The 142164-nt window shown below is 39.9% G+C and overlaps 11 protein-coding genes across 20 annotated transcripts in view; 7 read left to right on the top strand and 4 right to left on the bottom strand.

Moving 5' to 3' along the window:
- Positions 1-3320, top strand: part of gabpa (GA binding protein transcription factor subunit alpha) — a 5510-nt gene extending 2190 nt beyond the window's left edge. The window contains exons 2-10 of the mRNA XM_062431219.1: positions 438-537; positions 629-773; positions 947-1031; positions 1157-1381; positions 1496-1690; positions 1879-1935; positions 2063-2185; positions 2547-2739; positions 2881-3320. Of these exons, the coding sequence (XP_062287203.1) occupies positions 461-537; positions 629-773; positions 947-1031; positions 1157-1381; positions 1496-1690; positions 1879-1935; positions 2063-2185; positions 2547-2739; positions 2881-3103 (1323 nt within the window). The 5' untranslated portion in view covers positions 438-460 and the 3' untranslated portion in view covers positions 3104-3320. The remainder of the gene's footprint in view (positions 1-437; positions 538-628; positions 774-946; positions 1032-1156; positions 1382-1495; positions 1691-1878; positions 1936-2062; positions 2186-2546; positions 2740-2880) is intronic.
- A 408-nt stretch (positions 3321-3728) lies between these two features.
- On the bottom strand, positions 3729-16620 carry appb (amyloid beta (A4) precursor protein b). Of its 5 annotated transcripts, none has more exons than XM_062431214.1 (18): positions 16441-16620; positions 13486-13653; positions 13239-13368; positions 13014-13126; positions 12360-12550; positions 12039-12274; positions 11664-11831; positions 9429-9562; positions 9215-9289; positions 8630-8788; positions 8235-8366; positions 7950-8049; positions 7722-7789; positions 7417-7555; positions 7093-7146; positions 6273-6364; positions 6017-6163; positions 3729-5893 (listed from the first exon to the last, which is right to left on the bottom strand). In XM_062431214.1, the coding sequence occupies exons 1-18, from the start codon at positions 16498-16500 to the stop codon at positions 5792-5794; spliced, it is 2268 nt and encodes a 755-aa protein (XP_062287198.1). In that variant the 5' UTR covers positions 16501-16620; the 3' UTR covers positions 3729-5791. The 5 variants fall into 5 exon arrangements, with proteins under 5 accessions (XP_062287198.1, XP_062287199.1, XP_062287200.1 ...); XM_062431215.1 differs by having other exon boundaries at positions 8235-8363; XM_062431216.1 differs by having other exon boundaries at positions 8630-8779.
- Positions 16621-17606: 986 nt separating this feature from the next.
- On the top strand, positions 17607-21882 carry si:dkey-192g7.3 (uncharacterized). 2 transcript variants are annotated; one of them, XM_062432006.1, is made up of 5 exons: positions 17607-17810; positions 20093-20222; positions 20570-20599; positions 20756-20857; positions 20957-21882. In XM_062432006.1, exons 1-5 carry the CDS (start codon positions 17768-17770, stop codon positions 21048-21050), a joined length of 399 nt encoding a protein of 132 aa, XP_062287990.1. In that variant the 5' UTR covers positions 17607-17767; the 3' UTR covers positions 21051-21882. The 2 variants fall into 2 exon arrangements, with proteins under 2 accessions (XP_062287990.1, XP_062287989.1); XM_062432005.1 differs by having other exon boundaries at positions 20093-20407.
- Positions 21883-24352: 2470 nt separating this feature from the next.
- On the top strand, positions 24353-30527 carry piga (phosphatidylinositol glycan anchor biosynthesis, class A). 2 transcript variants are annotated; one of them, XM_062431626.1, is made up of 7 exons: positions 24353-24453; positions 25396-25878; positions 25993-26263; positions 26757-26889; positions 27256-27388; positions 28882-29088; positions 29732-30527. In XM_062431626.1, exons 2-7 carry the CDS (start codon positions 25432-25434, stop codon positions 30014-30016), a joined length of 1476 nt encoding a protein of 491 aa, XP_062287610.1. In that variant the 5' UTR covers positions 24353-24453; positions 25396-25431; the 3' UTR covers positions 30017-30527. The 2 variants fall into 2 exon arrangements, with proteins under 2 accessions (XP_062287610.1, XP_062287611.1); XM_062431627.1 differs by lacking the exon at positions 24353-24453 and having other exon boundaries at positions 25274-25878.
- A 781-nt stretch (positions 30528-31308) lies between these two features.
- On the top strand, positions 31309-33903 carry asb11 (ankyrin repeat and SOCS box containing 11). The gene is made up of 7 exons (XM_062431628.1): positions 31309-31405; positions 31809-31888; positions 32002-32109; positions 32291-32441; positions 32526-32660; positions 33360-33548; positions 33647-33903. Exons 1-7 carry the CDS (start codon positions 31309-31311, stop codon positions 33769-33771), a joined length of 885 nt encoding a protein of 294 aa, XP_062287612.1. The 3' UTR covers positions 33772-33903.
- Positions 33904-36315: 2412 nt separating this feature from the next.
- LOC133992595 (gastrin-releasing peptide receptor-like) lies at positions 36316-41816 on the bottom strand. Its single transcript, XM_062431281.1, has 3 exons — positions 41401-41816; positions 37273-37618; positions 36316-36630 (listed from the first exon to the last, which is right to left on the bottom strand). The coding sequence occupies exons 1-3, from the start codon at positions 41814-41816 to the stop codon at positions 36316-36318; spliced, it is 1077 nt and encodes a 358-aa protein (XP_062287265.1).
- A 6533-nt stretch (positions 41817-48349) lies between these two features.
- On the top strand, positions 48350-52627 carry LOC133993352 (lanC-like protein 3). Its single transcript, XM_062432267.1, is given in 5 exon segments — positions 48350-48380; positions 48383-48870; positions 49216-49348; positions 50466-50835; positions 52468-52627. Coding segments are annotated over 5 exon segments (1182 nt in total).
- A 2088-nt stretch (positions 52628-54715) lies between these two features.
- xk (X-linked Kx blood group (McLeod syndrome)) lies at positions 54716-64032 on the top strand. The gene is made up of 3 exons (XM_062431585.1): positions 54716-55093; positions 60816-61078; positions 61666-64032. The coding sequence occupies exons 1-3, from the start codon at positions 54849-54851 to the stop codon at positions 62601-62603; spliced, it is 1446 nt and encodes a 481-aa protein (XP_062287569.1). The 5' UTR covers positions 54716-54848; the 3' UTR covers positions 62604-64032.
- A 176-nt stretch (positions 64033-64208) lies between these two features.
- Positions 64209-67629, bottom strand: LOC133992826 (dynein light chain Tctex-type 1-like). Its single transcript, XM_062431583.1, has 5 exons — positions 67569-67629; positions 66239-66280; positions 66019-66142; positions 65843-65920; positions 64209-65006 (listed from the first exon to the last, which is right to left on the bottom strand). The coding sequence occupies exons 1-5, from the start codon at positions 67593-67595 to the stop codon at positions 64930-64932; spliced, it is 348 nt and encodes a 115-aa protein (XP_062287567.1). The 5' UTR covers positions 67596-67629; the 3' UTR covers positions 64209-64929.
- Positions 67630-70461: 2832 nt separating this feature from the next.
- Positions 70462-120137, top strand: sytl5 (synaptotagmin-like 5). 3 transcript variants are annotated; one of them, XM_062431392.1, is made up of 17 exons: positions 70462-70558; positions 100649-101020; positions 101114-101329; positions 102472-102584; positions 102708-102825; positions 104544-104681; positions 105242-105350; positions 105465-105588; positions 107608-107708; positions 108317-108412; positions 112592-112770; positions 113758-113860; positions 114003-114164; positions 114268-114376; positions 116015-116153; positions 116236-116444; positions 117351-120137. In XM_062431392.1, exons 2-17 carry the CDS (start codon positions 100902-100904, stop codon positions 117491-117493), a joined length of 2178 nt encoding a protein of 725 aa, XP_062287376.1. In that variant the 5' UTR covers positions 70462-70558; positions 100649-100901; the 3' UTR covers positions 117494-120137. The 3 variants fall into 3 exon arrangements, with proteins under 3 accessions (XP_062287376.1, XP_062287377.1, XP_062287379.1); XM_062431393.1 differs by lacking the exon at positions 70462-70558 and adding an exon at positions 89230-89432; XM_062431395.1 differs by lacking the exon at positions 70462-70558 and adding an exon at positions 89392-89455.
- A 1211-nt stretch (positions 120138-121348) lies between these two features.
- srpx (sushi-repeat containing protein X-linked) lies at positions 121349-137623 on the bottom strand. Of its 2 annotated transcripts, XM_062431390.1 has the most exons (10): positions 137430-137622; positions 130554-130610; positions 128802-128990; positions 127368-127544; positions 126510-126636; positions 126267-126388; positions 124966-125145; positions 123793-123926; positions 122424-122545; positions 121349-122165 (listed from the first exon to the last, which is right to left on the bottom strand). In XM_062431390.1, exons 1-10 carry the CDS (start codon positions 137488-137490, stop codon positions 121982-121984), a joined length of 1353 nt encoding a protein of 450 aa, XP_062287374.1. In that variant the 5' UTR covers positions 137491-137622; the 3' UTR covers positions 121349-121981. The 2 variants fall into 2 exon arrangements, with proteins under 2 accessions (XP_062287374.1, XP_062287375.1); XM_062431391.1 differs by lacking the exon at positions 130554-130610 and having other exon boundaries at positions 137430-137623.
- Positions 137624-142164: the final 4541 nt, after the last annotated feature.

Below are 142164 nucleotides of genomic sequence, written 5' to 3'. Positions count from 1 at the left end.
AGAGCCCAATGTAGCAGCTTCAGGTCACGTGCTGTCAAATGATCAACAAGGCAAGGCACATTTATTTGTATAGCACATTTCAACTATAAGACAATTTAAAGTGCTTCAAACCTCAGAAATACTGATTTTACAACGATATAAAACATAGAAAATTGTCAAATCCTCACATTTGAGAGCCTGAAATAATTCAGTATTTGACGTTTTTGATTAATAAATGATTAATTGTTTTATATATATATAATTTGTTGTCCATTTTCTGTCAATCGAGATATCGAGTCATTAGATCATGGAACATCATAAAAATATTTGTGAATAACATTTACTGTGTATTTGTTCCTTTCTGATGTTTTTGGTCCTTCTGAAATGTTTTTGATAAGATATGTTCAAATTAGTCACAATAAAGACTGTTAAACACCTCTGTCATTACTTTCCTGCAGCTTGGCTCTCTGTTGAAAAGAGAATGTCGAAAAGTGAACCAGAAGAGATGATAGAGATCGAGATCGATGAACGGGAGAAACAGGGGTGCCTTGAGGAAGGGTGAGGAAATATATTAATTTGAATCACATACCGTTGCACTTGCAGCAACTACACATCTACAATTCTTTCCTCTTTTTCTTTTTACCTGTAGCGTTGAGGAGCACACCATCACCGCATCAGATTTGATCCAGCAAGACATCGACATCAACGAGCCAATCGGCAATCTGAAGAAGCTTTTGGAGCCCCGTATCCAGATGTCACTGGATGCATATGAGATCTGTTTGCAGGATATTCAGGTAACATAAATTAATAGAACATTTCAACATCTCTTCATGATTTAATGTAGAGAGAAAAAACAGTGCTCAGGTGTGCAATGTCAGTCTAATAGTCAGGAGATCAGTCCTACCTTGAACTACAACATATATTGACTTCTCTGTCTCTGATTCCTCTGTTGTGGTCTTCATTTTAGTTGCACCCTGATCACAGCCTCTTCGATCAGGGAGTAAAGACAGATGGCACAGTGCAGCTCAGCATGCAGATTATAACCAAACCAGGTACCGATCTAACCAGAAACCATAACAAAATCCACATGAATGACTGCCAGCATGCGTCAAAGGTCACTTATTTGCACATACACACATCGAGCTTACTCACTAATTGTGTGTTTGATCTTGTCCAGGTGAGGAGAAGTTGAACATATTGGAAATTGTGAAGCCGGTGGAGACGGTAGAGGTGGTGATCGATCCAGATGCAGCCGGGGAGGAAGCGACTCTGGTGGAGGAGGGACAACTCATCGCTGTGGAGAGATCCGCCCTGTCTGATGAGACTTCAGAGCAGGTTACACGCTGGGCCGCAGCACTTGAAGGCTACCGCAAAGAGCAGGTCCGCCTCGGCATACCATACGGTAAGAGACACTTAATTAAAATAACTTACCGTGGGAAAAACAATCCTTAATATGGAGACAAATATATATACTGTAGTAGTTGTTAGTATATGAGGTTTCTTTCTCTCTCCTCAGACCCCATTCTCTGGACCGCTGACCAGGTGATCCACTGGGCTGTGTGGGTAATGAAGGAATTTAACATTGATGAGATGGAAATTGGCAGCATTCACATCCCAGGGCGAGACCTCTGCTCTTTCAGCCAGGACGAGTTCCTTCAGAAAGTGCCTAATGGAGAAATACTCTGGAGTCACCTGGAGCTTCTACGCAAATGTAAGTCAGAGGGAGCTATTTGAGAGTGTTGGTGTCCAGTATACACAGTGTTAATGGTTGGCAGTGTTTTTTAGAGGTAAACAGACATACAATGAGGAACAAAGTTGGATCATTTTTGTATTATGGAGAGTCATGTTTTGATTATATGCAGAATTTATCTTTATCCCCTTTTTTTGTATTTATTTCAGATGTGTTGGCAAGCCAGGACCAGTCAGGAGGGGATGCCACTGTCACCATTGATCAACGTAAGTGCAACAAAAGGTCCCGAAACCTGCAGACACTCAGCTATGAACTAGATCTGGCCGGTCACAAGTTACTCAGGTTGTCAAACACACTGACATATCAATCTAACTTTCCTGTGTCTGTCTCCAGCTGTGCAGATAATCCCGGCTCAGGTCAGCACACCCACTGCCATAAAGGTATTGAAGCAGAATCGCGGCCCCAGAACGCCCCGTATTTCAGGAGAAGAGCGCAGCTCACCTGGCAACCGCACAGGTAGTGAACAGGGACTGTTTTGTTTGTAGTTTTTATAAAGCAGCTTAAGTGCTTCAGTAAATGCTCTGTCCATTGAGAAACCTCTGTCTTGCTCTGACTATTTGGTAATAAAGTTGCTTTGCTTAGCAGTTGTCCAGGTGCATACAGATGTCAAAATACGCAGAGCAGATTTTTCAGTCTTTTTTTGTTGTTTTTTATTTGTGCCAAAAGCTCAATTATGAGGTATTGCTGCTTTTGTTTGTTGTGTGACAGTAAACTAAAGGTCTTTGGGTTATGGCAATCTTTGGCTTTGGTTCAGTCTTCATCAAATGCAGAGTCTGTGAAAACATTAAAACTGAATCTCGTGTTTCTCTGGCTCCAGGCAACAATGGGCAGATCCAGTTATGGCAGTTCCTGCTGGAGCTGCTGACAGACAAAGATGCAAGAGACTGCATCTCCTGGGTGGGCGAGGAGGGGGAGTTCAAACTCAACCAGCCTGAGCTTGTGGCACAAAAATGGGGCCAACGCAAGAACAAGCCAACAATGAACTATGAGAAACTCAGCAGAGCTCTCAGGTTTGTTTCCTCTGTTTGTTTTTAAATATTGTGATGGAGATTTCACTGAAATTTGAAAACATGGAAATGGTGGAGATGGTATTGGAAACACATGACGATAAACCTTCGCAGCTAGATTCTGACTGTATTTTTGTCATTTAGGTATTACTACGATGGAGACATGATAAGCAAGGTGCAGGGCAAGCGGTTTGTCTACAAATTTGTGTGCGACCTGAGAACTCTGATTGGCTACAGTGCTGCTGAGCTCAACAACCTGGTGACTGAATGTGAACAGAAGAAACTGGCTCGCATGCAGATGCACGGCATCGCTCAGCCCATCACAACAGTGACCCTGGCCACCACTACACTTGACAAGGACAGTTGAAGGAGGCTGCATCCAAGCGCTCATCAATTTACTCTCCACCAATGATTGGAAATCAAACCAACTTTCTTCTGTTTGACTCAACTTTGTTCATTAGGCACAGAAATGCGAACGCTGATCCGCGATCACTGTGGATTAACTTTGACGTCTTTACAGAATCAAGTTTCGAGTTAGACTGAGGCAGGTAAAGTTTTTTTTTTTTTTTTTTTAGCTTTTCTTTAACTCTAACCAAGAGCAGAAGCGTGCTCAGGACGATGGGGTGAATGTGTGCGTGTGTGTGTGTGTGAATGCTTGAACGTGCTTGAAAGCTTGAACGTGTGACTGAAACCCAGATTGGAGCTTTGTGTAATATTTTCCTCGTCTGTAGTTTAGAATCGTTTCCACTGTATATACCGGTACTTCATGTTTTTGATAGCCACAAGGGCAACTGTATTTTCATATTTTCCATTTATAGAGGACCTGTTTTGTATTTTATTTAGTGTTTGTTCCCTAAATTGTTGGACCCTTTTTGTCCACTAGGGGGAATAAAGTGGCAAGCATTTTTCTTAAAGTCTCTCATTCAATCCATTTGCCTTTGAGATGTAAGTATGTATTTAAAAAGTGAAAATTACAGACAACAATCTATATGTACATTCAAAATTTTATTCATGGTATAGTGAGTGTAGAAAGCTTCTTACTCTAAGCAAATGGTTTATTTAACTACACAGAGGAAGGTCACTGAATCAATGAGTGTGGGGGGGGGGGGGCATCATATTTTAGCACAAGCCTCCAGAGACACCTAGAGTGAGCATCAGTACAAATGTTAAACATTCATCTGATTAAGAGCTTCTAGTGTGACTGTACATGTGTGGATATGGTGTAGAGAGGTGATATGTGTTGTATTTCTATGGTATAAATGCATGTCACATTCATGTTCACTGCCTTAATAACTTAATTTAGGGTTAGGGATGTGTGTCTCTGTGCTGATGTAATGGTAACTCTTCACCTCTTCATGAGGACTTTTCAGAAATTGAACAGGTAAAGCAGGGAGGGAGATATCAGTCACTGAAGCGCTGTACATGTATACACAGGAAATGTAGAAAAATAGAATGCGTTTGTGATTTGGTGACGGAATGTGTACCAGCGATGCGTGAGAGGAGACGGGACCATCTGGAAAACTGTTCTGATCTGTGTAGGCCCATCAAATCCCGTCGATTTATCAAATACTCACACACAGAGTCTCAAAGTGCTGCACTGAAAAATATTGCTGACACAGCCAGATAAAAAGAGGATAAACATGAGAGATGGGGGTTAGGAAAAACTGACAAACGCATAAACACGAGCAGGAAAAGGCTTGATAATTAAACTGGGCCACTGAGAGTTGGAGCTCCATCTGAATATTTACAATCAAGAGAAACAGTGGAATGATAAATCTGGAATGATTCTTTCTGACCCAAGTAAAATCTCTTCCATCCATCTCCTCTCTGAAGTCATATCCTGATCCTATTAAAAACCCCAATGTGTAATGACAGTGGAATTGGCATCAAGGACTTAACAGCAATAATATTTGGTGATAATAATCAGACTTCCAAAATGACAGAGTGCATAAAACGCAAACAGTAACACAATCATCTTCCTTTCGGATACAATTACACTTCATATATTACATATAGAGTATTTTGCCCATGCAGCTAACACAACAGTGAAGCATGGAGATGAGCATAAAGCAAAGATTCAGTTAAAGCAAGTCTGTGTGACGACAAAGCAGACCAGATTCTGAATACTCTTTTCTTCTTCATATCACAAGGTCACAAAGAAGACACTAGAAATGTACAATCCTGCTAAAATATCTAGTAAGAGGACCGCTCCTGTGGCCCTCAACATACAGTATACTGTATCTGTCATCAATATTGCCATGCACTACATATACTTACAGCGAATCTCTGTCTTAATATATTACACATTAAAAAAAATCAGAAAACAACATTCAATATTTTTAACATTTACATATTTTGATTCTGTATATGTTTTCTGCATTTTTTTTCTCCTTTTTAGAAAAAAAACCTGAAACACTTGGGCTTTATTCTTGTAGAGAAGGTGCTCTGAGAGCCCCTCCTCCTCTGGTTTACAGCTCTAAGAGCTGGTATGTCATCAAACACAGCACAGCTGTCATTTGAGAGAAGGGGAGTTGACTTGTGTGGGGCAGCTTGAGGAAAATGGAATTTGAGCGATGAGGCAGTAACTGGGAATTGAACTGCTGGTCTCAGCTGTGAGCGCAGTTCTGCAATGACTCCATATAAATAGTCAACAGGGTGTTGGATTTTCCAGTACGAACACTGTAAAGTTTTCATTTGTGATTTGGCTGAAATGTGCGGGTGAAACAGGGTACCCTTGTCTGACAAATTGCAGGTAAATTTATGCTCAAGTGTTGCTTTGTACAATCAAGGGACAGGGATTAAGAAGTGTGTTCCATATCAGTTTCCTCTAACCCAAACCCCTGAGGCATAAACTGGTTTCTTTTTCTAACTTTCAAGCAAGATAAAGATCAGCCTGCGCAGCACTCCCTACACCTGTCCCTCGCCCTTAACAGGGTGAGAAACTAGAGATGAGAGGGCTAAGGGCAAGGGACCAGAATGGAACAGACCCTATCAGTGAGAGTGAGGGGTTGTGATAAGCCTGAAGAAAATGTTGTTGTTGTTGTTGAGCAGTTCTTTAGTTCTGCATCTGCTCGAAGAATTTGTAGGTGGGGTTCTCATAACCGTTCTGCTGCATCTTGGCCAGATGACGCTCCTCTGGGGTCACCGCTGCATCCACCTAGCAACATGAAGGGAAGGGTGGTCAGTGAAACAAAAATACAGTGGATCTTTTGTACAGAAATAAAAACATGATCTCTGTTGTGTATTTCACATAAAGCCACCTATTTATTAAGCTCTTTACCTCAATTACGCCATGATGAATAGAAGTATATTGTTTCTTCCTCAGCATCACCAAGGTGATGACAATGACGGTGGCTATGACAACCCCTCCAACCATAAGCCCAATAATGGCACCTTTATTGGACCCCACATCCTCGGCGAAAAAGACCTACCATTAAAAAAAGGGACTATTGATGTGTGCATTCCCAGACCACTGCAGGAGCAAAAATAAATGCCATGATGATAAGTGTAGTGTTGGAATCAGCTGGTTTTCATACCAGTTTCTGGTGATGAACTTCGTAACCAGCACTTTGCCTCTCTTCAGTGTCCATCCTTACTTCTGGCATCTCTTCTGGCTTTAGGGCAGAAACTGAAACCAAAGACCATAAAGTGCTTTATAAAAACACACATTCAATGGTAAATTACAAAATTCTTGTTCTGACATATATTCTATATTTTAAATATGATTTTATAGTGCTATTAACTGAAATTACATGTATGCAAAGTGAGAGAAAGGTGGAATTAGGGGTGGGTGCTATTAGCAAAATTATAGCCTTATTATTACATACATTTTACCATATTTCCTCAGTATTCAAAATCAAGCTAAACTGATATTTTGTCCAATCTTTTTCCAGTTTTATTTGTGCAAAATCATTTCATTTTCTAATATGCTCTTCAGAAACTAAAGACACCAGTGGAGTTTTTGACCACTAATAGCATGACCAAGCAATGTTTTTACAAGTGAGTCCCTGTTTTGTCTGTAGACAGTGAAGAAAAACTGCTACTAAGTGAACACAGATGTTGCAAAATGAAAGAAGGAAATTCTTTCAACATGTTTGTTTAATGTCAAAGATACACACAGTGTGTCTGCTGAGAGACACTGAATGTAAACATACTGTAACTTTTTTTTTTTTTTTTTACAACAAAACTCTGAAGACCCCCTTTAAGATCTCATGTTATTACAGCTTGCTGTGCATCTGTAACGTGTCTTTCTTGTATGAGGATTATGTTACACATCATCAAATGTGCTCTGAGGCAATTTCTCATTTTTCCAAGACCACTGGCTTGTGACCATACTGAATCAAACATTACACATACCAGGTCGTGTGGGGAGCCCTCGATCTGGAACAGGGCGAGCATCAACAGGTTCAACTGCAACAATAAAAAGAAAGTTAAAAAAGGGGAACTAAATGCAAACTGACGTACTCTGCCTCCCCATATATTACCTCTTCACTGACACACTTCCCGAAAAAAATGGTAACTCTACACTTTCTTAAGAGGAAGTATTTTTATTTTCTGAACCAATTTCTTAATGAGGGATTATACTCAGAATAATTATTAATCAGTGAATATCTAATTTTATGAGAATAAGACATAACTAAGTCTGTGTACACTCATGAACAGTGAATGTGTGTATCTTACCGTGATTCTCTGTGTTAGGCTGATTGAAGCTCTCAGGATGGATAAAGCCGAGTCCGTCAAGGCCAGGCTCCATGGGAGCAGAGCTGTAGGCCTGATCAGGCATCAGAGCGTCATTACCGTAACTCACCCTGCCGTCCACCTGGAAACACATAGGAGCATTCATGTCTGTAAGTTTCTCTCTGTGCATGGCAGCTTTGTCTTGTACCGTTCTGAGTAGCAGAGATGAATCTATTTATATATATATGAGAGCAAGCTCTACACAGGACGGACTACATGCATATGTGAGTGGTTGCAACCGGACTCACCCGCCCATCGCTCTGCAGGGAGGAGACTTGCTGAGACAGCTCGGCCTGAACTCTCTGCACTATGACCGCTATGGAAGAAAAAGGGAGAAAGTGAGCTGAGAGAAAGAACCTCAGCATGATGATAAATGGGGGGAGAAGTGTTGGAACTGAGACGGATAAACAAAATGCATGCCAAGTCTTCTCACTCTCCCTGACTGATGAAGCAGATGTGAAAAAAGCAACACTTACAGACTTGGTTGTGGATCTCATGAGCCACACTGGGCACTTTGTAGAGCAGACCCAATGATTGATTCATCCTCTCATCAATCACACGTAGGTGCGTCAGAACCTAAAAGTCAGAAGGAAGTTGAGTACGTTCTGGTAGAAAGGTGTTAAAGTAAATCACAAAGAATACACCGTTTAATTTTAGAATTACAATTCACCAATACAAACATTTCAAATCCTTTCATCACATTAAAGGTTTAGTGCGGATAAAGGTTTTGGCATTGTGTGTGTGTGTGTGAGGCAGCATACCTGAGGTCGGATCTGCACGGCCTTCTTGGGGTCAACTGTGCGGACGTGCTCATAATGTTTCAGCGTGTGCTGCCGGTCCTTCTGTTCTGCACGGATGTACCTCTTCAGCAGGCTCAACACCTGACGAGTCTGCTGGTGCCAGTGTTGTATGTCGTTAGTGGGAATATTACACTCAGGTACACTCTAATATGAATGTATGATGTGCTTTTATTCTATATATTTTTTACATAGGATAGATTAATATATTATACTCCATTGTATTTTCTGCCAGTTACAACGGCAGAATAGTTTGACACAAGTACGATTTAAATAATGTCTTTCACTTTGTACTGTGTACTTCATACCAATGACGTCATGTCAATGGTATGAAGTTTTGTGTGTGTGTTTGTGTTTACCCGTGGAGGGTTAGCCTGCAGGGCACTGAGGTAATTTTCCAGAGCCAAGCGCCTGCGGCTGTTGAGCAGAGCTTCCACTCGGGCCATGTGTGTCTCCACCAGCTGCTGCCTCTCTCCTGCTGCCTCCTGCTCCAGAGCCTCCACCTTCTCCTGGAAGTGCTGCATGTCAAACACATTTTGAATACACACCAATAAGTTTTAATGGTAATAACATGTAATGGAAGTTGACAAAACTCATGTTAAACGTGCCAGTATTGGGACAACAACCCATGTAACTATGCATCTCATTAAAAATAGTACAGTTCTAGTTGCCCAGTTCAGTAAAGGTCCTTCAACAATTACTTTACCACTGAAATAATTCTATTTTGACTCTGATATATTTCATTGATAAGTTTTGATAAGTAATTTAAGCTTGACAATTAAGATTTTTACTGAAATCTCTGACAGTGACATTTTGGTCAAGATATTAATACTCTATTTTAATAAAAAAAACCTTCTAAGAGAGAGGAAGTTCTAGTGTGTGTCTTAGCCTTTAAAAAGCAAGCACCGTATAAATAAAATGTCTTATCATGATAAGTGTCATACCTGGATGACAGCTTTCTTGTCAGCACGAGGAAGGTTCTTGGCCTGCCTCTCAGCCTCCTCCCACTCCCTCATCACCTGGACATAAAAAGTCATGTCACTTCAAGCCTATACATACAGTTGCAGGAGTTACATCAGGAGATCCACAAAGCACACAGAGATGTTCAGGATGTAAATGTTGACCACTATACACACACACACACACACACACACACACCTGGGACATCTTTTCACGGTGCTTCGCCTCCAGGCTTTCCTTTGCCTTCTGGAAGTCAGTGTGCTCATTGTCATCCCCAGGAGATTCAAGGTACTGATCCACTGCATCTGGAGGACTGGGAGCCATGGTGGGCACTGGAGGAGAGCAAAGATGGAGTAATCAAAAATAGTTCAGGGAAAGGCAGAAGAGAAAATATTTGAAGCAGAATAACTCAAGAGGATGGTAGGAACACAGGGCGAAGAGGATGCAATGAAAAAGCTAAATGCAGGAAAAAACACTAATCCTTGTGAGTCTAGAACAAACAATGCATTCAACAGAGGCAACATTACACAGGATTCAGTACAAGGCGTATGGTGAACAGTTTAAATCTTAAAAGATAGTGAGAACACATTTAACCAACTGTGTTAATAAACACATATAACAAGTTAGGTACATACAGGTACAGACACATATAAAAGACAAACAGGTTATCAGGAGGCACAGTGTGATTTATGTCCCAGTACAGGGGTTGGCATTTATGCCCTGAGATAAGATTGTTTAAATGCTGAGTCAGGATGAGGGCAGACGCTGCACCATTGAAGAGTGTATTGCTTCACATGGTAGAAACAGCAAATGGCTGCAACACTCAGCTGGTTAAGACACCTTTACTGCCAGGTCAGACTAGTACAGAGCTGCTGCATCAGATACAAGACCCTACTACTGCATACTACAGTGCAAGGCATGCAAAAACACATGTGCAGAAGCACTCCTGACATTCAACGTTCATTATTTACACTGCCTCGTCCACATGCTGTAAGAAGTATGTGTCAGTGTTGGAAATTATGAAATGGGGAAGTGAATGACGTTTATGTGACGCATAATGGCAGAGCACAATGGCAGGGACACTCACTTTGCTTATGTTCATTTTTTTAAATTTTCATTTCCCTTTTATTACAAAGTTCAAATGTCATTAGCCAAACTAGAGACTGTGTTAATGTAAAATGTTGACTGAAAGGATAAAGCTGGCAATATTCCATCATTTTCTTATTAAAATATCACTTGCACACTTTATAAGAAGAAGATATAAGTAGAATCGAAACATTTTCCCTATTACATTTTGTAGCTTCGAGTGAAGTGTGCAAGTGTTACTTTTCTCATTGTTGCTGCTTACTAATAGCCTTGTTGTGCGAATAATCTCCTTCAACTGATATTTTTCTTATTGTCCACAAATCAAATCAAATGACCAAAATCAACAATTAACAATTGTCTGCGTAGTCAAAGCCTGATATACCTTATTCCTCTGTGCCATAGAGCTCTATAGAGTTGCTTCATTTCAATTAACATGTAGTTTATTTTGAATCAGTCCCACATTCAATATCTAAATACTAACTGGGGCTGGCTGTTGCTAGGGAGATGGAGCGGGTCATCCACTAATCAGAAAAATGGCCGTTCGACCCCCAGTTCCTCCAGTCCACATATTGAAGTGTCCTTGGGTAAGATATTGAACCCCCAATTGCTCCTGATGGCTGCACCATCACCCTTGTTGCCATCAGTGTGTGAGTGTGTGTGAATGGATGGATGTGGCTTGTAGTGTAAAAAGCGCTTTGAGTGTTTGGAAGACTGGAAAGACGGTTTATAAGTGCAGTCCACTTAACTTGACAGCCAAATGTATATTAATCTGCCGCTGAAAATAGTCCCCATCACCAACAAGTGCCCTATTTACTCCTGTTTGAGTAACATTTGCTAAAAAAAAATACAGTGCCCTGTTGTTTTAGGAAACAACTTTTCAAACAACGTAACTACAGTGGGCTGTGGGCTGACCCACAGACAGCCTAGGGAAGTCTGAAAGCATTTAGAGACAGACTCACACATTGTTGGTTTTGGACTTTTCAGGGGATTTGTAGACAATTTAAAAATATAAGCACTTGATCTTTATCACAAAAAAGACCATTCCTTTGCTTTTGGTAAAAGGCACACAAACAAAAATATGTTATTCCATTGAAATGGAAGGGTTCACGGCCTTCATCTTTCATGTCTTCTTTCTCTTCTGATCAAAGATATGTTCTTATCTTGCTGACAAAATCATTCTTGTCAATGCTCAAAATGGTTAAAAGGTATCGGACAGGAAAAGAGATAGAGATAGAGTGTGTGAGTGAGTGAGACAGAAACACAGTCTGCAGCAGCCTGAGGACAGGAATCAGGCTTATTAAGGTGTGGACACTTCAGGCTTTAGACAGCTCTGGTCCTGGGACTTACACGAGCTGCTGCAGACAGCTAGGCAGTACTCCTCCGTGTCAAAGTTATTCCTGTTGCCCCCACAGCCCCCAAACAAGAAGGGAGCACAGCTGCCCTTTTCAGGCACGAAGTACCAGCGCTCCAGCATGTCATGACACGGGCCTGACTCAGCACGTGCCCAACAAACCGCTGAATTGTGTACACACACAGGCAGCAACACAAAATGAAAATTAAATATCAAGTGGAAATAAAAGCAAAAATGTGAGCTTCTGAACATTATGAATAAAATAAAAGTATCACTTGTTATGTAATCAACAAAACAACACCTGATCATAAACAAAGAAATGGAAACGTGAACAAAACACATGAATGAGGTCCTCTCTCTTCATTTCTCACCTCGAACGACTTCCTCAACTGACTCAGTGGTGGTGGTGGTGGTAGTTGTCATAGCAATGTTAGCAATGCGCTCATCGCTGTCCCGTTCGTTGATCACGTCATCCTCCTCGTCTTCCTCGTCCTCCTCGTCATTTTCACCATCTCCGTTCTCATCCCTTTCATAAGTCCCTGCCTCTTCGTCTTCGTCTTCATCATCCTCAGTGGTGGCTGGCTCTGTATCGGCCTCACGCAACATGCTGTGGAGAGAGCCGTTGGTTCAGTCTTTGTATCATCAAGTGTGTGTGTGTTTCCGTGGTGATGAATGTCATTGACTTATGATACCTGTTATCGGTGTATTCAGTCTCAGCTCCGCCCCACCAGACGTCTGACTCCTCTCCTTCTAGCTCCACGCTATCCGACTCTTGTTCCGCCTCCGCCGGACAGCAGACAAATTCCACCCCGCGGAAACGGTCAATACCGCATGGCAACAGCATCCCATAGTCATGGAGATTCATGGAGCGGTCTCCGCAGGACTAATTTTAATAAAAGCCATTAATCATAATAATTTCCTACAGCGCTTCTATGGCTCACATGTAAACAGTATTGCAATGAAAGCACACAATATTCAATCATTTTAAGCCTTCTGGGAGCTGACTGTGGTAAACCTCGGTAACTGGAAATAAGGAGCATGGCCTCACACTCATAATGCAGCTCTAATGTGCAGATTATTTATTATAATAGTCTTTTTTACTTAAAACAGACAATTGTCTTTGTGGGTGACTGCACATTAATGAACAATGAAAAAAGAACGAGTATAAAAGGAGGTAAATTAGAACAAAGTGGCAGAGAAGGTTGCTGAGTGCTGAGTCATTCAGCAAGAATTTACAGAGGACCAGATGGAGAAGACAGAAAATGAGTGAAAAGAAAAGGCAACAAGCACATGTTGTGATGAGGAAAACATACGATATGAGGCTCATACAGTGAAACAATGCTCACCTCTTTGGCTACAGTGTGCCAGTGCAGGTGGCTCTCACACTGGTCCATACGCTCCTGGTGCAGGAACTTACACTTGTCAGGAACGAGCAGGGCATCACTCACAAACTCCCCAACTGCAACACAAAGCTTTGGCTGTTTACAGATACAGTATTTACCCATTTACATGTACATTGTTACACACATACACGCCCAGTATCATGTGCCCGTATCATTAAAGGTGCTTACCCAGGCAGCGATATGGCACCACAATGTGTGTGTGACTGCGGCATTGCTTGCGGCCTTTCTTGCACCAGTTCTGTATGCTGACGGGCTGATTGGCCTCCACAACATTTGTGATCTGCAACTCTGGATACACCTGGAGAAAAGAGAGAGAGATTGTTATATTCTTTGTTGTTGTTTTTACCTGCCTTCTTGTCTTTCCTTCTGCCACTTTAAAGAAAGTTTCTCTGCCTCCGCAGCTCTATTTAAATACCTCTTGGCAGTACTGCAGGATGCCCTCCTTGGTGCCTATGCAGCTCTTGGTGCCAGAGGGGTCAGACTCCCATTTGCCACTCTGCACGTTGATGTGCATATTAAGCTTCCCGCAGACCATGGCCACCTGGGGCTCAGTAAGCAAACCCACAGAGTCATCATCAGGAACCTGGACAAACAAGGAGAAAGAGAGGACCTCGATGAGGATTGTTTTTTTTTTGTTTTTTTTTGTTTGTTTGTTTTTTTTTTTTTTTTTTTACCAAACTAGCTACAGTATTTATATGCAGTACTGGGATTATTAATGTTTGAGGATATATGCCTCCATGAATTACTCCATATCACTGCACATTTACATTATTATATACATAAATAAATACTGGTTTAAGCATAATCCAGGCAAGATATTCTATTCATCCTTTTAAGCCCTCTGACCAGAAAGCAGAGCATTACAGCCACAGGGCAGCACATGTGTCTTTTGTTAGTCTGATTTTAAAGCCAAGTAAAGTTTTATTCCATTCCTATATTAGAGAAAGTGCAGTACAGTAAAAGTGAGACAAAATAAAGGAAAGAAAGTCTAAGAACCATAGGTTATTAAATCCAGCTGTAAACCAATAAGAGGTGCGAACAACCTTTTCTTTCAAATTACTTACTTTTTTCCTTCCTTTGTGTTTGGAGGAATAATTACAGGAAGTCCCAATGTTCTGTGTTCTTTATTTTTATGGCTAACGTCAGGAAAGACTTATACTGTGAGGCATAAAGCCATCCAATCTATAAATGACAAATTCAGGCTTGATGCTGTGGTTGCGTGTGAAGTTCTGCATATCATCACACTGCTGTGAGTCAGAATGCATCCATCATTATTGTGCTTTTCAGTTTTGTTATTTGGTTGCTTCACATCATATGGCACATCCATCTTGCTTGTTCTGTCTGAACCTAAACAGTAAACAAACAGACAAACTGCTGCAGTAAGCATTGGGTGTGTGAACCAACGCCCAGTTGAACACAAGGAATCTTGTGGGAATATCATTTCACAGGCTACAGAATATAAAAAAAATGTTGCTTAAAGAATATCTGCTACAAACCACATAAATATCAATATTGTCCTATTCCTCACATATCACTGGTTCATGTTCATGTCCAGTAACATTCCTTTTAGAAAAATGAGAGCTGCTACTAGTACTAGCTGCTACTGTGCCAGTAAACCATTCCTGTGTTGATTAGTCCCCAGTTACACTGACTTAACCTGTTCAACTTGGTCTTGGATCAAAGATCAAACTCGAGACACTCCTCGTGATTGAAAGAGAAAGTGGCAGCAGGCCATGCCAGTGATCAAAGGTTAACATTCATTATTGTTGATGCAGGACCTGTGTGATTCTTTCTAGTATGACTCAACCTGCATGTGGCAAAACATACAGAACAGGGGAACTGCAGAGGTCCAAAACAATGACCGGATTTATCTGGATAACAAGTCAGGAGACTTATGATTTAGGAGCTCTAACTTATTATCTATGAACTCTGAGCACAATGGCTTATCAAAATATTACAGAACAAACACCAAACGTGTTATAAACTGGCGCTATATAACAGGAAAATACAGTAATAGGAGGTACAATTACAGTGAAGAGATACAATTACAATGAAGCATGATAAAAACTACTATCAATATACTCTTAAATGAAACCCAAACAGTACAGTATCACATACTATCATATGTTTATGTGTATGGTAATATTAGCTGAGGGAAGCTCTTGAATGTTACATCAAATGATATGCCCTGTATAACCCCTCTCGAGAGACATTTTCCACTGCAGCACGCAGGGGGTCTGGCTGATAAAGCTACAGTGGGTGTGTTATTATATTGAGCCTGCTTTGTAGTAACACTTTCCATAAGTTAATTGCGTCGCTGAATCCAGGAAGGCAAAAAGAAAACGGCAGTGTGCATATAATGAGTTGCATATTGCAAAACAGGCCTTTTAATAAAATCTTATTTTCAGCTGGCCCTGAGCCGTGTGTTTTTCTTTGGTCCAGCGAAGCAGCAGCAAACTGCAGGCGCCATCTTGCTTGTGTCAAACTAAAAAGACTGCATCTTATCATTCTCATCAACAATATCATCACCCTGTATAATAACGCTTTAAAAGGACAGACATGTTTAAATTCCTGTCAACGGTATAAATGGACAAACTGTGGCTTAACAGTTTAACAGGACATATTGTGGCTGTAATGCTTTAATAGGACAGACTTAGGCTGTAATATATTGGTTTAAAGGGGCTTACTGTAGCTGAAACGGTTTAAACAGACATACTGAACACACACCATGTAGTCTACAGCGGTTGCCATGCCAATCCGTTTGCTACATTTTCTGGAAAAATCTAACTAATGTTAGCTCTCTAAACCCTTCTCACTACACTAGTTAGTTGACTTTACACAGCTATCTACCAAGTAATAGGATAGAAATACAGAACCTAACTACTGTAATAGTTATAAGGTGGGGTTAAAAACAACTCTCAGACAAAAACAAGTCCAACATGGCAGAACCAGGTTGTCAATCACTGACATCTAACGGTAGGCCTTGGTAGCATTGCTAACAACATTGGTTTGCTAATTGTGCGCAATAAATCTATGCACACCGCACACCTGCCACATCGATGGACTTCTATGACAAATATGTTAAAAACTATCAGGGCAATTTTAATTTAACAGCTCGTTACTGGCTTAATCGAATTGTTGGCCTCGGTAAACCCCACTTAATAGATACTTGTAGGGACCGCTGTTACCGTTACACCGTTACACTCGTTATAGCCTACGCAGTGGAGTTTATATTTTAACCGTTATTCTAACACGTCATTATTCAGCTGTGACCATGGTGATGTGTCCACGGTCAATCAGGCCCTCAGACCAGTGCAGCCAGTCGCGGCTCACCGTCACTCACGGAGATTTTTCTCTGTTGTACACTCACCTCGGATGAGAGCGTCAAGGTCGCCACCAGTAACAGCAGAAACGCCGTGTGTTCTCCCATGCCGTCCTCCCGGTATCCAGTACTCCCGTTTTTTTCACGATTTTTCAGTTAGAAAAAAAAAATTCCTGCAGGGAGTTATGTGTTTCGCGGCAGATGAAGCCTCCCAGTCTTGGTTTTATCCCTCCCTGTCTAACTGTTAGCTCCTGACGGTGACGGAGTGAGGCTGGAACGGAGGGATGTGTTTGGATGGGGGCGGGGGAGCGGAGAGCGGAGGATGGGAGGGGGCGTCTGTGTCCACGCACACATTTAATAACACTTTGCGTTTCCATAGATATACTGTTCTTATCTAATTCTGCATATGGCACAGCCACGGAACAGGACAAACATGTTGTTGTTGTTGAAATTGTTATTAGTATTTATAATGTAGTTCCAACTGCACTGCATTTATTTGTTTTGATGTGACGCCGTGGACAGCCTAATATAACAAGCTTTGAAAATTCATCACATTTTGGTTTCCAACCTTTTAGGCTTTTGACGACTTACAAAAAGAAGCGTTTGACAGGGTGGGTTCGGCTTCACTAAATAGCGAATTTTCCTTCCAAACTTCATTTCAATAATTGTTTTAAATGATGCAATATTTAACAAAAAATTAGATTAGAGGAAAAAGTCCAAAAACGAACTAAAACTAACTTCATATAAGACGTTCACACTCCATCTCCAGCAGCTACAACAGTAACATGCTGCTTCCATTAATTAGTATTAATAATCCAGTAATTATAAAGTCTACCGATTAGAGGGATCAAACCATTAGGATACTTTTACTGCAATAAGTAAATGAGGCAAAATGTTGCTGCTAATAGACTACTGTTACTTAAGTAAGATTTTTCATGAATTACTTTTACGTGTAATTAACTATTCTTACGTTACTGCATTGGTACTTTTACTTAATGTTTTTAATACTAGTTGTGCCTATGGAAACATACCCATTGCGTAGCTACACGGAAAGTCCCAATAAAATGATCAAAAAAAAGAAAAGTGTTAAGAATATTGTGTTATATTTTCCTATATTAATGACGCGGTAATCCCGGATATGTTCTTAGAAAGGTGGCTCTGTTAAACCTTGGTTCAGTATCGCACTTCCTGTTAGTGTGAGTGCGCCCAAGACAGTCAGATTGAAAACCCGCATGGATTGTTTCGTCCATGGTCTACTTAAACAGCGGGACGAATCCTATTTTAAACAACATTTTAATAGGTACAAAGCGGGATAATACATTTTTTCAGAACTTATTTTTTGCTTGGAGAGACCGCGGATCCATAAGAGAGCAACATGAGGACTTTCTTGGGCATTTTAATGGTGTTTATTGTCTCTGGTAAGTCCTCATATCCATCACGTTACTCCACAGTAATGTAGAGATTGAATATTTCAGTAGGCTATGTAGGACGGACTTAAGACCTTGTGTTGCAATATTTGAGAAGTTGTCACCTACTGTGACTGTTCCCCTGATATATTTTATATTCATGTATGACTGAACAATTGTTGCAGATGTAAAGCAAACGTCCTTTTTGATTTATGACTGGTGTGGTTAATGGTTTACTAAATATGAGGAAAAGGTTGCCTGATCACTAATTAATGGAACCATGCATTACACAAACTGTTTTCTTATTTAAATTGTTGTTATAGGTGTAGGCTATATTCAGTGATAAATTAAGTGACCTTCCTAAGTATTTGTCAGATTTAACTGAGGGTATAGACAACCTTTGTGATACCTGTGTATATTCAAACAATCTTCATGAGAAATGAGGGGAAATGAGAAATGGCTACAGCTTCTGAAAAAAGTGTGACATTTAGACACTTCCTTATTTTACCATTTGAGGTTTTTTAAACACTGTTGCAATGAACAGTCACACATCATAATTCATTCAGGCATGGGTGGAAGTCAAATACATTAAAAGGGATCTCCAAGTCAGACAAATTGAAGGGATTTATTTAAATTAACATTACCCAGGTACAGTTTACAAAATCCATATGGCTCTGATCCCCATTCACAACATAAGATTATACAATATTGTCTGTAGTCTTCCTGGAAACTGTATTTTTAGCATCTGTCCATTTTATTTGCTGAGGTGCTCACCAAAACTGAAACATTGCTTTCATGTAATACTTATGAGTATGTTTCATGCAGTATTTTGCAACATTATATAGTTTAATTTAATAATAGCTGAAAGTTTGATGAGGCAGTTCAGGATTGTAAGGCACCGCAATCCAACAAGCCATTATCACGGATTATAAACAGTGTTTTTTTCTCATTGTTTTGACTTACTGGAGGAGTATGGTGACAGGTTATGATTAAAAATGTATTTGAGGGTGCGCAGGTGGTCAAGTGGTTAGAGCGGATGCCATGTATGCAGCCGAAACCGGTTCGAATCGTGGCCGGAGGTTCTTTGCTGCATGTCACACCCCCCTCTCTCTCCCATGTTTCCTGTCTGTTTACCGCTAAATAAAGGTGTCTATGTCAGCTATGTTGTTTTGTTGTGTGATAGTGTACTGATGTGCCATTCACTTTGTGGTTTTCATTTTTAAGAATGAATTGTTATGTTGCTTGTTTTGTGTCTGTGTTTTAATATGTTATCCCTCTTGTTGCGCAATAACTACAAAACCTCAAAATGAAGCCAAAACACATCTTTACTGAGTATCTGTGTTTTGCAATACCTTATACAAAACCCAATGAGGGATTTTAAAAAGGCTACGTGTACGTTCAGGTTCAAGTCGGTTTTTCAATCCTGATTACCATTTTACAATTCTTTGTGTGAAAGCTCATGATGGAAGACATTTTCATAACGTACTACAAACATTTATATAGTATTGCGTTGTAATGAACTGCCATAGCTCCTTATAATACAAGGTTGGGGCTTTAGTGAAAAAAGAAAAAGAGAAAAATGGCAGATGTTTGTCCATTGTTTTAGGTCAATCACACGAAAGAAAAAAGAATTGTTGTCTCGTTTGAAACCAAACTTCTTCTTTTTTTTGCTGGATTTGCTGAAGGACCTACATTTACATATCATTGCTTGAACAGAAGAACAAACAAAGTGAGAGTGCAGTTTCTGATTAGCCTTATGCAGGAAATTATGTATTAATTTAAGATATTAATTGCTCTTACTTGAGAATGTAAATATCTGGCACTTTGGGCACTTTGCCAGTCACTACACACGCAGGAAAAGAGCCATAAAGTGACTGCAGAGTATTGTGATAATTTAACATGTCCAACACAAACAAGCAACATTCCTTTTAAAGTAAACGCTTTGCAGATGTTATTGTTTGAGTGATAAGAGTTAAACAGAAAATGAAAGACACTTGGGTGTGTGTCTCTCTCTCTCTCTCTCTCTCTCTCTCGCACTCTCTCTCTATCTCTCTCTCTCTCTCTCTCTCTCTCTCTCTCTCTCTCTCTCTCTCTCTCTCTCTCTCTCTCTCTCTCTCTCTCTCTCTCTCTCTCTCTCTCTCTCTCTCTCTCTCTCTGTGTGTGTGTGTGTGTGCGTGGGCGTGTGTGTGGGTGGGTGGGTCGTTGTCCAGAGAGTCTGAGAACTGAGTGGGCATATTCAAAGCTCTTGACCTGGGCAATCTGAAAACTGGACTAATCTTTGTTACTGTTTCTAGGTGATGAAGACATCAATGGTGTCTTGGATGACAGTGTCCTACTGCCATGTTCCTGTCCCAGCAGAAACTTGAAGAAGGAGTTTAAGTGGCAGATGGATAAACCAGAAACTGCAAAGATTTTCAAACAGAGGTCTTTAGGCTTTAACGTATTCGACGATGATTACAAAAGCAGGGCAAAAATGTTTCTGGATGAGAACAGTAACAACTGCTCTCTTCTCCTAATCAACATCACAATGAAAGACCAGGGAAAATACAGATGCACCTTTTCCATAGACGAACAAAAAACCATTATCTATATAAATCTAAGCATTTCTGGTGAGTAATTTGTTACCGATGTATCAGTCATTTGTTCCAGTTAAGAATAGAGTCTTCAAGTCTCTTCTTGCCAGGAAGCTACAGTGTTTATCATGACGACGTGTTGCTTACCAATGTTTTTACTGACCAAAAATTGATTGATCTTTTTTTTTTTTTATGTAGAAAAGCAGCCGCTGACTGGATTAGAAAGTGGTGAGCTCTGATACCAATCTATCATTTGTCAATTTTAAATATACATTTTGGCTGGGAGTTATATACAGCCCATTTCATCTCTGAGTTTACAACAGGCTTAATAATACACATACATTAAAACTAAACATTTTTGCAATTTTTCTTCTTTTTCCACAGGGCCTCTCAGCTCCCAATCGGCATGTTTCATGATGCACTTCAAAACTATTCCAATTTTGGTGACACTTGGATTTTTCCTGATGTAAGAGATCTTTATCTAAGGTTTGTATGCCTTATCTCAACCGAGTATTACTCATTAATCCAGAGTTGCACAATACCTACAGCTTTCTAATTCTGTCTGTTTTATGATTGCCATCACAGGGAAATGTTTACCCCCATGTCTTTCCTAATCGAGGATAAAAGGAATGGAGACTGTCAACCTCTTGTGCAATATATACAAGAGAAACCAATATAAGAATGTAAAGGCACTTTCCTCTCCATTGTGGTTAAACATGAATGTGGCATCCTGCCAAGAGACTTAATTTCAGGCAGGTTACATCCTGTGCTCATGCTGCTCGTGGAATGTCAATGAAACGGATTTTTTTTTATTGTTATTTTGTCATTTATGGACGTGTTAGATCAATTTATGATTTTAATGTGAGCAGTTAGTACTTCAGTTACAAACAGAGCACAAAAATCACACAAAGCACAAAAAATTACACAATCACACAAGAAAATTGATGAATTGATATGTGAACTATTGTAGATTCTGTATCGGGGAATAGTGACACTGAAGCTCAGTCAGAATAACTGTAATATATTGAAAAGTAATGTACATTGTTCGTTTATTAAATGTGAATTTTTCTGACTGCACATAATGGGTTTGTCAAAAGGCAGCTATATACTGCTTTGCACAGGTGTGTAATGACTTTACCTGTTGCTCTGTAACAGCATGTGTGTTATACTGGTAAATATACAGTACATCAATGTTTAATACAGTACTCTGCAAAGGTTGCAGGCACAAAAAGTTAAGTGAGGAATATGTGAAAATGTTGCTGAACTTTGGGAACTGGAAAACACACTGCTGATCCAGATGCCCAATTCAGCACTGGTCCCATATTATTCTGGGGTTTAGACGGCTGGAGTAAACTGAAGAAAGCTAGAAAAAAAAAGGGAAATGGAATTTCAATAAAAATTGAATTGTTGAAATGAAACATCCCTTGAAATTTCTTTCAGTAGAACTGGACAACTGCTTGCCTACATAGTCCATTTTACCCTTTATATGTTTTGTACTATTATTTCTTGTTTTTGTGAATAAATACTTAAGTGTTTTTGTATCCTGTCATTGTTGTCCCTATGTTAAAGAGCAGATTGCAGGTTAGAGCCCCCATTGAATCAATACTGTAGGAACTAGTTTTTTCTTTAAAATATACGTATAAGTACAATACTGACGCTTCTGGAGTCATTTTGGTGGGAAATTTACTTCTGCATCTGAAAAAGCCAAACCGCAAGTGACACAATGCCAGTTCTGCCACTGAGGAAACTGTTAATGTCTATTCTTACACACATGACGGACTACAACTGTACAATTATGAGCCTGTTATGCACCCAAGAGAGCAGGTAGAGAGCAGGAGAAGAAACAATGGTCAGAGGAGAGAGATTGAATTGTGGTTCAGCAGATTTGTAAACCTATGTCATTGCTTTTAAATCATGCGATTGATCTTTTATATTAAGTTGACTTTACCAATTTGAAATCGAATAATAGTAAATGGTACAGCTAAGTACTTAAATATACACTTAAGAGCCACTTCATTATACAATCTAATCCAATATACATTTTCAGTTTTTGTTAGCATTGTCAGGAAGGCAATAATTCTACTTTATGTTTATTACTGAGGTCATAGTTGGTGATGGTGGTGTACTAGGGTGCATTATATTGAATGGTGTTCAATATAACACTAGAAAGAGAGATCATATTTCTCCCATTTTGGCTTCACTGCATTGGCTTCCCGTAAAATTTAGAATATAATTTAAAATCCTTCTCCTCACTTTCAAAGCTCTTAATGGTCAGGCTCCATAATATCTTAAAGAGCTTATAGTACCTTATGTACCTACCAGAACACTGCACTCCCAGTATGCAGGCCTACTTGTGGTTCCTAGTATCTCTAAAAGTAGAATGGGAGGCAGAGCCTTCAGTTATCAGGCTCATCTCCTATGGAACCATCTTCCACATTCGGTCTGGGGAGCAGACATCCTCTCTACATTTAAGAGTAGGCTTAAAACTTTCCTTAAGCTTGTAGTTAGGGCCGGCCAGGCTTGCCCTGGACCAGTTCCTAGTTTATGCTGCTATAGGCTTAGACTATCTCCTCTCCTCTCTCCTCTCTCTCTCTCTCTCTCTCTCTCTCTCTCTCTCTCTCTCTCTCTCTCTCTCTCTCTCTCTCTCTATCCATCCATCTATATCCATTAACATTCATGTAATATTAATGCATTCAATAACCTAAACTTCTTCCCCGGAGTCTTTCTCGTCTCACAGGTAATCCGGGCCTGTAGACGTCCGGATGACAGATTCTAGTCCCGGATCTACTAGCTTCAATGTTGATTTTCAATGTGGTTCTCTCTCCTATTCTTCCTCTCTCTCCTCTCTACCCCAACCGGTTGGGGCAGATGGCCGCCCACTTTGAGCCTGGTTCTGCCTGAGGTTTCTTCCTGTTAAAAGGGAGTTTTTTCTTGCCACTGTCGCTAGGGGTGCTTACTCATGTGGGAATGTTGGGTCTCTTTAAAATTAAAACCTGAAGAGTACAGTTTAGAACCTGCTCTATGTGTATAGTGCCTTGATATGACTTTGTTGTGATTTGACACTATACAAATAAAGATGGATTGATTGATTGATTAATATCCCCTAACTGTTATTATTATGTTATTTTGTCTGCAAAACAGGAAAAAATACTGGCACACACCATATCCTTGGTAAATTGATACCTCTATTATTGAGTAGATTTCTAACGCACATGTTGGGACTAGTCAGGCTTAGTCAGATAACAGTATCAGACTTTTTGTCTAGATGGAAGAAATCTGGATACATTCCGCACTGCATATACAGAACATGCGAGAGACATTACACAGTACATTTTACCTTATTTTTTATATTTGTTTATGTAGACATTCGTATGTTGTGTTTTAACGTTGTGTATGTTGTCCAATTGTTATTGTTATTGGCCACCACCACTTCCAACTACTTCCCTCTGGCAGGCGATACAGGACAATTCAGTCACACACTACAAGACTTAAAAACAGCTTCTCCTTCCCCCAAACTGTTAAGCTAATGAACACGGCCTGATCTTCTCATCCCACTCACCCACAAACACTCACTGATTGTGGCCTACTGTTACAACAAGAATTGCTACTGTTTGCTGTGTTTGCACCTTTTAAATTGCATATTGCACTTTGTTACTCTTATAGATTGTTAATGTTGTATTTATGTCTTAAGTTGTTTTTAATTGTCTTAAATGTTGTTATGGCTCAGGGAGTGCTATCTAAATTTCGTTATATTGTTGTCTGACAATCAATATAATTACAATAAAGCTACTAAACTAAACTATATTTCAGGAAGATTTAGAAAATGTTAAATTGTGCTTGTTAAATACACAAAAGCAGCAGTTTGTTACTGATGTGTCTGAGCTGCACAGATGTCCATTCACCAGCAGATGGCAGCAATAGCTCGTACGTCACTGCGCGAGTCGTGACGTCGTGAAACTCCAGGAAGTCATGCAGGCGGCTAGCTGACTAGCTCAGAGCTAGCGAGCAGAAAATGAATCTACAGCTAAGAAATTGTTTTTTATATTTTCACAGACTGGAAAAAGATTGACATTGCGTACACGGTAAGGCAAGTTCGACTTCATACATACATTGACGTAAGTTAAGTGGTCGTAAATATGAACGAAGTGCGTTGGCTGATGCTAATGTTGAATGAAAAAGACATTTAAAAACTACTATGACTTTCACCTGACATCAAACAAGTGATTTGAAGTGTTTGTTTGTACTTGGTTTGTACTGAACAGCAGAGAGAAGATACTGTATACAGTAGTGAAATGAGACAGGTGCCTTGAGACATCTACATATAACTATATTGTTAATATATTTATGTGGAAGCATCTGCATTCGTTGTGTTTCTCCACTCCTTTATTCAGGTTTTTCTTTAAATGTTTCACCCGTACCCGTATACACTGTATCTGTGTGTATGTATCTATATATTTGTATATGACGTGGTGGTTTTATTTATTAGGCTATGTAGAGATTTGAAAGCAGCTCTAAACCCTACGCATAGTTCACATTATGTTATGAGACCAAAAATATGTTAAGTCAATGGGCAGAAAGCTATTATTTGTTGCCATTTGTTGAATATTCTCTCATTTTCTCACACTGTTGTATATTGTTATTTTTTTAAATGTTGTGTTTTGGACTTTTTGGTTGAACAAAAAGAGAAGAAGAAGATGATGATGATGATGATGATGAACATTTTTCACTGTTTCCTGACATTTAACAGTTTCATATATGGGGCAAAAAAGGCATTTTTCACTGAAGAACTTGGTTACAGGAAATAGGTGGCATGTTTCATTAATCAATTGCTCAAACAGTTAATCAATTATCAAAGTTGTTGCAGATTAATTTGCCTGCCTATCAACTAAAAGATTAATGAATTTATCATTTCATCTCTAAATGTGTGATATATACTTTAAATCATAAACTGATAATTCAAATACTGTTCTTACCATTTAATTTTCTGTTGATCAACTTATCAATAAATCCCTTCATTATTACAGCACGGGTGAAGTGCATTGCCACACAAGAAGTCTACAATGGGCCAAAGAAGGAGAGCGGCAGCTGTCAATAATCCTTCATCTCAGAGAGTCTCTGGAGCTCCCGCAGAGGCTGTCAGGGTCCCCAGCAGGAAGCACAACATCTGCATGGTGTCAGACTTCTTCTATCCTAATATGGGAGGAGTGGAAAGTCACATTTACCAGCTATCCCAGTGTCTTATTGAAAAGGGGCACAAGGTGGTAATCGCCACCCATGCTTATGGCAGGAGGAAAGGCATCCGGTACCTGACTAATGGACTGAAGGTGTACTACCTCCCCCTGCAGGTGATGTACAACCAGTCCACAGCAACCACCTGTTTCCACAGTCTCCCACTACTGCGCTGCGTGTTTGTCAGGGAACGCATCACTGTGGTGCATGCACACAGCTCGTTCTCAGCTATGGCCCATGATGCACTGTTTCATGCTAAGACCATCGGCCTTAACACGGTATGTGTCTCATGATGAGCCAGGTCAAGTATTCAGAAAATCATGTTAAACATTCATATGACTATGCTACACATATCCCGCTGACATAAACCTAAACCAGATTATCATTCACAGATATTCACTGACCACTCACTCTTTGGCTTTGCTGATGTGAGCTCTGTACTGACCAACAAGCTCTTGACTGTGTCGCTGTGTGATACAAACCACATTGTGTGCGTGTCATACACCAGTAAGGAGAACACAGTGCTGCGTGCCGCACTCAACCCAGAGATCGTCTCTGTTATTCCCAATGCTGTTGACCCCACAGACTTCACTCCTGACCCCTCCCAGCGCCAAGACAACAGGATCACTATTGTTGTGATCAGCCGTCTGGTCTACCGCAAAGGTACGAAGAAGCTGAGTTAAAGATTGTTTAAGCTATTTGTCCATATATCTGCTGGTATTAAATATATTTATATATATATGGCTGCAATCAAGGTAGCAGGGTGGCATGAAGAAAAGGACACTGCCGTTATTTTGAAGGACCAAAGTTCAAACCCCTCGACTTGGCAGGAGTCATCCACAGTTAAATGTCTTCGATCACACGATGAACTTGTCTGGTTGTCTAGAAAGAGAACTTCCCATTTAGGGTCAGAGCCCAGAGAGAGTCAGCTTAGTTGATATATTGACTGATACATATTTATCACAGATACATTAGTATCCGTGTACATGCTTTATAATTATGCATTTTTGTAAAAAAAAAAAAAAAATTATAGTCTTTAGTAATATGGAAATATTTGACGTGTCAAAATATCTGTATGCATATCAGCCTCATGTATCAGTTGGCTATAAAAAAAGATCAGTGACAGCAACTTACCATATTCTCTTTTTCTGTTCAGGGATTGATCTTCTTGGTGGAATAATCCCAGAGCTCTGCCTCAAACATCCAGATCTGCATTTCCTAATTGGTGGAGAGGGGCCGAAGAGAATAGTGTTGGAGGAAGTGAGAGAGAAATACCAGCTACATGACAGGTACTTCTGGATGCTCTCATTTATTGATATTATGTGATAACTGTACATCTTTGAAATGGGCGAAATGGGTTGACAACTTTATGTTTTGAGGTTTGTGAGAATGTGTGAAAAAGCATTAAACAACCTGACACCATGTTATCTGCACCTTAATGATAAATATCATATACTAATTTTGCAGCAGCCACATTGGGTTCAGTTTTTTTTTTGTTTCACAATGATGTGTGCGAACCCATAGTTGTGGACCTGGGTTTTGTGAATAGCCGTGAATTAACCTGTAATAACAGTCTGACAGCGCAGATGGTCAAATAGTTTGTGTGTGAAAGCGCCATCAGATTTGCCTAACTTGTTTTGATTGGATCACTGCAGGGTGCGTCTGCTGGGGGCTCTGGAGCACAAAGATGTGTGTGGAGTTCTGGTTCAGGGTCATATATTCCTCAACACATCTCTGACTGAAGCATTCTGCATGGCCATCGTGGAGGGGGCCAGTTGTGGACTGCAGGTTTGCTGCCATCCATACACTTGTTTCAAGGACAGGACATGTGTCAGAGAGAGCAGTGTCTCTGTGAGACTTCAGTTAGTCCAAAGATACCATTTTACTGATGAAATACCTTTCAATGAATAAGAGCAAAATGACCATTAAATTCACTTCATGTATTGTTGGAATAAAAGCCTATACACTCTTGGCTTTACATGGTACAATATTTTCTAAATCTGTATTATCAAGTAATTGTGAAAGTTGCATTTACAGTGTTAATATTTACTTTCTAATAGTAATTTTAATACAACAATAGAGACACTGTCTCGCTTATCATCCTCTCTTCATGTCTCCTGCCTGTCTCACACTCTCAAACTTTGGTTTCATTTGATGTATTAACAGTTATCACACTGCCTTAAATATTCAGCTTAATTCATGTTGTAACACAAAGAAATGTAAATACACATAGAATAAGCTTAATCAAACGTATACAGAATGTTTACAATACAAATTTACCTTTATTTCTAACATCTATAAAACAGCTTTACAAAAACAGCTCTGAGGCCCATTCAGTTGAATGGAGCTGGCATAAATCAGCTAAAGATGTTGAAGTGTTGGTGTCACAGATTTTCTGTGAGTGTGCACTCATAGGTGGCCTCTCAACTCTGTCTCATAGCACCTCCTAAAAAACTTTGCACATAAGGAAAGAAAGTAGAAGAAACCATAAACCGCTTGTGACGGACAGTAACAAAAATGAACAAAAGCTTGTAAAGATAATAGTTGTGCATGGCAGGACTCAGATACTCGCATGTATCAGGGAAAGTTAGGTGAGTCACAGCAGGAAGAGAAAGCTGCGTTATCAGAAACTATGCAGGGAATGAAATAACAACATAATCCCTACTGGTAGATGTGGTGCCCTTATCTACCAAAAAAACATCACTCCCACACTTGTAACCCACATTTGTAGAACAGAATATAATTGGGTTTAATGTCTAGATTTGGAATTCATTCAAATTCATCGATTTGCAGCCACCTTTCTTGATAGAAGCTTGATATTTAGGGGCTAAGCGGGAGGGAATTTCTTGAGGACTTTTGTCTCAGTTCTTTGGATAACAAAGAGGCTTGACTTCTGAGTATTTATGTGAAGGTTGTGAGTGCAAAGTCAGCATGACCCATAGTCAGAGCAGCAGCCATATGACAATATAAACCAGGTTAAATTTCCTTAAATCATTTCATGCCACAACAACTAATGAGGTTAATTAAGGAGTCACTTAAAACATAAAACAGTGTGTTGGTGCACCCTGACGTCACCTTTAGGTGCAACAGATCACACTGCTGTTGCCTGACCTTAAGCTTGTCTGGTTTCTGACCACACCCAGCATCAATGTTGGGTGTGGTCAGAAACCAGACAAGCTCTTAAAAGGACGCCAGAAAGGACGTTTACTCTCATGTTGAGGGTGATTTTTACTTTTGTGTGTTTGTGTACAATGTTTGAAGTTATTGTTTTGTCTCTTAAGGTGGTAAGCACTCGTGTGGGGGGCATTCCTGAGGTGTTACCTGAGGATTTGATCACCCTGTGTGAGCCCACTGTGCGGTCATTGTGTGCCGGTCTGGAAACAATCATCGCCCGGCATCGTTCAGGGTCGGTCCCCTCCCCCGCTTCTATCCACGCATGTGTGCAAAACCTCTATACCTGGAGGAACGTTGCTGAGAGGACTGAAAAAGTAGGTTCACCACTACCAAAACCTGTTGTTTCATTCAGTCGTATTATGTTAGTATCACCTGAGCTCTAGTTTTGATTTTTGGAAGTTTACAGTTAGTAGGTTTTCTGGAGTGATCGGATTTCTGATCATCTAAATGAAAAACCCAGCTTTTATCAGATACATTTTTCCTGAAGAACACAGATTTCTTTGTTGTGTGTACATGTAGCCAAGTTTGTAAATGGCTTTTTACATGTATGCATGTCCTGTATAAAGACCAGAGGGCTGTTGCACAAAAGCAGAATTAAGAAATCCAGAATAACTGAAAAAGTGAGGCTCGACAAAGTCTAATCAGTGCATCCTGGCTTGATCCAGGATTGCACGTTCGCCAATCCAGGATGAGGATATGCGACCGAGTCCCGGCTAAATTCAGCCAGGATAACCAGAAAATCCAATCCAGAAAAACCCTCTGGATTAAAGGAGAGATAATAAAACTTAAAGATGCATCCTTGTGTTTTCAAATAATTGAATTAAAAATCCAACTTAAACTAAAGCTGACAAATAGAGTAATTATTAAGCTCAGGAGTATGGGATAAATCTGATTACTGTCCTGCTTCATGTATACATACATTGTTTGTTGATGTGGATCATTGCGTTCTCCTCTCAGGTGTATGACAGAGTAGCTGGAGAGGAGGTGCTTCCCCTGCATAGACGGTTACAGAGGCTGAGATCTCACTGCGGCCCGGTGGCTGGCTCCATATTTGCATTTGTAGCTGTTCTGAACTACCTCTTCCTGCTGCTCCTGCAGTGGTTGGTGCCTGATCGCTTCATGGACAAGGCAGTGGATGCCACTGGTCCTCTGGGACTGTGGAAGCAAGAACAAAGCAGTAAACACAGAGCTCTGTCTAAAAGTGCCACGAAAAAAGCAGCAGAACCAAAGATTTCCCGATAGGGATCTCTCCATCTGTACCTCTGCCTCACTGTTAGCTGCTTAAATGGTGTTTCACTGTATGTGCTCTTCAAAGTTCACACTGACAATATTATAAACATGGCGATTCAAAATTGTTTACATTTCCTTTTCAAAAGGGACCATGAGTAAAAGCATTTTATCTAAGATTTAGAAGGAGGTTTTTAGTTTTATATTTAACGCTTATATCGATGGCACTCCTTGGAGCTTTGATTAGCACTTTTTCTTCATTTTGTTATGAATGCATTGCACTGAGCAGAAAGACAAACAGGGCTGGTTGCAACCTTACTGTTGGATTGTACAGGGAAACTGCAGTAATCTATTTTCAGTTAGTTGCTTGTTTTGATATCATGTATGCCACTTCTTTTGTTTGATCATTGAATTTTGTCCTCTAAGATGTTGCATATATGAAGCCTGGAAGATTTTTTCAGATGACCATGTTACTTGCAGATATGACCCACTACGATGAATAAACTACTTTATAGTGTTTCATATATTCTAATTGTGTTTCAACTGTCAGTTTTACCTTGCTGAGGTGAAGACTCTTTTTTTAGAATTGTTTTTTTTAAAAGAGATTGCTCTCAGGAATGAAGAGAGCCAGACAAAACAATAGCTGTGAATGGGAGGTGATAGAGATGGGATGGCATCCCTTTTCAAGGTTAACGATAGAGATTTGCATGTCGTTGTGATTGGAGGTTGAACAGTAGATCATGTCTGCAAAAGAAAAAGAGACTTTAGATGAGTTCACGCAGGTAGAGCCTTAACTTTTGCAGTTATAGAACAAATAAGCAAATATGTGCATTGCATGCAATAGTGTGTCTCTCAAATGATCAGAGAGTGTGATGAACTGACTGTTTCAGTTCAACAGAAGACATTCAGGAGGATATGAATGTGTCTCAGTGCATTTCAATCATCAATCTTATGATAGTAACATTAACTGTGCCTGTATCTCACAATATAACAGAAAAATCCACATCTACATGTAACATTTTGTGTTGAAGCAGTTTAAGAAAATCCAAGTCGGTGTGTCTAAATGCACATTTGTAAGTTTTAAACTCACGATGTATCAGTTCAGGCCCATTCTACCAACCATTATTATGCACTGTTGACTACATCCAGACTGGGACAAGGGTGGGCGGGAAGAGGTAATGTGGGGGAGGTGGTCAAGGACCCACATAAGAGGTGGGAGGAAGGCTGACTTCAGGTTTGTGCATCCGACTGGGCAAGCTCGAGTCCCGGACAGTGGTGGAGGAGTTTACTGTTGGTTTATTTTCATCATGGCTGCTGTTCAAACAGAGGTATCTCTATACTTGCAACCTTGGCAGAGGCCTCTGCACATCTATGGGGGGCTGGTGTGCAACTCTCTGATGGCTGGTAAGCTTTTTTTCTTCTTGCTCAGTTGTATTAAGAGAGACTTTAGGAATCACACCACTGCATTACTTATTTAATACAAATATTTTAGTGATTTAGAACCACTTTAAACAACAAATACCTGTGTGTTCATAGTTTAGTTTTTTGTTCTTCAAAGTTAGTTTTTGTAATAAGGATTGCATATTGAAAGTGTTGACTGTACTCTGCAGTGGCCCTGAGTGTCTAGTTCATTGTTGTTAGTTCAGGGAGTTTGTTGTTTAGGATTGGGATGACCCTAAAACCAGATAAACATGTATTTAAACGGGGTCATTTTAACATCACAATAGACAGAAAACAAGATCACTTTGGCTGTGAGCGTATCTGTGTGTTTTCTGAACATGGGGACCTCTCTGATCTTCTTTCTCAGACTCCTGGTCGGACAGAACTCCTCTTCATGAAGCAGCCTACCATGGCAGACTGCTCCAACTCAGATCCCTCATTGCTCAGGTAAACTTACACTGTCCTGATATGTGCATTAATGCAAAACACAAGCAGGGATTGTGTGATGAAATACAAATAAAAACCTAAAGACAGTTTATTCTCTCTGATTTCCCCTACAGGGCTTCCATGTAGACACACTCACCATGGACAGGGTCTCTCCTCTCCACGAGGCTTGTCTCGGTGGCCATTATAGTTGTGTAAAGTTCCTGCTGGACAGTGGTGCAAATGTAAGATTGCTGAGTGTTAGTTTGGAGTTATGTTTAAATTAAGGGTTTATATGATTTAAATGTGGAGGAATTTGTGAACACATTTTGAATAAGGAACCACTTTTGATTTGATTTGCTTATATCAGAAGTGCAGCTCTTTTATTAATGGTATCATTTTGTTTACTTACGCATTGCTCCACAGGTGGATGCAGTATCAACAGATGGCGCCACCCCTCTCTGCAACTCCTGCAGCAACGGGAGTGCTGCCTGTGTCAGGCTGATCTTGCAGCACAGTGCCTCCATCCACACCACATACCTGCTGGCATCGCCCATCCACGAGGCCGCAAAGAAAGGTGTGTATGTGCAAATATGTACCGATATATAGAGACATGGTGTGTCAGAGCCCAGATTGTGATGCAGTGTTGTTTCTTCATCAGATCACAGAGAGTGTTTGGAGCTGCTGATCTCGTATGGAGCTCATATTGACATGGAGCTGCCAGTTGTAGGGACACCGCTGTATTCTGCCTGCATGTCCCGAGCCGCAGCCTGCGTAGATGTGTTGCTACACTCAGGTAATCTGCAACCTCTGCAGTGTAACAAACAGTACATCCACACAGTGAAAAACCTAACATTGAGCCCCTCATGTGCTCACTTTTGTTGATTTCACTTCTGGTTTCACTTCTGGTTTTACTTACCTACATATTGACACCCAACAAGGACCATCATCCTTTATTTGTACTACATGTTCTCAGCTCTTGTTGCATATTATATTCCCTGTATTAATTTAAATCAATACACCAATGTTTTACTGATTGATAATGTGCATACTGTGATTTATTTATTATGTAATACAAACAGTACAGAGTGGAATTATCCATGCCATTCATTTTTATACTTTCTGCTTTATAACACTATGTTGAATGATAGTATAGAAGAGCTGCTATTGTTTCAGTTGGTTCTTGTGTGATTTTTAGCTACACCCTAATTTGTCTTCCCCCCATTTATACTTTCAGTGGAAACAGGAAACAGGATATAACTGATAGATTTATCATTCTAATTTACAGAACTGTCAGGGATGGCTGTAAACCATCTCATATTCTTCATAGCTCTGCTCCAAGTTCTCATCTTTTCATCTAATTTTCACTGAGTATAGTTTCTCAATCATTCTAACCAAAAAGTGCAGGAAGGAACTGTCTGTGAGGACCCATGAATGGTTGTACCTATATATAGTCTAAATAAAATCATTTGGCTTATTTTATGTCTTCATGTAGGGGCCGATGTTCAATTAGGGTGTGGGCAGGACAGCCCATTACATGCTGCAGTTCGAGAGGGAGGAGCCGACATAGTAGATCTTCTGCTAGACTTTGGGGCTGACGGGTATTGTAGGAATGCTGAGGGCAAGACTCCTTTGTATCTGTCAGGGCCAAACAGCGCAGTGAGAATTGCACTGCAGAAAAGAGGTATGTTGTGCACACATGTATGTTACAGAAACACCCCAAATCTAAATGAAATCTAATGTATAACAACTACACCCTTTCTCTCTCTCTCGCCTGATCAGGTCCCTGCTCTCTGTCTCAGCTGTGTCGTTTGTGTATCCGCCGAACTCTGGGAAGGACTCGTCTCCACAGCGCATCCAGCCTCTTCCTTCCACCAATTATCAAGGACTTCCTCCTCTACCAATGACGTCTTTGCAATGGATTGTACAATGTTCCAAAAATGTTTTTTTAAGATGACAGTTTTATATTTTTATGCAGGCTCTCACAAGATAGGTATAAAAGGTACAAGATAGTAAATATTGTATTTTGTGTAGAGTGGTCAAAAATGATGATGATGGTAGTGTTGTTTTGTTAGTATCCATGGTGATCTATTAGTTACATGGCTGATCAACGGACTGTAAATAAGGAAACTAGACAAGGCAGTCGAAAATTGGTTAATAAAGCATGGTGTACTGTGGAAGAGTTGTGTGACGAGTATTCATTTTGTTGAAGAAAGGTTTGTTGGAAATAATTCCAGCTTTTGCAATATTGTCAACATATGGATTAAAGAAATAGACAAATTTAAAAGAGCACTTTGAGTATATTGGGTCTGAGGAAAAAAGAAGTCAGAGAACTGAGAGGTGGACTGAGTTTTGTGGATGGTGTTACTCAAGGGGAATTAATTTCCTGTATTCAAATGCCACCTTAAAAGGTCACCTCTGCAGAGGCTTAAAGTATCTTGTTTGAGTAGATTTAACTTGAGGCTTTTTCACTGAAAAAGCACGGAAAGGTCTAAACCTTCAGCGAGAGTTTTGAAAGTGGGTTATATGTTTGTGTGTGTTGATGAATTTCCTGCTGCTCTTGCCCAAATTCAGTGGTCATATGCTCTTCCTGTGAGATGATAACACCATTCAGAATGAAATGTCCAATCTCGCTGTTGTTTATCTGTCTGTGTACAAAATTACATTTGAAGCTGTTGTGCAGAGAGGACACATTAGATTTGGCCGCTTAGATGTTGACATTTTCTTTGAAGCCCACAGTTCTTAGTGGGTTTACACTAGGCGCAGGTTATATAAAAAAGGCAGGCCTACTGACTCAACGGAATAACACTAATTCTAAGATTATAATTCAATTTCCACATCAGCTCACCACCTTGAGCTCTGATGTGTAACACCATGGGAAAAGTCAGAAATACAGCGCAGTGAATGACTCCTGCTGTGCTCCTGTTCCTCTGTGGTATCAATCGATTCACCAAAAAGTTTCATGTTTATTGAGTAACAGCTAAGGGCTCACAATCACAAAACCTCTTAAAATTGACATCTCAAATCAATTTTAGTAATAGATAAACATCCAAATATCTTCAGCACATATTCATGATCAGGATGGCACAATTCAACAACAAATGTACAGCACAGTTCTGTCATATTAACATGATTGTCGTATATGTGAATACTTTGTTAGACTGCACAACAGCAACATATTAAGACTGAAATGATTGCACTCATGAACAGCAGCACTTTGAGCTTGTTTACCATCACAGTTTAACACATAAGCATACTGCCATTCACTGATTATCAAAAGTATTTGGTCAAGAAAAGAAAAAAAGTCAGAGGATTAACAAAGTTATTACAATTAATTTTGGAGGGGGTGTTGAATGTCTGTAATGTCAATCTGGACCAAAGTCTGACTGACAGACTTAGCAACATGGTCGTCTATATGCCTAAAACTGCTAAATATTCACTGTTTCTGGCTTCTTAAAATGTTAGCATTAGCTTTTTTTCTCTGTTTTATATAATTGTGAATGTATTATCACAGGTTTTGGACTGTTGGTCCGACTAATCAAGTTATTTGAAGTTTTCACATTTAGCTTTGGGAAATGTATATTGTCTGACATTTTTTAGGGCTAAAAGAAATTATTTAATAAAAAAAAACAGATTAATTCATTATAAAGATAATCATCACTTGTAGCCCTACATATTATTATACATGTAATTATTACACAGGATTAACCCTTCATTAAGAATGAACCAAAAGCTACAAAACACCACTAAGGAGCTCAAATATATTTAACAGGAACACCATGAGACATTCGAAAATTCTTCTGTAAACTTAACATTTGACACAACAATACATCTGGCCAACAAATCTTGCATAAAACACATTTCCGGTGCCCAGAACAGCGGAAACTGAATGTCATCAACTTGAATATTTTACAACCATCAAACCCTCAAATTTCAGAGGAAACTGCTGCTCCTCAACAGCAGATAAAAGCAACAGAACCAAATTCATGCATTAGTGAGTTTCATTTTACTATCTAAAAATCTTTGAGTTTTACACCAAACAGATTCATAACACAAAGAGGAAAAAGCTACCAGCCATAAAGATGTTTATGCTTGGTTACATTTGTTTGACATATGTACAACAAATGTTCTATATCAGAGTTACTGATGAGCAGGTTTACATCTGCACTGACTGCTTCTGATTTTCAGAAACTGTTCTTTTGATAGCTGGATTGTTGTTTTTTTTAAATTTAACATTATTTCAGTGTATTTTGTAATAAAAGGTAAGTGAGAAGTGATAAACTCATGACTGCGATGGCTCAGCAAGTGGTTGTACCAATTCATCATGTTAACACTTCTGAATCAGAACTGAACATGGCGTCCGTTGAAATCAGTGTGAGGAGATGACTATCACCTTATCAACACGACTCCAGATCAAGTTAATTAAACTCTCCGCAGGGTAACGGATGCTTTCAGACAGTGGTTATGTTTGTGTTCCTGCTATTCTGGCTGTACAAGCGTTTCTGAGGATGGCAGCACATCAGCTGCTTGTTAAAATGTTTTCTGAAGCTTTTGCTCATCAGGTAGAGGGCAAATGGGTTCATACAGGAGCTGGTGAAGGCCAAAATGCGAGCACACACACTGGCGATGAAATGGCCCAGCGACGTATCCACCTGGTCGTAGTGATAGGAGCGGTACAGGTAGATCACATGACTGGGCAGCCAACAGACAGCAAACAAGCCAACAAACACCAGCACGGTCTTTGCCAGACGCTTCCTGGACTTTATCTGAGAGGGCAGTATGAAGAGAAGAAAGCATTTATTTGTCTCCTTGTTGACATTTTTATTTTATTTCTTTATATTATTGTTGGCAGCAATATTGTGTGTTATCATGTAACTATACACTTTTTCGTTTCCTCTGCAAGAAAGCATTCCTACAATAAAAATCTTAATGAGTTTCTCCTGTGTATCAAACAATCAATCAATGTTTCTCATCAGTAGACCAGCTCAGATTCTTAGATATGAAAGTAGTAATTCTCCCCTTTGTTTGTTTTGTTTTTTTCAGCAGGGTGTCAGTAGTGTTGCATGTGCAATTAGATGTTCAGTATACACACTGTAATACCAACTGCACCTACAACTTATACATATTTATATAGTTTAAAATACAAAATGTGTAATACATTTAATTCATTACTGTATATTTGAACAGGTTGCATATACTGTACGTAACCACCTATATATGTATATAAAGTAACATCACTTTTTTACCATTTACTTCACTCTTTGCTCTACTCACTTCTTTGCACTTTCTTTACACTGTGAGCCACTAAACCAGTGACAAATTCCTTGCATATCTGGGGGACTTAATGATTTTGTTAAAAGGTTTTAGAACAAGTATTAATTGAAATTGAAAACTGTGAATGCTCTCACCTGTTTCTGCATGTGCAGGTGTCCTTCAGCGGGAATGGCCACAGAGCTCCTGACCAGGCTGCGGGCAATGAAGCAGTAGTAAATGGATATGATGAAGAGTGGGATGATGTAGAAGATCAGGAAGGAGGCAGTGGAGTGAATCTTTGGGTGTAGCTCCCCAGCATGGGGGTACGGTGCACAGGTCACAAATGTCTCATTGGTGTGGCTGGTGGTGAAGGTGTGCAGGTCAGAGAAGACAGCTTCAGGAATTGCCAGAGCCCCAGAGAGAAGCCAGATTGCCCCAGCCCGTAGACAGATACTGAGTGTAGCGCTGGACCTGTCCAGGGGTTTGACAATCGCTCTGTACCTAAATGGAGAGGAGAAATGTGTGGAGCATCACTGTAAACTGGAATGATAATGCTTTTTTCCTGTTCAAGATGGCCCCTGATAACCTAATTTAAACTTTCTGATTATACATGCTATGAAAAACAATTGTTTTCAATGTGGCACTCCACCACTTTGTACTGAGGCAGACTGTGTACATACATGTACTGATGCCTCTGGACACATCTTCAGAGATGTTCCTGGAATCAATGGGTGTTTCAGGTCTTTCGCCATCATACACCCTCCTCCAGGCAATGTAGCTGGAGCTGATCAGTCTTCAGCTCATGTCCAGTCAGCTAGCTACTTATGACTACATGGCTCTCCTCTTTTGTACCACAGACGTCTCTGCTGCATCAGTGGTACTGCAGATGTCTCTCCTCTTCCTCTCTCCCTCCATGCCCAAATGTCTGAAGGCTGCAAATCCCCTGCATCCAACCTCCAGTGGGAGACACCTCAGAGCTCTCTGTCCAGCCTGCTGACAGTTGTCCTGCATACTTGGAGAGTTTCCTTTCAAAGGCCTCTTCCAAGAAATCTTCCCATGGGACTGTCAGCTCCAGCATCACAGCTTGCTTGTTGGACTCAGACACAAGGACAATGTCTGGTCACAGAATGGTGGCTGCAATATGGTTAAGGAACTTCAGCTGCCATCAAGGTCTACCAACAGATGCAAATCCTTTGCAGGCTTGGTAGCACATCATACACTGCCTGGATAAGAAATTTGAAGCAGTGTGGCTCGGCTTTCCAAACCTCAGCCCAGGTCACTTTCCTCTCGACTGCATTCTCCCATCCTGTCCCTGTTGCTTCATTCCCACTGAATTGCTTCTTATGTCCTCCACTGCTTCTGTCACCTACTCCTGAGCTATTCAACACCTTTCCTTCCCTTTGATGGTGTTAATTTGGGGTGTTTGAGAGGATCCTAGCCCAGCCCTGCTTGATCGACCACTACCACTTGCTCCAGCTTCCTAAACAGCTTCCTTGGCTTTCCACTTCCTGCCAATCCTCACTTGGATCCCTGTTTTAACCAACTTGAGTCCCTGTACTGTACCACTTCTCTGGCTCTTGTTACCTTGAATTTCCCCTTTGAAGGGCAGTGGAGTGATAGTGACAGTAGAGTGGTATCCGTAGAGTGCGATGCTGCTCAGGCTCTTTGACAGTCCCAGCCATTTCATGAGGTGTTTGCTGACCCTCTTTCCCTTTCCATGGCACCATAGATCTTGATTTGGCTAGTTTGAAACACATCTGGACCCACTGCACCAGCTTTTTGAGCCCCTGTAGAATCTACTAGCAACCCGGGTCTGATTCTGCAGTGACTGTGGAGTCATCTATGAATGCCCCGATGGAGGGTTGCTGTTGAGAGGAATTAATTCGGGGCCCTCTGCACTCCAGTTCAACAACTGTGCACCCTGTGATGATGCTGATCTCCACTTGGACCAGGTTGACGTAATTGCTCCTGAGCAGACCCTCATCCTTAAATTGCTGTAGTAATCAGTGATGATGTCTCTGAGTCTTCTGGGGATGTGATGTTTGGTCAGTGTGATCTGCACCAGCTTTGTTGGAATGAAACCATATGCTTTTTCCATATCGCACCAAACACTGACAGGTTGCCTTTGTTCTCTCTGGCCTCCCTGATGAGCTGTGTCACCACAGAGATGTGCTCCATACAACCTGGCATCCCTGAGATACTACCACTTTGGACAGATGTGTTGCTATACAGTACATGTTCTTGGCCAGACAGGTGCACAGCTGGTTATAAATGGCATTGAAGAAAACCTTTCAGGATCCACAACTCTTCAGCCACTCTCCGTTTTTCTGGGATCTTTCCCCTTCTCCAGATGACTTTACACTTTGTACAAAGAGCTACTTGGTCCTGGAGCAGTTTACCTTGCTTAGTGAATGACCTCTCCCAATCCCCCCCGCAACTCCTTAGTGAACTTGAAGGGGTTTGCAATAAAGGCAGCATGTTTTTGGACCCTTTCGTGACCACCTCCACCTCCAATACCGCTGTGCCCAGCGGAGGATCCTGATCTTCTTTCATAGGAGGCACATCAACAGAGCAAAGCCAATGTGTTCCTCTTTTCCTGCTTCCTTGTTCTGGGACTTCAGCTGATTGCTTTCATGGCTTGTAGCCTGCTATTGACCTCTCCCTTCACCGTTGCCTCCAGAATTTGGTTGACATTTTTGTCAAACTGCTTTCACTGCAGGATATTTGATCCACCTCCTATTAGACTTGATGTTAGAAGGGATTATTTTGCAACACAGAGGCTCCGAGCACTCTGGGTTTCGTCTCACCAGGTTGGACATCACCTTTGCCTTGTGTTGTTCCTTATCCTGCCACCCACTTCATCCTCACTTGGTGAATCTTCAAGCTGGGATAGTTTATTACAGATTTTGCCACATGCACACTGCATGCTCATATCAGTTGCTGGGTCTGATGCTGTTGTGTCCATCCAACCCCACCTCCCCTGCCCCCTCTCGGGAACCCCCAACTGTTACCATTACATTAATCCTAGCTTTTTTTCATCATAGACTCAATTTCTTCTTCTTCCTTTCTGCAATCACAGCAAGATAATCTTTAAAAGCTTATCTTATACCACAGAGAAAATTAATTTAAGCTTTAAATCAAAACAGGAATGACAAAATTAGCTCGTGGATAGAATAATGAGACACATCAAGGAAATAATTTGTTAATCAAAACTGGTATTAAATGTTTGTTATTAAATATCTTTTGCTCTTGAAAGCTAAGGCTAAAATTTCAATACGTCAAATGTGCTGGAAATACTGAAAGATGCTCCCAACACTTTTCAACAAATTCCAGACTGAATATTAACTGTTTCAGGTTGTTTCTTCACAGAGGTACCACCAAAATCATTGAAGTTCTACATTTAAATGATCACATTGTAGTAAATCAGTCTAACTGATAGCAATCAATAAAATGAGGTGTTTTGAGACACAGTTTTGCAAGATAATTGCATCAGTCTCATTGTAATAACTGTATATATCTAACTATTCAACCTACTGGTGTGTTTATCTTTGTAAATGTGCATTGTGCAGACAAACATTGTTCAAACCCACATAACTTTATTTGAAAATTTCCAAAAAAAATATGTCAACATGGAATTTGAGTACACTAAAATCATGTCATTCTTGTAGCCTAGTTTGTAAAAAATTAGGAATTTGAAGGAGTCAAGAAGGGAACAGTAAGTGGACTTTGATTATTTTGAGATTTTAAATCAAGTTAAAGGCACTTGTTGTGCCATTTTTAAGAAAATGTCATTATGTTTTAGACCAAATAATTATAATAATTAATATAATTATTAAAAATTGGCATTGAATTTCATTTTTGACAGAAAGAAGATCTTAGAGCATTTATTTACATCATTATCTACACAAATTAAATGTAGGCCTACAGGCAAAAAATATTGAGGATTAAAACACGTAAAAAACAGAATCATATTTATTTTTAAGACTTGCAAGTCTTAAAAATAAATATGCACCATGGTGCAGAGAAACTACGACACTGTAAGTCAGCGGAACTGAAATGTGCATTAAATGTTTCAAAGACGTAATATATAGTGTATTTTCATTTGATATGATACTAAAGCCATTAAAAACATATTTTGGTTTTGAATATTTCAGTCATTGTGAGCACTATGCAGCTTCAGCGCGGATTGGTTTTTAATTTAAACAAACCTACGGGGTGTTTAAGGGGGAATGAAGAAGTTGAGTTAAAAACACTTTTTAAAGAATCAACTGTGTGAGGAGTACCGGTCAGCGGAGAGAGCAGTAAGGGTGAAAACGGACACTCCCACCGAGGTGAGCTGGATGAACGGGATGAGTTTGCATCCAACCCGGCCAAAGAGCCACTCGTCCACCAGGTATCTGCTGGCGTCCACCGGGGCGCAGGTCACTAGCAGCAGCAGGTCCCCCAGAGCCAGGCTGGACAAGAACAAGTTTGGCACCGTACGCATGGACTTCACCACTAGACATATCTTCATTAAAGTTACATTTCCCACCAGACCTACGATGATGATGATACCGTAGACAGCAGCAATTCCGATGCCTGGGAGCCAGATGTTGTACTGGTACCCTTCTCCCGTGGAGTCAAAAAACAGCCTGGAGACATTGAGACCCGACAGCCCGCTGTCATCTGGACCTAACACGAAGGAATCCTCCAGAGACATCACAGCATACAGGGCGAGGACAGAGGTCTTCAACGGGAGAGTCTGATGTCGCTGGTGCGTTTGGTGAGTGGCTTTATAAACTACACTATCCAGCTGTGCGTCATTTTGCGCACTGCAGGTTGAAAGCTGTCAGAGTCAGATAAAAGAAGATATAAGATATTTAAAAAAACTAAAAAAACAATATACACTGATCTGAATTACACCTAAACTTAACACCTTAACACCTAAATTCAATGTTATCTTTAATTAGGTAACATAGAAAGTGAAAACTTAAGTGTTCATCTTGACTGGATGTGATTTGAAGTTATGAAACTTTCAATGTATATTAACAGCTATAGGTGGAAAATGCAAAAACTGATCATAATGCAGACCTAACTGGAATATTGTTATACAAAGCAAGAAAGACTATCCTTAAATGTTTGACTTGTAAAGACTATGCCACCTTATACACTCTAAAAAGCCCAACTTCAAAATTGTTGTTCTAACATTTTATTCAAAGTAACAAGTAATGCAATCAACTAAAAGTTTTAAGTTGAGAAAATTTCAGATAGTGGTTTTGGCATCTGCTGAGGTAACTAAGGCACAGGTAGTGCACAGGTCAATGTTTGATAACAGGACTTGGGAGTAGTGATGTTATGTCACATTACCAAACAACGTGTACATCATGACAACATGGGCTCTGCAGCACTCGTCAAGATCAGTCCATCTTACCAAAAAGTTAAATAATTGTTTAGGTATTAGATTTTTAGCTATGAGCCACCTTTATATATACTTTTGAAAGTTTCTGAAATCTAAAATGTACAGCAAGTATATGTGTGTGTGTTTATGTGTGGTCTGTGGGTTGTGTATCAATATGTATTATTATCATTATTTCAAAGTGTTTAATGTGTGCGTTGTGAGGCTGAGTCTCTGTAGCGCTGCAGCTTACAGGACAGGCTGTTCAAGAGACTTGCACGGTAGTTACATGGCCCAAAGAAATTCTGGGTTTCTTTACATGAAGCCGGGGTCTCCGGCAAATACTTTGAGGACCTACCAGGGCCATGTGGGTTACCAGGAACAGATTTGGGCATGAGCCAGTTTAGGAAGGGTAGGCTGCAAACTCATTAAACTGTGCTTGCTTCACTGCGTAACAGGCAAGGAACACCAGATACACTGATGATCTGACAAACCAGATGGGTATATATACATACAGGTCTAATCACAAAACAAGGCTCAGCTGAAGCGGAAGCAGAGACCAGAGTAAGGAGGGAACATGATGATTGGGTAACAAGGTGATTAGGAGGGTGTGGCAGCCAAAACACAGGACAGGTGAGCATGGGAGAGCAGGCTGGGCAGGCCAATCAATATGGCAACATGGGTTAATCTTGCTGTTCCTGCATACATATACAGTGCATATGGAAAGTATTCACACCCCTTCACTTCCCCCACATTTTGTTATATTACAGCCTTGTCCAAAATTGATTACATTTTTTTTCTCATCAATCTACACACAATACCCCATAATGACAAAGTGAAAAAGGTTTTTTAGATATTCTTGCAAATTTATTAAAAATAAAAAGCTGAAATATTGCATGTACATAAGTATTCACTCCCTTTGCTATGACACTCAAAATTGAGCTCAGGTGCATCCTGTTTCCACTGATCATTCTTGAGATATTTCTACACCTTGATTGGAGTCCACCTGTAGTAAATTCAATTGATTGGACATGATTTGGAAAGGCACACACCTGTCTATATAAGGTCTCACTGTTGACAGTGCATGTCAGAGCAGAAACCAAGCCATGAAGTCAAAGGAATTGTCTGTAAACCTCCGAGACAGGAGTGTATCGAGGCACAGATCTGGGGAAGGGTGCAAAAAAAATCTGCAGCATTGAAGGTCCCGAAGAGCACAGTGGTCTCCATCATTTGTAAATGGAAGAAGTTTGGAACCACCAGGACTCTTCCTAGAGCTGACCGCCCAGCCAAACTGAGCAATCGGGGGAGAAGGGCCTTGGTCAGGAAGGTGACCAAGAACCCGTTGGTCACTCTAACAGAGCTCCACGTTCCTCTCCGGAGATGGGAGAACCTTCCAGAAGGACAACCATCATTGCAGCACTCCAACAATCAGGCCTTTATGGTAGAGTGGCCAGACGGAAGCCTCTACTCAGTAAAAGGCACATGACAGCCCGCTTGGAGTTTGCCATAAGGCACCTAAAGGACTCTCAGACCATGAGAAACAAGGTTCTCTGGTCTGATGAAACCAAGATTGAACTCTTTGGCCTGAATGCCAAGCGTCACATCTGGAGGAAACCAGGCACCTCCCATCACCTGGCTAATACCATCCCTACGGTGAAGCATGGTGGTGGCAGCATCATGCTGTGGGGATGTTTTTCAGCAGCAGGAACTGGGAGACTAGTCAGGATCGAGGGAAAGATGAACGGAGCAAAATACAGAGAGATCCTTGATGAAAACCTGCTCCAGAGCGCTTAGGACCTCAGACTAGGGCGAAGGTTTACCTTCCAACAGGACAACTACCCTAAGCACACAGCCAAGACAACAAAGGAGTGGCTTCAGGACAAGTCTGTGAATGTCCTTGAGTGGCCCAGCCAGAGCCCAGATTTGAACCCAATTGAACATCTCTGGAAAGACATGAAAATAGCTGTGCAGCGACGCTCCCCATCTAACCTGACAGAGCTTGAGAAGATCTGCAGAGAAGAATGGGAGAAATACCCCAAATACAGGTGTGCCAAGCTTGTAGCTTCATACCCAAGAAGACACCCAAGGGTGCCTCAACAAAGTACTGAGTAAAGGGTGTGAATACTTATGTGCGATATTTCAGTTTATTTTTAATACATTTGTAAAAATGTCTACGAAAAGACCTTTTGTCTCATCTGTTGCAACCATAGATGGAATGAAAACCTTTCCTATCAGTTGCTGCAGATGGATCTGCTACATTATGGTCAATTACTCAATGCTATAGGAGAGCTGTTCTTGAGTCTCCACTAAACCTTTCATCTTCACATTGTTCATGGTCCTTGTATCTCTAATCAAAGACTTATAGAAAACACTGGTGCAACATTATTTGCTGGTGCATCAGATGGCACCAATTGAGTCTAATGCCATTTCTAATATAAATGCAAATTGAGTTTCTAGTATCAAGGCCACAGATAAGACAGATGAAAATATGCTTTTCAGAGCATGACTTGAACCATTTAAATTTTCTAGACTCTTCTGTTGTCCACTTCTAAGGACTTCAGTCGAAATTGGTTAATAAGAACAAAATGGCTGCAGACTTGGCAAAAAAAAACCATTTCAACCCCCGAATGTGCATAATTAGTTTCCTTCTATTTCTGTAAGACTAAAAAGAGATGGCCATCAAAGTGAAATGGCTACTTGCACAAACACAAACACACTCAAGAGGCCATTGCTGATCCCACTGCCTGCTATTTCAAGTAATAACTAGACGAGCCTACTTGAACCAAATGATGTTTTTCAGAGCTCTGAGTGCCACTGTTATTCTCCCTTCACCATCTCTCTCTCTCTACATTATCTCCTGCCTCCTCCTGCGACTTTCTATTTCAGAATAAATTCTATTAAAGGATCTGTTCAAATTGCATTCATTTAGCTTCATTTCACTTTTGGAATAAAGTTAATGAATTTTTAGTGGTAAAACTTAATTTATATGGCACAAGTCATACATTGAGTGCAACTCCAATTGCTGACCCTAAAACAGTAAATTAATAGTTAATAAATAGAATGTGAGTTTAAATAAAAGTATTTAAATGAATGAAGTATAATATAATCAAACTAATAATACAATAAGAAATAAAAGTAAACGTGCACTAGATAAAAGCCAAACTGCAAAGATGGGTTTTAAGTTTTCTCTTAATGTCAAGTCAGGTTGATTTATGCTGCAGGTGGTAGGTAAACTATAACAAAGATAACTGACTCTAAAGTTTTCCCGGTTGGGTGTGAGACACCAAGAGTGAGGCTTTCAATTTGGTTATAATTGAGTTTAGGTCTAGGGTTGATTGATAGGTTTGATTAAAAAATGGCTAGCCACACTCTTTAAAAGAAAACTTCAAACATATGTAATTAGTTCCACATTTAAAGGATGACCTTTTCTTCTACACTCATATCTCTGTGACATTCTTTTTTTTAATCTCTTTCTTTAAACGGAAACGGATCAAAAACTCATTTAAAATTTAGAATTGATTCAAAGCTTCTCTCACACAATCTTGACTCTGATAACCGACTCAATCGTTTTGGAAATGGCACCCAGTGTGATACAACAGTAATGAACACAGCTGACACTGGCTACCTGTGATAGTTCTGATTAATTTGTGTGTTTGATGGTTTAATATAAAGCAACAGCTAACTATGAGCAGAATTAAGCAGAGTAAGTTGAAAGTAAAGAATCGGTACCTTAAAGACCCCCTCCAGACAGGTATTAAGACACATAAAACTTTTCTGCTTAGAACAATCATGAATGTCTGATATGGTTTTTCCACAACATCCAAATACTGAACATGACATTTCCTCCTTCTTCCTCATTAAAAACTCCAGGATAGATGAATATGCAAATAGGTTTAATTTCAGAGGTTTAACTGCTGGACACAAGGTGCCTCCTACTTCACTGTAAAGTCCAATTTTACTATTTGAGCACTGGAGACTTCAAGTTTCCATATTGCACTTGTGTAAGTATAGTATTGAACCAATATTGGCTTCCAAATAACTCATGCTCATAGTTTTCAATGAACACAGATAAACTGCAGATGAATGTGAAAACAGCCTTCTAGTGTGAAACTGTTAATTTAGTTACTCTGATTATGTATGAAGTCACAAATAAAACAATTGTATGATATAGTTATCACTCCTTAGTTTTGGGGCAACATTGAAGTCGGAGCTGTTTTCAGCACCATGGACAGCGTACGGCTGAGCCTATGGGCCTCTGTCCCCATCTGTTGGTGAAGAAGCTAAACTGCGGCATTAACCAATAAGAATGACTTGACACTGGTGATTCTCAGGATGAATAGACCTTTGTCACTGCAGACATTTTGAATGGTCATAGCAGGAGAAGCACAGGTAGAACTGATAATATTAACAACGTCTCAATTCTGTTCAAGTGTCCAAAGAAGCCACACTGAGAATTTGGAAAAACTAAATGGATTCAGCTATCGTTATAGGATTAATTGCAGCGGCTAAGGAAAATAGATGGGTCTTAAAATAAGTTTTTGAAATATGGATCGAACATTTCAGGGCCAACAATGGAAAAACTGGGAACGTGTAATGAAGAGCAGTGGAGTAAAATAGGTCCCAATAATAGAAAAAATACTTTATTACTTAAATTATAGTACAGAAATGGTATCAGCAAAAAAGTAAATCAAAGTAAGTATTCACATTACATATGATCCCTTTTAATGATTTCATGTTATTATGAATTTTATCTTATTTGATTATTGATTCATTCATATGTAAAGTTCAATATAATATTCATAAATATAGGTCACTTAGTCACTCTTCACACTATATTTATTATAATTAGCAGTAGTTGTAGTGTGCTCCACTGATTCATGTATGAATTTAAGATACATTTCATATATTTACATATTTCAGTTATCTTTATTTATTTATCTATATAATAGGCCCAAACAGTGTACAGCATTTGCAAATATGCAAATATTACAACCAACTATTTAATGTGTTCCCTAAATGTTTTATGTTGGATGCTTTCAGCTCCATTCATTTTTATCCTTTATGCATGTTTTGTTTAGTCTTTAGGCTCTTATGACATTAACTTGATTTGCAGATTTAGATTTATGTACAATGTCAGCTTATTAAAAGTTCAGCTACCCAACAGTACATATATTAGTATTTGACATGACTTTTACCTGAGCAGCTAGACAACTAAAGCACTCAGGGGGCAGTTCTGTATAATAATTAACCTACTTATAATTACAAAAAACAATCAGTTGTCATGCAGTCTAATACAGCAGCCCTGCATACATCCCACCTTCACACAGGTCATTTTATCTGCCCTAATTGATAGAAATGATGTGGTCAAAATAAACACTATAACACAATACACCAAAAGTTTAAAGCCTAACACCTCTTTAAAAAAGTTTGGATAGTACATTATAACCTTCATGATATAGGATTTGTTGCAGGTTGTACAATGGAAACTGTACATATTTTGCTACTTGTAAAGCTACTTCATACTGTGATTAAAACTTTAAGATGATGGAGTTTTAATTGTGTAGAGTGAGGAGTCTTTGTGGTAACTGTATTATTATTGGTTGTATTTCAATAAAGGACTTGAATACTTCTTCCACTTCTGCACACTGAAATTAAAACTTTGACAAGAGGTCACTGCGGGGCAGACAGGCTGCAGGTCCCAGCATCTAATATGAGACTGAACCATCCCTGCTGTCATCCAATCAGCTGAGGGCTGATGGGATTGGATGAGCAGTGGGTTTGTTTCTTCCCTCAGCATCCTTGGTTACCTCTCGGGCTGACACTGATCTGCGTTACTGAAGTGGGGATTTTCACTGGTGATGGAAAACACCCGCTGCTTTGCCAACCGCTTCTCGCGCTGCTCCCGGGCCAGGGCACAGATGCCGTGGTGCCCGCCGTCATCTCCACCATTGACAAAATCCTGAAAAAGGTCCCGGTCGACATCAGCGACTACGACGGAGGGCTGTATGATGGCCCGGCCGGGGTGGCCTACATGCTGTATCATGTCAGCGAGTGTCCGCTGTTCTCGCAGCAGCGGGACGCCTACCTGAAGACGGCCAAACAGATCATCGATGTGTCGGTCAAAAATGTGGACGCAGAGCCGGACATTAACATGCGTGCTGCCTTACTGCTAGGTGGGGCTGGCATCTACGCAGTGGCCACAATGATATACAAGTCCCTGGGCTTGGCTGAGTTTGTGAAGCCGCTGACCAAATTTCGTAAACTGTGGGAGGTGTGTGCGCCCATCAATTTTCTGGAGTGCGGCTCCGATGAGCTGTTTGTGGGACGTGCTGGGTACCTGTGTGCCGCCCTGGTGCTCAAGCAGAAGCTGGGCATAGAGGTGAGAAACCTGCTGCAAATTGATCCACGTGTCTTTAAATAGTCTACATGTGCACACACAAGGCAACCAACTGAAGTTCATGCTTTCTGATGCATGCTTTTTTTGAGGGAACTCAAGTGACATTGCAAACGGACTAAGTGTTATGTGGAAACTATAAAGCCTCCAGTGCACAAAAACTGAGAATAGACTTAGACAGTGAAGTAGGAGACATGTTGTGTCCAGCAGTTAACTTTTGAAATGAACAATGTGTATATATTAATTGATTATGGATTTGTCAATGAGACAGTAGTATTTCTATGTCTATGATGACTTATAAATAACAACAGGATGTCCTTTATTTTCCAGATTTTGAGCAAGGATCAGATCAAATCTATTTGCCAGGCCATCATCATGGGAGGAAAACAATACGCCAGGAGGAAAAGAAAGCCTTTTCCCCTCATGTACTCGTACTATGGGACAGAGTACCTCGGTAAGAGAAGCAGCTCTGAGTGAGCTTTGATAGAGAAGTATGTTACCTCCTGTAAGTATTTAATGTCTGTCTTTGTTATCCAGGGAGACTTTGTGTTTTGAAGGGTAAATTAGCTTTTAGAAATGAAGATTTTAGCCTGAATGTCCTTCTCAGAACTGCTGCCCTCTGACTGTAAACACAAGGAAACTTTAGAGATATTTATTGATGTGGGATTGTGGTGTTCACATGTGTAAAGCTAACTCTCCTTTCCTTGACTGCATCAGATGAAGAAAGCTGTCAGGGTCGGAGATCCTCAGTAACAATCACACCAACACAGAGTCCATAGTAAGCATAAGCCCACTGGCCACTTCTGCATGGAAACTAAACTTTGAGGATGACAAGGAAGTAAAAAAAGTGACCCTTTTTGTAAACTGGAAAAGGATTTTCACATGAACACATCTGGCTAAGCTAAGATGCTGCATGTGTTAGAGTTTGCCTGTCCTGAAAGATTTGATTCCTCATTGGATTTGCTCGATAGCATCAAGAATCCTATCTGAAGGGAATCCACCAACACCGGCTTTCCTTACATCAGAGAGCCATGTTTTCCCTGCATGTCTCCAGTATTATGTAGGAAGATTCTGCCCCAGTTTCCCAAAGAATTACATCCATATTTGACGAATTCTGCACTTCACAATTCACATCCAATTCCAGCAATGTGTAGCGTGTCTGACTGACATTACAAAAATGTTGGAGTCATGAGGTTTTGCAGAACCGTCCAATATCGACTATCTTGCCTGGTTACAAGGTTGTAAGCCTATTAACATACTACTTCATACTAATATAAACTTAAATGTACTAAGTCCAAGAAACTTCAAGAATCATGCTTTAGAGACTTTAATCATTTCTATTTACACTATGTTTTCTGATAATTTCAATATTATTTTAGTCCTAAAATCCTATTTCAGTATGTAAATTTGAATCCCAACAGAGTGGTCTATGGTCCTGATGGGTTCTGTAGTAGGACATGATTGTGCAACTTCCATTTGATAATTAGCTTAATTAAACAGAGATGACGTGTTCACTGCTGGAAAATAAAACAGTTGCTATTATACAAAAATGTCAAGTATGTGCAGAGGGTAACAATCAGAAAACAGAAACTCAGTCATCCAGTCGTCCTTTGTGAATGCCTGTGCTTGTGTGCTTCGGTTTGTGTCTGTCTGTGTGTGCCTGGCACGTTGCCTTCTTCCATGCCTGGTTTGGTGGGTGCATGCATGTGTGTCCCTCCCCCCGTTATCGTCCTCTCATGCAGGTGTGGCATATCTTTTTGCCAAAGCCTACCTGATCAATAACAAACCCCAGTATCTGGACACATGTATCCGCAGTGGAGAGCTTGTGTGGCAGAAGGGGCTCCTGAAAAAGGGACCTGGGATTTGTCACGGAGTTGCAGGCAGTGCTTACGTTTTCCTCCTGCTTTATCGGCTCACAGGAAACTCAAAATACATCTACCGTGCTCAGAGGCAAGAAACCTCTTCTGCTGTCCTTCATTATTAAAAGATTTGAGGCCAGGACTTCCTGCTTTCTCTGTAAATTGAAATTTGACTGGCGTGTGACAAGCAACAAATACAATACAACTCTTATTCTTTATAACTTTATTCATCTCCAAACAAATTGCAACTAGTGGGATTGATAAAGTTGTTTGTTTATTTGATGCTCTGATTTCTGTGTCAAATGCACCAGGTACAGTATATGAATCTGATAAAATACTTCATCTCTTTTTATTATTGATGATTTATTGACCAAAAAAGACAAATTATAAATAATAATAATAATAATAATTTGAGTCCAAAGAAATACCAGAATCAGCTTTAAATACCCTGTCACCCTGATGTAATTTGTGTGAAATTTCAACTTGCGCTCAGAATTAGATGGAGTACGTATACACATGTAAGTGTTAGGCTATTTGGAAAAAGCTGATTGAAATAAGTAACATCTCCACAGTGACTGCAAAAACAACAGATTCATTTATTTCGCTCCCAGTAGGAACCAGTAGGAATACAGTATACCAACTGGGCTGATAGGCTACTGAATGAAATTAAGTGTGAAAGGGCTGAAGTACAGAAACAAAAATCAAAAATATCCATTTTTGATGAAGTGATTTTTATGCTTTCTTTCTGAGAGTTACAATAGATGAAAAGATCGATACCACTCGTGTTTTTACGGTGAATATGAAGCTAAAGCCAGGAGAGTTAGCTAGAAACAGGGAAACAGCCTATCTCTGTCTAAAGGCCTCTGCACCTAACCTCTCGTAAAACCACATGTTGTTTTTACACGTTTTGCTTCAAAGGTACTGTTACCTCTTATTGGCAGAGCCACGCTAACTGCTTCCCATGTTTCCAGTCTTGCCAGGCTAAATCTGATCCTCTCCTGGCTCCAGGGCCATATTTAATGTACACAAATAAGAGTTACATTGATTCTTTCATCTAACTCTGGCCAAGTGAATGAGTGTATATACAGTACAGTCCAATTTGTGGGGGTTGTGTGACCTAAAAACAATTTATCTACCATTTTACAGCCACAACAGTAGGTTACGGCCAGTGGTGTACTGGACATCAGGCATACTGGGATAAACCCAGTGGGCCAGTGGACTATCAAACTATACCTGTTTTTACTGGTCTTTTCTGTGGGCCTGTCATTCAGGGTATGCATGAGAGTGCTGCATGCCTGTAATCACAGCTGAGCACCCTTTACTATCACTGCCAGAGGGGGGAGACAAAATACCTGCACTCCAGCTTTAAAGGGAAACATTAAGATATTGTACATGACAAAAAGCACAAACAGCGTGTTTCCTGAGCAAATCTCCATACATATACAAAAAATAGTCATTAATTATGGACAGCTGTTGACATAAACCTACCTAAATTTATAAAATCTAAACTATAAGGATTTTTTTCATATACCCTGTTCAGACATCTTGGTGTCAGAGTTTCTAAAGATGTAAAAACTTTCGAGAAGATGAGGGATGTTTTTGTGTCATGTGTGTGCCTTAAGAAAAATATATCAAAGACAGGACCTTGGTGTCTTTGACTCTGCATTCATTTAAAATGTCAATGTCCATTCATGTCACTCCACTTTTCTTTTCTCCCCTGAAGGTTTGCAGAGTTCCTCTTCATGGAAGAGTTTAAGGCAGGCTCCCATTCTGTGACCAGTGTCTACAGTCTGTTTGAAGGCCTGTCGGGGACAGTCTGTTTCCTGGTTGACCTCTTGCAGCCAGACCAATCAGAGTTCCCTCTGTTTAGTGTCTTTGTGTGAAGGGACCCAGAGTCTGAACAGAAACCAGTAAATTCTCCGTGAACAGGACTGGTAGAAACTTCGGAACCTGGATTGAAACTGTGGTGGGATGGATGGTGTTTAGACAGTAGAAGCTGTTCTTGTTTTGTGTCTATTCTAAAGTGAATATTCAAGTACAAGGCTTTACCAGATTCATCCCACATACCGTAGCTTAATATTGCTCAATTCAATTTACAATGTGATAAAACGCATCGAGGCTTTAGACGTTGTGAAAGTGGTACTGCTAATACAGTGAATGAAACTGCAGCATATTTTACCGAGGTGCTGCTCTCAGGTCCCAAACACACATGAACTTAAATGATCTACAGCTGAAATAAAATGCAATCACATTAGTCACAGAAAAAAGGACATCACATAATGCCTTTAAAAATGTTCTACCACTTCACCAGCTCAGCTTCACATATCGCTGACTTTCGAGTTTATGTCTTTAAGCTTCTTAATTTGTCAAATTACTGTTGTCACAATAAATATTTGCACAACAAATACTGAAAATCTTGAAAGGATTTTGTTACTGAACTTAAAAAATCAAACTGGGCAGAGAGGTATAATCAACAGATACTGAGAGAAAACAAACTGTACTACTACAGTATTTTATTGTCTCACTTTGTCTGCGCTGTGCAACTTAACTTACTCACCTGTTTGAACCGAGCTTAGGCTGTGTTGCAGTGTGAAAGCTGTTTGTACTTATTTGGTATGGCAAACTTATCTATTGTTATCTATGAAGACCTTTGAAATGTTGTGATTTGCTACAACTTCTACCTGAAAATATCTGCAGGAAACTAGAGTTTAGCTTGTGATTAGGACTGAGTACAAAAGAGCAAAACACGTCATCAGTGTGAATATATCATTTTACCTCTTCAGGATGCTACTTTGTTCAATTTAGTTATGTAGATTACAGCTGACGGCAGATTTCTTTTTATGCCTCTTGCTTCTTACTATGTGATGATAAGGCCTTAAAACACATTTGTAAGATTTGGATGTGATCACGTCTCACAGAGAAAAGGTCTGAAAACATTAGTAAGTAAAAATGCTTTGAAAGGTGTTTTGGGCACTTGGCTCATGTTGAAATGTAAAAGGTCCGTGAACTCAGTAATGTCAAACCAAAGCTGTTTCCTGATGCTATTTGTGCCGGTTGTGGAACTTTGCTATGCAATGTGTCTGTGCTGTTTTTGCCATTGCAGTCGGAGCTGTACACAGCAAAGTGTGAATTTTAAGTCTAATTATTATTAATAATAAAGTGATCAGGGGAAAAAACACACGCGCGCATTTTTTGTTTATCAGATTATCTTCACAAATGACCAACAATCACATCTGAATTACATGAAAACAATATTTATAACATAAATCAATGCTCAGACCTTCCAGATCATGGATTACCTTCTCCATCTGTAGGCCACAGGACAGTCAGTTACCTTTCACCACATTTATTTAGGTGTTATTTAAACATGTTGCATTTTTAATCTGGTTTCATTGACAATATGACAGCAGAAGAAATAGGAAAACTCAAAGAGCTCACAGTTCAGTGCAACCAGTTCTCATGTACAGCATGCTGTATGAGATGGTTATTTTGGGTTTAAAAGAAATCTAATAAAACACTATATATCCTAAACTAAGACAGAGAAAAAGAAAATACACATTTAATGTTTTATTTAGTTGTTTTTCAGATGTATTTCTTGAGAGAAAGAGAGAGAGAGGGAGAGAGAGAGAGAGAGAGACAGAGAGAGAGAGAGAGAGAGAGAGAGAGAGAGAGAGAGAGAGAGAGAGAGAGAGAGAGTGTTATGTGTATTTTATGACAGAATTAAACCAAGCCAATGGATATAAAATGTACTATCAACCGTTTGTTGTAAATGATGGTCTTATTTCTATAACATTATTAACCTGCTAAATCATCTGATGTGATTGAATTAACTCTGCTGTGTGTTATCAGTCTGAACAGTGTTTACCTTCTCATTGAGCGGCGCCTCTCGCGAGCTCATGGTGCGCACAGAAGCGCAGCGCCGATTGCGCCCCCTGCAGTCTCTCGCAGTGACAACACCTGGATGTGAAAACATCCTGCCTGCCTGCTAGTTTCCCTCAATCCTCGGATGAGCTGCGGCGGCGGCGGCCGACATAACGTCCAGCGGCTGAGTGAGTGCTGGGTGGGATGGACGTGCGGGTTCTCCAGATGGCTCCTTGAGTGAGGATGCGACTCCCCAGTTCTATCTTTGTGTCGGTGTCTCTGTTCACGGCCGAGACCACGGCAGCTCTCTACCTCAGCTCCACGTACCGCTCTGCGGGAGACCAAATCTGGCAAGGGCTCACGCTCCTCTTCACGCTCGTGCCGTCTGTGCTCGTGCAACTGACCCTCATCTTCATCCACCGGGACCTCAGCAGAGACAGACCGCTCATTCTGCTGCTGCACATACTGCAGCTCGGACCCATCGTCAGGTCAGTGTTGACGTGTTTATCCCTGTGGTTGGCCCGTAAACAGACGCGGATACCATTGTATCCTAATCTCCGCCGTGTCACGCGAGAAAGTGTTTATTACCCGCCACAGGTGTCGTGTCCACGACTGATTTTTGTCGTTAAAACATGTTCGGGCCTGCATACTCATAAGCTGCTTACAGATGGGTTGAATGCGCAGCGCACATGCTGTTGTTTTCATTTTCTCTGGCCTTTTGTGTCTGCCTGGCCGTAAACACTCGGCTGGTGCAACGAATGTATGTCTCTGCCTCTTCGGAAATAAAAGGCTGATCAATTCTCTCATTGCTCATCGGTATGTTTTATAAACCCACATAGCTGCCAGTCTGCTCAGCCTCTATCAATGTAATGTGACTTGGCAGTAGATCTCCTTACAGTTTGATCACCTTCACAGAGCAGACTGTGTCTGATTTATTCATGACTGTTCCATCTGAAAGATCATTAAATCAGCTTCCGTGAAGAGGCAGACAGACTGTGGTGGTCACACTGATGGAGGAGCCTTTAAACATCTGCACATAGTTCTTGAAACCATAATAGGCCTGGTCCCTCTCTGAGTAAACCCTGGCCTGGCCTGAAGCCATCTGCCTCAGTTATAGGAGTCATGAACCTAATCCCCCCACTGTATACAGATACACATCGCGACCAGTGCCCATTAATATACAACCAGCAGGAGTTTTACTGGAATAAAATCAGTCTATGTCCTGAAATATGGAAACTGTAGAGCTGAAATTAGACAAATTCATCTTTAAGTAGAAAATGAATCTGCAACTGATTAGTTATGTAATTTTTCAAGTAACATTTTCTGCTTTACTTTCTTTTGTTATAGCAGAGCTGAAATGATAAGTCTTTTAATTGATTAGTCAATCAACAGAAAATTAATTGCCAGCTATTTTGATAATTGATTAATTGTTTTGGGTAATTTTCTAAAAAAGAATACAAACATTTTTTGGTTTCAGCTTGTTAAAGGTAAATGTGTTCTGATTTCTTTCGTCCTCTTTGATGGTAAACTGAATGTTTTGGTTTTGGACTGTTGATAGGAACACTAAAAGACTTTTGACATTACACCTTCAGGAAACAGTGATCGACATTTTTGACCATTTTCTGACATTTTATAGACAAAACTACAAATTAATTGATTAATTAAAAAATGAATTGACAGATTAATCAATTATGAAAACAATCATAATTGATAATACCGGTTATAGAGATCACACAAATTCACTATTTTTAAAATCAAAAACATTAAAACCCACAGACCTGGTTCATTTTCAAACAGCATAAATCATGTACAAAGCAATAAACAATATACTTCCTGGAAATATTCAAAAATTGTTTTTTAACAGAGTTGGGGTTTATAATCTGAGGGGGGAGTTCAATTTAAAACATCAGCGGGCACGCACAACATGAAAAAGTTTTTGTGTTTCTGTTTGTGGAGTGAGGTTGTGGAACAGATTGGGTGGGAAGCTCAAGCAATGTCCAAGCATGACCCAGTTTAAAAAGCGGTACAAACACATGGTTTTCACCAGGTACAGGGAGGAAGAAGGGCCTTAACAATCGGCTGTTTTCATGAATAATTTGTGTATTTGTTCACTTATTTTTTATTTATTTATTTTTATATGTTTTTTTAAATATGTAAATATGTATGGGAAGACTGATTGTTAATTGAGTAGTGGAGAAGGGGGTAGGTTTAAATAAGCATATGCTTCATCCTACTCCTTTTCGGACATGTCGGGTTCACATTATTATTGTTGTTGTCTTGTTTTGACTGTTCTCATTGGTTTTGTTTGTTTGTTACTTTTTTTGTGTTACTCATACATGTTCAAAATAAATCAAATCAAATCAAAATCAAAAATTAATTGCAGCCCTACACTATAGTAAACTGAATCTGTTTGGGTTTAGCGACAAAAAAAGCTATTTGAAGATTTTACCTTGGAGGAAATTATGATAGGTGTTTTCCCTGTTTCCCTTATGAAAATGAAAACACTTGTTAGTTGCAGCACGAATGGAAACCCATAATTAGAGCTGATACGATGAGTCAATTAACTGATCAGTAGATTGACGATAATTAATCAGCAACAATTTTGATAATCCATTAAAGTTGTTTTTGTTTATATATTTACATTTGTATTGATTTCATATAAATGGTTGGTACATGGCAACAATGCTAATCTATAAAATGTGTCATTATATCATTAACTTAGCCAGTTACTGCATATTTATGACCATCAGCAACATCAATGTTTTTGTTTTTGTTTTTCCTCTGGGCGACCAGTTAAAGAGACTGTGGATCTCACCCTGCCTGGCCCACTTCCTCCTTGAGTGTGCATTCGCATGATTACTGTACAGACTTCTACATCTTCCCCCAGTGAAGAGCAGATCTAAGAATAGCACGTTGCTGCTGGCTCCTTATCTCTGACAAGCAGAGAGTGGGATGTCCGTCTGTACTGCTCACAGCACTGTCACATTTCCTACTCTCAGAGTTGTCTCAACCCGCCCAAAACAACACAATCTATGTAGTCTTATTTAGTTTCATCATAATACTGCTTGTTCTTGTTTTTATTCCAGTAGCATCATCTCTAATTAGCAACTTCACTCCAGTTTCTCATAAGTGGGCAGTGAGGATGAGCGATCATACTCTTTTAGATGACTCGAATCAGAAGTGGATTTTAATTTGTTTTGCATGGAAGTACTCAGTAATGTTAGTTTGAAAAAATATCTTAACTCAACTCAAGGTCTGTGTACATACAGTAATATCCTCTTTAAACCCCCTCTACTGAAATGTGTTTTTCTTATTGAAGAACGCTGTTTTCACATGAATCTGCTGAAGGAGGAAAGTTTCGCTCTGTCTGGGATCACGATTTGTTTGGAGGCCAATCATAGTCCAGTATGCACAAGATATGTCTGGACTGGATCTTTAAATTTGCAATAACATACTTTTTTGGTCACTTGAAGGCAGCTGAAACAACATGTGTACACCCTGATGCTGAAATGAGAGAACGTGTGAGCAAACATTTCCTTATTTCCACATTGAGCAGATATGGAGCAACATCTGCATTAATTCGAGTCATGGTTGTGCATTATTCACTCTCCTATAAGCTCTGTTTTGTGAGGGATTTTTTTGTGTCGTGTGTGTGCCTTAACGACTGTGCCTCAGGCGTTTTGTTAAATCAGACAAGACACCTGGGGCCTGTTTCAGAAAGCAGGTTTAGTGAAAACTCTGAGTTAGTTGACTCAGAGTTTTCACTAAACCTGCTTTCCTGCTTTCAGAGTTTAGTGAAAACTCTTAGTCAACTAACTCAGTTCAGTTCGCACATTTTTTTTCATTAATACTTACACATTGACTCAGTTAGTAATTTTCTGCCATGCCATTTTCTTAAATATATGCTCATTATCTGCATTCATTAATATTTCTAACTCCACTGGGGAGAAGTAGGAGGACTGAGCCCTTTGTTTCTCCCGTTGCCATGGTGAATCATGTTATCTGTGTTCCATCCTCATGCACGAACTTCACTCAGGGTTACTTTGACTCAGAGTTGATTGAACTAACTGATATCACCTGTTCTGAAACCGAAATCTCTGAGTTAGTCAACCCAGAGTTCAGGTTTGAACTCAGTTTGTTAAACCTGCTTCCTGAAACAGGCCCCTGGTAGTAAAAGTTACCGTTTCTGATCTAGCAGAGTGTCAGCAAAGATTATCAGTATTCCTTGGTTGGTTTCTGTACTTTTTTACTTTATGACTTTGTTACTGTGTTACTTTATTACATTATTGCCCTCTCTTATTCAAATTCCCACTAGGAATTACAGAATAAAAGCTGAAAGGGTTTGTTGCTTGGCAGAACGACTGTGTGTCCTTCTCCGTGCTGGCATGTAAGGAGTAAAGAGAAAGATTCATCACTCCATCGTCTGTGATTCTTCAAAAACTTCTAGTTAAATAAAACAGTTTTTAGTCTCCACCAACTCCTGAGAAAAATGTCTGTCTCTTTAGCTGCTAAATGTATCAACATTAACACCAGCTAGTTGGTAACTGTGTCTGTTTCCTGTTTGGTGCTGAGCAGGTAGCATACAGTCGGTTTATCAGAGCTTAACACAGCTGCCTGCTGCTGAAAAGAAGATAATGAGAGCATTGAGAGTGTACCAAGAAAACAGTAAAATTGCAGTCCGGAAACAAAAACAATGAGCTGAAAGATGTTGTAGTCATTCAAGTAGTCATTTGATACTTTGTTAATATGAAAATATTTATTAGCTGGTGCTGGGCTGCAACAGTTCATTGATTACTCCATCGACAGAAAATATGAATATTGTCTGGTTTCTTCTGTCTTTTATGACAGTAGACTGCTGTGGACTGTTGGTCTGGACTAAACAAGACAATAGTGATCAACATTTTTCACCTATTAGAGACCAAATGATACGTTGAGGAATTAAACAGATTTTTAAAAAATGTAAAATGTTGCAGCTCTAAAGTTAAGATTATTTTGTCAATATCCATCTGTTTGCAAACTTCTTCCCCTATACACACAGTGGATGCATTCCACTTAAAACATGCTGAGCTTATCAGATCCTTGAATGAGATTTTGTTGTTTTGTATTAACGTCTTAAAAGCGTCTCACAGACTGAAGCTTCACGTGTTATTTAAATAAATCAGTGATGCGTTTACTGTGCGTACTGCTCCAGTGAAGTTCAGTCACAGTCTGTCCCTGCACCCCTGAGGTTTAAACTACCCCGCCCTGCTATATTATTGGCACTGTGTGTCAGTACTGCTTTACCAGGTCAGCATCGCCTCTGCTTTTGGCCTTTTCCCCAAAGTCAGCACTTTAGTGTTTTTATTATCTTTCTGGCAGCTGCCTACCAGAACATCCATAATAACAGTGAGGTAAGTGCTGGTGTAAATGTACAAAAAGATATTGATGCAGTTGGTTAAATGACCTCACCTCAAATGACCTCATTGCTTACATCTGCTGCATTTCATTGTGCCTGTTGAGTGATCAATCGCTTAGCTGTCATATACATTTTCAGCCATGCTAGCAGTGTGGACCTAGAGATGGTGACATTGGTCTGAAATTCACACTGATATCACATACGAACACACTGACAGAGCCTCCAGCATGGCTGTAGACTCCAAGTCGTTTTTCTTTCGGTTTGTCTGCATTTGTATATTATCTATCAGTCAGTCAGTTGATCCACTTCTTTGGTCCAACCTGACATATCTCAACTACTGTTTCAACAAGCATTCATGGTCCCCAGAGGGTGAATTTGATTTTGGTGACCACCCCCTGACTTTTCCTTTATCTCAAAAGCTGTAGTATGAATTGTCATGAAATTTAGTACAGACATTCACACTTTTAATTTGTCCAAAATAAGGAAAAATGAGTATCTGCAAAGCTGATGATGATGTAAAATCAGCCTCAGCTATACTTTGTGTTTAGTGGTAATTAGCAAATGTTAACATGCTAACACACTAAGCTGGTGAACATGGTGAACATTATCAACATCAGCATCTTAGTCTTTTTTCTCTTAGTTTATCTGTTTTTGTTGTGTGTTTGTTTAATGGTGTGCTGGAATGTAATTCTGAGTTTCCTGTTTATGTGGTGTGTGTGGAACCTAATAAATGACGTGAAATTGAAAAAGTTATATGCAGCCCTTCATTGAGAGCCTCTTAACAGTCTTTGTTTCCTGCCGTTGCTGCACTGTAGGTGTCTGGAGGCGTTTTGCATCTATGGCAGTGTGGGCCGTGTGGAGGAGCCTTATGTCAGCATCACCAGGAAGAAGCAGGTGCCCCGTGCGGGTCAGTCTGAGGAGGTGGAGCGACAGGTTGGGCAGGCGGAGGGGAAACTGTTTACACACCGAGCAGCCTTCGCCCGCACCTCTGTCATTCAGGCCTTCCTGGGTTCTGCCCCCCAGCTCACCCTTCAGCTCTACATATGCGTCTTACAACAAGGCATGTCCATCGGAAGAGGTGAGGTGTGTGTGTGTGTGTGTGTGTGTGTGTGTGTGTGTGTGTGTGTGTGTGTGTGTGTGTGTGTGTGTGTGTGTGTGTGTGTGTGTGTGTGTGTGTGTGTGTGTGTGTGTGTGTGTGTGTGTGTGTGTGTGTGTGTGTGTGTGTGTGTGTGTGTGTGTGGGCAGTTAGCAGCTTACAGCTCTATCTGTCCAACTCCACTTTCTGTCACATGTCCACAGCTCCACTATGATGTGGGCAGATAAGCTAAGTGCCATATTGGAGACAAGTGGATGTTGTTTTCATGAGTCAAAGAGGACTTATGTAACTGCCTCTCTGATATCTAGGATGGAAAATGGTGATTTTGTGTGTGTGTGTGCGCGACAATATTTCTATTCCTGAGAGAGATTAACTAAAGGTTCACACAAGTCAAACTAGGACATCTGGTATTTGATTTAGGACAAAATAAAATCATAAATACATCCAGTAAATATTTCTTTTTCTGCTCTCTGACGTCTCTATTTCACATTTACTGATTCAACCGTCTGTATGTGATGAATGTGGAAGCAGTTTCAGGACTCTAAGTGATATCTTTCTCTCTGTCTCAGGCACACTCATGGTGATCTCCCTCTTGTCCATTGTGTACGGAGCGCTGCGCTGCAACATCCTGGCCATCAAGATCAAATATGATGACTATGAAGTGGATGTCCGACCCAGTGCTTATCTTTGTATTTTCCTGTGGCGAAGTTTTGAGATTGCCACCCGGGTAGTGGTCTTGGTTTTATTCAGCTCTGTGTTACAGCTCTGGATCCTGCCTGTGGTTCTGCTAAACTTCCTTGTTTTCTTCCTCTACCCTTGGATCCTCTTCTGGCAGAGCCACTCCCCATTCCCTGAGAATATTGAAAAAACATTGACCAGGGTGGGAACCACCATCGTGCTTTGCCTGCTCACCTTCCTGTACGCTGGCATCAACATGTTCTGCTGGTCAGCTGTGCAGGTGAAACTCAATGACCCAGACCTTATCAATAAGTCCCAGAACTGGTATCGCATGGCTGTGTATTACATGTTGCGTTTTGTGGAGAACGCCTCGCTGATTCTGCTGTGGTACATCTACAAAACCGATTTCTACAAGTTCATCTGTGCCCCGCTGCTGGTCCTGCAGCTGCTGGTCGCCTACGCCATCGCCATCTTCTTCATGCTGGTCTTCTACCAGTTCTGCCATCCGTGTCGGAGGCTCTTCTCTTCCAGTATGACCCAGGGCCTTTGGAATTGCTCCTCTCTTCTCTGCCTGATGTGCAACTCTACTTCGCCGCAGAACACGCCAATAGGAAAGACCATCCTGGAGCCACCGAGCCCTACCCCACGCAAGGAACCAGCCAGTGACCGAGCCCATGAAACAGGCAGTGACACCACTGACGACATGCCTAATGACACGACGTACGACATGCTCAACGACACAATGTATGACATTCCTAATGAAATGGGCAATAATACAGGAGCGGGAATCAATGGTGACATTTGCCACAGTGTATCCTGCGATGCTTAAAGCATTACAGTTGTTTGATGTGCCATTCAGAGGACTGTACAGAACAAACAGTAATCGCACCCCCTGTAACCTTTTAAGTGCCACATTGATCCCTCTGTGAATTGAGTTTACACTTAAAATCCTTCCATCACCATTTCATGAATCCATTTAATGTGATTTCTACCACCATCTGTCCCACACACAAAGCAAATGTGTCCTTAACTCTGGATCTGTACCAGCTGCAAAATTACATAGTTTTCACTCAGGTTAACCTGACGTCAGCAAGCAGTGTTCAGAAAGAGCAAACATCCTAACCTTCATCATTGTGCAGCCTTTAATATGAATGAAAACCTGTGGTTGTTGTTGTTGCCACCATTACTGTTATGTGTGGAGACTGTTTCCACTTATATGCTGCATTAATGATCACCAGGAGCCATGGCATTTGAATTGATTGTATTTAGTATCTCTCTTTGGCATGGAGGTGTGCATGTGTGGAGCCTCGGGTGAGGTGTAAATGTTATTCTGCTGGGGGGGTTGAGTCTGTTTTGTACAGGGTTTTTTCTTTAAAAAACCCTAGATTTATGGCTGCCAGCAATCAGCTTTTTTACTCCTTGATAAGAGCTTTATAATCAATCTGCGCTGCTTTTGTGATGTATTTGTGCTTGCAGTGAGATACCAATCGCCACACATTGTTAAAGAGCCTGTTTGATCACCAAACACAATACTGTAAAGCACGGAAATCTCTGTGTGTAATGTTTTTTGCACGTTTACAAAAAAAAAAGATTTAAGTGGCTTTGGTTCAACCTTTGAACAGCAACAGCTGTTGTGATGTGAAATGTTTTGTTCATATGTATTTAGAATTTTCTAGCTCATGCTTTATGTCTGTCAGCTCTGCGTCTGTATGTTTCATTAGTTAGAATATTAACACTTGTGTCCGCACAAAATGGATATCTAACAGAAAAAAGTGTCAATGTTTGGAATTGTAAGATGTGTTTTTGCTTAGTTTTAACCTTTAGTGTGTAACAGGGCACAAAATTAGCACCAGCCAAATGCTGATAAAATATGCAAGTGGCTGGTAGATTTGCTTCAGTTACTTGCCAAAAGAACAATGTGAAAACTTGAATATTAACTAGTCATTTGGCCGATGGGCAAAAAAAGTTAATTTTGAACCCTGCTATATATGTGTGTGTGTGTGTGTGTGTGTGCGCGTGTGTGCGTGCGTGCGCGTGTGTGAGAGAGAGAATGTCAGTGTTGTTTGTTTTTGCACTAACTCCTTTTTGCAATGTATCTGCAGAGGAACGATGACCTCGGATATCACATTAATGCTCCTAACGTTTGTACAAATAAGACGAGCAAACTTTGAAGCCAAAACAAATGTGAAATACCCATTGTACACATCAAATATTCTCATACGAAGAAAGAAGAAAGGCATTAAAAGATGAAATCCTACCTAAAATAAATTTATATTTATATGTGAAAAAAGTCTGTATTTACTTATTTTAGCAGAGGAGCAGTTATTTTATACTGTCCTACGCTGACATCTAGTGGACAAAAGTCAACATTTTTCTCCGCATTGTGAGTTTGCTAACAAGATGTGTCTGCTTAACAAATCCTATCTCTGTTTTGGTTTTGAAAAGATTGATGCTCACTCAGAAGCAAATCAAATTGAATACATTTAATGACTGAACTGTACACATTCCAGCATATTATTACAGTAAACAGCCTCCATAAATTAAACAGTTTAACACAAGAATTCAAGGATGTCTGCAGGTGAAATCCAAAAAAAGTGCCCTGGTTGTTGGAAATTACCATTAAACAGTCCTGGCCTGGGAACTCATAATCATATCCTCACAGTGCGATATAAATGGGTAAAATATCAATGCAGACTACACTTTATACAAGAAGTCTTGCTTATACGTACTGAAAGACAACAATCATGTTTCTTCTTCTTTACAGCAACAGTTAAGTCTGTTTTGTTTGGGAATGTACTGAAGGAGACAAATAATTTTTTAAAAACTACTCCTACATTATGGAAAATGTAAAGTGTCTTTTTGACAACATATTAAAGGATTTGATGGATCACAATATTAAGTGTTCAGTGCTTCTCAATACTTTGACTGCATCAGGCTTTAATTCTGACGATGACCCAGTCACGCCCGCACACAGCAGTAGCCTGCCCTGACGTTATGTTGTTCAAGCCTCTGGGGAGACATAAGCTACTCCTACATAAACTACCAGAGGTTTTCATCTGAAGATCTTCACGGCTTCTTGGTCACAATGCCATTTCAGACGCACCTTGGGAAATGAGAGAGAGGGAGAGAGAGCAGGGTGCGACAATGTGCTGCTGTTAGAGAGTCACAGCAACAGCAAAGACACTGACCACGCAGTACATGCTGCGGTTTTCCCATCTGACCGTACAGCTTCCTGAAAGGGAAACAACAAGACTGATCATACTGCGGTCAACATGAATCCTCCAAATATTTACTATGTTTTGCTTTTGGACTGTTGGATGTAGTTTATAAATTGCATATACCCGATACACCATTTTAAAGCAGGAAATGCTATATCCATACACACAGACACATTCAGGTACATTTGTGTTGCTTCTAATGTTTTTTGGTTTTTGAACAGATAAGAAGGGGCAGATTAGTTCAGGGTTTTTTTGTTTCTTTAGTTTGAAGACAAGTTTTTAGGTTTTATTTATTTGACTCCTAGCAGCTGAATTTGCGAGATCATGACGTCACACGATCATGAGGATTCATCTTGTAAGGCTTCAAATTGCGCTTGTATCTGAACCACCAGTGTTTTTTTCTATTTTTAATATTGCATTACTTTATTTTTCCATCTGGTTTAATGTTGCTGCCTTTTCCCCTAGAGAGCCGGGTCATCACAGATGCCATTAAAAGTTGAACTGGGTATCAAACCACATACTGTCACTTTTCTGCTACTGCATGAAATGCTGTCTGTAAGGAAAACTGTCAAATACCAAAAGCTGGCAATACATGTCTGAGCAGGTTTATAATCTTGTTCTCTTCAGAACAATCAGAAAGTTTCTGATTTAAAAAATAACTTAGCTACACTAAAGATTATTTCAATTAGGAAAACATCTGGTGCAGCTGTTTTCTAAAGTCAAGAGTAAACATGAAAGGTTTGGCTTCTTTTTTAAATTAAAAACAGGTTTTTATTGGTATAGTTTCAGCTCTAGTATTAAATAATTGATGAATAATGACACCCAGCTGTAATAATAATTTGTCTCTTACCATCAGTGGCAGTGTCCCAGTAGCAGGAGTTGGCTGTGTGGAGACCAGTGCCACTCTTCTGCATGATGGTACAATTTACTGGAAAACATCAGAGACCCATTTTTCTCAGTCACATGTTTATTTGTCACATATGTAGAGAATTTCATGTTTGTGTGTATGACAGGTAGAGAGCTCACCCATGTATTTGAACGGCCGTCCTTGTTTCACCAGATGACTGAGACAGTGCTCTACGACACCGGCAGTCAACTGGTTCACTTTACTCTGGTTATAATCTGTCCCACCAATGACGCCTTCAATACACTGAACACACAGAAAGATGTGTAGACAGTCATCACATCAGAGAGCGGATTTACAATGAAAGAAAACACATGAATGTTTCCAAGAATGAAATGATACCTCTTTCACTGAGATACTGGCCTCGTCAGCATTGAAGATCCCCTGCAGCATCATTTCAAAAAGAAAAAACGCAAAGTTAGACGCAGCTGAGTAGCTTTGTTTCTTTTTTTAAAAGAAGAAACCAACAGAGTGAACGATTCTATGTAACAGTCAAGCTGTCATTTGAAGAGGCAAAGCTTCATAATTACACATGGATCACAACCATTGTAGACATTGTAGACATTGTACTTTTTACTGTGTTTATGTTTATTTGACAGCTATAGTTACTGGTTCCAGTTGACAGTCGCTATTATGGCGGACTGGTTTGTCGTTCACAACATAATTCATGAGAAAATCTCATGAAAAATTGAATTGTTGTTGAAAAACACATTCACTCAAAACCCAAAAATGACATCAAACCAGAAGACTTGTGTTTCTTATTTATGAGTCAATGACAAATCTGTCTGGAACAGTCTAATGAGGAAATAGATAATAATTTAGCTGGTGCACGTGTGGATCGGTGCTTCAATTTAAAGCCAAATATTTGTCCAACCCTCGCTTTTTTTTAGGCAGAGGATGATCTTGTTTGGTTTGTTAGTTTTGAATCAAAATGTTAAGGCATAAAAAAACAATTTTCTTGCAAGTTGAATACATTTCCTCATTTAATGTTTCTTAATAAAGAGCTATGGATGGCAACTAACAATCATTTTTATTGTTGATTAATCTGCTGTTTATTGCCTCAATTAATGGTTTTGTTTATAAAATGTCAGAGATTAGACATGTTCAAATGTCTTGTTTTGTTTGACCAACAGTCCAAAGAATCAAAAAATATTCAGTTTATAGTCATGTATGACAAAGAGAAGCATCAAATCATCACATTTGAGGACGTTTTGGACATTTTTGCCTAAAAAACAACTAAAATGATTATTCAATTATCAAAATATTGAAGATTAATTTTATATCAATCTAGACAATAACGCTGACGAGATCATCACAAACAACAAACAATGTCAAATAGTTTTTAAATTTTAATAGTAGATAAATGATCAACTATTAAATTATCAATCAGCTGATTGACAGAGTGGCACAAAAGACACTCCACAATTCGTGTATAGTCACCGTAACTCACCGTTTCAGGTGTTTTTGTTAATAACACAACATACTCTGGATATGTTGTATATTATATAATATTATATATTTAATAATTCCCTGCTAATGTAAATGTGATGACTGAGGCCACACCCTGAGAGAAACACCGTTATCTTCTCATTTAACATTGGAGAAAAAAACATTTTAATGTCGACTGAGGAGCGTTTGATACTCAGTTACATATGATTATAAACAGCTGTACCTCATCTCCAGAGTTATATTCCTCCATTGTTCACTGTTATCTGGCCTCTTTATTGTCGCCGGTTTCTGGATGCTGTTGTCATGGACGGTTGTTATGTTGTTCACTTATTGTTTCCGGGTCAAGCTCCACCTCCCCCTCCTCCTTCAAATAGCTGACTGTGTTTTTATGTCGCCTCTTTGTGGCTGAATCCACACACTACACAACCAAGCGACGCTCATGCAATACAACTGATAATTAGATGTGCATTCATTTCACACACACCTATAACCATCATGCATGTGCACACATACTGCCATAAATTAGGGAACATACGCACGTGCACACATACACTCAACACATGTAAAATGATCATGTCACATGTATCAGAGTTTCAATGTATTTATTATGTAGGCTACTCATTTTAACTAATATACTTTTGGTAATGATTATATTTTTCGACCAGGGGCATACAGGGGTCACTGATTAGCCTTGGCTAGAATATGCAGCACATCTATATCATTATTGTAACCTGTTAGGATGGTTGTTTGTTTTTTTGCATTGTCCCTTAAAAGTAAACTAACAAATGTCAATCATTTGTAGCCATTATTTTTCTATTACGTGCTGGACTTCCACTGAGATCATTTGATGGATAATTATATTTGGGAACCGGACATTCGCTGCCTACACTGGTCATACTGTTTATTCAAAGCAATCAGTCATTAAATTATCTCCTAGGTTTCTGGCATGGTAATATGTTTTATGATGTCCCTGATGATGCCACAAGTTGAAATGCGTTGCCATGGTTCTGTCACAGTCTTGCTCTATGTCCCTCCATCAATCCACCAGAGGCCCTTTGCACTTTTCTTCTTGTTTGTTTAGACTGGACTGAATGACATAAGGCTTATTTGAGTTGTGTCTCCAAAATATTTGGGCACTATAATTATTTTAGTTGCCTTTACTAGTTAGTCTGTGTCTGCCTGGTGTTTTATCTCTGCCTCCCAGTCCATCTGTGTGTGTGTGTGTGTGTGTGTGTGTGTGTGTGTGTGTGTGTGTGTGTGTGTGTGTGTGTGTGTGTGTGTGTGTGTGTGTGTGTGTGTGTGTGTGTGTGTGTTTGTGTGTGTGTGTGTGTGGGGGGGGGGGGGGGGCTGTCTCTTCTTTTCCCCTCAATTTCTGTCCTTTACCCATCTTCAACATCTGCCCTGTATAAGCCTCATCATTCTTTCCCTGCTCTCAGTTTTGTCTCTTTTCCTTATTCCCTAACTATTTCAGTCTGGTTCTCAGTTCAGTTTAGTTGGATCCTTTGTTTGGTTTGTTCTGCTCTTTGTTGTTTTAGTTTTGCTTTTGACCTGCCAGCTTGTTTTTGCCTGCAGAAGCCTAGAAAAAAGAAAAAAAAAGCAATCCGATATTTTGAAGTTATTACTAAAAAATAACAATGCATGACATGTAAATTTAAAAAGAGTAAAGAAGATCATAACAGGCTTTAGTTTGGGTAAATCATACAAATTCAAAGAACACTAAAACAACCTAATGTATTGAGTGGCTTTATGGGTAACATTAACCCAGAATTGTGTCAGTGCTATATTAACACAAACTGGGTTAAAAAAAAAAAAATGCTGGAAAATGTGTGCTGAAAACTGATATCTTTAGTCCCCATTCAAAAATGCCCATTCATGTTTTCATATGCGGAAAAAATATGTATATTTCACATGAGAAACATCCCAAAAACATGTCTACCTACAAATTCCAAGTGAAACACTTCTTAATCTAATGTATGACCAACCTCATTGACCTATATGTGACTCTATTGCGTGTGAATGTGTTTGACATCAATATAATATATGACATTGTTGTCATACATTTACTTACATTTATGGGGAAAAAAGTGAAATAGTCGTTAACATGTGATTATACAGTATGTTTCACCTGGGTTGAGTTCCTATTATAATGTAATGCAACCTGATGGATATAATTGATATGACTTTTTCATCTGTTAATATAAAATGAACAATGCACATTAATAATTACTGTACATTTTTCAGAATTAACCGAGTTTTATCAGCGTTAAAAATAACTTTATATTAAAAAATTGGACAATAGTGTGCAGAGCAATAAGAAAAAAAGGAATATAATGTTAGTAAAAATGTACTGTACAGGATATTATTATACTATAATGTCAGGCAACACAAAAGTATATAATACAAAGAGCAAATAAACAAAAGAGGGAAAAACATCAATCACTATGACACAACACGTACTAAGACAGGCTGACAATAGCATAGATAAACAGGTTATTTTTAAGACCTAAGAGGCTGTAATGATATGGAATAAGGTCGTCTAATTAATGTGATATTCATTTATTCATGTTTTTTTTCTTCTCCATGTCATCAGTTCTTCTCACAGTGTTGTTAGTCCAAGACGATCAGTATCTTTTATATTATGTGTCAGCCACATACATGAACTAGCAGGCTTTTCCTTTGGCCATAACCTCAGAAATGTGGACTCCCGGAAGGTCTCAGCGGGGAAATATAATTCATGATGTAGCCTACTACCAGTGACAACAGGGAGTTTCCCCTAACCTATTTAAAGCCGATCTTTGCAATCAAATACAGTAAACCGTATACTGTTTTGGAATCCGCCTTTAATTAGGTTATGTCAATAAGTTTATTGCACAGGCTACAAACACCAGCAGACTGCGAGAAACAATTGTCGCATTGTCAAAAATAAGCCTATTTGTAAGGATTGCGTGTATGCCTCCCTCCCTCTTTCTTTCTTACACACACACACACACACACACACACACACACACACACACACACACACACACACACACACACACACACACACACACACACCACGCCCCCTCCTGTCGGGAACACCCTGACTGTGGATCTCTGCCTTCACACGGTGCCGAGGCGCACCGACAAGCTCACGTACGGCCCCTGATCCCCGGACTGACTCTCCAGCCCGCCGCGCTCTCCTGCCGGTTCCTAACCGAGGTCCACAGTCACCAGGTAAGACGTCTCCTCACTGCAGGTCAGCCGGCGACACTTCGGGACACCGAAACCCCCGGTGTTTTCTCTGGCATATGGCAGTGTGTGAAACACGGCAGCCGCTGCATGCCGATGTTTGATTCCAGTTAAGGATCTTTTATCTGTTTCTTGTCATTCTTTGGGGTAGCGGAGAGGTGAGGAGGGGGGCTGTCCGTCCACCATCACGACCTCGAAGAATGGACCACTCATTAGTGGGACCAGACAGCCCACCTGAAAGTTAGGCGCGTTTGGGCAGGTGCAATGCAGCAAAAAGCTCCTTTTCTCCGCTGGCGTCGACAGTAGATTAAACCAGGTGACTAAAATCATTTACTTGGAGAGATGTGAATCCTGTCATATAATAATAATAATAAGGCAGTGGTTCAGATGAAATGATCACCCGGTGACATTACCGATCAATGCCAACTTTAATGGTGCAGCAGTAGTGCGTCTGTGCCTCACAGATGATGATAAATGGTGACTTTGTCCATTAAAGTCCTATCTGGTGTCACCAGGACTCCTCCAAGGACTGCAGTTGCTGAGAAGGTGACAGACAGACAGTAATAGTCTCAGCTGATCCTCTGCTGAGGTGCTGCTACTTGTCAGTAGGTTTAGTTGGTGAATGTAGGAGCAGGTACAGTAGCTTCTTTGATGAAGAAACATGCTGACCTGATTCAGATTCAGTGGTGTTTCCTACCTCGGATTAGTTGGTGTTACACTTGTGTTTGATGCTGCACCTCGCAGCACTTCAGGGAAGATTTTTGATGCAGTGTATGAGATCTAGTTGTAGTTGAAGATAAAAGAGAAGATGGTAAAAACATTGTCAGCAGTGGGATCTGAAGACTGTATTCACAATGCAGAAGTTGTGTCAGGAGGGTTTGAGTCTGACATACTTATTATTTTCACTTTATTTCCAAGTAATCACTTTAGGGCTGTAGCTAACCATTTTTTTTCGCTATTGATCAATCTGACAAGTATTTTCCTCAATCAATCAGTGAATTGTTTAATCTATAAATTGTCAGATAATACTGAAAATGCCCATTGTTATTCCTTAGATCTCTTGGTGATGTCTTCAAATATCTTGTTATATCTCATCAATTGTCAAAAATCTAGAGATTCAGTTTACGGTCTTGCATAATACAGAAAAGATTCAAATTTTCTCATTTTAGAAGCTGTTAACACCAGCAATTGTTGCTTAAAAAGGTGAATTAAATGATAAATCATTTATCAAAATAGTTGCTGATTAATTTTCAGTTGATCAGTTGATCAATTAATTGACTAATCGTTGCAGCTCCATATCAGTGAAAAATGACACAATATCAGTGTCTTCATTTCATCCAACCATCAAAAGTAAATCAGAGTAGATCAGAGGATGTGACAAACAAATGTTTTAGACTTTTTATTTGATGAATGGTTTAATTATTATTATCATATCATATTCATCAACCAGTTTTATTTCTTAACAGTGGCTGCAGTCAGGGAGATTCAACTTTCCAAAGGGGCTATTAGACCTGTCAGACAGAGGCGCTTGTAAATGAGGCTGACTGACAAATACTGGGTTTACTGTGTGTGTTTAAAGACTGGAAACGGCTGTAAATCAAAACAATGCTGTTGAGACGCCCGTCTCTCTCTCCTAATTTCCTGCCACCTGCTGTGTGATAAGGGCAGATAATGCCCCCCCCCCTCAATAAAAACATATTTTAAAACACCTATTTGCTCATTTATTATTGGTTTTTACTGTCAAAGAGACCAAAAAGATATATCTTTTGAAGAGGGGGGGGGGAGTGAATAAAGGAGGAGAGAAGCCAGTGAATGCAGGGATTCCCTGATTTCTTGACACGCAGGCGAGCAGAGAGCTCATTCAGCAGAGCAGAACAAAGCCCTGGGGAGTGCAGTCACACAGCATTAGAGGTCTGCGTCTCCCAGATCTGGCAAGACTGAAAAGTGTGCGTGCGTGTGTGTGTGCATGATGGCACAGGCATTCACACATCTATGCATTATTATGGCAGGCATCTCATTGATAGGCTTCTGGTGCCAGACTGATATACTGTTGGCACCCTCTCTGTCTCTCACATAAATCCTGTTTACATTGTCCACTCCCTTGTATTCTCACAGACACTGAATGTTCAGCTGGAACAGCACAAGAGGAGGAGATTCATATATTCTGCCTTTGAATAATACCTTATTAAACCTGCTTTAATTTCTAAGATCTTCTGCATGATGATCTAAGCTACTGTAACAAACTTGGCTCTGCTGCCGCATTAAATAACGTCTGATCTTTGTAGTGCAGGGTTTCCCTGCCTCCCACTCACCAATGCCTCTCTTCTCCATCGCTCTCCAGTGCTTTCTGCATGCTCATTTGGTATGCAGCCTATAGCCCCGTGCGGCCTCAGAGAAACATTGTGTCCCTGTTCAATCATGGTCATAGCCAGGCAATCAGTGGAAGCCTGTCCACACAACAACCCCACAGACACGGGAGGGGAGAAAAAAGCAGGAATGTAATTTGGAGGCAGGGCTGAGAGGAGTGACTCAATTGAGTAATAGATTGCTGGTCGGGGAGTGATGCCTCTCTGTCGCCCTCCCTAAACTTGTCATGTGTTATGGGACACATGCTTTTGTGGGCTGTTGAGGACCACCCATGGGATCATGTATCACTTTAGCCAGGCAAAGCTGTGGGTGCAATAAAACCTTCACAAACACACTCAAAATCACATCATTGTTTTATTATTTATTCAGGGCCAAAACAGCAGCAGTCTTTTGACTTGGGAGTGCTGCGTACATGGATAAGTCAACACAGCAGAGTGTATAAACACACACATTATAACATTGTTAGCAAGTCATGCATATCAAGGTGTGCAATTAATATGTATATTTGAACAGCTCAATACCTGTAAATACATCACTTGGCGTAAAGAAATCAACTGAAACTCGAGTCGCGGTGTCAGTGTTAAATGTTAAAAACAACAAAACCTGGTTCAGTTTTTAGTGATCTTATTTCTATAATATCAGCCAAGATGTATTTATAACAGGCAACATGAGGATGTAAACATTTGATGGAATATTATTTACAATTCTTTTTTTAGATTCAATTTAACGGTTTAACATGCAGTGCAATTAAATGAAAATTAACTGGATTTGAACATGAAATTTTGACATTGGGAATAGCAGCAATTACATGCGGTTGACAGCTTCAGAAAAATAGAAAAACTTCATGATGATTGGATGGATAGGATGTAACAATATTGTAATCTTATGTATTAATTAGAAAAAAGTTATTATATCTCAAAGTGGCACATTTTGGTAACATTTTAGTAATTGGATATACACATAAGATCTGTTAAGCCAGCTCACCTTAACACCTGAACTTAATCATTGAAGCATTAGACAATGTTTGTTTTTCAGGTCAAACTGAGTGCTCTCAATGTATAAGGTTGCCTCCTTTATGATGTCATTACAGGTGGAGACTCACAGGTGTAGGATTAAGATGTAGTTCTCTATGTCATGCAGATTGTAATCACATAATCTCTAGCATTAATCATCAGTTTCAGTAGCAGTTCCCCTCGACCTCGCCCGTATTAGTTGTAAAGGCTGAAGTCCTCACAAATTCACTGTGCTGGTTCATATCACTGCAGGGACACTGCTGTGTGACAGTTTTTCCTCTTCTGAAGTAAAAGTTGTGACTTGCTCCATGTGTCTGTGGTTAGGAGATGCTATGATGGGTGGTGTGTCTGTATTTTGTTCTCCTTACTCTTGTTTTCTTCACATCACCAGACCACAAGGGGATTTCCATTCTTTTGAGCACCTGTATTTCCCCTGGCATTGAGATTACATTGTGCACCTGATTGTAGACATCTGTAGTGTCACGGTGTTGAATCTTTGAATATTGGTAGACACAATGTGTTAATGGAGTTTTCACAAACTGCTCTTCTAATAGGGTAATACTCGAAGTGATACAGCACTCCTTTAAGGGTTTATAACCTCTAATTAATCTCTTTGTTAATGGTCAATAAATAGTTCAATAAGGCTTGATAGATCAATTATAAGCCATAAATTAGGACAATTGTTTGGCTTGCAGCTTATGAAAAGTCCCTCGTCTATTTAGCTCTTTAGTTCCTCAAAAAGAACCGTCCACATGGATATTCCTACTGGGAAAATACTGCAAAACATCTGGACTACAATACATTTAAAACTACTTTTTGATAGATACAACTGCAGATTTGGTAGATTAGTGTATGAACCCTTTATTAATGAAATATGGACCTGTATAATTCCGAATGGACTAATGTTTGGTTCAGATATCTGTAGAGATACCAGCAGGTTGACATTTCCACTTGTCCAGTTAAATATCTGAACTTCCACTGGATGGATTGGACACGTTTTTGTACAGACATTCATGGTTCCCAGAAGATAGTTGTGTCACAAATCCATACTACACACTAACTGTATGCAGTATAATGTTGACAGTATATCAAAATAGTATATATTTTACAGTTAATGTATAAGAAATCAACATAGCAAAGCAGGAAATAACGCAATATGTGAGCGGTGCAAAGGCAATCAAACTTAATGCCACAGCCAATTAAATCTAACAAAAGACAGCAAATTGTTGTTTTTTTCCCAGAAAAATCAATAGTTACTTTTTGTTTGTTCCTGGAGCTGTTTCACCACCAGCCACTATCATCAATTTTGTCCAGCTGTGAGTAGCTCCTCCATTTCCTTTGTGCACTGCATTTTTCAGAGAATCATTTCCCTCAAGCGTACACTTAAAAATCAAAACCTTTTTAGTATGCTCAGTAGCTGCACACTGAAGGAGTATACTTAACATGTTGTTGCTTGATGTTAGCATTAATCTCCAAGTACAGTATCACAGAGCTGTTAGTGTGGCTGTACATTGTCTTGTTTTAACAGCAGCCGACGGGATATTTCTACAACTTAACAACGTTTTTACAGTTACGTTTTATCATTTGATGGACACTTTATCAAAAGCAACTTACCGACGAGGCAAGACAATCAAGTGTTAGAGGACAGAGGCTCAAAAGAGCCGTGGTACAAATTCTCAAGTGGCCGATGCAGAAACAAGTGCAATGGGAAAGCACTGTAAACAGGAAAACTAAGTTTTTCTTAAATCTTTTATAGCATTAGTCAAATTATCTGCATCATAAAAAAACATTTATAATGGTCACTGATTATCTTGACTGGCACCCAGGAAGCAGCTAATTGAAAAGTCCATGTTGCCAGAGCATCTCTGAACTTTATAAAGACACTTTTCCCTGCGTGAGAATTCAGTAATTGTCTCTTGTCTGTGCTGAAATGCAGATCAGGATGCCCTTTCTGTCAAAATGTTCTGTGCTCCAAATATTGGTTGCTGTGTGCTGCATATTTCACAGATGCAGTTGTTTTGGCCTGTAGCCAGGATTTTCTCCAAATATGTTGGAGGCTGAGAGCTCGCATCCAGAATCAAAAGTGTTTTGTTGTTAAGCGCTTTAGTTTCAAAAGTACCGTATTTGAATGAATGTCATGACCACCTGAAATCCACTCACCACCATGATCCTGAGCAAATAAACAGGATACAGGGAAAAGATTAATCAAAGGTCTAGCCATGAATCAGAAACAAGGCTGGGATGCTTTTTTTGGCTTGATACTGTAGATAAATGCAGTGATTTGTGTGCTCCACCTGGGGGATTCAAGGTCCTCATGTCTAAAACAGCAGTTTTGTCTTCACTGAAACATCTTTATTCATCAGTGTGTCTTGGCGGCCCAGCTGGCCCAGACACCCATCTGTCCTCCAAACGCTGAATTTCATTGTATATCCGTGTCCTGAGTGTTACAGCCATGTTAATGTACCCGCATACAGTCTAATAAAACAAAAATGACACAAGGATAATCTTAAAAAAAGAATCACAATCCACTAGCATTTTCTCAGTTTTAAATTACACATACTGTTCAGTTGTTACAGTCTGATTAATGGTAAGGTTACTCTGAACACACACAGGCACTTTTCTCTCCATTATAATGTCATGCTTTGAAAAGACAAAGTGCAGTAAATGTGACAGGCAAGCAGCGGTTAAACAGGAGTGAGTGCTATGAAATATTCAGCCATGTCGGTGAAAGGAGAGGGAACTGTTTGTAACCTCTCTCTCTCTCCCTCTCTCTCTCTCTCTCTCTCTCTCTTTCGCGGTGAAGAAGCGGCAGCAGCAGAGGCCACGACTGAAACTGGGTTAATAAGATCCAGCGTCAATGGAAAAACCTCCCATTTCTTGTGCTCTAAGTGCACAAAGAAATCTATGTGCACTTAGACATATCTTTTACATGTTTGTCTCACAGACAACAGCATTTTTTACTTTGTGAAGTTTTCCTGGAAGACGCACGTCACAAATGATCAGCTGTGTTACATCACAAAAATCTGAGTTTTATCAGATTTCCTAAAGGTCACCATGATCCTACCTTCACTACATTTTTTTCCTTCAAGGTAAATGTCGATTTTTGTCGATTTCAGACAATCTGCCCTTAATGTGAGTGTGTTTATCCAACAACTGCGCTTGAACCGTCTCATAGTTGCTATCGTAAGGTTAAACAGGGCCAAATCTGTGGGCTAGACAGATCACTATGTCTTGTATTCTCATCCTACTCACTGCAGTTTTCTCCTTTCAGCAAAAGAAACAAGACTCTTTCACAATTCAGACAAGGGAAAGCCTGATTATATTGAAGACTGATGTGGCAAGGGTTTCTGCTTGTCTTTGGCACCTGTCAGTGAGGCTGTTGAATTGTGAGAAATTAATCACATTAATAATGAAACATGCTGATACGGATCATACGATTTGGGAAAACAAATGTGAAAACTTAACACAGGTTGCATACATTTAAATCGCTAAATCAGTGACCTGGAGGAGACCATCTCAATCCTATGCAGGGATCTTATTAAAAGAGAGGAGTAGAGAAGGTGATGGAGAGCTGGATGATAGTATTCCCATCTGTGCGGGTAGCGTTAACCAGCACAAGGCTAGGTGAATACAGGAACAAAATGGGTTGAGACCCAAGCTGCCCAGCCTCACACCGCAGAGTAATTCCTGGCGGTATGTGGGGAGGATAGAGAGTAGAGGTTCAGTGTGTCTGAAGGGGCATCATGCTCAACAGCCTATTGTTGTACAAATAGATATTACATTCAAGACCTGGAGGAGTTCCCAGCTCTGCAGTGGCATGACCAATCATTTGCTCTGTCGTCAGCGAATTACATAACTGGAATTCTTGGAATTAACACTGCACCAGTAAATACCTGGCCTGGACCCCCCTCCCTTTCTGAAGCTGTCAACCCTCCAGGGCTGGACAAGCACTCCTTTTGTGGTCTCCACTACAACTGGTGCTTTTGGTGTTTCTGCTCCTGCTTGTACCGGGCATGTCATGGATCCTGCAGGTCCTGGTGCCTACCTCTCCTCTCTTGCTTCAGTCGATGCTGAATGTGGCAAAGTGGAACCAGACATGCCCAAAGAATTGAAATGAATGGGCCACTGAAAACACACACACACACACACACACAGTTGGTCCTGCTGCATCTTTTGCTATTGCTACAGTCGTCGCTGAACATTGAAGAGTTAAACCTGTTGCCCCTCTTCCTGTCACAGATTGTAGTCCCGGTGTTGCTGATCTTGTTGCATCTGTTTCTGCTGCTTCACAACCGAAATTTCCATCAGTACTCGTCACGGTAGTCTAAACTGTAGTTCAATCAGGAGAGACAAGTAAATAGAAAGATATTTATTGTAAATATGTAATGAACAAAATCATAGGGATGACAAAGTCTTTGGCGCTTGAACTATGAGGAATCATCTCTGAACGGCTACATATATATGTAGATCCCCCATGAAGTCCAGACACTGGTGATGGTGATTGCTAATGAGACTGAAGAGAAGATGGCAGATGGGAATAGACTGCAGATCCTGTAGAGAATGGCGGAGATGGGGAGGTGGTGGGGCGCAGAAACAGCTGTATGACAGGACTGAAGAAAAGGGAGAGAGGCACATTTAAACGGACCGCTACAGGATGATAGGCTCAGGCTGATAGGCTCAGGCTGAAGTGTGGCGATTTGCTATTGGTTGCTGAGATTGACAGGTGACTAGCAACAATGGAATAACGCCCTAGACATAGAAATCTAGGTTATAGATGAGCATGCTTGAAGGAGGCAGAAGTTTGCCAGTTATGCCTGTATGTTTAGAGTCTTCTGACTGAACTTTCGCTAAGCTTCATTAGTAGTCATGTAACTGTTCCAGGAGGTGCGACCCCAGCCACCCAGGAGAAATTGTGTCAGACATCATCCATATACTGCTATATAACAGTCCATAAGTCTAAACTGTTGTGCTTCGTGTTGGAACGAACAATATAATGCAACAACAATCAGAGCCATTGTCTCTGTTGATACAGTGTGATGGGAAATGTGTTGTCTTGGTGTCCCCTGAAATAGGAGCCATCAATCATGAAGCGTCCTCTCAGTGGGTGATGCCTCCAGGTGAGCCCGGTTCAAAGGGTACTCTGTCCTTCACTCTCTGCTCCTGTGTTTAACATTCCCGTACTGATCACTAATGACCCTCGTAAACACCACCAGCCTGTTTCTTGTAAAAGCTGTTATAACCATGAAAAAACTAATAATAAAACCCAAACTCCAAACAAACCAGAATTGGCATTAGAATATTAAATACATTGCTTGCTATCACTAATAAACATTATACATTTTAAACCAGTTTAGGATTAAAGATGGATTAAGCCCCCTATCTCCGCAAAATTATAAGAGATGTTCAAGACAAAGGACAAAGCTTGGGCTCTAGCCAGGCGTACTGGTGAAGCAGCCCATTGGCTGACTTTCAGAGTACTCATAAATAAAGGCACATCCTCCTTCAGAAAAGCAAAATCCCATTATTAAAATTAATTTCTAGCTCTTAAAAAAAAAACCTGTCAAAATTTTTGGAAAGCAGTAAATGTAATTAAAACAAATCCTCTTATCTATTCTTTATTATGTTTAATGGTTGCGTAATAAATAACACATCACAAGATTTGCCATGCTTTTAACACACATTTAGCTGCTGCTGGGAGTCTGTTTGATATGGTGTACTCAGGATCTGTTCTTAATGGAAAGCCTTTGGTTCATGTCCCTCCCTTAAACCGTACCTTTCAGTTGCAGGAAAGCAACTGGGGAGGATAAATAAGACCCTAAATTTTTAAAGCTCTGTGCCCTATTTATTGCTCAACAAGTTACATATCTCTTTAATCTTGCAGTCTCTACTGGACTTATCCCTCAGGTCTGTAAATCTGCACATGTATTCCCACTGCATAAGGGTAGTGATAAAAATGATATTAATAACTGTCGACCAATTTCCAAACTGTCCTGTCTTGCTAAAACCCTTGAGTCATTAGTTAATAATAATCAGCTCAAATCATTCAACTCAAAAAATTCGGTGTTAAGTCTACACAAGTCTGTTCTCAGAGCTAAACAAAGTCCTGTCACTGCTACTACTGTGTTTATACATGATACCTCCTGTTGACAAAGGGAAATTTTGCGGTGCTCTCTTTGTTGAATGATCTAACAGAAGCAATTGAGACTGTTGATCGTGCTAAGCTCCTATAGAGGATATTTGATATTGAGTACCTGCCTCATATACAGCAATGTCTGATTTTCAGAAATGATCATTCAGTATTTATACCACTGTCAAAGGGGGTTCCACAAGGTTCAATACTGGGCCCTGCCTTGTTCATAATTTATATTAACAATATAATGTAATTTATCACATATTGCAGTCCTTCTCTATGTGGATGAGACATTTCTGTATTACTTTGCTAGTACTGCTCACGCAACCACTGAAATCCTACAAGCCTTTGATATATTGCAAGATGCAATTTTTAATTTTAAGAGATTGTGATTATTAAGATATTGTGGACTATAGTTTGCATATTACCATTCTGAATGGACATAGTATTGAGAGGGTCCCTGAGTATACATATCTTGGTATCTGGCTGGATCAAAAAGTTAAGTTTAAATTTAACATTGACACACTTGTCAGCAAGCTCGACAAAAAAATTGATATTTGTACAGAAACAGAGCTCATTTTTCTTTGCATAGTAGTAAGTGGATAACTGAGGCCTTCTTCTTATCTGTTTTGGATTATCGTGATGTTCATTCATTCAACCGTACACAAATAAGATACTTAGATACACATTTTGATAAATAAAAAAGAAGTAAAAGTAATATCTATAGACCCTACAACCCTTACATTCAGATGTATTACTGGTGACATCCTACTGATCATTGCATCTTGTATGTAAAGGTTGAGTGGGAAACTCTAACAGTAAGATGTGACAGGCATTGGTCTCTATTTATTATAAAGCCCCAACATGTTTTTAACCATGTTTGTTTTTCTCATTAATTATTTTGTGTGTGTATTTAATCTGTTTTAATTGTACTCTCGACATCATTGAAAATGAGGGTGTGCCCTCAATCATTCCTCCAGTTGTAAATAAAGGTTGAGTGAATGAAATATGGAGGGTGCAGTGGGGAAAATGTCTGTTATTTTAACAAGATAATTATTATCATTACCACCTGATTTACTTCTTTGATGTAACCGTTTTAATGACTCGTAGAAACAGGCTGCAATATTATTTACATTTTGCAGAAGCTCTTGTTCAAATAGATGTTCAAATTCAAGCCGCAGTACATTCAGAAGAAGCCTTGTAGAATACGTACAGCTCAGTTGGGTCCATGTGTGACAGGCAGGCAGTAAACCACTTCACTACATGTCAGTGAATGAATGAAATGCCTTGTAGTTAAAATACAGAGTGCAGTTGGTTTGCCAGATATCGACTTCATTTAAACACAACATGATTTACAATGCAGAATTCAAATCCTCTGTACCTTGGATGTTTTTTAGTTGGCAGTGTGGGTGTATGGATGAAAATGCCGACCAGTTGTCCACCAGTTTGGCCCAGACTGAAATATCATGATAAATATTGGATTGATTAGTATGACATTTTGTACAGATATCTCCTGTTCCCCAGAGAGGATGTATCCTAATGACTTTCCTACTAACTGCACCAAGGGGTTGAAAAAATGTCTCTACCTGATGAATTGTAAAAAGCACCATTGTCTGGTTAAAGATCGACTCTGTCCAGTATTTTGATTTATGATCAAATACTTGAAGAACTAGTGACATTCCCAGCAGCCTCAACTGTATTTTTTTAAAAAGATTTATTTTGGACTTTTTTTGCCTTTATTCAGTCAGTAGCTGGCAGAGAGGCGGACAGGAAACAGGGAAAGAGAGGGGAATGACCTGCTCCAGCCGCAACTGTCTTTTGTGTATAGTGCCAAATAAAGGATGGTGAACATGGAAAATATTATTTCTGAAGCATATTAATAAGCATCTTATTCATCTTTAGCTCAAAACACTGCAGTGGCTACAGCCTGAGACTACAGACCCACTGTAGGTTCTTGGTCTTGTTATATTATACATTGCTTGAAGAATTAAAGGCTGCAAAATCTGGAAATTGTGTTTTGAGAGTGTTTTATCTTTCTGACTTTAGACTTCACAGTGCAGGAAATGGTCTGAGTCCTTTGTGGTGATTTTAACGTAATTGGGTTGTGTGTTGTTTTTTTGTTTAAAGAAAAAATTAATGAACACAGCTTTTATAACACGTTTTTATAACACAGCATTAAGTAACGAAGCAATTTTCCTCAAAGAAGTCATTAGGATTGTGACTATACAGAAAAACATTATGCAAAGTGATCACAATATAATAGCTCTTTGTGAAGAGGAGAAAAGGCTTTCTTTGTATTTCTATGAGAGATTTTTCTTAAAGCATATTGTGACTTCCAGAGGGATGAAAAATACATTTTTTCAAGGTCAGAACACTGAACCTGTGTGAAGTCATCGCTGACCACCTGCTCTAAGTGTCTTTCTCCTTTTCACCTTAAAATCACGACAGTCTTTTTTCCCTCTGGCAATCTTTTATTTCACTGGTTACACCCAAAAACACAAGCAAACAAACCAATAATCCATTTTCCATCTCCGGTTCTGTGCTTTTTCTGCTGGTCTGTTTGAAGGAGTGGCAGCCTCTTCCTCAACCCACGCTGCCCTTTCCTCTTAATTAACTGGTGAAATGGCACAAACAACCTATCAATGTGAGGACAATAAGCAGCATTCAGATAAGACTAATGCAGGAGGGTTCTATAAAGGTGAAAACTAGCGAGCGGAGGCGAAGAATGCTGCGAGTGACAGAGAGGACATCTGACAGAATATGGTTTTTAGAGGCACTAACTCTGTTGGTTTGTTTTTTCCTATTTTCTGCTCCATTGAGCCCTGCAGGAAACTGAGAGGCACACGAGCTTGATAGGTCATTGGTGATGATGGCACCTCTGGGAATTGCAATGTTACGGTGGCTGTGAAATGTGTGCTCCATGGCAGCATGGTAGTGGTCAAACACAGAGGTTTGTATGCTAAAAAAGAAAGCTGAAAGATAACATTACAGTCTGCGTTTGTGTCCGCTGGTTAATTTTTTCCACCAATTCCATCATGTTGGAATTGGTGGTGGCTGCAGGCGTCAGTCGACATCACTAGACAACCTGCCATTGCTGCAGTGGCACCACACTTGTAAACCAACGTGTAACAGTGTAATGCACATCAAGGATTTCACTCTCAGATTCAGTGCAAGAAATTGTGAAGTTTGATGATTTCAATCGTAAGCTAGCAAGTAACTGCTGAATTTAATTAGTTATTTCACACAGATTCAGACTGTGGAGGTCAAAGAGTAGCAGTTCATTTTTGTTTTCCCAAATCATGCATCATAACCAGTCTCACACTAATGTGTCAAGACTGTCAACTGTGACTATCTCAATCACTGCCGTGTTCACTGTCACTGTAAATGTGTTCAGTTTAACTCTGGCACCGTGCTGGATTTGTGTATAGCTCAAGGCAAATTAGATCATATGATGTGTCGTGCAAACAATGCCTGAAAGTAATTATAGCTGCTGCTACAAATGACCCTCACATTTACAGACAGTGTAAAAAATCTGCCGTCATAGAGCAGGAGGAGGGATGATAACTGGGATTGAACAGTCTTCATTCATGGTGTTTGGTTGTACAAATGAAAAGGGATAGAAGTAGTTGTGTATGGTAGGAAGTCCTGCCTACTTTCAACTATAAGATCAGTTTTTGGAAAGTTTAAAAAATCCCCAATAAGTAAAGGTGGCACAAAAGTGTCAGGGATGAGTTTTCGTTGTACAACCAGCATATTTGACTTGTTTGACCATTTTTGTACATCTACCTCACACAGTGATTGGCCAGGTGTGTGGCGGTGACAAAGTAAGCAGATTTCAAATTTCTCTCTCAACTTCTCTTTTGACATTCTCCACACAGACACTTCTGTCACACATTTGTACCATTTTGATGCCACACTTTTCACATCTCCTTTAAATGTGGCCGCTCTGAACAGCTATAGACACTTTCAGATGTGTAGGAACTACTTCTCAAGCACGCCGGCTTTTACAAACTTGTCTTTCTCTCCTTTGTTCACACTTGTCTTCAGTGCAATCTTGACATTTTGTGGACAGCCAGACAGATCAAGCCATCTGCTGCAAGGTGATATCACCACACTGTAGACTTATAATCAGAGACAAAACTGGCAAGGAAGGAATGGTAGTCACAAAAATGCAAAGTGTCAGGCTTGACAGAGCTGAGTTATTCATATTGGTGTCTAATGTCGCTTCATTACCTTTGAGCCATCCAACTAATTATGGTTTCAAATTGGATTCTGATTGGGAAACCATGATGTTTGTTTTTTCAACAGAGTTATTGACATGCAGAGTGCAGCGGATGAAGAAAGACACGGATATATGCCTTAAAAGGTCTTCGCTTGATTGACAGTAACATGGACAATATGTCTGAAAGGTCTCCAGGCAGGGGGAGGGGGTTATTTCAGCACTGCAGTGGTGCAGATATGTTATCTGCCCAGAGGTGATGTATGTGCATCGGAGACTAAGAAAGAGTCCCAGAAAAAGAGAGAAAGATAACGAGGTCACCACTTAAATGAAAAGTACACTCAGGCAAGGATACTTTCCACTCGGATAAACATGTCATGTATCGTTGAATGCGCCGTCGCTTTTCACCCAAACCAGTCCTGTGTCTCTTCCCAGAATCCTCTCCCACTCTCCTCCAGCATGCCAGATCTAATCTTGAGCTGTCTGTGGAGACCATGGCTGCCTATTGATTTCACCTCGGTTCTAAACCGAACTCTTCAGGTTTAATTTTAAAGAGACCCAACATTCCCACATGAGCAAGCATTTAGCGACAATGGCAAGAAAAAACTCCCTTTTAACATGAAGAAACCTCAGACAGAACCAGGCTCAAAGTGGGCGGCCATCTGCCTCGACCGGTTGGGGTAGAGGGGAGAGAGAGCAAGAATAGGAGGGAGAGAGAAGCACATAGAAAATAAACATTGAAGCTAGAAGGTCCGGGACTGGAATCTGTCATCCGGACGTCTACAGGCCCAGATTACCTGTGATAAAAGAAAGCACAGACAACTCCGGGGAAGAAGTGTAGGTTACTGAATGCATTAATAGTACATGAATGTTATTGGATATAGATGGATGGATAGAGAGAGAGAGAGGAGGAGAGAGGAGCTCAGTGCATCATGGAGGTAGGAGTCCCCCGGCAGTCTAAGCCTATAGCAGCATAAACTAGGAGCTTGCTAACTATAAGCTCTATCAAAAAGGAAAGTTTTAAGCCTACTCTTAAAAGTAGAGAGGGTGTCTGCCCTCCGGACCGAATCTGGGAGATGGTTCCACAGGAGAGGAGCCTGATAACTGAAGGCTCTGCCTCCCATTCTACTTTTAGAGATACTAGGTACCACAAGTAGGCCTGCGTTCTGGGAGCGCAGTGTTCTAGTAGGTACATAAGGTACTATAAGCTCTTTAAGCTATGATGGAGCCTGACCATTAAGAGCTTTAAAAGTGAGGAGAAGGATTTTAAATTCTATTCTTGATTTTATGGGAAGCCAATGCAGTGAAGCTAAAATAGGAGTAATATGATCTCTCTTTCTAGTTTTTGTCAGCACGCGTGCAGCTGCATTCTGGACCAGTTGGAGAGTCTTTAGAGATTTATTAGGACAGCCTGATAATAATGAATTACAATAATCCAGCCTAGAAGTAACAAATGCATGGATTAGTTTTTCAGCATCATTTTGAGACAGAATATGTCTGATTTTTGAAATGTTACGCAGATGAAAATAGGCAGACCTTGAAATTTGTTTTATGTGGGAATTAAAGGACAGATCCTGGTCAAATATAACTCCTAGGTTCCTTACAGTAGTACTGGAGGCCAAAGTAATGCCATCCAGAGTAGTTATATCATTAGATAATGTGTTTCTGAGGTGTTTAGGGCCAAGCACAATAACTTCAGTTTTTTCTGAGTTTAACAGCAGGAAGTTACAGGTCATCCAGGCCTTTATGTCCTTAATGCATGTTTGTAGTTTAGTTAACTGGTTGATTTCATTAGGCTTTATTGATAGATATAATTGAGTGTCATCTGCATAACAATGAAAATTTATTGAGTGTTTCCGAATAATGTTTCCTAAAGGAAGCATATATAAGGAGAATAGTATTGGTCCAAGCACTGAACCCTGTTTAACTTTTGTTTGCATGGAGGATTTATCATTAACATTTACAAACTGAAATCTATCTGACAGATAGGATTTAAACCAATTTAATGCTGTTCCTTTAATACCAATTAAATGTTCAAGTCTCTTTAACAGGATTTGATGATCAATAGTATCGAAGGCAGCACTAAGATCTAACAGGACGAGGACAGAGAGAAGTCCATTGTCTGATGAAGTTAAGAGGTCATTTGTAACTTTTACATTTGTAACTTATGTGGTGCTCTAAAAGACATGAAGCAGGAGGAAGATACTTTGTGGTCGCTTTATACACTGCTTCATAAAGTCTCAGCAGTGACAGTGTTGTACTGTCACTACTGGTGCATCTGATTGGCTTGACTCTCTGGGTTTTATGTGCAGAAATCTATGTTACTGTCATCCACCTAACATAGAACTGCAATATAATTTTATGTTTGTTGAGAGTTTCTGTGCTTTGATCATAGTTACATCTGTCATTGTTGTTGAATGAATCCTTGAATAAAGGATTTAGGCCATTTAACAACCTGCCTGGTTTTAAAATCCAGTTTGTTCTGCTGTCTTATGTGATTCCTCCTTTCACTGAAGTCAGTGGGCAAATAAAAAGATGTGTATGTTCACATTTACACACAGTTTTAAAGACTTTATTAGTGTGGAGTTAATGAGGGAGGGATGATGACAAAGATGATAATAGAGATCAGAACATTAGCGGTAAATAAAGAAATATATCAGTGGAGTAAATCATCATTATTCTCATTTAGGTTCTTTTCAGTGCTTACTTAACATGTAATGTAATATAAATCAAAAACTGAAAACAACTGATCATACATTCAAACTAATTAATTCATTTAGGGTTGCAGCTAATGATTATTTTCACTGAATTCGATTCATCAACTTGCAATGACGTAAAATAGAGAAAACTGCAATCAAAAGGTTTTTGCTCGATGAATTACAATTTATTGATGATCAAAATAGTAGCAAAAATATTTTCTGTTAACTGGCTCAGTGAAGCTCTAAATGGAACACAAAACATGCCATTAAACACTCAAACTAAATTATGAAATACTAATTGAATAAAAAGAGACTATTAAAGTAACTTGTCTTCTGTATATAACATTCACATTATGTGGGATAGATGGGAAAGATTCAAATTTATGACGTGAGCATTCATATCATCTGACAACTGGAAATGGTCATGCACTGCCTGAAAATATTGTGCATTGGTGATAAACACTATACACATTTTATATTGTCATAATGATGACTTGGATGTTTACATGAACAATTACAGAATGTTACTCTATAGTGACATAAATGTAGCATATGCAGGCATGTTGAGTGGTGTGGAGACTTGTGATTTAACAGGTCTGCTGTATGAGGAGTCTAGAGATCAATACGTACTAGTTGGGGCAGAATTACAAAAGCAGAGGTTCAGTATATGTTATATTCTCTGGTGTGTGCCATGGCAGCGGTGTTAGCAGCTGTGAAGTGTACCATTGCTGATGAATTTTTAATGTTTTCTACACTTAGAGCATGTCCGCCTGTTTGTGTGTGTGTGTGTGTGTGTGTGTGTGTGTGTGTGTGTGTGTGTGTGTGTGTGCGTGCGTGCGTGCGTGCGTGCGTGCGTGCGTGCGTGCGTGCGTGCGTGCGTGCGTGCGTGTGTGTGTGCGTGCACACCATATAAAATCCTGTGTTCCTGCAGCTGTGTGCCGGCAGCACGTCTCTTTGGCTGAGTTGCATTGACCTGCTGTTTAGTGGTCACCAGAGATGCTCTCTGCCATTCATGATCACTATCTACCGCTGTCTGTGTCACATTATTGATGCAGGAAGAAACTTTACAGCATCCTGTGGGTTACCACGGGGACATTTGAGGCTAAAACATGAAAACAAAAGAGCAGAGCCACAGTGCATTGAAGACTGCATGTCCCATCAACCAGAAGAAAATCCTTTATAGACAGAATAATGGTTGATAGAGTCATGCAGTTGTCTGTTACACAGGACTCGCAATTAGTATAACTTATAAATGATCTGGACTCACTGTTCTTCTCAGCCACCTCTATGTGCATTGTGTGGTAGTGGGAAATTAAAAGGGGAAAAGGGGAAATTATCCAGAAAACGCTAGCCTCCCACAAGATGAAAAATCTGCTGATACAAGGCAAAGGAGCTACTGCATGATTTATTTACTGTCTTTAAGACAAAAAAGATCACTCAAGTCAAAGATCTGTGCTGCTCCTCATTGAAATAACAAGGCTAAAGCTGAAGTCGAACCACATGAATTTAGAGGATGGGGCTGACCCACATTTCTGTAAAAAAAAAAAACCAGCACAACATAAAAATATTCTGTTGGCTTCATTCATCCCACTTTAACTCGCTCATCCAAAAGGTTTCATAACTGCATTCACATGATGTGTAAAGTGTGTGATGCACTCAAAGCTTCTGCACCAAGTGGATATTGCTGCCCTGCTGCTGAGATCACATTAAGGTTTAGAAGTGAAGAGTGAACAAGATGGAGAAATATTAGCTGAGTGCAGGTGATGTTAGGAAAAAAACACTTTTCTATCTAGGCTGGGAGATAATTCAATAATGCAGTTTATTTAATGTATCAAAATTGTGCCATGATGATTATCATTTCTGCTGTCCAAATTAAATTTTTTGACTAAGCTGTGATTTTACAAATTACCTAAAAAGCCATTTCAGCCTTTAACTTTCCATCTAGCGCCGCCGTCAATTACCTACTAAACTAATGGCATTCACACCAGCTGTACTTTGTGTTTAACGCTAGTAGTTAGTAAATGTTACTGTGCTAACATATTATGCTAAGAAATAAGATGGTGAAAGTTACACCTGCTAAACATCAGCATGTTAGTATTTAGCTCAAAGCACCTCCCTGCCTAAGTACAGCCTCACAGAGCTGCCAGCACTGCTGTAGACTTTTAGACTTTCTATTATATCAGCAGATGGACTTTGCCCAGTTGTAGAACAGAAACTAAATGGCTCATGCAACGATATTATTTTATCAGTCTCTTGGTTTTTATTGTAGTTAATAGGAAATTATTTATTATTTACCTAGTTGTAAAGCTTTAGATGTTCAAATTTCAATTTCTTCTTGGCCTTGTTGACTTAAAATATTATTATTTTATTTTTTTTATCTTCATCTAACGTCATGACATCTGGTCAAACGCCATCTACTGATGAATTTCATGTGAGTACAGATCAATGGACCTGGTGAGAATGCTTCCTCAGCATACCGTATGTGTAATTTTGACCATATTGGCCATATTGTGATGTATATTAATATCAGAAAGTATCAATATTAATATTGAGATAATGATTTCAATCATATCACCCAGCCAGTGGATCTGTAGATCACTGAATGAACTATGAAGTGTGAAACTGTAGGCAGCATATCGTGTGTTTAGGTGCATGCATGAGAACAAACAAAACATAACTCATAAAAACATTGCTGTATAGTGCTACTCGTGATCAAAACTTTATATGAGATTATATTTTCAGCAAAGCACGAGGCAACAAAGAGGCCAGATATTTGTTGTTCACATCGCAGGAGCACTGATGAGCAAAACAATGTTGCCAGAGGGAGACACTCTCATGCCAAGTTGAGATGCTGAAAAACAGCAGAATAACAGAAATTTCGCCTCAAACAATACTACATAAATAAGACTGCATTTTTAAAGGGAAGCATTATTTTGTATTTTTCTTATTGTCAACAAATACCATAAAAAGAAGATACTTTATTACTTCTGACTCAGGCCCAAGTCCATCGGCTTCTTCTGATGATCCACATTATAGATATATAGCAACAGTGTTCATGGTAATAAAGACATGTAGCGAAGTGGGAGGAGATATTTTAGACCCCTTGGTTTTAAAAGTATAAATCAGATTCATTTTCTCAACAAAGTTATGTGACTCAATTGTATAAAAACTCTCCCAGTTGAATCATCACAACGAAAGATGAACAACTACGTTAGAAAACATCTGGGTAGCAGTTAACTATTACTCAGTGTTGAGGAAACTAATTATACAATCTGCAGCGTGAGACGGTTTGGATAGAAGTTCTGGGTCACTTCTTAGTGAATTCAGCTACTATGGTGCTGCATTTTGTTTACAACTTCAATGATGAAGTGGAATTTTGTAACTCTTCTGATTTGTCTCTAATAAAGTCGAAATTATGGAAACTTGTGGTCATAATATAAACCTGTAGATTTGTTATACTATCCTTTCCTGAGTTTCTGTGTTCAGTAATATTGAGGAAATTGTTTAAAGAACATTTTAAATGGGAATGAGGAAAACACTTCACAACTCTATTGTAGCGATGTAGCTCATTGATATATTCTTTAATAAACTACAGTGTCCATATTCACTGTAATGAAGGATCCCGTCACCCAGGGCAACAGTGTGGACTGAACTATGTCAGGCTTTAAATACACATACAGTACTTGTTAGCAGCATCGCTTCACTGTTGGTTTTGTCTTTTCATGGTATTTGTTGAAGAATAATGAAAATATAGATGGTCGCCAACTTCTCCTTTAAAGGACTCGCCTGGCCTCTATTTGCAGAGTGCTTCCATCCAAAGCTAAGCATACCCCGGTGTATCAAGTACAAACCGAGACCCTTTTTACAAGGTCAGAATGCAGTAAAATAAAATGAATCATCTTGTACATATTTTTTCCCTTGAAAGCATTTACATGTAAAGGTTTGCCATCTGGAAAAACATACATGTATACAACTACACACAGTTCAGGACTCAGTTGAAAGTACGTGGCCTTGGTTTATGACTTCAAAGCCCTGTTTTGTTAGCCATTTCTGTTCATCCGCTGAATGCTCACCCCCTTTGGATGTTGTCCCCTTTTATTGCTTTTATAAATTGAATCATGGTTATATAATTTGGCTTTTTTTTTTTTTTTAAGAATTAAGTGAAAACAGGGTTAGGGTTATATATATTGTAAAATGAGTGATTGCATAAATATTCACACCCTTTAAAGTGACTGACCTAATTCAATAGAGGTCCAGCCAATTGGTGATTGATGATTGGTCTCACAGTTAGTGAAAGGGAGATCACCTGAGTACAGTGAACATGTCTCAAATGAATATGGTATAAAAACACCTGTGTCTGGAAGGTCCAGTAACTGGTTAATCAGTATTCCTGCTACAATAACACCGTGAAGACAAAAGAACAGAAAAAAGAAAGCCACTGTTGAAGAAAACTCATATTAAATCTTGACTAGAGTTTCCCCAAAGGCATGTGGGAGACTCTAAGGTCAACTGGAAGAAGGTTCTTTGGTCTGATGAGACCAAAATGGAGCTTTTTCCATCTCAGACTAGACGCTATGTTTGGCTGACACCAAACACTGTACATCAGTACAAACACACCATCCCCACCATGAAGCATGGTGATGGCAGCATCATGCTATGGGGATGCTTCATGGCCGCAGGCCCTGGAAGGCTTGTAAAGGTAGAGGTAAAATGAATACAGCAAAATATAGGGAAATCCTGGAGGAAAATATGATTCATTCTGCAAGAGAACTGCAACTTGGGAGTAGTTTTATTTTCTGCAAGACAATGACCTGAAGCGTACAGCGAAAGCTACACAGAAATTGTTTAAAGACAACAAGGTGAATGTTCTGAAGTGGCCGAATCAAAGCCCAGACCTCAATCTAATAGAGAATTTGTTGCTGGACTTAAAAAGGGCTGGTCACACCTGATCTCCGAGCAACCTGACAGAACTTGAGCAGTTTTGCAAAGAAGAATTGAGTAAAATTGACAGATACTCAGTGTTGTGATTGCAGCCAAAGGTGCATCTACTAAATACTGACTTGAAGGGGGTGAATATTTATGCAGTCACTTATTTTACATTACATATTTTTAATTTTTTTTAAAAATTTTCAAAAATGAAATTACTTTGTAGAAATTTGTTTTCACAAATTATATGGACCATGATTCAATTTATAAAAGCAATGCAAGGGGAAAACTTCCAAGGGGGTGAATACTTTTTATAGGCACTGTAATTGGCAGATTGATTCTGCTGTCTGTAAGCCCGGCCACCTGCAGAAAACACCAAACTAGTGAAATGCCACAGTTATAAAACACCTAGAATAACACAATGTGGCCTTGTAGCCAGATGTCCCCAGTAAAGCATTGACCCTGTTGTAAATTTTCCATTATATGCTTGTACAACATGAATTGTGAATGGCGGGAAAAAAATGAAAACTTTCCCCACACTGTGTTGAGAAAGCAGTGAGTCAGCGAGCATTCCTCGAAGCTACGTTATTAGTACAGAGCTGAGAAGTGAGTGTATTTCCTTTGCTCGGGAGCCAAAGTTTAACTGTCTCCTCACTGTTGTTTACTCAGGGCTGAGTGAGCAGCAGCAGGAATGTGTGTTGTGTGTACTCAGGGAGGGCTGCGTCAGGACACCGCCTACTGCAGCACACAGTTCAAACTCTGAAACCTTGTTGTCCTTACGGAACCATAATAATATGATAGAGGCTCAGATAAATATTTGGCTTTAATAATGTTGTTGACCAAATATTAGTCATATATGTGTCACAGTTGTTTAGCTGCCAGAATCTTATGTTATACTCTACATTTACAACCTTCTGCTTTATAGACATTTAATTTTGACATTTATTCCCCAGTTGGAAGAAAATTGTGTTGTCTGAATGTTTGTGAAAGTGGTTCCACTTCGGGTCTTTTGGAGCTCTGTCTCACACAGCCTGTGTATTTGTCTATGCAGACTGAAATGTTCCTACAACTGTTGGATGGATTGCAATGAAATCTGGTTCAGATATCCATGGTGCCCAGATGATGAACCCTAATAACCCTGGTGATGCTCTGACTTTACTGTTGGCACACCAGCAGCTTGACATTTTGTGAAATTTGGTTGACATTTGGTGAAATATCTTGACAATTCCCAGTTTGTCTCCAGGCTTGACATTCAGAGCACACCACCCACATTTCTCAGCTTCTATTAGCAAAGCTCTATCTCTCCTTGAAATTCATAAGACTAATTATCTGCACACCTGCATGCCAGTGCACACAGATATATTACATTCATTTTGCAGACTCTTGGTGGTTTTATCCAAAGACTTACTTATTAGTCACGTCAGTGACATTTCTTCCAGTTGGTCCAACACTTTGGTCCAGACTGAATATCTCAACATCTATTGATATTTGTCACTTTGAGTAAAATGTCTCAACATATATTGGAGGGACTGCCTTAAAATGTTCTCCTCAGGATGATCTGTAATTACTTTGGTTACTTTAGGCAAGGCAAGGCAGCTTTATTTATATAGCGCATTTCATACCTAGGGGCAACTCAATGTGCCTTACATAAAAACAATAATTTGACAGTAAGAATTAGAAGCATAAAAACATACAATTAAAAAGATAAATAAATAAAACCCAATTATAGTAAAAATTGGAAAAATTAAAACATACAATGAAAAAGAACCCAATTATAACAAAAATTAAAGCCGCAAGCGGCGATGGCGGGCCCTCGCTCACCCATGCCACCGCGGGCCTGAGGCATGGCGGGGCTGTGGCGTGAAGCAGAAAGTGAGAAAAAACCTGGAAGGAGGCCAAAAATGCAATGTTTCGTTCATCCAGTAGGGGGCAGTCACAGGTAGTTACACATATGGTCTGGTGTGGTCTGGTGTGTTCAGGGCGGCCACTCATCAGTCATGTGAAGTTTGGAGTGAATTGGACAAAGCATGAAGGAGTTATGAGAGGTTGATGGTTCATCCACCAGGGGGCAGTAGAGTGTAACAAAACACAAGCGGTTGCGTTCAGGGTGGGACAGTGATTACACATGTGAAGTTTTGTGGAAATCGCACAATGATGATGTAAAATATGGCACTTCCTGTTTCCACTAGGGGGCGAGACGAGTGAGATCGCCTATGAGCGAATGGAGACGTTGAGGTCGGCACCCTGGACCTGTGTACCAATTTTCATGATGATACGAGTTCAATAAAGCCATCAAAAAGCCAAACGTATTTTCATGGCGAGGAATTGATGGTCGCCGCGTCGCCACACAGACGCCATTACTCGTAGCTTCACAGTCTTCATAATGTAGCTTCACCAACTGGTTCTGAATGAAGTTGATGGGGCAAAGTATGTAATTTTAATGAATCTTAGTTAACTTCCTGTTACCACCGGGGGGCGCTATGAGTTACGTGGGAAGTTAATATATCGTGACGTTCAGGGTGGAGCCATCATCATGTCCAGCAAGTTTGAAGCTGATTGGATGAAGTATGTGGGCGTGAGAGCCACTCGTATGTACATGGCGAGCACGCCAAAGTTAGTTGAGCCCTGGCAGACACGCCCTTTGACCTACGGATGCGCAGAGCACAACTTAAGCTCACCTAGGTCTGGAGATGTTTGCGTACCTAATTTGAACTTGATCGGGCGAACGCTGTGGGAGGAGTTAATTTTAGGCGGGAAAAATCAAAACCAAAATGGCCGACTTCCTGTTGGGTTGAGGTCATGAGGTCAAGAGGCTTTTTTGCATATGTGGGTATAATACATATGTGTACCGAATTTTGTGAGCATAGGACAAAGTTAGCAAAATTCCCTATGGGCATTTTTGGACTTTGTAGGGGACGCTATTCCGCCATTCTGCGTCAACCATGTGCGACCACCCAAAAATATTGAATTTCGGATGAGGCCAGACGTCCGTGCAAAAGTATAAGCATTTTCGCATTTGGGAAAGGGGCGAAATTGGGGCACGAAATGTCGGAAGAATAATAATAATAATAATAATAATAATAATAATAATAAACATTACAATTTCAATAGGGCTTTCGCCAGGCGACTTGCAGTCGCCGCTCGGGCCCTAATAAACATTACAATTTCAATAGGGCTTTCGCCAGGCGACTTGCAGTCGCCGCTCGGGCCCTAATTACAATTTCAATATAGCATTTTTCCCCGGGGGTCTTCCATACCACATGATTACTTGATTACTTGATTACTTTGGGGTCACTTGCACTTTGGGGTCACTTGCACGTTGGGGTATGAACGAATTTCAATAGGGCTTTCGCCAGGCGACTTGCAGTCGCCGCTCGGGCCCTTATAATAATAATAATAATAAACATTACAATTTCAATAGGGCTTTCGCCAGGCGACTTGCAGTCGCCGCTCGGGCCCTAATGAACATTACAATTTCAATAGGGCTTTCGCCAGGCGACTTGCAGTCGCTGCTCGGGCCCTAATAAAACCAAGTACAGAAAAAGAGAAAAAGAGAAAGAAAATAAAAAGCTAGTCTAAAATAGAGCATACAATATGAGTGCAGCATAAAATAATGATTTGCATTAAAATAATTAAAACTACATACAGTGCAAATGAAAGATTCAAATTTAAAGTGCTTTAAAAGAGCTCAATTATAAGCACATGAAAAGAGAAACGTTTTTAACCTGGATTTAAAGATGTTCACATTTGGGACTGATTTCAGTTCTGTTGGTAGTTTGTTCCAGTTGTGTGCAGCATAACAGCTAAAAGCTGCTTCACCATGTCCGGTTTGGACTCTGTGCTCCACTATCTGACCTGAATCAGTAGATCTCAGAGCCCTACTGGGTTTATATTCTACTAACATGTCATTCATGTATTCTGGACCTAAACCATTCAGTGATTTGTAGACTAGTAGCAGAACTTTAAAATCTATTCTATAGCTGACTGGGAGCCAGTGTTAAGACTTTAGAACTGGAGTAATGTGCTCTGATCTCTTTGTTCTGGTCAAAACTCGAGCTGCAGTGTTCTGAATGAGCTGCACATGTTTAATGCTTTTTTTGTGGGAGTCCAGTCAGAAGACCGTTACAGTAGTCGAGTCTACTGGAGATGAAAGCATGAATCAACTTCTCCTGGGGCCTCATGTACAAAGGGTGCGTACGCACAAAAACGTGGCGTACGTTCTTTTTCACGGCAAAGTTCAGATGAATCAAGAGTGAAATGACCGTGGAAATGTGCGGTGCCTCAGGCCAACTTCATGGCTGGCGTACGCACGTTTCTACAGCTGTTGATCCTTTGGCGACACTTAGAGGTTATGCTGGGAAACTGTTATAATAAATAAATGTGAAAACAATCCTCAGACTGAGTGATGTTCACATCAGAACATGAACAATTAACACTGATGAACAATTAACACACCCACGTGTCTGCAATTACATGAGTGGATATAAAAGCATGCGCAGAGTGGTGCAGAAAATACCGTTAACAACAATGGCTGCTTTAGCAGTATTAGAAGACATTGTACATGGTGTAATACGAAGAGAGCGTGTGTTCAGAGACAGAGGATTTAATGGCACATGATGACAACTGGCTCATCAGCCGCTTTAGGTTCCCGAGGGCAATCCTCCTGGAACTGTGCGCAGAGCTGCCGCCGGCCTTGGAGCGCGACACAGCGAGGAGCCATGCGCTGCCTGTATCCATACAGGTGCTGACCACACTGGGGTTCCTAGCAACCGGGGCATTCCAGAGGGAGCTGGCCGACCGATCGGGACTGTGCCAGTCGACCTGAGCCGAGCCATGCCAGCCGTGTGGGACGGAATTATCCGCATGTCAGCCAGGTCTATATCAAATTCCCATACAATGCAGCTGAACAGGTCAACATTAAAGCGCAATTTGCAGCGAGAGCCTGTTTTCCTAATGTAATCGGAGCTATCGACTGCACACACATTGCTATTAAAGCGCCATCACATGATGAATTTGTATATGTCAACAGGAAACATTTTCATTCGATCAATGTACAGATCATATGTGATGCGCAAATGCGCACATGCACAATGCGCATCATTGAGCATGTGCGCCCTCAAATACTATCCCGTCTTCACAGCATCGTTACTAGTCAGGTTAAAGTTAGTGACTTGCTGGTTAAACTATAGCTTCAGATTTTTCTAACAAGCCCCTGATTGTCCCTGTGTGCAGAGTACTCATGTTAATAACCCTGTGCGTAAAGTGTGAAATGTCTTAATCAGCCTCACCTTTTCCCCTGCGCACTTCTGCATTAATTTGCAACAATACTGTGTGATCCTTGGGGGTAATCAGAGTCACCCACATGTGCTCCCACCACCCCTGAGAAAGCAGTGTCACCCACGATTGCGGCGACTCTCTGTTCAAACGGAGTGGGCCCCTCTTCTCTGTCCCCCCCCGCCTGTTTTGGCCACACTTTGGTGTCGGGCAGCCGTCCTCCGCTTCACATCCACCTTGATGTCGGACCACTTCTTTTTCAATTCAGCATGTGTGCACTTTTCTGACCCCACAGCATTGACAGCCTCACACACACTCTCCCACTCACTCCTCTTGCGTTTATTGCTTATGCCGGAGGACAGCGTGCCAAAGAGTACATTTTTGCGCGCCTCCACTTCAGTGATTAGCGTCTCCAATTAGCTTTCTGTAAAGTTTTTCTTTTTTCCCGTCTTACTCATTCTTTTGTTTTAATTTTCTGATCGTGCAGAGAGGAGAATCTCAGGTGCAGGGCCCATTTAAATATGATTTGCGTATTTAAATGGGGGCGTGGACAGGGAGGGGTCGGGTGTGCGCTCAATTCCACGTTGATTGGGATGTACAAAGGAAATGTGCTTGGATTCATGCGTACGCACAGATTCATACATCTGGATTTTTTTGTGCGTATGACGTTTTCTGGATTTGAGCGTACGCCATGTTTCAGTAGGAAATCCACGAACATCTTTGTACATGAGGCCCCTGGTCTGTTTGGGACATAAAACCCTTCACTCTGGATATGTTCCTAAACTGATGGAAGGCTGTTTTGGTGATTGATTTGATATGACTGCTGAAGGTCAGATCTGAGTCTCTCAGCACACCAAGGTTTCAGACTTGGTTTTTAGTTTTTAGAGACAGTGACTCAAGGTGTTTACTGACAACAATCCTCTTCTCTTTATTGCCAGAAACAATTACCTCAGTTTTGTCCTGATTTTATTTAAGAAATCATCCAATTTGTTACTTGCTTTAAACAGTGACACAATGACTGTATTGGACTGTAGTCATCTGGGGACAGTGCTAGGTATATATCAACATTACAGTTCTGCAAAATTTTACCCAAAGGCAGCATATATAGACTGAACAGAAGGGGTCCAAGAACTGACCCCTGAGGAACTCCACATGTCATAGCCACTCGATCGGAATCATAACTTCCAATAGTCACAAAATAACTCCGCTCCTCCAAGTAGGACCTGAACCATTCTAGGACTGTTCCATTGAGTTCTGCCCAAGTTTCCAACCTGCTCAACAGTATACTGTGATCCACAGTGTCAAACGCAGCACTGAGATCCAACAGGACCAGAACTGACACCTTGCCTGAGTCAGTGTTTAACCTTATTTCATTTAACACTCTAATAAGAGCCGTTTCTGTACTGTGGTGAGGTTGGAAGCCTGATTGAAATTTGTCAAAAACTCCACTGGAGTTCAAAAAATTACTGAGTTGATTAAAAACCACTTTCTCAATGATCTTTGCTATGAAAGGAAGATTTGAGATAGGTTTATAGTTGGTTAACATGGAAGCATCCGGCATTCTCTTTTTTAGGAGTGGCTTAAAGGCAGCTACTTTTAGGGGTTTAGGAAACATGACTGATTGAAGTGAGCTATTTATTATTTGCTGCAAATCAGTTAGTCATAGTTTTATAGCAATAGTTTTAATTTGCCCACATTTGCTGACATAATGTGATGAATTTGCTATACACCAGCATGTTCGTATAGTCATTGTGAGCATGTCCCATTAAGTGCCACTGTAGTGCCACTACCATGGCTGTAGACTTCACATGCTCCACTATTCACAGTGAGTTTTAGTCTTGTAAATATAAGGTATTTGTAAATCGTCATAATGTCTTCTATTAAATCCCTACCTCACATGTTAAAGGTGAAGGGAAATCTCTTCAATAGGTACAATGCAGCTGCAGTTCAGTTTTAAATGCTATAATCACTGATGTCATGATGTGCCTTTGGCTGCAAAGATGATGTCTGCGGGTTCATTAGTGCTAATTCATGTAAAGTGAAGGCAAGATGTGAGAGAAGGAAAGGGATGAAAGAGACGATAATGAATAAGGACTAAAGGAGGGATCTGCACATCTGCACAGGCCCACACCAACCGGTGTGGGCCTGTGCAGATCCCTCCACTCCATTCAATTTTGATTTCCCAACTTCATTTACACAAGTGCTAGCAGAATCCTGTCCTTCCTCAGTGCTTCATATAAGCCTGTATTAGTTTCTGATCTTCAGGGTTGGTTTTATTGATAGCATGGAAAGCTATTTTTGTACAAATCAACTTATTCACAGGAGTTCATTTGATCAGGCGGTGCAGCTAGATGTTAATCTAGTTTGTGTGTGTGACTGATTCTCAGTCAGTGTGTGTGTATGTGTATTTTCAGCATTCAAAGCACATCATTTCAAATTACCTTGCAGCTGCATCAAAAAAAACTCATGGCACTTAGCATTTTCACAGTTTTTTTAAACTGTTGGACCATTAATCTTAATTAAAGGCAGCAGCAGTAAAGTTTAGATGGTAAAGCCATTAATTGAAGGGTTGGTGGTTTGATCCCCAGCTGCTCTTGTCCATACTGTATGTCACAGTGTGCATGAGTGACATACTGAATCCCAAACTGTTCATGATGATTGGGTTAGTGTTAGGTTGCATAGTGGGGAAAATAATATCCACAGCCATGTTATGGCTCTGTGAGGCTGCTTGTTGATCTGCTAACAACATTGACCTGATGAAGGCACAAAAAAATTAAGGGGTTTAAAAAAGTGATTACAGCTCATCCTGAGGGAGACATGGATGTGTTTACCAAATTTCCTGGCATCCATACAATAGTTTTTGAGACATTTTTCAAAATCACAAACGTGAACTTCATGATGGCGGTAGATGAAAAACTCACCTATCAGTAGAATTCATATGTGCCTCTTCCAAATTTAAAGACAATATATCCAATAGCTGTTGAGATTTTTCATTCTGGACCAAAGTTGTGGACCAACTGACCAACACTGCTTTACTGATAGGTACTAGTGTTGCTAAAAGTCTTTGGACAAAATTGTCTGCCAAATTAATGTAATATAGCTGTGTGCACTGGCATGCTGGTGTGCAGATAATTAGTCTTGTGGATTTCAGGGGGAGTTGAGCTTTGCTAATAGAAGCTGAGAAATGTGGGTGTTGTGCTCTGAATGTCAAGCTTGGAGACTAATTGGGAGGTTAGTGAGCGACTGTGTGCAACTGTCAAATGTCTACCAATTACTTGTGTTTCCTCTTGCAATCCTGAAAATCATTGTCTTATTTTAATTAATGTGTTTTACATTGGCTAAAAGAAAGGCACATTAACTGGGAATTTGACTACACCATTTGGATGTTTAGAAGTTATTAGTGTCTGCCATATTTTGTTGACTTTCCCTTTGTTTGACCTTGTCTAGGTTTCCTGAGAGTGGTCAGCTGTGAGCTTTCTCGAGAAAAAGAAGATTGGCAGAGAAAACACAGGAGGGACGTCGGGAGCTTTCAGAAACACATGTTTGGACTATGCACATGCTAAAAGAACAACAACCCAAATTTTAACAGAATTTATCAGAAATAACAACACATCGCAGCATAATGTAGTTCTGACTGGCTTCCTCCATGCAACATCTTCGGTTGGCTGATTTCATTGGCTGGCTATAGACTGAAGGACCAATGGATCAGGTCATGGAGGATCTAAACCTCTCCTATCTGCTGGAACATGAGAGAGAAATGATCCTGAAGGTGCTGCAGAAAGACGAGAAACTGAGGAAACGAGAGGAGAAGAGGATACGGTGAGGACTTCAGTATCAGTCATCATTATTTCTGTCTGTCTGTCTCTCACTTTTCTCATTATCCTTTGGTGTACTCCTGTTTCTCTCCCAAAGGAAGCTAAAGAATGAGTTGCTGGAGATCAGACGTAAAGGTTCCCGTCGACCTCAGGAGTCGGGGGACCGACAGTGCGCTCGCTGCACTAAGACTTTGGGCCTGATCTTTGACCGCGGAGAACTCTGTGAGGAGTGTGAGCTGCGTGTCTGCAGTGACTGCCGCGTTACAACTCCCAAGAGACGTCAATGGAAGTGTAACGTTTGTGCCAAGATCTCGTAAGTGTAATGCCTGCAGGGACGGTTTAGTGTTTAAAAGAGGAATGGAATACAGCTGGTTCGGATTAGATGGTTTATGACACCACATCTGTCTCCATTTGTCTGTGATGGCCTCAGGTGTTTCTGTGCTGTTATCTTTCAAAATATTTAAAGGGAAAATCCACTCAAACCTCCTTATTGTCAACAAATCTCATGTGCTGAGCCAATCCAACAATTAATCAGTCTTACTTAAAAATTGTGTGTGTGTATCCAAAGCCTGATATATCTGATTCCTCTGTGCCGTAGTCGTCCACTGTTGTCCAAAAACGATTAAAAACACATCAGTGAGTCACACCATTGCAATGGGTGAAATCTTTGGCCCAGAAGAGTTTAGGCACATTACTTTGTTTTGAAACGGCTCCAAAGGCTAATAACAGTGATCAATTTTTCAGCCTCCGGAGAGTAATTCCCTGTAAGTGTGAGCCACTGAGCTAATAAAAGAACGTGGTTTGGTTTATAGAGCTTGGCTAGCTTGTTGTGGAACATATCACAACTTCTTGATTTTGTGCTACATTGTAATTTTTATATAAATATAATATATTTATATATAATATTTATATATAAATTTTTATAATAGCTTCTGAATAAAGTCACAAGGTTGTGACATGCAGCGCATAAAGCTAGCAAAGCTCTGCAAACAGAAAAACATTCCTGGGCATGTGCAGTGTTCTCTACTGTACAAGGAACTACTCTCCTAAAACTGAAAATGTGATCACTGTTATTAGTCTTTGGAGCCATTTCTAAACAAACTAAGGTGATCCTTGTCTTCTGAGGCAAGTAACATGTCATCCAGTGCAGCATTGTGGCTCATTGACATGTTTATTTAGCCTGGGTATACCCATGCTCTCATTCGAGCGACATTCCACTTCGCTCAGAAAGTTAGCATGGCCACCAAGACAAAATCTTCGCCTGAGATAGGGAACCAATCACAGAAAGGGGAGGCGGGCTCAAGGCGATGACGACCGTAGAGCGAGTTTACATCCAGCATGGCGGTCACGGAGGTGCAGCAACCGTTGAAGCAGATTGTAGATTGTGTGCTAAATACATTGGAAGGCAAGTTCACTTTGAAAATAGAATGATAGAGGTGGATGATATGTTTTCAGGGAGCTGAAGGTTGTGACAGGAGAGTGGTTCCTGGAGGAGAGGTCCAAGCGCTTTGAGCAGAAAGTGCCAAGCAGTGACGTGGTTAAACAGACAATAATAAGCAGCCCACCAAGTGAGTATCACCACTAATGACAACTGTAAAGGTGTAATACCATAATCATCACTGTTTTGAAGGTTAGGTGGGTAGGATATATGATGTTTTTATTCATGGGTTCTTAATGTTTTTGATCACAAGCCTTAGACAAAAGGTCTACAGAGAACTTGTCAGTCGCTTCTGAGCCAGAGAGACTCGACGCCCCAAAACCCAACAAAAGCGCAATACACAATGTTGTGGACGGCATAAGAAAGAAAGGGTAAGTCTCCCTTTATGTTCATACGAACACATAGTTCTACTGAATTTTAAATGAAGGACACCGCATGACAATGTGAAATATGCAGGATAGCAGACAGAAGACACTATAAAATCATCTCAAACCAAATTTGAAAGAAATCTGCAGTGTGTTGAGAGCACACTGCAGCACAAAGGCACCGGAGAAGATCAAGTGGATGCTCAATTGATTTTATCAGAGACCATGAATACATTTTAAAATAAATTTGGTAGAGGAGCACAGCAGTAATCAGATTCTGCATGCTATCACCACTCTTCATCTCGGCTGCTCACAAAGACGCCATATAGACGAGGTGCAGTGTAGTTCTGATAAATAAATAACATGATGATGTTATGGCTGAACTGTATTATAAAAAATGAACTACGTACTTCAATTTCAAAATCGCAAGGAACTACAATTATTTAAGAAAAGTGGTGGCTGCTGAAGAGTCATTGACATACTGAACTTATATGACCCATAATTGAGAAAACACTCGAACAATTTACATAATTTAATCATACACAATACTTTAAAAAATATTATTAAATGTGTCTTTTTTGCAGAAAACATAAAAAATGTGTCCCTGCATACTGTGTATGATTCGATATGTTAGAATTCTGTCAATTTAGACATTCATCTAAATGTATCTGAATCAAAATTCAAAAACAATGGTGACAGCCAATCATGGGGTTCATATTAAAGAACTTTGTCAGCCAAATAAGTATAGTCTTAAAAGACAAAACAGAGAAAATGTCGATGTTTGTTGTTGAGAGTCGCTTCCATGATGACTGAGGAGTCACTTTATTTACAGAAGAACGTTTTCGGAAATCCAGCCTTCATCAGTGTTGCAAATATGCAGTTCAGATGCCTCTCAAACGGCAATAAAAATGGGTTATTTATTATTTGAATCTGCATTAATGTTTAAAATGTAAAGTTCTCATGAATTAGCTAGTAGACGGTGCTCACATTATAATGACCTAGTTTCAGTCTTCTTCCATGGTCCAGTGCTAGATTTGGATTGGATGTTATGTAAATATCTGATTACTTTGCGAGGTGCAATGGCAGTTACCTTACAGGGAGTCATCTGACATTTTACTATTATTTAAGAGGATCTGAACTGCGTAGTTGTGACACTGATGGCTTGTTGTCACATTACTGAATGCAACCCTCTTCTGTCATCATTATTTGAAGCATTTGCTTGAGGTAAGGATAATGCACCTATTTTTCTGAGAGTTGCGAAAAACTCTAATGTAAGAAATCCTTAGTAAAAATCATGGATCTCCACCAAAAACAACAACAACAACAAAATCATTTGGCCAATTGTCTTCTGTCTTTCACAGAAATCTATTCAGATGTTTTTTGTGATATTATGCTAACAAAGAAAAAAATAAAGAATTGCTGTAAAAGTATGTATTATAGTTGGTCGTACCTGAAAAGGTACCTGAAACCGAATTCCTCTGCAGGAGGCAAACTGTAGAACTGAGTCACTGAGGTCATCCTGATAAAGAAGGGTGCAGAGAGAGACAGTGTAATGACTATAATAGTGACTCTAATGTACAGTAGATAACAGACTCCCTCTGTGTGTGTGTGTGTGTGTGTGTGTGTGTGTGTGTGTGTGTGTGTGTGTGTGTGTGTGTGTGTGTGTGTGCGTGCGTGCGTGCGTGCGTGCGTGCGTGCGTGCGTGCGTGCGTGCGTGTGTATAGAAGGATGAAGATGGATAAAAAAGGCAGCAGGTCCACTTTGAAGCCAGAGAACGGCGTCGACAACATCAGTGTCAAATCGGATGGAGAAGCTCAGAGTGTGAAAAGCGTTCACTCTCGTCCGAGTCCACGTTCAAACAGGTGTCCATCTAAACTACCAATAAATACAGTGAACTCTGAACCATGTGATCATGTTCATACAAATATTTTAACATTTCAAAACACAAGTTACCAAAAGCAACACAAGATTAGAATATGCAAAAACAACTCTTCCTCAATAGCTCAATTTAGCTCCTTAAACGTTCATTCTTTCAGCTTTGGTGCAAAGTGAAACATGAATGGAGAAATAGCTTATATTCAGAGCATGAAAGCATCAAGCTTATAAGTGGGTTTTATCTGTATGAAAAGTGAACACTTCAAGGCATCAGGGCTGTAACTGCAGTTTCAAGAATTTAAGTAATTAAAAAAGAGGTTTAAAGGAGAAGCGTGATTGCATTGACATTTGTTAAAAGCTCAATCATGCGAAAAAGCATCTCTTTAAGGGATATTTATTAAAGGAGTGATTCAAGTGAATCTTGTGCATCAGGCTGGTAGCTTCCTTTGAGTGTTACGTGACGATGAAAGGCTTGAATTGATGTTATTTTATGTTGAAGGCAGGTGTTACTTGTAGTTGATGTTAAACTGTGTGTTGTGGTTTTCAGGGGCGATGCAGTGGCTTTGGAGTCTTCAGGGATGCCGACTGTACCCAACAACCTACGTTCCCAAACTCTGGACAGATCCTCCGCTCCCAGCGACAACCGGAGGGTCAGGGTCAGCAACTGATACACAAACACACACATACAGAATTACATGGGGGGGGGAAACTATCCATATTGAAGTTTTGTTTTAACAGCTTAGGTGTGTTCCTTTTGTGTTTGCATACAGCCTGATGGAGCAGAAAGCGTCGCCAGTTTACACTCCAGCGATAGCGAGAAGAAAGCTGCCACCCAACAAAGGAAGAATTCTGGCACTCCAACCATTTCTGTGTCCAGGGCCTCAATCTCTTCAGGTATGTCTGTTAAAACCCACACCTCCTGTTTACAGTATTTATTTTGTTTTTCTCCACATGCCAATCAACACGACTGATCCTGAATGCCTGCTTTTGTCTCACAGTTGTACAGCTCGTATACAAACATTTTGATAACTGAGTCACAGTTAGAGGCAGCAATATCATATCAGGATGATGTTTAACAATGACCCTGTAACTATGACTGTGCATAAACACTCACCTGCTTATTAGCTATCCTGTACAGGACAAAATGACTCCTTCTGCCATGGATCAGATGTCACGTTGTCACTGTCTACTGCTCTTCTTTATGTGTTAACCCCCCCCCCCCTTTAAAGTATAATCTCCTCCATTTTGTCCCTCTCAGTGTCAGACCTTTTATCTCCTCTTGGAACAGCTGCTAAGAAGTGTGTCAAGATTTTAAATTGGCTCCTATTAGTGCCATTAGCTGGAAAAGAGCTGCTGGGGCTTAAGGGAGTATCTGTTCACAACCACTGATATTTAAGGCCATATATTCAGTAACATACACTGAAGAAGAAATGTTTTGTTATATTATATTTCCTGTTAAGACAGATTTATAAGATCCTACTTGGATAAAGTTGTATTCATAAGCTTGTGCATGATTGTGATAGATATTGTCCCAGGAGGAGTCATCAGATCCTCAGACTTTACTGCTGTTCGCTGTTTCAAAATCTCAGACAAAGACTTACAGTAAAGCTCCATTCTGCAGTTTTAGACCCGTAGTCTCCCTCTGAGGACAGCAGCACCAATGCAGGCTTTTAAGTGCCTCATGAATGCACATTATTTACATTTCTGAGTTTCAAGTTTCAACATCCCTTATTACCTTTTATTCCTATAGGTTTTGCTTTTTTTGTACATTTGAAAGAGCTCTTCAATATTTGGGAAATATGCTTATTATAATCATAGTTAATGAGAATTAGATGAGAATAGAGCCACCTGGGAGGTGATTTACTGTGAACTTAGCTACGGAGAATGGGAGCAGCTATGCTTGCTCCCCACAACATTCAAAAGTATACCTTCCAACTCCTCTAAAGCTTCATAATAAACCTGAAACAGCCCCACTCTGTGGCCACGTTAAGTTTCCATTCCTCCACCTTTCAAACTCGAGTTTTTCTTTTCTGATGTCTCCCCTTTCTCATCCCTTATTCTGTCTATAATGGTGTTGCCCCTTCTCGATTGATTCTCTATAAAGTCCAGCTTTGAGATCACTTCATCAAGTGCTGTTCTTGACTTGTCAATTCCATTTTCGATTTCTTTCATTCTTTTTTCGATGGTCTCTTAACCGTTTGACACCCGTTCACAGCTCATTGACCAAGCCCTCTGTGAATTGTAGGCTAGATTTCACACCTTGATCGTCTTTAATTACTTCATCCAGCCTTTTTTTAGGCTCCTCAAAAAACGACCTTGACAAATGATTTGAAGTTCTCTTGCTGCTGTAGAATCAGCTCCTCATAAAAGTCCTTCTGCTGATTTAGCATCACTGACAGCATATTCGTCATAACAACAAATTCATCCTCTGATGAGGATAATTTGGTGTTCCTACTGTAAGAATCATTTCTCTGAGCAGGGTAAAGCTCTCAGTGATCCTGTTCTAGTAGGCTTTCTACTTGGAGATAATTTGCCCATCTCGGGTTAGTTCCAGCTGAAATAAGCTGAAGTAAATAACCATATTTCAAATTGTGGTGAACTTTTCCATTAAATGGTCAGCCCTTTCTTTCTAATTGTTCTCAGTTTTCTCTTGATGTAAATCGCTTTGAGTTGCATTTCTGGCATATCGTTATTATTATAATTATGGGCAGTAACTTTTCACACATTCATTGATGTTCACATTTTGTCAAAGCAGGAAACATAGTGATGATCATTAGTGTCTGCCCCCCATATGCACTGTATGCTTCTGATTCTCACTGTCTGCCTTCTGGTTCCTCACTCTTCAAACAGCATCTTTGAGACTACTTTTTTTTTCTTTCTCCTCTACTGCGCTCATCTCCCTTCCTGCACCAGATCACAGCCGCTCAGAGATGGACCTGTCAGCTCCTGGTTCTGAACCCAGTGATGACGCCTTTAGTCTGAGAAGCCGCTCAGTCCCTGGGCTCAACGAAACAGTAAGCGCTGTCAACCCCAGACCACCATCACATATTTGATTTCTGCAACAGCCTCCCCACAGACCACAATCACAACAAAGACCCCTTTGATTTTTCAGTTAATGTACCTTTAAGTATACGTCTACTATACTGTATCAGGCTCGAAATCTGTAGGCGGATGAAAACAGTATGATGCGTAAGATGCGGGACTGAATATTAATTTCACCTCAGAGGCCACTTCAAAGAGCATGACAAGCATCTAAATGGCTGTAGGCTGAAAACAGGTGGAGGATCTGACGGCCAGTATAGCGTTGCTTTGTCTGCGTTCATTTGCATTCAGTGTTTCACAGACACACAGGCGTATACAGATGATTTCAAAACAAACCTGCTCGTCCATTGATGCTCACAAGTTTACTGTAAACCTGGTGACATTGTGATTTTTTCGCATGAAAAATTAGTAAATAGATTACCACACTTTATCCTCATTTGTCTCATTGAGTTTAAGGAAGCTGTCTGCATCCACCCACACAGAGCTGCTTTGTAGAAAACTGTGCAAGTACAAAGATGCGCTGGCCAGCTTCCCAGATGCTGTCTCCCTTTTGATTAAATCTGAATGCTGTCCTTCGTAGGAGTTTTCTGATGAGGATGCGGAAGAAGACATCGATGCCCTGATGTCAGCCCACAGCCAGACTGCCAGCCGGCGTCTCAGTGTTGCAGTGTCAACGGTAACACCCATGTTTAAGCTTGTACAAACACAAAACTATCAGAAACAGATTCTAGGAAGTCCTGTATGCTCACATATAGTGCAAACACAATACATGCGTGTGTATACACAAACACACGCATACACACTCACCATCACCTGATGCGTGAGTCAGGTGTCTATGTTCTAGTATTGACTGTGTAAATATAGTGTGAGCTTACAGGCGAAGGGGATGCTTGTGTCACGTACAATACACACGCTTCTGAAGGCTGCTGCATTTACATAAACCAACTTGACTTGTAGTGTTATAATGTAAGAAGCATGTTTTAATGTACATCAACAGAGTATATGTTCTGTGTAAATTTGTAGAAAATTCATTTTATGTAGTTCTTTTAATACAGAGTCAAGTCACCACATTGCCAAAAACATATATTATAATATTTTTTATATTAGCATTCAATCAACAGAACAAAGTGTAATGTGAAAGCTGCAGCTTGAAGAGAATTATTACCTGAAGCTGCAGTTCCTCTCAGCTTGAGAGAGCATTTGAAGCATATTTCAGCTCCAGCTTGAGTTTTACAGCTGTACTGTTTGTGTTCACTCTCATCAGCGTGGCTTTCAGCCACAGCTGGAAGCTGTTATACCACTGTGCTGCACATTCAAAATTACTTGGTTACATTTTTATCCAGTTTGGGTAAACACCCATACAACACTGGGTAAACTTAACAAGTTTTAGCTGATGTATTGTTTATGGCACAAAACAAAGTGCAAAAATTACATTTAGGGATTTTTTACCTACCCAGCACAGACAAAGTTAGTGACTAGCTTGTGAACACAGTGGAACATTTAGCAGCTAAAGAGCCAAATGTGAGCTAGAACAAGCTAATATTGGACTTAAATTTATCAGATGGGCACAAATATGATGCCAATGTTGCTCTGCATCATTAGATAAAATGTATCTTGTATCAGCTGTAATACGTCAGTATTACGTTTTACGTCAGTGTTACCTCACCCGCAAGTAGCAAAGCAGAAGAAGGTTTCCATCAAAACTGTTGTTGGCACGTTGTGTTTCATGCTATCAACAATTGTGGAGACAGATGTGGCTGCTGAATTTAAAAAATGTAATATAATTATCAGTAACATTTTCTGCATGGCTAAATGTTACACATACTCGAGATTAAGTGAGAAAATATTAAATATGTGTTGACACTTTTACACTTGACACAAACTCAGGACTTGAGCATAGTTAACTTATTTTCTATTAGACATCTTTACAACCAACTAGAAAATTCTCAGTCTGGCAGAAAATACAATTCTTCCAACAGCGTAAATAATTGGCTTATTTCATGACTCATACCGTGTTCATTGTTCTAGATGTTTGTGTTGGTGTTCGAGCGTGTGTGTGTGTGTGAAATTCGTGAACTGCATGGTAAAACAGGCGAGACAGACGTCCTGCCTGTCTGACATTTATCGTATCATCTCATAAATGACTAACAACCGTCATTGAGCTGCTGTTGGCTGTATGAATGGAAGCATAAGGAGGCGATGAGGGACATTATGCAGATAGCAGAGTCTGATATTGAATAATCTGCTCTGCCCACTGTTACATAATTTACTTCATGGAGGGCTTTGGGTGAATATAATGAAAGCACAACTGAAGTAGTGTTAGTGCCATTTATTTAATAGTGCAGTTTCTATTATCTGTTCACTGTTTTACAACCTTTACTGTTTACCCACGCTAGCGGTGTGGCTGTGTAGGGATGGCAGTTGGGTCCAGAATGAAATGTCTCAACAACTATTGGATGGACTGGAGTACTGTTTAGACCTGCTCTATGGGAGAAGCACCCTAAGATAACTTCTGTTATTTGGTGCTGTTTGAATAAATTTAAATTGAAAATTGAATTGGATAAAATTTAGTACACACATTCATGTCCCCCTCATGATGGACTGTAATCATTTTGGTCATCATCAGACTTTTCCTCTCATCAAAATTTAAATATATCCAATTTAGACAAAAAACCTGTAGAACTAAATATCAGCTGAACTTTGTATTTTGTGCTGAATAGCAAATGTTATCTTGCTGATGCACTAAGATGGTGAACATAAACTAGCAGTAACACTTTAAGCCACCTTATTTAGCATTTATAAACAATATAGAAACGTTTAATAAATGGTTTATAACTCACTATAATGTATTTATAAGACATATAGAGACACATTTGATACTCGTAGTGCGAATCAAGGAGGAACTGTTATTCTTTACGCATTTTGACTGTTGAAACGTGTGTGTGTGTGTGTGTGTGTGTGTGTGTGTGTGTGTGTGTGTGTGTGTGTGTGTGTGTGTGTGTCCAGTGAGCCTATGTTGATTTCACAGCCGATTCCAGATGAGTTATAATCTCTGTGGTTTCAGCTGATAATCACCATGGTAACCATGTGTAAAGTGGTTCCTGGCTTTGCTGCTGGAGACGGGGTTTCTGCAGCTCCTCCTCGGGGGCCGGGGGTCTGTGCTTTGGGGTCTGTCTCTTCCACTAACACATCAAGCAGCTCAGTTCTCTCTCTTTCCCTTGTTTCCTCTTTATCTTTTCCCTGCTTATCTCCATATCTTCGTAATGAATCGGCTGGTAGACTTCCACTCCCTGCTCAGAGCGAAGGTGGGGTTACCTCAATGTCCCCGACTCGGATGCTGAGACTGTAAGTCTCCCCTTCTGCTTTTGTGCATGCGTTTATATTCCCAGTAACAATGTAGAACAGTAAATGTGCAGCAGCAGTACCAAAGCACAGATATTACATACATGTTAATACATATTAATGAATATATACTGATATATGCTTAATATGTCACTTTATTCTCAATATAGAGTCATATTTAGTGTGTTGTGAGTGTGTGTATTTGTGCACATCCATACCATTTTAATAGTCAACTACCAGCTACATCTTTTTCTGAGTCTAAGCTCCTCACATTAAACTAGTTATTTTTCCCTGCAGGAAATAAATGAGGTAGACATTACAGTAGAAGAAGCACAGTGGGGCTCAGTGCCGGCTTTGTGACTTCAGCACTTTCTGGACAGCAATATTATCTTCAGTGGATTATACCAGTCATATCCTGCCCAGGGACACAACATGTCATGTTCGCCTGCCTCCCAAGACATTTTCCAGACACAATTATCTGCTGTTCTTGTAATGGATTTGAGTCTATTGTTCATGAAATAGGTTTTGCAGGTGCACAATATGAGGTAGTACAATGTAGTCTTTAAACTATCTAGTTTGCGGCACAGGAAGATTCGACAATCTGTGAAACACAGGAGGTACTCTCCCTAACAGATATACACAAAGTTAACTTACTGAGTGTTACTGGTAATGATGGACACACAATAATGTATGTGTTGACCAAACAAAAGGCACCTGTCACTTCTGCACTGCAATTAAGTTTTTCACTTTATTTGACCTGTTTTCCTCTTTTTTTCCCCTCTCTGTTTCTGTTGATTTATTCCTTCTTGTTATGATATGAAAGGAAAAGAAAAGATAAAACATACAATATTGAAACAAACTATAAGAATATAAATCCTACATATGAAATCAGTGTTATCAGAGTGCCTTTGCCTCACATTTTGATTTATGCATTTATAAAAGAAAATACATAATGCAATATTAGAAACATCACATTCTTTCAAATGCCTGCCTTAACCCATCACACTTTGCTGAAAATGAAACACAGATAATACTTGTGGTGTTATCAAGTAAACACGACAATACTTATGCTTAGGAGCAGAGTAAAAAATCTTCATGTAGAATTGTAGGATTTCGGTCGACAGTGCAAATGTTAAACTCAGTGACCTTTATTTATCAAAGGGAGCCTTACAGAGAGTAATGCTCTCTTTTTAAGAAATGTCCTCTTCACATTTCCTATACACTAGAGTACCCTCATCTCCCCTATGTTTCCAGACCACTGAATCTTTTAAGTCTGTATAATGTCTACATAATATATATATACATATATATATATTATAGTCTATGTAGTCTGTATAACCTTCTGGATAAAACTTGACTAATCTAAAGTGTATTGCCACAGAATGTATTCCATTCATGTTCATCAAAAGATACACATCGTACCTCATGTGTTGCTCTGTTTTTTTTCCTTACCTTTTCAACTCTCCTCTCCTGCTGTTATCTACCTCTGCATCTCTTGTCTTTGCCCTAACAGAGTAGTATAAACAGCATGATGAGCATGTACAGTGAGACTGGTGACTATGGCAACGCCAGGGTGAGCGGTGAGATCCTGCTTAACATCAGCTATAGCTACAAAACGGGTGCTCTCAATGTGCTGGTGAAAGAGTGTCACAACCTGGCAACAGGAGATGAGAGGAGGCAACGCACAGATGCGTAAGACTGCATGCATGCATGTGCACACACACACACACACACACACACACGCACACACACACACACTCAAAACAGAGTTACCTGGATAACTAGTTGGTTCAGGTTGTGTTTAGCCTAGATTAGCACAAATCTGGTCAGTTCCACTCTCTAATACAATACCCTTTATAAGGGTTTATAAGCTGTAACAAATGGCGTTGATGCATTATAGATCAGTTATAAGCCAACAGTAAGAAAACACTTTATTTGGCCATCAAGTTTGCAGTTATAAATATTATTAAAGTCAAATTCAATAATGCCCTTTCGGCACCAAATAAACCAACAGCAAAATTTATTAGGTCATCTGCAAATCGAGAAATAATAAAAGGGCTTCAATCTATCGAGCCTGCAGTTGTATGTCAATAAACTGTTTAATATATAAATGGATTCCTGGTCCAGATGCATTCTTCTCCACCAGGGAAGGGCTCAAAATGGTCCTATAGAAATATGAAATGAACTAGCTAACAGGACAAAACAGGTGTTATATGTTGTCATCAACATTTGTCCTGTTAATGCTTAATAACTCATGTCTAAAGCAATTTAGTAAATTGTGTTAGAACATATGAATTCTTTTTTAAGTGTACCTTTTTAGAAAAGTGATACCTCACTTGCTTTTCCAGTTTTCTGTTAAAGATTTGCAGTTGCAATTGCCACTGTCATCCTTAATAATAACATTGATTGGTCTGACTGTCATATCTTCCTATCTTCAGTGCTTTAATAATTTAATTTGGAAGATTATTGATTTTTAAAAATACACTTTATGTGTTTATGTAAAAGAAATGAAAAAATGAAAAAGAAACCAAACATTTTTTATTATTATTCCAGTATCAGTTGGGCAGGCATCTACTTTAATGAAGTAGGGGGAGCTACTGTAATGCGTTGTTGAACGAAGACAAATGTCCATTGCCTCCAATGGAGCTCGAGTGAGTCACTGTGTTTGTTCCATGGCAGATATGTGAAGACTTACCTGCTCCCTGATACATCAAGACAAAGCAAGAGGAAGACGAGCATCAAATCCAACACCATTAACCCTGTTTTCAACGAGAATCTGAGGGTCAGTGGCTGCAAAACTCAATGAGCACAATTATTCTGTTCTATAACTGAAACTATTTTTTGAACTGTTCTATTCTAGTTCAACAAATAGTTTCAAATTGAAATCTTCGTTATTAAGTTTATCTTTTTTTTCACCTGTGCAGTACGTGATCAGCCACTCGCAGCTGGAGACACGAACTCTGCAAGTCTCTGTGTGGCACCACGACCGATTTGGACACAACAGCTTCCTGGGGGAAGTGGAGCTGACATTTGACTCCTGGGAGTTTGATTCACAGATGGAGGAGTGGTATGCTCTACAGCCCAAGGTAGGAACCAGTGAACTAGCATGTTCACACTTTGTTGTCTTTTCCTTTCTTTGTTTTCACAATGACAAAGTGTTTGAGAGGTTTGTGAATCATTTTTGTGCAGCTGGAGAGCAGTATTGATTCCACAATGCAGTACAAAGGAGAACTGACTGTCGTGTTGAAGTATATACCTGCCGAGAAGAACCTCACACTGCCGCTGGACCAAGTACAAGGTACATTCATAATAGTCATGACTATTGTAATTTATATAACGTTCTACATCACATTTTGTTAAACTATACATCATTTTACTTCAGCTCTTAATGTAGGCTGTATGTGTAATGGTTCTGTCCCAGTCTGGCTCCATCAGTCCACCAGATGCCCTCAGGCTTTTGTGCCTTTTAAGACTGGAATGATTGGCAAGAAGGACAGATGAGAGTATGCAGATTATATTTAAAGATCACTTGAGATACTGTTGATTGACTCTCATTGGAACTAGTTATTCAGAGCTGCAGTTTTCTTTTTGTTCAGTTTTATTGTTTCATGCAGTCTTAATATGCAAACCACTCCACTAAATAGGCTGATTTATTAATATTTTTATCAACAGCAATATATGTTAAGTTATGTTTGCCCAGGGTGCCTTATGCACTGATTTAAATTATATTTATGTAATTCCAAGACAGGTTAATGAATGGCCAATTATATATGACGACGATTGTGGACTGGCTTGTGGACGGCGTTCTGTTTTGATTTGTCCATGGCCCTGAGCTCTATTGCCTTTTGTGTTTTTCCTTGTTTTCCCCAACCTGCTCTTCCCTCTGCACTTATCATGCTTAGTCTCCTTAGCCCAACACTGCTCCTTGGGTCTTGCCAAGCCAATCCTCTACCAGCCTGCCATTGTGTCTTGCAACCTGTTCCTTGATCTTTCAGTTCCGTTTGCATTTACGTCCTGGTTTTCAGTTAATTCTTGTGGATCCTTTGCTCAGTTTTGTTATCCTCTGTTTGCTTTGCATTTTGTTTTGTTCTGATCTGCCAGCTTTGTTTTGCCTGCGCAAGCCTTTAATAAAGAAGTTACTTCAGCCTCACTCAGCCCGCAGTCTCCTGCATTTGGATCCATTTGCTCTGTTCCACCGAACAGTATGATGCTTGCACTGTGTGAAATTCAAATCCAAGACTCCATATTTTTATCACCAAACCATATTTACATCAAATAGAAATATCCTACAGATATTTTCCTCCAATTCATACCAACATGTGAAGTATATTTTTGAAACTCTTAGCTCCCACTCTGATAAAAAAAAATGAAGTTTAAATGTTTAGTTGCACAGGATACGTTTATGATTACTGCCACAAGTTAGCAAACTCGTATTTATTCCTAAAATTAAGTTCTTCCTACTTCCATCTGACCAGAAAAAAAGTTGTGTATGCACTAGTATCTTCCTGACATTACTACTGAAACTTATGTTAAAATGTTCCTGAATTGTATCTCCCACTTATGCTGCGTACTGCTGCTAAACTTCCATCTAGGAGTAGAACAAATCAGACCAAATAGTCTGAATTGCTGAGTCAATTTTTCAAAGTTCAAAATATTATTTCTTGTGTTTAAAGCTGAATCCATGTGTATTGCTGACACATAAATGTAGCTTCTCTTTGTTAAAAATGCTTACTATCATAAGCATGTGTCCTGCCTCGGGCATGCTTGTCTCTGTACAAACAGTACAATGTGCTTGTGTGTCTGTGTGCATACATTTTTCATATGTATAAATTCTCATCCCAGACTTGTTTGTATCTTAAGTGTTACATAAATAAACCTGGACCTGTAAATTGAAGATTGTTTATTCTTTCACTCCATCTGCTTCCCTTCCCCTCAGTGAAGAAAGGGTTCCTGAAGAGCAAGAAGACGAGCAGCTTCACGCTGCCTAAAGGGGGCATGGTTGAGCTGTTAGTCAAAGGAGCCAAAAATTTAACCGCTGTCAAGTCTGGAGGCACTTCTGACTCTTTTGTTAAAGGGTGAGTGAGATGCTCCCTTGTTTCATAATGTTTGCTGAAGCAGCCCGAGCATTGCAAAGTAAATTTGTATTCCTCTGCCCAGATACCTGCTCCCTGACACCAACAAGTCAACCAAGCACAAGACGGCAGTGGAGCGACGCACAGTGAATCCACAGTGGAACCACACCTTCACGTACTGTGGCCTGCAGCCAGGAGACCTCAACAATGTCTGCCTGGAGCTCACTGTATGGGATAAGGAAGCTCTGGCCAGCAATGTGTTCCTGGGAGGAGTCAGGCTAGGAGCTGGCACAGGTGTGTGCCTGGCTAGATTTTGACACTATGTAAGACAAGACGTCTCCACTTTGAAATATGATGGTAAAACCTCTGAGAAGTTCAGGCACAGTTTTACATTGGCTAAGGAGCTTTACTTAGTCTTTGAGGAGGTGAATATACTTCTACACCTACAGGAAGTTGTGTTTTAACACCATTAAGAGCTGGTATTCGTCTTCTGGCTGTTGAGGTTAGCAGATTTAGAGGGAAACATTGTGTGAGCTGTGTGACTTGGGAAAAGTGAGTGCCATTCTCTTTTGTAGTTTATACAGAAATATTGTGCTGTACAAATAATCAAAAATTGGAAATCACTCACTTGCTGAGAGTTAGATGAAGTACCACTTCCATCTTTATACAGTAAAGACAAGGGAGCATCCTGAATCTTGTTGTCTCCGTGAGGTTGTCAGGAAATAAGCAGAGACTCCAAGAATGAACAGACATAGTCCAGCACATAGCATTTGTACACTTCAGTTTTTGTACTGGCTGTCCCTAGTCTTTGTGCTAACCTAAGCCAATCAGCTGTAGTTATTAGCCTGTATCATACAGACATGAGAGTGGTATTGGTCTGCTCAGATAACAGTCTGCCAATAGAAAGCTAATAATCATATTTCTCAAAATGCTGGGCTATACCTTTCAGTTGGCTAACTTTGTCTTACTTCCAATTTGGTTTCAATGCCAGGCATATATGTAGATTCAATACTTCTGCCTGACGACATGTAAATGTTTCAATCTGATTTTCTATTTGGGTAATCCCCTAATAATCTTAAAATGTATATCTAGTTATCTAATATGCAAAACCAGGGTGTTGAGGGAGTAAATATCCTCAGGGTTCACTAATAGTTCTGACAAAGTAAGACAGATGTCAATGTGTTTGTCTTTCCTTTAAAGGCAAAAGTTACGGGAACGAGGTAGACTGGATGGACTCATACGGAGAGGAACAGCGACTGTGGCAACACATGATCGAAAACCCAGAAGTCCCTCATGAGTGTACTCTGATGCTGCGATCCAGCATGCGCAGATGCAATACATGAGCCGGGCTGAAGCACAGAGAGAATAAAAGAGAAAAACAGAAGAAGAGAAAAAGTGAAGGTGTGACGAGAGCTGGAGAACGGTGGAACGGTCAAGAGAAGCAACACAGCAGAGGGTCCAGGACTCAAACGACTGTCCCTTTCCCTTGTTCTTTCACCTGAGATGCTCTGTTTAGATTCCTTCTCCTGTCCAGAACAGCCAGTCATGCCTTACACACTCATCAATATGTGCCCCTCTGCCCTCCAAAGCATCTAGTCTTGACTAAGCACTGCTGTTTACTGCTGTATATGAAAGACATGTGTTGTATGTAACTTACCGTACCTACTGAAAAAGCACACGGTGTGACTCCTGATGTGTATGTCCATGTCTCTGTGATCCATGTACCAGAGTAATTTCTGCATGTAGTTACAGCAACAGAGACCATTTGTAAGGCATTAGATGAGATACTGATCAATAACATAGAGACTTAGACATTCCCTTTATGAGCAACCAAGCTCCATCCTGGTCTGAAGCACACAATGAGACAGATTCATCCCCCTTGTGAACAGTTGTGTACAGAGGTGGAAGGAGACCGATGCTAGTTCTACTGCCCTACTGAAGTAGTGCTCTTACTTGACTATTATTATTGAAGCAGAATGACAATTATTTGTGAGGAAAACTACCAAGTACAAATACAATAGATGCACTTTTGAGTAGTCACATGATGTATGGTCACTGCAAAAGGCCCATTTTAGCATACCTTTCCAACACCAATTCCCAGAATGCTCTCCAAAGTGATGACCATCTGTTATTTATGTTTTCCCTCTGATCACTTTATGAAAGAAAAGATCATCAAAGAAAAATCCAACTTTGATTACCCTGTTAGTCTTGTGTTTCAAAAAGGAGTTGAATGCAGGATTTTAACATAAATCTCACAGGGTTAAAGTTGATATATTTATTTTTTTTTATTCTGCTGCAATGATCATGGCAGAAAATCAACGGTTGATTGTTCCAGAGCTCAAGGTGACGTCTCGAAAGATACTCAATAAAAAGCAGCAAATCCTCACTTTGGAGAAGCTGCACCCATAAAATATTTGGTATTTTTAGCAGCTGTAACGTTGGCAATGTCTCTCTGTCATTCACTAGTCCACCACTTTATTCCAGACTGTAATATCTCAACAAATATTGGAGGGATTGCCATGAAATTTGGTACAACCATTCATGTTCCCCAGAGGATGAATCCTACTGATTTTGGTGGTTGACATTTATGGTTTTGGGTGAAATGTCTTAACAAATCAAATGGATTGACATAAAATTCATTACAGACATTCACCCTTCGGATGTCTCCTCAGGATGAATTGTAAAGCCCTGATCCCCTGAATTTTCCAATAGAGCCATCAACAGGACAAAATGTGAACCTTTTGGTTCATGATGAAAAACTTAAATACTAAATACTTACAGTATATACTTAATAGAAAACAAATGACATTCTGCTCAACCCCAAGCTACAATTTGTTTCGTAATAAGATGTTAGCAAATAGTATACCTGCTAAACATCAAGTGTTAGCATTGTCATTTTGAGCATGTTAGCATGATGATGTTAGCGTTTAACTCAAAGCACCACTGTGCCAAAGCACAACCTCACAGAGCTGCTAGCATGGCTGTAGTCTATTTTCTGTTGATTGATTAATTGGTTAATTGTTTTAGCACAACAACAAAAATACAGGTTATTGAAAAATAACAGTAATAGATGTACTTAAAGCTTGGTACTTTCCAACCTGTCCAGGCTGATTGTCTAAAAAAATATCTGGCACAAGATCTAGACTTTTTACATTGATTATTGGGTTAATTGTTTCAGCACAACAAAAAATACAAGTTCCTGGAAAATGTACTTACAGTAACAAATGTACTTAGGGCTGTTTACTTTCCACCCATGCTTGTCTAAGAAATCTCTGGCACAAAGTGTAGACAGATTACATAATACTTTAACTAGCTCTGCTGTAAATTTACATAACACTGTATCAGTGTGATAAGTAAACTGCATGGTATTAGAAGAAACAGAGGTAGAAGAACAAAAAAAAGTAAGTAAAGCACTGATAATGACATCGCTCTACACTCAGAAGAGGAAGTGTGGTTTTAGGTGTGTTCCCAGGATCCCTGAAATGGGGGCTATGTGTTACAGAGTGAGTCAGCACTGAGGCGAGCTGCCTTCATCTCGGGAGGGGTGAGGGGTGTGGTGTTGGTGGTGGGCACTGATAATGAGTCAATGACAAGTCACCTTGTCCCTGACGCTCGGGGCTTAGCGGTCCACCAGCCTGTGATGAATTACGCAGTTCACAAAAACGATTCTCAAGTTAAACCCTGTAAAATCATTTTTCATGTGGAATGCCAATTTTGTTTGCTTGTCCTTGGCAAACCCTCAGCTCTGACCTCCCAGAGGAAAACGGTTTCACACTGCACAATTATAGTAATAATACATTGTGTTCACTGTACAACATACTTTAGATTACAGGCTTGTGCAATACCCAATTACTGAAAAAACTCTTTATGTACAGCATGTATTATATCTGTTGTGTCTGGTTTCCAAGCATCACACTCACTGTATTCAAGCTTACTTTGTCCCATATGTGTTACAGGACTATTTTGAAATAAAAACATCTTTCCATACATTGACTCTTTGCTTTTTTTGTTGGAGAACATTTCCTATATTATACACTTTATATGGAATGTTGGCTTTGTATTTACAAGACTAGTTTGTGACACACCTTTTAAAGCATTTTTTCCTAAAAAAAATATAGTTTTTAAATTAAATGTACAAAAAGTTGTTTAAAGATTGACTCTGAAAACAAATATGCTATAAAAAGCAGAATTTTCTCTCCCATCCAAAAAAGTAAGCACAAAACAGCTATGATTAGTTAATTTAATGCTTCAGCAGCCCTATGTCGGTCAATTTTAGTGGGTATCTTCCAAATTATAGTCAGACCCAGACAGCATTTCCTTGTTGAGCAGTAGTGCAGGGATAATAAGACAAAAGGAAATTTTGTACTAAAATGAGTGTAACTTTGGAAAATACTCACTTGATTTGTTTTATTCAGATTGATGAAGCCTCATATTAGCTTTGGGTGATCTTAACTACGCATTTTTAAAGGGGGTTGTTGTTTTTGTTTTGTTTTTGTTTTTTAGAGTGTTTCTGTTCATTTTTTGGTTGGTGAGTTTTGGGGAACTCCTTCCTGAACAGACTCTCATTATCTACCGCCTGATTAGATAATTGTCCTAATTATCCAATCAGGTGGGTTAATGTCCCAATTATCCAATCAGGACACACACCTCAATACATAAAGAGGTCAGGTATAGACCTTTTTCACAGAAAAAAGCAGGAAAAACACAGGTGTAAATAATTAAGTTAATAAAATGAATGATGGCTGAATTCCATTTATCTGCTTCATTTTCAGGGTCCTCGTATTCTTCATGCTGGCTCACTGTCACACTCTCATGACTTACTGAGACACTTGAATAAAACAGAGCCATTATTAATGCACTGTACAGTGCCCGCTTTGCTGTGAGAAGTGATACTGTAAAGGACGCCACTATACTTCCTGACATGCAGGATTAAAACCCTGCCAGTTTGTGTCCAGTAAGTGTTTATATCTTGAAATGAGACAAACTTATTGACACTTGATTCTGGGAATTGTTTTTAAACAAGTTGTTTGTACTGAAAAAGATATGGGAATATTTTCTGTTATTTTAAAAGAAGATGCTTGATATTATGGCCAATTTTCAGTGCATCCTTTCCCCCTTTCTTCACTTTCTGTTTTCTGCCCAGTATTTTCACCTCAGATCTCTTGCATGCACATTGACACATACTGAAGATCACATCCTCCAAGATAGACATATTTAATCAGTGTCTTGTTAATTCAGGCGTGGATGTACAGCGTACCAACAGAACAGCATCATTGTCCTCTACAGTACACAATACACACACAGTATTCCAGAGAGTGTCAGAATACGTCATTATTAGAGAAGTGGGACATAAATATTAGACAGGCAAAGAGCTTTCCAGTTCATACAGTAAAAGACTTTTTGTACAAAACATATTTCTGCTTTGAAAACAATAATAATAATAATAATAATAATAATATTAATAAAACATACAGATGGACAAGACACAGGAATCAATATGATTGTAATGTACTGTATGACCCATTTCATTTACTAACTGCTTACGATGAATCTCCTTGCTTCAAATCAGCACCATGGCTGACATCCCGACCTTTGATGTCACACACACACACACACACAACATGCTCACACAAACAAACACACACACACATAGACGCATACAAACACACACATACTTGTAACTTCTGGATATTGGGCTGACTGAGTTCAGGTAGGAATGTGTGACATGGAGAGAAAAAGGGGACATGTGAGTCGGTCCCGTCTGCTGTGATAGAGGAGGAAAAGGATCAAAGATGAGAGTCCATGGAAGTGCACTGAACGCCCGGCGTGTTTTATGATTGGCAGGTCTGGCTTGCCTCCTGCTGTAGCACCATCTCATCCTTGCGGATGGGGAAGGTGTCAATGGTGGTGAATAATTCAGCCGCTGTGATTGGGAATGGGTAGCGCTGCTTGTCCATGCCCTGCTTGTCTATCAACACCATGTGGAAAGCCCTTTGTGAAATCCGGAGCAGTAACCTAGGAAATGCACATCAGTAAGAAGATGGAGTGAGCCGCAGTGATGAAGTTATTAAAGTGTGGTCTGTCATAGGTTACTTTTGGAGACAAATGGGGACGGCTTGTTATTTTAGCGTTATGTTAATGTTAGGTTAAGGTTTAGGGTTTGGCATGTGGTGGTAATGGTTATGGTTAGGACAAGTCACCAGGAAATGAATGTAAGTCAATGTAATGTCCTCTGAAGTGATGGAAACGTGTGTGTGTGGTGTGTGAGAGTACCTGATTTGCAGGGCCAGCCCTGGGGGAAGCAGCCTGTGTCGAATTCGGCCAACCTGTGCAGGGTAAGTCCCAACCAGCTCAATTACAGTCACATGCCTCAGGTCCAGTCCACACTGGGCATGCTGTAACCACGAGAGAGAGAGAGAGAGAGAGAGAGAGAGAGAGAGAGAGAGAGAGAGAGAGAGAGAGAGAGAGAGAGAGAGGGGGGGAGAAAGAGAGAGAGAGAGAGAGAGAGAGAGAGAGAGAGAGAGAGAGAGAGAGAGAGAGAGAGAGGGACAGAGAATGACAGCAGTGATGCATCTTATACCTAATGAGTGACGCCTCCACTGACAAAATGTGTTTTTCTTCTTGTTCCTTCAGTTGGATGTTTGGCCTTCACTGTGCAGAATGATGTATGTGAAGAGTTTGACACTAGATGGCTGTTTTCACATCCATCAGCAGACGGATGAAAGTTTCTCTTTGCTCACCTTAGAGTTTAACATGTTTAAGTATTCCACTTTAACAAGTGTGATATGGAAACTTGAAGCCTTTTCAGTTTTTAAAAGTTGTCTTTGTTAGGTTGCAGATACAGCAAGATAACAAAATAGATTTGTGACAGAAAAAGATAATATAATATAATAATATAATCAAACATCATTGTAAGAAGAAATCATTGTTATTGCATATATTTTTGTTGTGTGTGAAAAGGTTGAAAATGTAATTTTTAGAACTACATTGTAGACAAAAATAATCATAATATCCCAGAGCCCAACATGACATCCTCTAATTTCTTGTTTAGTCCAAACTCCAGGGATTCTCAACTGCAGTGATATAAAACAAAGAAAAGCAGCAAGTCCTTAAACTGGGGAAGCAGGAACCAGACAATTTTGGGCATTTTTGCTTAAAAAATGATCAAAGTAATTACACAGTTGCTGATTAATTTTCTCAATAAATGGACTAACAGTTTGAGCGCTAGATAGCACAAACACCTCCTGATAACCAAACTACTACAGGACTTGTTCACAAGCCGACGTTTGTCTTTCAGATTATAACCCAGTCACTTTGAAAGGTCAAGCGTTTAAAGACAGCTCTGACTTAATGGGTTCTGACGAGCCAGGAAAGCATCCACCCCCACAATAGCCTTATCAAGGCCCATTTCACTGTCATTTCTTCATCGCCTTGACATTTTCTATTCATCAGGACACCCCAGTCCTATTTATTTGCCTCACTGCTTTGTCCCACTTTGGCAGCTGAACAAGAAAGAAGACCAACCACACCGCCGCCCCGTTTTTGAGCAGCATTACAGAGGACAGACATCACTTCAATAATTTCTTCACGCCTGTTCTCCACATACATACATGTCACCTTCTCTCTGTGAGTCGTGCCTCACCTGTAAGTTAGTCATCTGGAAGCGATAATTATGATTGGCAGCTGTAGGGGCCGAGATAATGAGGAGCCGCCGTTTCTCATAGAACTGGTCCAGCAGTGCAGCAGCTGTACGCACTCCCACATTGATGTTCATGGCTGTGAGGACAAAGAATTACGCAACATGACATGATATGACAAACAGTGCAATGAGACCCAGCTGCTGGAACAGGATTTCATTACAGTGAGATGCTGCATTATTTGACATATTTCAGGCTGCTCAGCAGATAGAATCAACCACGACCCTCAGGTACTATGACTACTCGGGTCGATTATTCAACAATGAATTGAACATGCAACATTTTGTTGTTAGACATGTAACCCTGTTTTAGTGATGAGTAGTGCCTAACCCTAACCTTCCAGTCACTCTGGGTTGTGGGTAATGAACAAGACAGTAAAACAACCAACTTCACTTTATCTAGGTTCACATCAGACTCCTGACTCAGCACTCACAAGTGTCCCCACATAAAACGACGGAATTACCATGAGGCTAGAGCTGCAACTATTTCTTGATCAATTGACAGATAATTAATCTTCAACTCTTTTGATAATTGCTTCATTGTTTGAGAAGAAAAAAAGGCTTTTAAAACTGTAAATCATGAAACGATATTCCAGTGGAGCCCCAAAATATAAATATAGACCTGGAAATGCGCATAATGTATCCCCTTTCATCAATTATAATGATAATCTTTAGTTGCAGCCCTACATGAGTGAAGTAACGTAAATGTTAGACATACACTTTTTTTGATAATTAAATGATTATTATTATCGGAGTGAAAATACTAAAAATTCAATTTGCAAAAGTCCAGAAAAAACAATGTTGTTATTCCTATTAAAAAATAATATTTATCCTAATGAGTAAGTGAGTAAGGTATACTTAAGAACCAAAGCAAGGTTACAGTCCAATAATCTCTAATGGTCTGCAACACAGTCTCTCCAATCGGCTACTTCTTCATGTCTCACAGATACAGACATTCAATAGAGGGACGTACAGTATTGATTTTTCTAATCAATGGATGGTAGAGGTGGGCCTCCTCCACTGAGCTGTTCCCATGGAAAATGTTTAGTACAGGTTAAAAAAGTTTAATACATACCTTGTTTCTGTTTGTGTACGTTTGTATCTGTGTGCAGTACATACCTGCACATGTGGTGTCTGTTCCAGACCAGGTGAGTCCATACTGGCACACCCTGGCAGCGCTGCCCTGCAGCTCGTAGCCGCCGGTGCAGGTAAACACACAAGTGGCCCCATAATTGTCTTTGTCACTGTCACACTTCATATAACCGTTATCAGGGGGAAATAGTGGGTTACAGCGGCGCACTATACAGGGAGAGAGACATATTAGACATGTGAGGCAGCAAGGTGGGATTAAAAGAAAGGAGAGAGAGGGGATGATGGAATAATTGAATAATAATAATAATTGTTTTTCCATCTTCTATTTAAAATAAACACTCTTAACCTTAGATATTTTAAGCTATGAGATCCTACTCAACAAGATATTGTATCCAGGTATTTAAAAAGTAGTAATCTAAACTAAACACTGGTATAAAACAGAACCTCCCAGACTAGTTTCCAAATAATATTATTTTTTTATCAGGTGTCTTCATTAAAGTTTGTATCTTTAGACTGAATAATGGAATAATCATAACATAATATTAAGGCCTGCATCCTCACATAGGCTCAGACAAATACAGTCATTGTCCTCATCAGTTTTTTAAGTCAGAAGAATATTATATATATATAATATATTTTAAGGTACTTGGCTCAGGCGGTCATCAGTCCCTCATGAAGATATCACATGGAATTAACCCCTACAGTATGATGAAAGCCAGACATAAACTCCTGTTTGTTTGTTCTTGTTATGGTAATATTATTAATCATAAACATAGAAGTTATGCGTGTTTATTATACCTGTAACCTGCTACAATCTGCTCCGGTTGTCTGTTTGTTATAAGTCACAAACGGCACTGTAAAATTGTAAACTTGTATTCATTATTTTGGACTTAACAAGTCAAATTGGAACAAAACTAATTCCTTCAGATACCAGTTAAACCCGGAGAGTCTGGCAACACTATCATTTCCTTGTAAGTTTACTGGAAAGAATTTGGTACTAAATATATGTGTAAATAAGGATCAATTTAAACCCAAGTAAACATCCATTCATTCTTTCTGTTTATGTTGAATTGTGCTCTTTCAGAGCAAATGTAATTTTTTTGTATTTTTAGCTGACCTGCTTTGCACTGACTAAAAGACACATAGGTTTTACAAATTCATTCAAAGTGTAACAATTGAACACTGTCTCTATTTTCCCCATTATTAGCAGTAAATTATTAGTTCTTGGAAAAATACCATAAAATGAAGTGCTACTAATACCCTGCTCCACAGAGATTGATGTGTCTATCAAAAACCTTCCATCTCCTCCTAAGCTTTTCAAGGCTCACCTCGCACTCTGACAGTGAAGCGGCAAGATGCTTTGTTCTCTGCACGGTCGAACACAGTGTAGGACATCTTATGGAGCCCCTCTGTGAAGTCTGATTTTGAAGGTTTCCCTTTCAGGATAACACTGCAAAAGACAGGCTTAGTTTAATTCACCTCCCTGTTCAGACTGGAATAACAAATAGGACTAAAACCGACTTAAGCAACATGGAAGAAAAAGCTAGAAGGGTGGTGGAGATGAGACTTACTCTGTAAGGATGCCATCTGCAGTGTCCACACCCTCCGGTGTGTCCCAGGTCACCCTTGCTGTCAGTTTTCCTGGTTCTGCCCACTTATCCTTCAGATTAGGACACTTGATTTTTGGAGGATCCATATCTAAAGAGAATGGCAACCAAAAAACAAAACAAAAACTAATGAAGGGAAAACAAAAGAAAGCAAATCTCTAAATCACATCACATGGTCCACATTGAAATACATTTCACTAGCTAGGCCACAAATGGAGAATAGGAAATCTGGTTTCTATTGGCCAGAATGGGAGGTGTCCACATCGACCATCTGCTACTCCTGTCTTCTTGCACAGCAGTTAACAGTGATAACTGTGCAGATTTATGACTCAAACTTTATTTATTAATTTCTGAAACAACAGGGTCCTTGATTTTAGACAGATGTAGGCAAAAGCAGGCTCCTGACTCTAGCCGGTGATTTTTGTCAGGTGACATGACAACTGTGGTATACAAACCCTGTCACTACCCACCATTACCAAGGTCAAAAGACTATTCAGACATCTATATGATTATTTAAGAGAAAGCCTGTACAATGCAGCTTTCCATGAAAAACAAAGTGATTTTCACGCTCAGTCTCACTGCAAAGAAATGAAAAACATTTATCATTTCCAAGTGATGAGGGACAAACCACATAGTGACCATAAGCATGTTTGGAGACCTGTTTGTTTTACATCAGTTATCTAACCTTATATTATGATTTGTCACACAGGCTTTCATTCAGTAGCCGACAACTGACTTTGTGCATTAAACAAGTCATTAAATTAGTATTTTACACAGTTGATCCCTCAGTACAACTGCAGAGAAGAACACAAACTGACTTACCAACACAGGTGGGGTCTCCGGCACTCCATGCCTTGTTGTGCTGGCAGGTTGCCGTCTTCTGGCCCTTCAGACTGAATCCAGGGGAGCAGAAGAACTCACAACGAGAGTTGAAGTAGGAGCCGTCTGAACATTTGTAGCCGCCGTTATTGGGCATGTTCAGCTTGGGACAGCGGATCTCTGTCAGAGAGAGTTCAATGTCTTTTTTAAAGGGTATTCTCACCCACCCCCACCCAACAACAGCAGAAGCAGAAAATCAGCACAACAATTGACAGACAGCAATAAAATGATTTACATATTTGCGTACGGCATTCTCAATCGTATTCCTTCACACTCCTTTTTGGGTCCATATTTTCATCGAGACCACTTAAAAAATCACTCCACGTCTGGTTTGTTATTATTATTATTTATTATCAGAACTAGATTATCATAGTGAATTTTCTTAAGGTATAGTAAGGGTTTAATTTCATTCAGTCACAGTTTAAAGCACATTTCTAATTCTTCAAGATAAATCTATTGGCTGTGACCAGCAGCAAAGCATCTTCAGAGCTGCAACCAAAAAGAAACAATATATTTCTGTCATAAATAAAAGAAAACCAGTGATAAATGACTCCACATTTAATCAATCACGAACAGAGATTGATGAATAAAAATTGTTTTTCAGTGAGTAATGTCGGTGATAAATCAGTGTGACCTGGATAAGTCCATTTCTTGCATTTGCTGAAAATAAATGTACCCTTTTAAAAGGAAAAACTCTCCCATAAAGCAGAACGCTTTGCTTCATGCCAGTAAGAGCTCAATCTTGATGGAGTGCTGCTTTGAATTAAGACTTTTGTTTCTCCATTCAGTTGAGCTCTCCGCATTAAGTTCAGAGTGATGCATTATTAAAACTCATGATATCGACCATGCAGCGCTGGCCTACTTCAGTATGGTTTTCATTGCGTTTGATGTTATTGCATATCTGATCAGCACTACTGTCTTGAAGAGCAGGCCTTCAAGCTGAGCTGACTCTAGAGCAGCAGAGTAGTTGAAGTAATAGTAATGGCAGCATTTTTCTATCAGTATTCTAACTTACAACGTATAGTGATTTATTCCACCGCCGTCTAAATAGTGTTTCCATAGAGGCTCACACTCTGGCAAGAGTTAACTTCTGAGAGAAGCAACAGATCTGAGAAATGTGTGGAATAAACATGACCTAATTTAAAAATCTATGTATGGAGAAACTGACCTTTTAAACTGATATTTTAAGACTATGATACGAACAATGTGTAAAATATGTGGCTATACACTGTATGTGAAAACATTCAAAAATGTAAGAATTACTATCAGCTTTCAGGGATCCATGAGGCAAACCAAGTAAGTAGATGTATGAACGTGTCTACATGTATGACGAGAGACATAATATGTTTGTGTGTTCAGGTAGAGGTCAGTTCTCACCTCGGCAGGCGTAGTTAGAAGACCAGTGTTTGCTGGCCATGCACACCACTTCTGAGCTCTGGGCCTCGTATCCCTGCTTGCAGCGGACTTTACAGCGTGTCCCCATCACGTTCCTGTAGTGTTCTCCTCTCGGGGTGCGACAGCTGACGTCACCATGTTTCACCTTAATGGGTGCACACCACGGGGTCCCTAAAAATGGAGAAAAGAGAACTGTGCTGACCTTTTCCTTCACTGCATCACAGCAATTATGTTTTTAGGGTACCCCCTCGTAATGGGAGAGAGGGTGATTCATATCCGTATTCAATAAATGGTACTTACCTGAAGACCATAAAAGCTTTGAAAGACTTCCTTTATGAGTGTGAAAATGTGAAAACCCACCAATCATTTGAGTAGAGACAGATATGGTGGATTTCTCATTACCTTATCTGCGACTTCCCATAATCCATACAGACAATGATGCGTAGACAGCACTTATGTTTCACATAATATATATATGTGTGTGTGTGTGTGTGTGTGTGCGTGCGTGTGTGTATGTGCATGTATGTGTGTTGAGAAAGCAGCTCTTTATCAATACTCACGTATTGTGCTCTGAAATAAATTATTTGAGCTCTTAATTTCGCATTACCTATCACCTTCATGCCGTTAGTCTTATCTTGCATGTACCCTTCACATGATCCCTCTTGGATTTCATAGTTATATTGATCTACTGAGATATGTGGTTATATTTTGGGTTTTGGCTGTTAAACACAACACTGCGATCTTTGAGTTCCCCTTGAAGGACTGTTTCACCATAAAAAACCTTGATAACAATGTATGGAATGGATATCATCCAGTTCATAGAAACTCAGCTTAAGGATAGTGCAATGCTTTCTGTCTTCTTTGTTGCCTTCTTCAAACTTTCAGCTAACTGAAAGTGCCACACCAAGCTTTACTGACTTTTACAGGTAGAGGGTAGGATGTAAAAAATTATAATATAATTAATTTATATAATATCATATAATATATAAGACAATAAATTACACGAAAATATCTAGTCACTACTTTCAATATCCCTCCCTATCATGGAAAACCGTGTTTGTTTTCAACTTTTCTCCGCCCATATTGGATACCTCTACCCATCTCTACACCGCTTGTGTAAAAATTCCTTGTTGGATGCCAAGTTTGAGGGGCCACAAGGTTTCTATTCCAATACGCGGAAATCAAAAACTGCAGTTTATTTCCTGCTGGCTCAGGACAAACACTCAACCCTGTGGACCAACACACACACACACACACACACACACACATGCATGCACTTGGAGAGGAGAATACACACCATTTTAGGCTAATTTCCAGTTGGAATAAAAATGAGTATTCGTTGCACAGCAAGCTTCACTCACTCTGGATCTCTCTGTATGTGTGTGTGTTGGCAAAGTCTCCACAACCACTGAGTAAAAAAATAATAATACTACATTTGAGCTTTTACACAAGGAGAGAGTTTGATTTGGCCTCAAGGAAAATGTTCCGTGTCTAAGTAACCCGGAATTTAAAACTAGAAACGTCTTTGACGTAACTGTGTCAGTTAACGAAACTGCTTGAACTAACTGCCTTTGAATTATACCTCTTTAGAGATACTTTGGGAACTTTACAAGAGCTACTTCTCTGAATGAGGTGAGGTAATTCAGGAAATCGCGTTTATTTTGAACTCAATAGCGCGGTCCCTAAATTGAAATGTGAGTCACTTTCCAGAGTGCATGTGTGTATGGCAGTCACCTTTATATCTACGAGAATACGAGTCCTCATCGTCTCCATAGGCGTAATGTCCTGACCCTGGGGATAAAAGGAAAGAAGAAAAAGCAACTAATACAAAGAAAAGCGCTGCATCCAAGGTGTTAGGCAATGTTTGAAAAGCATTGTCCTAAGCTGACCTGGCAATACCCAAAGTATTGCTTAACTTCTCATCTGAACCACACTCTAGGGGGGGTGATCTGGATCTTTTGGACAAGAAACATGCATAAAGAAGAAAACCCCAAAAGATCCTCTTTTTCCATCTGGTTTGGAACAAGGAATCTGTTTAACACAAAGATCCTCTCATTCAATCCAGTGGTTTCTTGTTGTGCCCCCCTATTATGTTTGGTAGAAATGGAGGGAGTAAAAGTGTTTTGAAAATGTTTGTTCCAAAACATGTTCCATGGTTTATACTTACCATAGCTACATATCCATATTAAATCAGCTTAAACATTGCACATATCACTCCAACAGAGCAAAAGATATTTTTTAGTTGTTGAGTGGTGCTTGTGAAAGACAAATGTGAAGGGAATTTTGATGAGCAGGGAGCATTTTTTAGGAAAGAGGAAGGGATGGAGGGAGATAGAGCAGCTCGAGGAGCAATAAAACAGGAAGGATAGAGGAAATGGGTGAGGAAGGGGTTAAAATGGGGGAAGGGTGTTCAACCTTGGCCCCGGGATGTTATGAACTCTAATGTGAATGTGTCCTCTGTTCATGATCCACAAGGGAAGAGTGTTCCACCCTCCTCCAGCTTCATATTAGAGTCGCATGTTGGTCAGTGAACCTGATACTGTGCATATATCTCCTGGCCCTTTCCCCAGTCCCCATCATGGCATTTCTGTCAGTTTAATAAAAGCTGTCTTGACCAAAATGCCGCAAGTCATCTAACGCACACACATACACACGCACAACAAGATCTGAGGTTTTAGCAGTCAGATCACACAGCATGGCCTGTACAAAGCGAACCCACATACTGAGTGAGTCAGATTTAGCTGTCTAAAGGGAAAACTTAAGTGTCTGCTGCATAATGGGGGAAACAAGATGGAGAAAGGTATGGAAAACTAATTACAGGTGCGTGTGTGTGTGTCCGTGTGTGTGTGTGTGTGTGTGTGTGTGTGTGTGTGTGTGTGTGTGTGTGTGTGTGTGTGTGTGTGTGTGTGTGTGTGTGTGTGTGTGTGTGCGTGCCCTTCACAGTGAAAATTAGTTAGAGACACATGTACCAGAATAATTATTAGCTCTTAACTTTTCAGGCATTTTATGCAAACAGGAACGACTTGTTTTTATTGGCTGGCAGGTGTTACCACAAACAACGACTTAAAGGGGACATAATATGCTTTTGTGATATTCTGGCATGTATATGTTGTTATGATGTCAGATGTTAAACACAGTAAAAGATCCAAAACTTGAGGTCCCAAACTGCAAGTCAATAGCCAAGGCCTCAAACTGCCCTGAACACTTCATTTGCAACGTTTTTTTCTACCTTGTCGACGAGCTGATGTCAGCTCTTCACACATTCCATTAAAGAGCTATCTGTTCTTCCTTTGTTGCTAAGGCTGTGCTAAGAATTGCCCATGTGTGGTTTGTGTTTTCCACTCTCATATTTTGGATTTGAGCCTGCTCTGAATGCTCTTTTTGCCAATTTACCTCTAGATCCCCATCGAACTGATGTCAGATCATTCATGTCTGTTCCATAGCCTTCATTGCTAAGGTTGTTTCATGGGTTGTTCATGTTGTCAGCTTGACAAGGCTTGACTGTGTACAGATGTGTTTGATAAGTTTGTATTAGTGTATTAGAGTTAAGAAAAGGAAGCTAAATCTGACTAGTAATGTCAATTTAAGTAGCCTTAAGAGCTGCCAAAGTCTGCAGAGGGGAAGCTAGCCAATGAGAAAAGAATAAGCTCATCTGGAAGGGGGCCTTTAAGAGACAGACACTAAAACAGCCTGTTTCAGACAGAGGCTGCACTGGGGAGCTGCATAAAGGACCAGTATAACATTAAAACGTTTTTTTTTTAAAAACCGTACATCATGCAGCAATTCCAGTAGAGCCCCAGAATACAAATATAGAGCTGTGTATAGTATGTCCCCTTTAATTATTCCCTCGTCTACAGACACAAATCCCACCATTTCATAAACACTAGTTTTGGCCAGCATTTTTTCTGCAGTTACCTCTGTACATTAGTAGCAAGCGTAAGTAAGTAAGTAAGCAAGCGTCCCATGCTGGACTCAAGTTGCCTGCAAACCAAACACTCCCTAATGCCACTGCTTCTCATTAAAATTAAAATCAATCTTTATGCAGATGATACTGTTTACTGTATACTGTGTGACCGATCCTGTCCAACCAACCATCATGAAATTACAACTCCTTTACCGCACTGCAAGATGCACTTACTAATCTCAATGAAAATAAAACAAAATGTATTTTATGTTCTAGATCCAGGGATATACATTATAATAACTTTTTTTTAATTTTGAGAGGGTCACAGAATACAAACATCTTGGCATCTGGCTTGATGAGAAACTTGTATATCTAAATATCACATAGAAATCCTTAAATCTTATTAAACTGTGACAGAAGTTTGGCTTGTTGTACAGGAACAAGAGGCATCCCTGTGACCTGTAGAAAGGGGGTTGTTGATGCAGTTTTCCTGTCAGTTCTGGAGTATGGGGATGTCATTTATCGACATGGTGGCTGCTTCCACTCTGAGGTCCCTAGAGTCCACTTACCATCCAGCCTCCTGATGACTATTACAACCCTCACCACTGCATCCTACACATTAACAGTGGTTTCCTTTCTTTAATATCCATTGATACTAGTTATCTACAAATCCCTTACTATAATATCCCCATCTAATATATAGCCTAATCAAAGCACTTATAACTCTCTGTAACTTAAAGACCATTCTGGATAATTGCTCTCTACTGGTCACTTTGTCTCTATAAATTAATTTAACTGTTAGTGAGGTGTTGATGTAAAAGAGCATGTATGCTCAGCCAGTCTAGCCTGCATAAACAAGGAACACAATGCATTTGTCACTGTGGTTAACCCTAACTGACCATTGACCATCAACAAAAATGAATGTACAAGACAACTGTTATATTTTAGCACTTTTGAACATAATCAACACCAGTTTTATATATTACAGGAAGTAATGGAACAAGAGGGAGCAGACGCCATGAAATGAAGAGCTGCAGGCGACAGGCTGGACGACTCAAACTTCTCAACAAGCCAACTTTACTGTGCTCTGCTGGAACTACTTACAAAGTGTGCAGCATTAAATCAGACTGTGGTTACTCATAGCTTGATGGGAAACAGCTGATTATTGACCAACTTTATTAAAACAATTTGAGGTTGTTTGGCTGTGATATAAACATGTATAAACAGAGTCCCAAAATAGTTTTTTTTAACTTGTGGCCACAAATGATCTTGTTATTGAATGATTTTCTTTCAACCAGCTACTCAATTAATCAGATAATAATCTCAGCTTCTATTTTTTCATTATACAAACTATAACGGTTTAGGGATTTTCCACCTCCAAAGTAACCAGCAGGAAAGAGGGCACACAAGGACACTGACAGTGTGAACCCTGTATGTCTCCCTGTATAAACCAGAAAGTATGCTACATTAAACAAAACTCTTTCAGAGCCAAGACAGGCCTTTTTGTGTGTGAATTCATCTCTGTGCAAAAATCTATTGAACGGGCCTGCTGGGACGGAGAAAGACATACAAACATGCTTGCAGTGTATAAGTCACATAGAGCAGAGGCCAACCAGACATAAAAAGTAAAGATTTTGTTGAAATGAATCCATTTGCTATGTGAACTATGATACTAGCTATGACAGCCATCATTACACATAATAAAATATGCCATAAATTGGGTTAGTATTCCTACGGAAGCCCAGTATTTGTGTTTTAAATACATCCATGAGGTTGCTGTTGTCACTCTTCTTGCCTGTAGGTGGCAGGTTGGAAATCCCTCTATATTTACCATACACTGCATTCCACAATGGAATAAAAAAGCAGTGTACATGGCATGTATCAAGCATTACATTTTATAGATGCGAAAATAGCTGTTGTGACTCAGACAATGATTGATAAGTGCTCAAAATCTCATTGAACTGCTCAGTGTAGAGTAAAATATTGAGTTATACAGGAAGTAGTGAATGAGTGGATGATGGAGTGATTTTGGACACAGCTCAGGTCAGAAAATGCTGGCAGTGAGCGATTGGATGATACTTACCCTGACTGGTCCTTGTTGATAAAAGTATTTGAGATTCAAATTTAGAAAGAAAATATGTGATCTGAGACTCATTTTCATTTAGATTTATTAAATCTGTCAACATGATGAGGTTAGATCCCTTGCCAGTATCACCCTCATGTTTGCTTCCTTTCTGCTTAAAATGACTTCTTAGAAAAATGTCAAACTGTTAAGGGAGGGAGCATAAAAGCTTGACTTCCTGACAGATTAATAAACTTTCAATTACAGAATCTGATATTCCAATTAGCTTTTCACAGCGGGATTGTTATACAAACTGTCATTAACTATAGGCGAACGGAGCATAAAATAAAATGGGATTTAATTTATTTTAACTCTCAATTCAACATGATTGACGAGTTCCATAATTGCTCCATGGGAACACTAAACTGATTCCTGTCCCGTTTAAACTGTATATCAACACGCCTGCTGCTTCTTTCTTAACCACATCAACATAGCTCACCACAATGAATAGTATTAATGATGAAAAATAAATATTTTTAAGAGTACAGAATATAAAGCTAAGCAGCTACTTGAGCAGGATGATGTACTACATTACCTGAGACACAGAAATGAGGAATTAGCTGTCAGTAGCAGAGTTAAAGGTCCAGTGTGTAGGATTTAGTGTTTTCAGTGTTCAGTGATTCCGTAATTCTTATTTTCAGGTGATTATACACTAATTAAAACATACTTATGAATATTATATTCAATTTCTTCATGCAGATACACAGATGGAAAATCACATACTGCTTCACTGACCAGCATTTATCTTTCTGCTCTTAAAGCTGCACCTATCAGTATTAGTGTATTAACAATGGATCAAATGATTAAGTTTAATGTGAAGGGTTTAAATTGTCGAATTATCACCCAACTCTACAGAGCATATTGGCATATCTAAAACCTGCATTAACTGATTTTTTTTGGCCACTTGGGGGCAGCAGAAACAAGTTGTGAGCACAACAGTGACATATCAGAACTTTTTTTTTGCTGAGATTTTGAGCTTGTTAACATACAGTTGCTTATTTACAGCAACAGTCCAACATTAACTCTGGTTCTTTAGCTGCTAAATGCTCCACTATGCTCACCAGCTAACTGTGTATGTTTACTATTTGGTGCTGGGCAGGTAGTGTATAGTACACTACCTGCCCAGTACAGTTCATTCTTAAAAAGACATTATTATATGGCTGTTTTTATTTCTATGTAGAACCGCATAAAAACATCTCTGGTTTTTATATTCATTAATTAACAGCTACAGTTTCTGATCTGTTCTTTAGTCGTTCCTTTGTAACTGTTCAGGATTTACCTCATCATAAAGTGTCGCTCCTTTTTTACTGGCAGAGACATTACTGTAGAGTAACTGTTCTCCAGTGATGGTGCTGGCAATATCTCAAGTTACTCCCTGTGTGTGTGGAGGATCTTTCTGCCTCAGACCCACATCAGTACAAGAAGCATCATGGAAAATATGATCAGGCTTTCACAAATACTTGCTGTTAAGGGGTTTAACTGTACGAAGCAATGCAGAACACTGGCCTTAAAAAGAAATCCCATGGCTTTCCACTGTTCCAACAAAGATCAAGCAAGTTACGCAACTGATAAATGGGCTAAGTGACCACCAGAACAAACACACACCCCTGTACTGTTCATAAATCCACACACACACACAAGTATGAACCAGAGGCCTTACTGTCAGCTCGACAAGCAGTATTTAGTGTGTCAGTACAAATCTGCTCGCCAGCTTGTGTTCATGTTTCAGCCTGTATGATCATACGGCAGCGGTGGTGAGCCACTCTCAAACCATCTACAGGCACATAACCACTGTGCCTGCACACACACACGCATACAACTTACATCCAGACTTGAGCTTTGAAGTCATTTCAGCTCCTCACTGCAGGCTACAGGCTCTGCTCTGTCTGGCTCCGTCTATCTGGCCAGCCTGTATGTTCACTTCTGTTGGAAACCATACTTCAGTGTGTGTGTGTGTGTGTGTGTGTGTGTGTGTGTGTGTGTGTGTGTGTGTGTGTGTGTGTGTGTGTGTGTGTGTGTGTGTGTGTGTGTGTGTGTGTGTGTTACAGGGGGTCCTTCTGTGTTTACGCAGCACTGGGGCAAAAACTCATCAGTGAAGTACTGTAAAATATTTCCAGCAATCATGCAACAGATGTGAAAGCCCTTGGCTATAATTAATTTGGCTGATGGAGGTGTTGCTTTCAGGCTCTTGGGATAGAATATGAAACATACAAAGTGAAGACAAGGAAAAGCTCTGATCCTCAGCTTTCATTAGAGCCACAGACTGAGCTCTGTGCAGAGAAACGTCCCCCAGATGCACACTGTACTCCCCCCGCTCCCCACCCCCTCCACGTAAACACAAGCGCGGTTCACCAAAAACCAACAGTGGAGATAAGAAGCCTCAAATGCATGCAAGAACTGCAAAATAAAAATAAAAAAACTCTACAAAAACCACAAAACGTTTACTATGAATCCAGCATTAAAGCAGTGACATATCTCATTTTAATCAGACTGTCTAAATATAGTCTGTTCGACTATTTGATCCGGACCAGCAGAGCAGAGAAGTCAAGGTGTTAATGTGAGCCTTTTTTATATTTGTCCTTACCTTCGTACCCGGCGCAGAAGCACAGCTGGACAAACAGGAGCACCAGCGGCCACATGTCCATATTGAGACGCGGGTCGGACGCTCTTCAACATGTGAAGGGAGCTTGCAGGAAAACTTCCAGCGCATTCCTGCTTTCCAAAGACCCGCCTCTTGCTCCAGAAACAAGGGAGGATTCTCCAAACAGAGTCAGTCCGGCCAGTATGAGGCAGATAGTGAAGCTGTGCCAGCATCTGTGGGTAAACTGTGACATGTATTCACCGCAAGGGACTTAACTAATCATCAACCCACTTATTTACGTTTTTTTCCTAATTTAAGTCCTTGATCTCATCCACTCTGAATGTTAATTTACAAAATGAGTTACTGCACATAAGTACGAATTAGAGGCTGGCCTGCTTGAGTAATCATACTCAGTATACAAACTTTAATTTCCCTTTAAAAATCCTTTGAATCCTTTGAAGAAAATGTCCCTTTAAAAATCCTTTGAATCCTTTGAAGAAAATAACACATCACCTTTGGGATGAGCTGCTCGTGTTTGCTCTATGGCCAATATCACAATATCAATATAATATCGATATATTGCCAAGCCCTACAAAAGCTATACCTGCGACAGTTAACAAGGGTTACTTGTTATGTTTACCAGAGGGGTCACACGTCGAGCATATGTTATTTTAACATTTTTGTAACACCATCATATTTCTAATTAAGTAAACCATCCATCCTTGCATAAGAACACTCGTTTCTTAACCGTTGCCAAATTAATGAATTAAGACTAAGGATTCAGCTGGAACAGCAATTAAGTATGTTTTCTGTCACAGCAGTGCTTAAAAATGTCTGCTGTAGCTGTATTTCGCTTAAGTTTTATTTCACATTTTCGATTGGTTATGTGTGTCCCACTGCATTCGCTCAACAGCCTGTTAGCAGGGCCCGTACCCTAGTGTGGAAACCACTGTGGTAAATGATTGTGTTGACAAATGTTGGTGCAAATACTGTATATTTAGATATTGGTGAAGTATTAACAATTCAATTTTAACAAGACTCTAAATAGGGAAAATAGTCCAATCACTCTTGGACTAGTCATTACTGTATAGGAGTCCAAGAGTAAGAGAACAGCTTACTGCAGAAGCTGTTCAGTAACTCTTTCTCTTCTGCTTTACACAAACATATTACCATCGAAAGCTCCAGTATCACAGCAGTGATGCACAAGTTGACTCAGTCTTACTGTTTGATACTGACATAAACATCTGACAGGAAGTTTTTCTTAGGAGGCTTTTCTGATGAGATGTGCAGTGACCGTACTGTAATCAAATTTGTCTTTTTCTCTAGACATGGTGGAAGTGGTATTGTAAGAGTTGCAGTATTTTGTTGTATAATTTGTTTAGTATAGTAGATCAAATTCTGGCTTGATAGCAGCTTTCTGTGGTGGATTATTATTCTGTTTCATAAGAGGTGCACACATACACAAACACAAACAGCGGGAGAGCCAGGGTGAAAGCACAGACCTGTTGAAAGCCTAATCGTTGTTTTATTTTCTCCACCGCAAGCAAAAGTTTGGTTAAATAGACCCTGTGATGTGTGAGGGGACGAGTCCACACATGAACGTGTTGAGGTGTTCCTTCTCTTGTCAGGAAACAGTAAAAGGGAGGTGTGCGGTGAAGTGAATTTGAAAGGATCTCCTAAACTGTAATTACATGTGGGTTCAGTCAACTGTTATGCATGCTCGGGCAGGAACATCCCTCTCAGTCAGATCAGGTAAAGATATGGTGAACTGACTCCACCATTACACATCCTGGCTCTGGAGGACAGGTTTCCCACTCTGTTGTGGTGTTACAGCCAATGATTTGGATTAAGATTGACTCTGGGTTATGTTGTGTTTAATAGTTGTTTACACAGATTTACACTCCACATGTGTTCTCTTTGTGCATATTTGGAGTAATGTGTTATAGTTTAAGCATTAAAAAGCATTGTTTGTAATCCAGCTAAATACCTCCCTCCTATCCAAACATTCATTGCAGTAACACAGCATGTAATTACTACAGGAGTTTTCTCACCATGAAGGTAGTAAACAGTGTATAGACAGATTAGGGGCTTTTTTGTACACATATAATTGTATTCATTCAACATGCAGAAACAAGGCACACTCTCAACAATACAAATAAACGTACATTTATAAGGACACGAAGAAATAAAATACACAATTGGTCTTACAAATGGTAAAGAATGTAATAATTTTTATATCAAAAAGTTGCAATGTTTTCAGTCTGTTTCAATTATTAAAAAAAGACGGTGTCCTGAATTACCAAGTTTCACACATTTTTAAAGGATAAGTTTGATAATATTCCATATTTTTCTTATTGTCAACAAATCCCATGAAATGCCCAAAACTAATAAGTGTAGCTAAAGCCTGATATAGTTTATTCATCTGTGCCATAGATTTGCATCATGTCTAAAAAGTATTAAGAACATATATCAATGGGCCACATTGCTGAACTGGGTGATGTTGCTGTTACCATGAATGTGGGAACTCCAGTTTAAGTCATCCATCATATACCATCTTGCTGCTGTAAATACTCATTATGGCAAGGAGCAGGTATTAATGTGCAGCTGAATATAGTCCCAGACAAATGCACTATTTACTCATGTTAGTGTTTTGTTTGCTAAAAACTACATTGCCCAGCTGTTAAAGAAAATTACTGAGACCTTTAAAGTGGATGTGAAATGCACATTTCCAGGTCTATATTTATATTCTGGGGATCTACTGATACCTTTACACAATTTACTGTTCAATAAACCTCTTTATTTATCTTAAACTGACCTTTTACACAGCACCTTAGTTCAGCATCTGTCTCAAACGGGCCGTTTCATTTAGCTCATGTCTCTTTAAGGCCCCCCTCCCAATGAGCCTTCTCTGTTCTGATTGGTCAGCTCCTGCCCCTTCTGCAGACTTCCAGTGGTTCAGGAAGCTGTGTAAACAAACAGATGTAGGATTTCACTTCTTTTTCCCGTTATTTATATTTCAAGCAAGAATCCAATCCAAAAACTGCGATGGGACAATGTGAACAACTTTGACAATCTTAGCATCAAAGACTGCGGAACAGACAACTGTTTGTGATCATACACTCATCGTGAGGAGGACGTTTAGATTAGTAGCCCTGGCTATAGACATAACTTTTACACATGGTTACTTCAAGTTTTGAAACTTTGACCATGTTTAATATCAGATAATACAACAGTATATAAATGACAGATTTATATATATTGATTTCAGTAGGAACCAGTAGGAGCTCGGAGAAAGGGTCTGGATGTCGGATTAACATGTGGTTGGTTTTGGACTTCTTGGGATTTGACTTGTCGACAATAAAAATATATGAAACATTTATCTGAGTCAGTCTGACTCACAGTGAGACTCTTTGGCAGCTGATTGGTTGATATGAGTCAGTTGTGTGACAGTGTTTGATCAGGTCACTGCAGGTCGAGGTACTGCGGCAGCACGTTATTCCAGAATTGTTGTGGGTCGTCTGGTTTCTGCTCCGCTGCAGCCCTATGTTTCGTCCTCGGTGCCGGTTTGGGCGTTTCTCCCTGTCGTTTCTCGTTCCTGTCTGGAGGAGCAGATTTAGGAGGTGTTTTGTCCTCTTTTTTTACTTTTGTTGATTTGGCTTTTTTCTTTTCTTCTTCTTCTTCTTCTTCTTCTTCTTCTTCTCCTTCTTCCTCCTCTTCCTCTCCTTCCTCTTCATCATCTTCTTCTGCTCCTTCCTCTTCCTCTTCCGCCAGCTTTGCAGCCTTTCCCTTGTCCTCACTCTCTTCTTCTCCCTCCTCTTCTTCCTCTTCTTCACCCTCCTCTTCACTCTTTTCTGAATCATTACCTTGTGTTTCTTCTCTCTGACTTTTCTTGAGTTTTGTCTCTGTTTTCAGTTTAATCTGCTTGTCATTCTCATCTTCCTCTTCCTCACCCTCCTCTTCTTCCTCCTCCTCACCTTCATTCTCTTCCTCTTCTCCTTCCTCCTCTGCAACCTCTTCCTCAGCCTCTTCTTCCTCCTCGGCCTCCTCTTCTTCCTCCTCCTCTGCCATCTCTTCCTCCTTCTCTGTACTCTCCTCGTTTCCCTCATTGTCCTCTTCCTCTTCAGCCTCTTCTTCTTCCTCCTCCTCCTCTGCCATCTCTTCCTCCTTCCCTGTACCTTCGTCCTTTTCCTCATCTCCCTCTTCCTCACCCTCCTCCTCCTCTTCCATCTCTTCTGTACCCTCCTCCTTTCCCTCATCTTCCTCTTCTTCACCCTCTTCTTCCTCCTCCTCCTCCTCCTCCTCCTCTGCCGTCTCTTCTGTTCCCTCCTTTCCCTCATCTTCCTCCTCTTCACCCTCTCCTTCTGCGTCCTCCTCTTCCATCTCTTCCTCAGGTTCCTCATCCTCTTCCCCCTCATTTTCCTCCTCCTCACCCCCTTCCTCTTCCTCTTCAGCCTCTTTCTCACTGCTCTCATCTAAAGATGCCTCTTCCTTATCTTCCTCACCCTCTTCCTGCTCCTCCATTTCTTTATCACTACTTTCATCTTGCTCTTCCTCCTCTCCAACAGCCTCACTCTCTTCTTCCTCCTCATTTTCAACACTTGATTCATCCTGTTCATCATCCTCTTCTTCACTCTTCACTGTGCCTTCATCCTCTGAGTCTTTCTCCTCATCCTCACTTTGAGTGGAATCTTCATCATCTTTTTCCTCGTCAGTTTCATCGTCTTCGTCAACCTCATTT

Source organism: Scomber scombrus, chromosome 13, assembly GCF_963691925.1.
Source record: "Scomber scombrus chromosome 13, fScoSco1.1, whole genome shotgun sequence".
Taxonomy (NCBI): Eukaryota; Metazoa; Chordata; class Actinopteri; order Scombriformes; family Scombridae; genus Scomber; species Scomber scombrus.
This window is presented reverse-complemented; position numbering and strand designations above follow the sequence as displayed.

Bases quoted from the DNA above. Each gene is read 5' to 3' on its own strand.
- si:dkey-192g7.3 (XM_062432005.1), top strand. From the start codon at position 17,768: ATGAGGACTTTCTTGGGCATTTTAATGGTGTTTATTGTCTCTG. The intron at 17,811-20,092 runs GTAAGTCCTCAT...TACTGTTTCTAG, and splicing joins AATGGTGTTTATTGTCTCTG to GTGATGAAGACATCAATGGT. The intron at 20,600-20,755 runs GTGAGCTCTGAT...CTTTTTCCACAG, and splicing joins GCTGACTGGATTAGAAAGTG to GGCCTCTCAGCTCCCAATCG.
- LOC133992826 (XM_062431583.1), bottom strand. From the start codon at position 67,595: ATGGAGGAATATAACTCTGGAGATGAG. The intron at 66,143-66,238 runs GTATCATTTCAT...CTGTGTGTTCAG, and splicing joins CCAGTATCTCAGTGAAAGAG to TGTATTGAAGGCGTCATTGG. The intron at 65,921-66,018 runs GTGAGCTCTCTA...GATGTTTTCCAG, and splicing joins ACGGCCGTTCAAATACATGG to TAAATTGTACCATCATGCAG.
- sytl5 (XM_062431392.1), top strand. From the start codon at position 100,902: ATGGATCAGGTCATGGAGGATCTAAACCTCTCCTATCTGCTGGAACAT. The intron at 114,377-116,014 runs GTACATTCATAA...CCTTCCCCTCAG, and splicing joins GCCGCTGGACCAAGTACAAG to TGAAGAAAGGGTTCCTGAAG. The intron at 116,154-116,235 runs GTGAGTGAGATG...TCCTCTGCCCAG, and splicing joins TCTGACTCTTTTGTTAAAGG to ATACCTGCTCCCTGACACCA.
- piga (XM_062431626.1), top strand. From the start codon at position 25,432: ATGGGCCAAAGAAGGAGAGCGGCAGCTGTCAATAATCCTTCATCTCAG. The intron at 27,389-28,881 runs GTTTGCTGCCAT...TTGTCTCTTAAG, and splicing joins GGGCCAGTTGTGGACTGCAG to GTGGTAAGCACTCGTGTGGG. The intron at 29,089-29,731 runs GTAGGTTCACCA...TTCTCCTCTCAG, and splicing joins TTGCTGAGAGGACTGAAAAA to GTGTATGACAGAGTAGCTGG.
- LOC133992595 (XM_062431281.1), bottom strand. From the start codon at position 41,816: ATGTCTCTGGAGGATTCCTTCGTGTTAGGTCCAGATGACAGCGGGCTG. The intron at 37,619-41,400 runs GTACTCCTCACA...CTCTCCATTTAG, and splicing joins ACTGCTCTCTCCGCTGACCG to GTACAGAGCGATTGTCAAAC. The intron at 36,631-37,272 runs GTGAGAGCATTC...CTGCCCTCTCAG, and splicing joins ACCTGCACATGCAGAAACAG to ATAAAGTCCAGGAAGCGTCT.
- asb11 (XM_062431628.1), top strand. From the start codon at position 31,309: ATGGCTGCTGTTCAAACAGAGGTATCTCTATACTTGCAACCTTGGCAG. The intron at 31,889-32,001 runs GTAAACTTACAC...TTTCCCCTACAG, and splicing joins TCAGATCCCTCATTGCTCAG to GGCTTCCATGTAGACACACT. The intron at 32,110-32,290 runs GTAAGATTGCTG...ATTGCTCCACAG, and splicing joins TGCTGGACAGTGGTGCAAAT to GTGGATGCAGTATCAACAGA.
- appb (XM_062431214.1), bottom strand. From the start codon at position 16,500: ATGGGAGAACACACGGCGTTTCTGCTGTTACTGGTGGCGACCTTGACG. The intron at 6,365-7,092 runs GTATGTGTAATG...CTTTGGTTTCAG, and splicing joins AGGGCTCCCCACACGACCTG to TTTCTGCCCTAAAGCCAGAA. The intron at 6,164-6,272 runs GTATGAAAACCA...TTTTAATGGTAG, and splicing joins AAGTTCATCACCAGAAACTG to GTCTTTTTCGCCGAGGATGT.
- xk (XM_062431585.1), top strand. From the start codon at position 54,849: ATGCGACTCCCCAGTTCTATCTTTGTGTCGGTGTCTCTGTTCACGGCC. The intron at 55,094-60,815 runs GTCAGTGTTGAC...GCTGCACTGTAG, and splicing joins CAGCTCGGACCCATCGTCAG to GTGTCTGGAGGCGTTTTGCA. The intron at 61,079-61,665 runs GTGAGGTGTGTG...TCTCTGTCTCAG, and splicing joins AGGCATGTCCATCGGAAGAG to GCACACTCATGGTGATCTCC.
- srpx (XM_062431390.1), bottom strand. From the start codon at position 137,490: ATGGACATGTGGCCGCTGGTGCTCCTGTTTGTCCAGCTGTGCTTCTGC. The intron at 128,991-130,553 runs GTGACTGCCATA...CTCCATTTTTAG, and splicing joins GTATTCTCGTAGATATAAAG to GGACCCCGTGGTGTGCACCC. The intron at 123,927-124,965 runs GTATGTACTGCA...TTGTCCTCACAG, and splicing joins AACAGACACCACATGTGCAG to CCATGAACATCAATGTGGGA.